This window comes from Thrips palmi, unplaced genomic scaffold (assembly GCF_012932325.1).
Source record: "Thrips palmi isolate BJ-2018 unplaced genomic scaffold, TpBJ-2018v1 HiC_scaffold_19, whole genome shotgun sequence".
In the NCBI taxonomy this organism is placed as follows: Eukaryota; Metazoa; Arthropoda; class Insecta; order Thysanoptera; family Thripidae; genus Thrips; species Thrips palmi.
In genome coordinates, this window is record NW_023144628.1 from 9046751 (window position 1) to 9168891 (window position 122141).

The 122141-nt window shown below is 53.0% G+C and overlaps 21 protein-coding genes across 45 annotated transcripts; 8 read left to right on the top strand and 13 right to left on the bottom strand.

The window, feature by feature from the left end:
* Positions 1–19910: 19910 nt before the first annotated feature.
* LOC117646302 lies at positions 19911–22388 on the bottom strand. The gene is given in 6 exon segments (XM_034387162.1): positions 19911–20592; positions 20595–21280; positions 21360–21534; positions 21677–21936; positions 22022–22183; positions 22275–22388. Coding segments are annotated over 5 exon segments (1707 nt in total). The 5' UTR covers positions 22159–22183; positions 22275–22388; the 3' UTR covers positions 19911–20143.
* A 68-nt stretch (positions 22389–22456) lies between these two features.
* Positions 22457–25793, top strand: LOC117645813 (DCN1-like protein 4). Of its 5 annotated transcripts, none has more exons than XM_034386255.1 (8): positions 22457–22574; positions 23487–23603; positions 23676–23827; positions 24483–24586; positions 24695–24839; positions 24918–25026; positions 25109–25316; positions 25401–25793. In XM_034386255.1, the coding sequence occupies exons 1-8, from the start codon at positions 22572–22574 to the stop codon at positions 25487–25489; spliced, it is 927 nt and encodes a 308-aa protein (XP_034242146.1). In that variant the 5' UTR covers positions 22457–22571; the 3' UTR covers positions 25490–25793. The 5 variants fall into 5 exon arrangements, with proteins under 5 accessions (XP_034242146.1, XP_034242149.1, XP_034242147.1 ...); XM_034386256.1 differs by lacking the exon at positions 22457–22574 and adding an exon at positions 22602–22753; XM_034386257.1 differs by lacking the exon at positions 22457–22574 and adding an exon at positions 22821–22839.
* On the bottom strand, positions 25774–27370 carry LOC117645814 (protein FRG1 homolog). Its single transcript, XM_034386260.1, has 6 exons — positions 27172–27370; positions 26849–26931; positions 26635–26760; positions 26380–26546; positions 26106–26308; positions 25774–26016 (listed from the first exon to the last, which is right to left on the bottom strand). The coding sequence occupies exons 1-6, from the start codon at positions 27228–27230 to the stop codon at positions 25869–25871; spliced, it is 786 nt and encodes a 261-aa protein (XP_034242151.1). The 5' UTR covers positions 27231–27370; the 3' UTR covers positions 25774–25868.
* Positions 27371–27846: 476 nt separating this feature from the next.
* LOC117645811 (lysosomal acid glucosylceramidase-like) lies at positions 27847–32009 on the top strand. Its single transcript, XM_034386254.1, has 10 exons — positions 27847–27919; positions 29581–29820; positions 29921–30065; positions 30194–30347; positions 30434–30600; positions 30733–30988; positions 31063–31207; positions 31287–31366; positions 31517–31797; positions 31865–32009. The coding sequence occupies exons 1-10, from the start codon at positions 27862–27864 to the stop codon at positions 31962–31964; spliced, it is 1626 nt and encodes a 541-aa protein (XP_034242145.1). The 5' UTR covers positions 27847–27861; the 3' UTR covers positions 31965–32009.
* Positions 32000–40703, bottom strand: LOC117645810. Of its 2 annotated transcripts, none has more exons than XM_034386252.1 (9): positions 40394–40703; positions 35392–35534; positions 34948–35318; positions 34478–34672; positions 34247–34393; positions 33742–34165; positions 33494–33669; positions 32868–33408; positions 32000–32795 (listed from the first exon to the last, which is right to left on the bottom strand). In XM_034386252.1, the coding sequence occupies exons 1-9, from the start codon at positions 40468–40470 to the stop codon at positions 32551–32553; spliced, it is 2319 nt and encodes a 772-aa protein (XP_034242143.1). In that variant the 5' UTR covers positions 40471–40703; the 3' UTR covers positions 32000–32550. The 2 variants fall into 2 exon arrangements, with proteins under 2 accessions (XP_034242143.1, XP_034242144.1); XM_034386253.1 differs by lacking the exon at positions 40394–40703 and adding an exon at positions 39771–40057.
* On the bottom strand, positions 38898–39750 carry LOC117645815 (7,8-dihydro-8-oxoguanine triphosphatase-like). The gene is made up of 3 exons (XM_034386261.1): positions 39485–39750; positions 39266–39411; positions 38898–39154 (listed from the first exon to the last, which is right to left on the bottom strand). The coding sequence occupies exons 1-3, from the start codon at positions 39637–39639 to the stop codon at positions 38958–38960; spliced, it is 498 nt and encodes a 165-aa protein (XP_034242152.1). The 5' UTR covers positions 39640–39750; the 3' UTR covers positions 38898–38957.
* A 554-nt stretch (positions 40704–41257) lies between the features above and the next one.
* On the top strand, positions 41258–43415 carry LOC117646319 (U2 small nuclear ribonucleoprotein A'). Its single transcript, XM_034387194.1, has 7 exons — positions 41258–41467; positions 41774–41814; positions 41900–42006; positions 42090–42318; positions 42397–42523; positions 42608–42736; positions 42821–43415. The coding sequence occupies exons 1-7, from the start codon at positions 41386–41388 to the stop codon at positions 42904–42906; spliced, it is 801 nt and encodes a 266-aa protein (XP_034243085.1). The 5' UTR covers positions 41258–41385; the 3' UTR covers positions 42907–43415.
* Positions 43416–43555: 140 nt separating this feature from the next.
* Positions 43556–45065, bottom strand: LOC117646318 (serine/threonine-protein kinase Nek8-like). The gene is made up of 6 exons (XM_034387193.1): positions 44936–45065; positions 44756–44843; positions 44517–44687; positions 44261–44433; positions 44036–44186; positions 43556–43967 (listed from the first exon to the last, which is right to left on the bottom strand). The coding sequence occupies exons 1-6, from the start codon at positions 44980–44982 to the stop codon at positions 43755–43757; spliced, it is 843 nt and encodes a 280-aa protein (XP_034243084.1). The 5' UTR covers positions 44983–45065; the 3' UTR covers positions 43556–43754.
* On the top strand, positions 45057–51042 carry LOC117646313 (cilia- and flagella-associated protein 45-like). 4 transcript variants are annotated; one of them, XM_034387178.1, is made up of 11 exons: positions 45057–45080; positions 48576–48643; positions 48718–48914; positions 49038–49178; positions 49253–49413; positions 49491–49680; positions 49765–49938; positions 50032–50205; positions 50283–50498; positions 50612–50781; positions 50853–51042. In XM_034387178.1, the coding sequence occupies exons 2-11, from the start codon at positions 48592–48594 to the stop codon at positions 50920–50922; spliced, it is 1545 nt and encodes a 514-aa protein (XP_034243069.1). In that variant the 5' UTR covers positions 45057–45080; positions 48576–48591; the 3' UTR covers positions 50923–51042. The 4 variants fall into 4 exon arrangements, with proteins under 4 accessions (XP_034243069.1, XP_034243067.1, XP_034243066.1 ...); XM_034387176.1 differs by lacking the exon at positions 45057–45080 and adding an exon at positions 45142–45229; XM_034387175.1 differs by lacking the exon at positions 45057–45080 and adding an exon at positions 47644–47792.
* On the bottom strand, positions 45480–48117 carry LOC117646314 (broad-complex core protein isoforms 1/2/3/4/5-like). Of its 2 annotated transcripts, none has more exons than XM_034387180.1 (8): positions 47914–48117; positions 47416–47589; positions 47097–47315; positions 46863–47027; positions 46633–46707; positions 46476–46554; positions 46136–46390; positions 45480–46047 (listed from the first exon to the last, which is right to left on the bottom strand). In XM_034387180.1, exons 2-8 carry the CDS (start codon positions 47587–47589, stop codon positions 45827–45829), a joined length of 1188 nt encoding a protein of 395 aa, XP_034243071.1. In that variant the 5' UTR covers positions 47914–48117; the 3' UTR covers positions 45480–45826. The 2 variants fall into 2 exon arrangements, with proteins under 2 accessions (XP_034243071.1, XP_034243070.1); XM_034387179.1 differs by having other exon boundaries at positions 46633–46761; positions 47914–48116.
* Positions 51043–51055: 13 nt separating the features above from the next.
* LOC117646317 lies at positions 51056–53064 on the bottom strand. 5 transcript variants are annotated; one of them, XM_034387188.1, is made up of 8 exons: positions 52969–53064; positions 52708–52767; positions 52484–52618; positions 52267–52403; positions 51992–52196; positions 51837–51916; positions 51575–51760; positions 51056–51440 (listed from the first exon to the last, which is right to left on the bottom strand). In XM_034387188.1, exons 3-8 carry the CDS (start codon positions 52608–52610, stop codon positions 51321–51323), a joined length of 855 nt encoding a protein of 284 aa, XP_034243079.1. In that variant the 5' UTR covers positions 52611–52618; positions 52708–52767; positions 52969–53064; the 3' UTR covers positions 51056–51320. The 5 variants fall into 5 exon arrangements, with proteins under 5 accessions (XP_034243079.1, XP_034243080.1, XP_034243083.1 ...); XM_034387189.1 differs by having other exon boundaries at positions 52708–52764; positions 52969–53044; XM_034387192.1 differs by having other exon boundaries at positions 52993–53008.
* Positions 53065–53271: 207 nt separating this feature from the next.
* On the top strand, positions 53272–57155 carry LOC117646312 (25S rRNA (cytosine-C(5))-methyltransferase nop2-like). The gene is made up of 11 exons (XM_034387174.1): positions 53272–53500; positions 53662–53826; positions 53947–54673; positions 54750–54917; positions 55024–55219; positions 55301–55429; positions 55516–55615; positions 55703–55842; positions 55946–56158; positions 56234–56346; positions 56429–57155. The coding sequence occupies exons 1-11, from the start codon at positions 53401–53403 to the stop codon at positions 57021–57023; spliced, it is 2646 nt and encodes an 881-aa protein (XP_034243065.1). The 5' UTR covers positions 53272–53400; the 3' UTR covers positions 57024–57155.
* Positions 57156–60361, bottom strand: LOC117646315 (hydroxymethylglutaryl-CoA lyase, mitochondrial). Of its 6 annotated transcripts, none has more exons than XM_034387186.1 (7): positions 60067–60084; positions 59520–59645; positions 58797–58966; positions 58579–58702; positions 58283–58495; positions 57979–58167; positions 57157–57896 (listed from the first exon to the last, which is right to left on the bottom strand). In XM_034387186.1, the coding sequence occupies exons 2-7, from the start codon at positions 59523–59525 to the stop codon at positions 57669–57671; spliced, it is 930 nt and encodes a 309-aa protein (XP_034243077.1). In that variant the 5' UTR covers positions 59526–59645; positions 60067–60084; the 3' UTR covers positions 57157–57668. The 6 variants fall into 6 exon arrangements, with proteins under 6 accessions (XP_034243073.1, XP_034243077.1, XP_034243074.1 ...); XM_034387183.1 differs by lacking the exon at positions 60067–60084 and adding an exon at positions 60135–60361 and having other exon boundaries at positions 57158–57896; XM_034387184.1 differs by lacking the exon at positions 60067–60084 and adding an exon at positions 59893–60013 and having other exon boundaries at positions 57158–57896.
* A 214-nt stretch (positions 60362–60575) lies between these two features.
* Positions 60576–63873, bottom strand: LOC117646322 (40S ribosomal protein S9). Of its 3 annotated transcripts, XR_004587774.1 has the most exons (5): positions 63718–63873; positions 63050–63278; positions 61649–61835; positions 61409–61581; positions 60675–60812 (listed from the first exon to the last, which is right to left on the bottom strand). XR_004587774.1 is itself a non-coding variant. In XM_034387196.1 (4 exons), exons 2-4 carry the CDS (start codon positions 63270–63272, stop codon positions 60632–60634), a joined length of 591 nt encoding a protein of 196 aa, XP_034243087.1. In that variant the 5' UTR covers positions 63273–63278; positions 63718–63873; the 3' UTR covers positions 60576–60631. The 3 variants fall into 3 exon arrangements, 2 of the variants coding, with proteins under 2 accessions (XP_034243087.1, XP_034243088.1); XM_034387196.1 differs by lacking the exon at positions 61409–61581 and having other exon boundaries at positions 60576–60812; XM_034387197.1 differs by lacking the exons at positions 61409–61581; positions 63718–63873 and adding an exon at positions 63606–63715 and having other exon boundaries at positions 60576–60812.
* Positions 63874–64049: 176 nt separating this feature from the next.
* On the top strand, positions 64050–65755 carry LOC117646320 (post-GPI attachment to proteins factor 2-like). The gene is made up of 5 exons (XM_034387195.1): positions 64050–64412; positions 64679–64866; positions 64955–65201; positions 65291–65506; positions 65607–65755. The coding sequence occupies exons 2-5, from the start codon at positions 64684–64686 to the stop codon at positions 65732–65734; spliced, it is 774 nt and encodes a 257-aa protein (XP_034243086.1). The 5' UTR covers positions 64050–64412; positions 64679–64683; the 3' UTR covers positions 65735–65755.
* Positions 65756–68923: 3168 nt separating this feature from the next.
* On the bottom strand, positions 68924–72948 carry LOC117646310 (leucine-rich repeat-containing protein 9-like). Its single transcript, XM_034387171.1, has 11 exons — positions 72919–72948; positions 72562–72842; positions 72425–72480; positions 71980–72122; positions 71688–71900; positions 70648–71010; positions 70428–70583; positions 69911–70036; positions 69631–69826; positions 69271–69479; positions 68924–69199 (listed from the first exon to the last, which is right to left on the bottom strand). Exons 1-11 carry the CDS (start codon positions 72946–72948, stop codon positions 68924–68926), a joined length of 2049 nt encoding a protein of 682 aa, XP_034243062.1.
* A 730-nt stretch (positions 72949–73678) lies between these two features.
* LOC117646311 (leucine-rich repeat-containing protein 9-like) lies at positions 73679–76483 on the bottom strand. Its single transcript, XM_034387172.1, has 4 exons — positions 76469–76483; positions 74480–74872; positions 74218–74397; positions 73679–73984 (listed from the first exon to the last, which is right to left on the bottom strand). Exons 1-4 carry the CDS (start codon positions 76481–76483, stop codon positions 73679–73681), a joined length of 894 nt encoding a protein of 297 aa, XP_034243063.1.
* Positions 76484–100471: 23988 nt separating this feature from the next.
* LOC117645770 (segmentation protein even-skipped) lies at positions 100472–104590 on the bottom strand. The gene is made up of 3 exons (XM_034386169.1): positions 103982–104590; positions 102411–102598; positions 100472–101878 (listed from the first exon to the last, which is right to left on the bottom strand). The coding sequence occupies exons 1-3, from the start codon at positions 104331–104333 to the stop codon at positions 100979–100981; spliced, it is 1440 nt and encodes a 479-aa protein (XP_034242060.1). The 5' UTR covers positions 104334–104590; the 3' UTR covers positions 100472–100978.
* Positions 104591–106699: 2109 nt separating this feature from the next.
* On the bottom strand, positions 106700–109248 carry LOC117645771 (60S ribosomal protein L9). Of its 3 annotated transcripts, none has more exons than XM_034386170.1 (4): positions 109110–109248; positions 108257–108521; positions 107964–108177; positions 106700–106826 (listed from the first exon to the last, which is right to left on the bottom strand). In XM_034386170.1, the coding sequence occupies exons 2-4, from the start codon at positions 108512–108514 to the stop codon at positions 106723–106725; spliced, it is 576 nt and encodes a 191-aa protein (XP_034242061.1). In that variant the 5' UTR covers positions 108515–108521; positions 109110–109248; the 3' UTR covers positions 106700–106722. The 3 variants fall into 3 exon arrangements, with proteins under 3 accessions (XP_034242061.1, XP_034242062.1, XP_034242063.1); XM_034386171.1 differs by having other exon boundaries at positions 109042–109130; XM_034386172.1 differs by lacking the exon at positions 109110–109248 and adding an exon at positions 108905–108923.
* A 137-nt stretch (positions 109249–109385) lies between these two features.
* Positions 109386–114079, top strand: LOC117645769 (centrosomal protein of 120 kDa). 2 transcript variants are annotated; one of them, XM_034386167.1, is made up of 12 exons: positions 109386–109641; positions 109938–110218; positions 110286–110414; positions 110503–110718; positions 110795–111061; positions 111165–111423; positions 111508–112124; positions 112206–112388; positions 112474–112572; positions 112659–112826; positions 112919–113049; positions 113121–114079. In XM_034386167.1, exons 1-12 carry the CDS (start codon positions 109584–109586, stop codon positions 113218–113220), a joined length of 2508 nt encoding a protein of 835 aa, XP_034242058.1. In that variant the 5' UTR covers positions 109386–109583; the 3' UTR covers positions 113221–114079. The 2 variants fall into 2 exon arrangements, with proteins under 2 accessions (XP_034242058.1, XP_034242057.1); XM_034386166.1 differs by having other exon boundaries at positions 109388–109641; positions 111505–112124.
* A 223-nt stretch (positions 114080–114302) lies between these two features.
* Positions 114303–119557, top strand: LOC117645767 (vacuolar protein sorting-associated protein 18 homolog). 2 transcript variants are annotated; one of them, XM_034386164.1, is made up of 18 exons: positions 114303–114458; positions 114883–114988; positions 115077–115260; positions 115347–115519; positions 115594–115773; positions 115882–116071; positions 116146–116267; positions 116344–116523; positions 116604–116720; positions 116792–116904; positions 116996–117107; positions 117194–117370; positions 117451–118126; positions 118200–118351; positions 118437–118534; positions 118633–118801; positions 118885–119024; positions 119117–119557. In XM_034386164.1, the coding sequence occupies exons 2-18, from the start codon at positions 114914–114916 to the stop codon at positions 119178–119180; spliced, it is 2922 nt and encodes a 973-aa protein (XP_034242055.1). In that variant the 5' UTR covers positions 114303–114458; positions 114883–114913; the 3' UTR covers positions 119181–119557. The 2 variants fall into 2 exon arrangements, with proteins under 2 accessions (XP_034242055.1, XP_034242056.1); XM_034386165.1 differs by lacking the exon at positions 114303–114458 and adding an exon at positions 114626–114646.
* The last annotated feature ends 2584 nt before the right edge of the window (positions 119558–122141 follow it).

Consider the following 122141-nt stretch of genomic DNA (forward strand, 5'->3'; position numbering starts at 1 on the left):
TCGCGCTTCGAAGGTCTTTTTCCGCGCGAGGCCCGCGTCCCAAGTGCGTGACGATGGCGATGGCGGTGATAATAACCGAGCGCCGTCCCCACCCACACGTGTGTCGTGTGCCATTTGGCGCGTTTGGCGTTCTGCCTCGGCCGCCACGCCCCGCCCCGCCCAAGTTGTGCAAACTGTGAGGTCCGCGTGGTGTTCGGCGTGGTGTTGCGGGCCTCGGGGCGCGCGCCGACGAGGAGCTCGCCGCTTTGCTACCGCCTCGCCTCGCCTCGCTTCGCCTCTGCTGCCCCGGCCGGACTTTGGTTGGGTAAACCTTATTCCGACAGTGCCTCAACTTTTCCGCCGCCCCGCGCCGTGGCGCCGATCGGCCGAACGGCCAAACGGCCGCCGCGCTTCTTGTCCGACAGCATAAATTCCAATCCCAGTGCGGCCGGCGTCGCTTTGGGCGGACGCAGCCAGGCCGAGAGCTAGGCAGTCAGTGGACGTGCCCTCCCGCGGAGGCGCCTACACGACGCCGGGCGTCGGCCGAGGTGTTCCAGGGTGTTCCAGGGTGTTCAAAGGCGTTCCAGGGTGTTCCAGGGTGTTCCGTCGTCCTCAGTCCACCCGGCTGCCTCTTCTACAGCTTTGAACTACGACGCTGCCCCCCCCCTCCAGTTCCTCCAGCCTTGTCGCCTTCCCCCGGACAGCGTCCCATGTCCCGTTCATGTCGCCGGGACGGCGGGCGGTCTCGCTTGGAGAGAGACCCTTTCGGGAGCGAGAGTGCGAGAGTGACAGAGCCTGCTGGGTTGACGGGCTGGCCACGCCGGTGACGAGCCGCATGTTGAGGGCCAGAGCCGCCGCCAGAGTCGCCAGGGCGGAGGGCAGCACACTGGGTAGCACACCCCGGCCACGCTCCTGGCCTGGCCGATGTGTTCTCCACCAAGTTCCGACCTCCCGGCCAACTTTTTCCGGGTCTGTTGCGTGTGGGTGCGCCAGCACGTGGTAGTGTGGGCCAGTGTGTGCGCGCACGCGGGAGCGTTCCATGGCAATTTTCAATAAGGCGACTATGTGCGGAGCCTGAATAGCGGCGCCACGCCCCGGGAATGTGGCAAACACTCGCGCACATCGAGCTGGACGTACCGTACAAAAACATCCCCTATTTACGCGGATATTTCGTCGGTCTGAACGAGCTACCGTCGATAGAAACATGTAGTATTCACCCGCATATTAGCCTTTCCCTCGTTCTCTCTCTCTCTCTCTCTCTCTCTCTCTCTCTCTCTCTCTCTCTCTCTCTCTCTCTCTCTCTCTCTCTCTCTCTCTCTCACCCCGTGCCCGCCCCGCCCCACGCACGCCCCGGCCGCAGGCACTCTGCATTCAAAGTTTGCCCACCAATTCAAATTTCCAGGCGCGGGGCGGGTCGGGGCGAGGCGGGACGGAGCGGAGCGGTGCATCCCGCCGGGCCTATTCGCCGAGTCGTTTTATGCAACTTGACTGCGTACTGCGTACTGCGTCCCGGGGATAAGGCTAAGGGTCGGGCCGTGCCGCGCCGTGCCGCGCCGTGCCGCGCCCTACAGGCCTAAGCCAAAGTCGCGGGGATGTGGCCGGGGCTCAACGGCACCGACAAAATCCCCGGGATCCGTGTTGAGCGGCGCAGGGACGCTGCGCGCGCTGCCTGCCGCGGGGCACGCCAAGCAGGGTAAGGCAGCGACGAGTCCGGGCCGAGTCTGGAGCCAGAGACATGTCACCGTCGACCAGCCCAAGCCCGCCTTTAAAACGGCAGCCGGGCGACGGCGTGGTAGTCTCGCCCGGTCAGCAAGACAGCCACACAGCGACAGACAGACAGACAGACAGACAGACAGACAGACAGACAGACAGACAGATAGACAGGCTGCCCCCGGCAGGTGGTGGTGGCGGCGGTAGGCAGGTGGTTGCCAGGGCGACGCGGCGACGCGGCGTGTCGGCAGATAGATTTGCGAGGGCCGTCCAGGCCATCCATCCATTCCTCCATCTCTGGCGGGCTTAGGCCCCGCCGTGGCACGCCATCTGCGGCGCGGACAGCACGAGGAGGCGCGCCGAGGACATGCCGTGCGGAATGGAGGAATGGGGGCGGGCCGGCCAGGCCAGGCCAGGCCAAGGCGGGGCAGCGATAGGAAAAGTTTGATTAGCTTTTCTTTCAACAAGACGCTGCCGCCTGGCTTCGGGTGGCAGCTTCCAACGACACCCGCAGAACTCTTTCAGGATCACTGTCCAAGAGGAAGGCCGTCTCGACGGGCCTCGCCGACAAGCCGCCGAGCAAGTGGGGGCGGCGGGGCTGCGGGGGCCCCGTCGGGGGTCGTTGATTACAAACGCGCCGCAAATGGGGCCCCGATTGGAGGGGAGGGGCGTTCGCTGGGACGCGTGCCGCAGGAATGCGAGACGCGCGGGGCTGCGGGGGCTGCGGGGGCTGCGGGGGCGTCGAGGGCGTCGTCGGTTCGGCGCTGTGGGACCGACAGCGACACGACGGGTCCGACCACACCGTCGTCGGGGACGTGCCGTGGGGAACGGAAAGCACAGGTGCTCACCGCGCCACAAATTCGGCCAAATCGGTTCGAGTGGCGCGCGCCGCGCGTGTTCTGAACTTCGGCGACGCCTTGGAGGGCCCAGCAGAGTCGACGCGACTGCTTATCCTTATCAGCCACAGGCCGCATCGCGATGAACAAATCAGCAAGTCGCTCCACTCGGAAATGCCGGCAAACTCTCGCCGAAGTCCTGTCGTGGTGTGCCGGCGGCGGAGTGGCGCAGTCTCGGGCGGAGTGGCTGAGAGGCAGTGGCGGAGTGGCAGGCCCAGGCCAGCGCGGAGAGCTTCGGCCGGGCAGGACGGCGGCGTGGAGCAGCGGGGTGGGGCGGCGGGGCCTAATCTCAGGGAAGCCATTTGTTGTACGAATTGTGTGCCCGAAATTACCATGAGATTACCCGCGGCCTGCGGCGTGCCTTTGGCGTGCCAGCGTCCGGGCGGCTCGGAACTAACGCACGCACACACGGACACACGCACACACGAACCAGCACACGTGCAATGAGCGGCCCGCCACCACAGGTGGCTGCTGGTAACCGGGAAGCCGTGACTGCCAGCCTGACTGGCCGCCTGGTTTAGCCGGATTCCGCCCCAGTTCGTTTCAATTACAGAGGAGGTGCCCGTCGTGCCGGACTGGTGCGGTCGGCGACGGGCGCTGACCAAAAGGACCCGGCCTTCCTGCTTCCGCTGTCCCCCTCCCCCCTTCTCCCCAACAAGTCACCTCCACCCCGCTCAGCCACAGGCTGCACTGTGAGAAAAAAGTACGGAAAAAGTACGGAACATGTCTGGTCAATAATTTGCCTGGAACGTCCGTACTTGCCAACTACGGAACGTTCCGTACTTTTTTTCCGTACCCATTTACATGGGTTCATATGGAGCAAGTACGGAACGTTCCGTACTTTTCTCCGTACCTCCGTTCTATATTTTTCTGTACCATTTCCGTACAAAAGTACGGAATTTTTTACAGTGTGGGGCAATCCCTTCCCGCGAGAGACTCGTCTGCGTACTCACTCCGGGATTGCCCCTCCGCCGCGGATCCGTTCCGCGTGTTCCGCTCGCGGTGCGCAGTCGTGACGCGGAAGAAGTCCGCCATCTTCCCGAGAATGAAAGAGTCATAAACACGACAAAACTTTCGGGCGAGGAATGCTTTATCGCGCACATTGGAGTCAGGTTAGTTCCCTCGCCCCACTTCGGGTGAAAACGCCATTATTTGGCCCACAGGTAACAGAGGCGTCCCTCAACGCCCTCGGCTGTCGGCGGGGGGGGGGGGGGTAGTCCTCGAGGAGCCTTTTCGGCCGGGGTGCTTTCGAGAGGCGGCCGGCCGACGCCCAGACCGCCCCGACCACCCCGACCACCATGCCCGAGTCTGTGTGCCGACCAAACAGGCGCTTTACGACCGGGACGCAAAGAAGGGGAAATTTGGACGTGTGTGTGTTTGTGTGTTTGTGTGTGTGTGTTTTTGTGTGGGCCGCGCGCAGCAGTGCGCGCTAGAGAGACGGGTCAAAGTTCAACGGGTTCAAAAGTCGTTTGTTCGTTCGCTGCGCCGCGCTGCACCGTTCCTTTGTTTTCCTGCGCTTTAATGTGACTGCAGCGAAATCTGGCCGCCCGGGGCGAACATCCGCGCGCCACACAGCGCTGCGACCGAGGCCGGTGACTGCGGCCTGCCTGCAGGCACACTGATGATACCGAGAAGTCGCTCTGTCGCGCTGCCTCCGTCGCACTCGCACCGCAGGTGTGCGAGAGAGACAGAGCGACGACACTGACTCGCAGCAGCACCCGGCCGGGCCGGCCGCCAACGCTCCCAACTATTCCAGCAGTGTGTGGCGGCCTGCGGCGAACCCCAGCCCCGGCTCCGTCAACAACAACAACAACAACAACAACAACAACAACAAGGTCGTAGTGGGGGGAACACGACCATCAAAACGCACCATTACCTACACACACACACACACACACACACACACACACACACACACACACACACACACACACACACACACACAGAGAGAGAGAGAGAGAGAGAGAGAGAACGACCGGCCAACTACAACCCTTTACCCCGCATCCACGGCCACGGCATTACAGGACAACCACGCACTCCACCTCGGGGGACTGGGCCTGGGCCGACCGGGCTGACCCTCCCCCCCCCCTCTCCCAACACACACACACACACACACACACACACATGCATACATCCGTAAAACTTGCACAGCCTCCGGCATCCTCGGGCAAAGCTGCGCCAGGCAGCAATGGGTAGCGCGCCTGCGATGCGGCGGGTAGGCACCACGCCGCGCGCGCGCGTCCGCCTGGAGGCGCGAATGCCTACCTCCCGGGCGCTCTGCTCCGCCTCCTGGACCACGTGCGTGACGCCGGCTGGAGTTTACGGCCTCATCAAACGCAGGGCCTTCTCGAAGGGGAAGAGGGAGAGGGCGCCCGGGACTCGTCCTGGACACGGCGGCGTGAGTCGCGTCGCCGGTCGGTGAGCGGGAAACGACCACACCTCGCCGAGGGCCCGCTTGACGGCGCCAGGCGCTTGGCGCTCGCGGCTGATTCCGAGGGCCGTTTTTATCGCTCTGTCTCTCTCTCACCTATACGGGACACCCCATGAGTGCGAGAGAGACAGAGCGACTCTCGGAATCAGTCTGAGGGAAGGAGGAAGGGGGCTCGGGCACGTCCGGGGGCCATCGGGTGGAAGCCGAGCCGATAACTGTGCAAAGTCATGCAGAACGGTGTGGGGCCCAGGCCACGCCAAAGCAGTATTGTTTCCCGCGGATAATATTTCCTCTTTCCTCCCCACCGAGCTCCCCACACAGTGTGCACACAGTTGGCGAGCAAGTTGGCGCGCCCCGGGACGGCTTGCCTGGGCTTGCCTGGGCTTGCCCCAGTCCGCGGTCCGGTCCGGTCCGGCACGGCACGGCGGGCACGTCGCTGCAAACGAGATTACTAAAATTTGAAACCCCGAATCCCGTGTGAGTGGCTAAGCGGCAGGGCCGGGCCACTGCTAACTGGCCGTCTGGCCGCCCGGCTGCCCGCAGGGCTTTAACCGAGGCTTTAACTCGGAATTAAATCTCGTCCCCTCACGGGGCGCTCGCGGGGCGCCGGCCGGTTTGTCGCATGTCACTGCAAACGCCCCGTCTCGTCGCCCCGCGCGCCGAGGGCCGGTCCCCCGCGCCCCCCGCGCCCCCCGGGGCACAAGGCCGTACGGAGGGGGAGGGGGCGGGAGGGGGCACCAGCGGCCTGTCTGGGACGTCGGCCGCCAGGCCCGGGATGTCCCAGCCGTCCCCGCCGCCAGCTCTGTCGCAAACTTGGAACGAGGGGTCACACATACCAGACGCGCGGGGCATGGGATGGGGTTTAGTTGGGGTTAGAGGGAGGCAGTCAGCCATCCGGATGTCCGAGAAAAAGTTGCCGCGACAACGGGACGTCATAAGTCGTCGTCGTACTGGAATGCGTGAAGGGTTCGAAAAAGCGGCGCTCTTCTCTCATCGCTCGGACGAGTCGGCGGATCGGGTCGAAGCGATCGCGCCTTTTTTCCGTTCCCGCCTCCAGCGCTTCCAAGCGAGTCGCGCAACTGGTCGGCCGGAGAGTGGCCCGCTTCGCAGCCGCTCTGTAATGCCTTTCGGACGAACTCTGGCGCTCTTGTGGTGAGGCCTTCTGGTGCCTCTTGTCCGACGTGACGTGCCCTGGTTGCCCCCCCCCCCCACACACACACACACACACACTGAAAAAATTGAGTTCTGAACCCGAGAGATGCATCGAGGGATGCACTCGCGGGGCGTGCCCGCAGTGAGTGCCGCAGGACCCGTTGGGGTGCGGGAGAGACAGAGCGACTGGCTCGCGGCCTTGACCTCCCTTGAACGCGACCCGCTCTCTCGGCGAGATAAAACATCCCCGGCTTCGCTCTTTCTGTCCTCTCTCTCTCTCTCTCTCTCTCTCTCTCTCTCTACTCTCTCTCTCTACTCTCTCTCTCTCTCTCTCCCCTGTTCCCCGGCGACACCTGTCAGATAGGGGGAAGGAGCCCCCCGCGGCGCGAAGCGCGCAAAGCGATGACCACCACAACCAACGGGGAATGTGCTGCGTCGCTGCGTCGCTGCGCCGGGTCGCCGACGCCGCCAGACCGCCGTCAGCGTGCCACGCCAAGCCACCTGCAGCGGCTGTCATTGAGAGTCAGCAGTCGGTTGCCGGCCCCCGAATAACAGAAAACGGAGAAAGAAAGGCAGAAAACGGAGAAAGAAAGGCAGGTGGGCCAAAGTCGGCGGCGAAGCGGGGCGTCGAACCCGCGGCCCGCGACAATGGCGACGAGCACGGCTGCACTCGGCTACTGTTCACTGTAAGATCTACCGTAGTTTTTGAGAGTGTGAGACACGCCTCCCGCAGCATACACGGCAGGCTGCGGTCTCTGCGGTCACTGCGGCCCACACTGTCCGATTGCAAGCTGCAGGGCGGCTCAGACCGACATCACTGTGCCGGGGGAAACTCTCACAAATTTCTCCAGGAACTTGATGCATCAGAAACGACACGATGGCAACTGATGCACATTAGTTGAATCAAGCTGCGTTTCCCGGGTCGGAGGCGCCGTCGCGCCGCCTGCCCTGCCAGTGCCCCGTCAGCCGGAACCTCCGGCACCTCGCCGCCCGCTCAACCCCGCGCCCCCCATTTCTCTTCCAGACACCCCCCCTCCTTTTCCATGCGTCACTCCCGCAACTCGGCAACACGCAGTCCCACACCACACCATCCCATCCCACACCGATGGATGGCCCATCGTCAGGCAACTTCAATAAGAAACTAAACTGCTCCGCTCAATCTCGGGCTGCGGCGGCGGGCTGACGGGGGGGGGGGGGGGGGGGGGTAGTTCGAGCGAACAGGGCACCGTGATTACGGTGGCCGAGTCCAGCAGCAGCAGGGGGAGAGAGAGAGGTCAGCAGTGACCTGGCGGGAAGCCAGGGAAATTCCAGCCGGGAAAGGGGTGGCGCGCTGCTGACGGTGGAGTAGCAGGCAGCGCAGTCCGGAGGGCCGCCGCCGCCACCGCGCGCCCCCGCGCCAGTGACTCTGTATGCCGGACCCCGCGATGCGAGCGGGCACGCTCAGTGTGATGAGCCGCCCATCGGACAACGACCTACTTCGCGTCCAATCATCGTGCGCGCGCACGCGCTCGGTTTCAGTTTCACTCGGCGGGAAAGTCGAGGGGGAAAGCCTCGCCGCGAACGCGACTAGGAAAAGCGCGTCGCTACAACAAGCCGGCGGCGCGGGCGCGAGCTCTGTTGCTCCCCCGAGTTTACTGTGGTCAGAAGTGAGTTAGGAAGAGGGGCGCGCTATCTTGCAGAATGTGCGCGTCGCTCCCCCCCCCCCCCCCGCCATGCGGGCATAAAAAGACGTGCCGCCTCTCTGCGAAGTGTTTGCCCTAAGAAAATAGGTCACCGCGTCGCAGGGCGGCGCAGGGCGGCGCAGGGCGGGGCACTCCGGAAGGGCATTCCAGCCGCTGCCAGGTGCGGCGGTGCGGCGGTGCGGCGTGCGACCAACTTTCAATCTCAGCGAGGGCCGAGTGCTCCTGCCCTGGATAGGCGAGGAGAGCAGTGTATACCCAGGCGGGGCGCGAGGCGGGTCCTTGGCGCCTGCGAACCGGAGGGTAGGCCACCAGCAGCGCGCGCGCGTCCAGCCCGGCGGGGGGCTGCGTACCTCCCGGGCGCTTCTTCGTGCTTTCCTTTCACTTCACTTTCCTGCCCCATTTTATCAGTGCATCTTCCTTCCGTACCCCATGCTATCCGTACTGAACTACGGAATTATTTTGCAGTGGGGGTGTTTTCGCGCGCCTCGGACACGTCACCCGGACACGCCGAACGAAACCGAAGTCCCTTCTCGGCGGTGCCGCGGAGCTTCGTCTCTCTCGCGTCCGATACACGGCGGGGCGCCGCGGGGAGACGAGAGAGAGACAGGCCAGGGCGACGGGGCGCGGCGCGGCATTGCCGAGTTGGAAAGAAACAAAGCCCCGGGTAATGAGCAGAGGGCCGCGAGGAAGTTGCAAGTTGGGGCAATAAAGTCCATGGAGAGGGCGTCCGGAGTCCGCAGTGGAGTGAGGGACGGCCTGCCTGGCCTGCTTGGCCTCCTCGCGGACGCAGGTGCGCGGCCTTGGCGGCCTTGGCGTGGCTTGGACCCCTTGGGCATGGCGGCGAGGGCGACTGCCTGGAGCAGGCCGCACTGCACGTTCTGCCGGAGCGCCACCGCGCCGCGCCGCGCCCCGGGGGACGTTAATAAACCGACTCGGCGGAGCAGACTGCGCGTAAACGACGAGCCGGGCCGGGCCGGGCCGTGGCTACACCGTGGCTACACGCCGCAGCGGCCGGCATCCGGCTAAAGCCCACCGAACCCCTGTTAAGTAATGTTTCATCAACGCAAAAAGGGGAAGGGAAGCAGCCGTCGGGAGGCTGGGCCAAGGCTGGGCGCGGCGCGGCGCGCGGCCGGAGGCTGAGGGAGACCACGCTCTGCAGGGAGGAGCCGAGCGAGCCGAGCAGAGAAACGGCCGGTCTTGCCCGCGAGTGCCACGTTATTCATGGCCATGCCCGCGGCGGGGGTGGGGGAGGGGGGACGCTCGCGACGCGCCACCGCCGCCTCCGCCAACGGAAACATACGGCCGGCCGCGCAGGTCGCGTCGCCCAGGTGCGATGCTTCGGAAATACCGAACGTGTTGTGGCACAGTGGGGTGGCGAGAGCACCGCCGATGGCACCACGCCGCGAACTTGGTTAAAATTCTTCGACAGATGGCTGAACATTGTGTTTTGGTCCGCCGTGCTTCCGGTCCTCTTCCGCCCCGAAACAGCGATCCGCAGCGCACGCCCCAAAGTCCCACGGCGAGTCCCCCGCCTAACTAGGTTTGCAGCGCCGCCAGGCCGCCAGGCCGCCAGGCCGCCAGGCCGCAACAGGTCTGAAATAGACGACGCGCGTTCGGACGCGCGGCGGGGCGGGGCGCAGGTTCGCGTCCGATGACAGCCCCAGTAACGGGTTTGCCGTGATGCGCGACGTCGGAGTGTGTGGGGGCAGTTCGAGCTCTCGGCACGGGCACCGGATGTCCCGAGGGATGTCCCCGATAGAAAGGGGGTTCCGACCGCGTTCCGAAATGCCCGCGACGAAAAACACGAGCATCAGCGAGCACCAGGAAGAAGTCAGAGTGTCGGTGTGCCACCCTGGTTCCGACAACACATTTTCACAGGCCGGGCCTGTAACGGACTGGTCCACAACGGTACCGAAGGCAGTGTTGCTGGGAGTGCGTGGAACTCTCGACTAACCATCCTAATTTGAGGGATGTTACATGCTGCATCTGCGCCTCTGGGCGCCACGGCGCTTCCTTTCCTTCCCCGCCCGAGGGCCGCTCGCTCGAGCCTCCGCCTCTGAAAGCGGGAGGGGGAGGGGAGGGGGAGGGGGCGCTGATAAGGCTATCTCGCCAGCATCACGTCTTCAAACACGGCGCAGCGCAGCGCTGTGGGCCTGGACCGGCCCATTATCAAACCGCTCCACTCGGCGTCTGCCTTGCGCCTTGCGTCTCGCGCCCTGCGCTCAGCCCTGCGCTCAGCCCTGCGCTCAGCCCTGCGCTCAGCCCTGCGCTCAGCCCTGCGCTCAGCCCTGCGCTCAGCCCTGCGCTCAGCCCGGCGAGTCTGAGGCAGGTCGGCGGGATGATTATAATTAGGAAAGCTGCTTTGGAGAAGCCCGGCTGCTTCCGAAGGGTGCGCGCACTTTCGTCGCTCTGTCCCTCTCGCACCTCGCACGCTCCGCGGGGCGCGAGAGAGACGGAGAACTGGCGGCCTCGCGAGCCTCGCCACTTGCCGTTATTGCTGCCTAACAGGCGGCGTTTGCGCCGGTGCTTGACGCGCTCCCCGCCCGACGCGTCACTGTAAGGGCCGCCGCCGCCGCCGCATCCTCTGACGGCGCCGTGACGGTGCCGCCGGGAGATGTTTTGGCCACTGTTTTGCCGTCGCCGTGCAAATATCGCGCTTGGCGGGGCGTGCTGGGCGCGCTGGCCGTTCTATGGGCGTCCTCCCCCTTCCACCGGTGGCTGGCTGCAGCGGACCGGGCTGCCTGGCTGTGCCGCTGTGCCTTTGTCGCGCCCCTAGCCGTGCTCGCCGTGCTCGCACCCTTTCATGCCCACGCCGTGCCGTCCCGCGCGCGTGTGTTCCATCCTTCTTTTCTCTCTATCTTTTTCCTTTCCTTTTTTTTTCGCGTGATGATACTGATGAAACGATGATGAGTCGGCGAATATTCTCCTGCTCCGCCAAACAAGCGTGGCGCCCTACACCGCCCTTACACTCTTTGGAGCGCGCCGCGCGTGCGGAAGCTCACAGTACACACGCAAACACACGCACGCACGCACACGTGCATTGCATCAAGAAGTCTGTTTTTCCCCCACTGTGAAAAATAAAAATATTTTTAACGGGTGCCAGGTAAAAGGTCCAAAAAGGGCCAAAGTGGCCAAAGGGGCAGAAACGGGTCGCGTGGGGCAGCGCCAAAGTCTCCGCAGTCGACTGATTCCGAGGGCCGCCTTCGTCGCTCTGTCTCTCTCGCACTCGTGGGGCGTCCCGTATAGGTGCGAGAGAGACAGAGCGACGAAGGCGGCCCTCGAAATCAGTCGACAGTGAGGTGGGTTTGTTTTTTTCTTCGCCCCTCCTTTCTCCGGACATTAGAGCTCCGGACCGAGTGCCGAGTCTCGAGTCTCAGAGTCTCGAGTCTGGGACGGCCAATCGGACGGCAGTCGTATCGGCCATCGACGGAACGTCTGGCCATACATCATGCTGCCCGCGCCCCGCCAGCCCCGCCAGCCCCGCCAGCCCAAGGGCGCACGCACACAGTCTCACACAGTCACACACAGTCACACACGCACGCACGCGGAAAAACGGGGCCAGAGTTAGCCCCGCGCTCTGCCCTTTAGGCCCCCTCCCCCAAACACCCGGCCATATTTACACCTTCCTCACCACACCCCTGACCGACACACACACACACACACACACACACACACACACACACACACACACACACACATGCACATGCACACCAACACAGACGCGGGCGGGCGAACGCAGACCCAAGCGCGGCGTCGTCGTCGAGGTTCTGGTAATGCACCCGTGCTGTCAAGTGGGCTGTGTACTGAAAGTCAGAACGTGTCCCTTTTCCAGAGCAGGCTGGCGGAAGGTCGTGGGCGAGTGAGAGAGAGCGAGGCGTGAACCGCAAGGTGAGTGAGAGAGAGAGTGCGAGAGCGAGGGTGAGGCGCGAACCACAAGGTGAGTGAGAGAGAGAGAGTGAGAGCGCGAGGGCGAGGCGCGAAACCACGAGGTGAGTGATATCGACTGCGCGGCGAGCAGCCCTGGTTGCCCGTGGAGCTCCACACGGAAATAGGGCAAATTTCACGGGCAATTACATTGGCCGAGGGAACGCTCCGGAAACGTTGAAGCGTGCGTGAGTGCGTGAGTGAGAGGGAAAGAGACAGTGAGTGAGTGAGAGTGTATCGCGCGCGGTTGACGGACGATTGCGGCGGCCATTGTAACTGAGTGATGGAGAGGGGCTTCGTGTCGAAAGACACATTTTTCACATGTCGCCGGCCTGCTTGTGTCAAAACGAGTCGCGGGCCAAAACACACACAGGCACGCACTGACGGGCGCGCACACACACACACACACACAGACACACAGAAGCGTCTCGCCGCCTCGTCAATGATGCAAACGAACACATAAACGCGTCCCATCCTATTGGCTCCTTTGGCCGGATGACAAGGCAGTAAAGAAGCCGTATTCGCTGCCACGCTGCAGACAGACAAATTGCCGTCATCAAAGGCGGACCCGGTGGGCCAGCCAGCCAGCCAGCCAGCCAGCCAGCCCGCCAGCCAGCCAGCCAGGCCTGAGATAATCCCCACGTACCATTCCAGCGCCGCCGATAGCAGCTGCTACGCATCCACTGCCGTCTGGACCCGCAGGACCGTTGCGTCGCTCTGTCTCTGTCGCACTCGTGTCGCAAAGCCGCAAGGCGTCAAAGGTGCGAGAGAGACAGCGATCGCCTTTGGAAGCCTTTGGAAGCAGGCGGCTGCACGGGCTGCACGCCCCAGGCCGCGTCCACCCCGCCAACGCCGCCACCGCCGCCACCCCCGGAACTGAGGCAAGCGGGGCAAGCGGGGCAAGCGGGGCAAGCGGGGCAAGCGGGGCAAGCGGGGCAAGCGGGGCAAGCGGGGCAAGCGGGGCAAGCGGGGCAAGCGGGGCACAAGGCGAGGCCAATCTGATTTGCACTGCATTATCGCCCTGTTGGAGGCTAAGAAGTCCCCGTCCCGGCGCGTCCCGCCGCGTCCCGGACTGGTACACAGCAGCAAAGCACGCAGCCCCGCGGCGGTAGGGCGCGGCAGGCGCGCGCTGGTCCTGGCTGGTCGCAATGGATACAAAACGCTTCCTGGAAGTGATGCCGCGCGTCGGCCGTCCGCCATCCGCCCACGCGTGTTCCAGCTGCTCCAGCTCCAGCGCACGTGCCCCGGGGAGAAGCAGGCTGCAGACTCCAGCGCTCCAGAGGCGCACAAGTGTCTCTTGATTGTGCCGCCGCCGGGCACGCTGCGCCACGCCGCGCCGCGCGTCACTTTCTGCTTGTGACTTGTTGTGACGTCCTGCTTCGAATGAGAGGAAAACGAGGAAAACGTGGCACGGCGTGAGTCATTTTCTCCCATTTTCTCCAAACATGCCGTCCGGCCGGACGGGGCGTCGCACCGCACCGGGCCAGAAGACCGGCGGAGGTGGCAAAAATTCTAGACGCGTTTTGAGCTCCAGTGTCGCTAGATGGGACTCGAACCGACCTTGTGACCCCACCAATGGATTGCTCTCCGTACGAGGAATCCATTGGTGGGATCACACGTTCGGTTAGAGTCCCATTTAGCGACACTGGAGCTCAAAACGCGTCTAGAATTTTTGCCGCCTCCACCGGTCTTCTGGCCCACTGTGGCACCGCCTGTCCGGCCGTGACGCGGAGAAAGAGACGATGACGCGGCGCGCCAACAACGACTCGCTTCCGTCGTCGGCGTCCCGGAGGGTCCTGGACGGCGCTGGACGCGGCGCTGGACCCCACGAGGAGGTAGGCAAGCCGGGCAAGCCGTTCTAGGAGGGGTTCCCGCAGCACAGCGGGGGCGGGGGGCGGGGGCTCGCACCCAACCAGTCTGTCCCTCTCCCTCTCATGGCGCGTCTCGCGCAGGCCCGAGAGAGACGGGGAAAGTCAGCCTCAGCCCGCGGGCGTGGCGGCGTGGCGTGGCGACGCGTCGCCCTGACTCGTCGCGGGCCCCGAAATGCCTCCGTCGAACATGTCAGCGGTGTTGGCAGCCGATGTGGGGGGAGGGGAGGGGAGGGGGAGTCATCGCCACTCACCCCGTCCGATTTGCTGACGCGCCGCGTCTGCCGCGCCCCGACCGATTTAAAACAGAGTTTCGAGACCCCGCGACCCCTTTCTGCTTGTTTCTGTTTTCTCGGGCCCGGCGCGGCGGCGCGGCGGCCAGCCAGCGCTGCCCTTGACAGACAGCCACCGCCGCGCCGGGGCGCCGCGGCGCCGCGGAGCAGAATGAAGTAGATTTTCGAGTGATGAGCAAAGTTTCTCATTATTTATTTTCGTTTTATTCAGTCCGTCGCCTTGTTGTCTTGGACTCGCCGGCTTTGTGTCTTCCTGGCATAATGGAGGCTGCGGGCTGAGGCTGCGCAGGCTGCGGCGCCGCACTGGAGTGGAGTGGTCTGTCTGGGGGTCTGAGCCTGCCTCATCGCCGCCGTCGGCGGGGCGGGGCGTCCAGGACCCCTCGCCTGGAAGCCTGGAAGCATGGGCTGGACCCTGGCGGCTGCGGAGGCTGCGGAGGCTGCGGCGGGTCGCCATGGTGACCAGGGGCACCAGGGGTGTCTGTTTGCATCCCGTGTGCGTCTCGGCGGTCTCGACGCAGACGGCACGGCACGGCACGCCGCGCGTCCCAGGCCGCCAGCACACACACCCACACACAGAGAGCTTCGGCCGCGCTCGGGTTTGCGGTGGACGCGTAATTTCCGGATGGTTCCGCCGCGCCATCGCCGTACAGTTGGTGTTCGCGTCCCTCGCCTTTATGACTCGTGAGTGGCGCGGACACCGCACGCCCCGCGCCGCCCCGCGCCGCCCCGCACGCACGGTGGCGGATTCGGATTCGGGGTGTCTATTTGTGTGAATGGCAAAACGTTGCCTACCTACAGCAGCCAATAAGTGTGCCTCTCTGCCTGCCTTGCAGGCTGCTTCTCCGCCTTCAGGGAGGCCGCACCCCCGTCGTCGCCACAACCCCCTCCCCCTGCATCCGCGCCGGGCGCACGGCGCGCACGGCACGCACGCGGAGCATGGAATTGACTGGCCTTCGGCACCCCCAGTAGCACAGCAGCATGGCAGCATGCGGGATGAGGGGACTCGGGTCACAACTTCCGTTCACGAGAGCGCGACAGAAAGAGAGAGGGGGGAGGGAGAGAGGCGGGGGAGAATATGCAGAGACAAAAAAAGGATGAGATTTACGATCGTTGGATGACTAATCTTGTGGGGGGACGTCGGGATGCCGCCCATCCCGACCTACAACCGAGCGCGGTGCGGTGCGGTGGGGGTTGGGGTTGGGTTGGGGTTGGGGTTTGGGGGTAGGGTTGGGGTTGGGTTGGGGCTGGGTTGGGGTTGGGTTGGGGTTGGGTTGGGGTTGGGTTGGGGTTGGGTTGGGGTTGGGTTGGGGTTGGGTTGGGGTGGGTTGGGGTTGGGTTGGGGTTGGGTTGGGGTTGGGTTGGGGTTGGGGTTTGGGGGTTTGGGGTTTGGGGGTTGGGTTGGGGTTGGGTTGAGGTTGGGTTGGGGTTGGGTTGGGGTTGGGTTGGGGTTGGGTTGGGGTTGGGTTGGGGGTTTGGGGGTTGGGGTTGGGTTGGGGTTGGGTTGGGGTTGGGTTGGGGTTGGGTTGGGGTTGGGTTGGGGTTGGGTTGGGGTTGGCCATGTCGCTTCCAGGGGGAAGTGAGCGCCGGCTCACGGCTCGACGGGCTCCACTTGTTGTTTTTGTTTTTGATTTAATTAAAGTTCTTCTTGTCTTTCTCGAGACGCTCCACATTTCCCGCGCCGCCCTCAGACTCGCTTTCGCTACATTGGGCGAGATTGTCGTGTGCCGCGGACCTGGGGCACGCCGCCCAACGCCGCCACGCTCTGTCTCCCTCGCACTCGCGGGGCGTCCCGTCGCGGTGCGAGAGGGACGGGGCGACGGGGCGACGGGGCGACGGGGCGACGGGGCGACGGGGCGACGGGGCGACGGGGCGACGGGGCGACGCCGAGTCAGACTAGGCAGAACCGCACCGACTCCCTTCTTCATCTGAGGCGCACCTCAAATATTTACCGCGCCGCTATTTTTACCGGCTGTCTGTGAGCAGCGCCGCGCCGTGGAGGATTGCGGGGAGCAGAGAGAGAGAGAGAGAGAGAGAGAGAGAGAGAGAGAGAGAGACTGACAGACGGACGGACGGACAGATCGTTCCGGGGCCCAATCATCGGCCCGTGGCAGTGGAGTCACTGGGAAGAATCAAACCAATTTGACAAATGGTGACAAACTCAATTGACAAGTTGAGCACGCGCGCCGACGGACTCTGTGTGGACACTGTGGACGCTCCGGCCTAGCGGGGCTAGCGGGGCTAGCGGGGCCCGGCGGGGCTCGGTGGGGTCTAGAGGGGCACGTGGCGGCAATTGGAGCCGGCGCAGCCCCCCCCCCCTCCCCGGCGGATTCGCTTTCGTGGCAGTGCAATCGGCGGCAGAGTTACGCAGCCCAGAGGCCCGCCGCCGTGCCCGCCGTGCCCGCCGTGCCACTGGAGGCTGTGGAGGTGCAGGCGAATTAGCTCGCGTCTGCCGCCCTATCTGCGCTGATAAGCCTCGCTACCGCACCACTGTCTCTCTCTCACGCGCGCGCGCCCCTTCGCGACGCCCCGTGGGTGCGAGAGAGAGAGTGCCGCCTGGCGCCACAGGCCGGCCCGCGCTGTGTTTGCAGTCAGGAGTACAGGGAGCAGGGAGAGAGTCAGAGCAGTGCAGGCGCAGCAGGTGCATGGCGTGCATGGTGATGGTGGGAAGCCCGTCTGCGGGTTGGCCTACCCACCACGTGGCCGTGCGTCACACACCCCCGGACGGGCCGCGGGCCCATGAGAGCGAGAGAGACAGAGCGACGAAAGCCGCTGCCGCTGGACCAGTCAGCGGAGCGGTACGGCGCGAGAGGCGCGGGAGGCGCGAGAGATACAACCAGATGAGAATCTCGATGACACTATCTCCTAGTGTCTATACACCCACAACACGCCACAGCCCTTGCCGCATTCTTTTTCCGTCGAGTCGGCAGCGCGCAAACTCACACACACACACTCACACACACACATGTTGCAAGGGAGGGCCGCCTCGGCATTCCTCCCCCGTCGGCAACAACAACAGGCACACATGAATATTAAAGTGTCAAGGAAAGAAAAGTTGGAAACCTCCCTGAAGGCATCAACAAAGTCGTTTACAGCCTTCCTAAAGAGAGCGGCCCGCCTGGCTTTGCGTGCGACGGGCTGCGCTGCGGGCGGATTCCGAACAGGGCTCTTTCGTCGCCCCGTCTCTCTCGCGTTCGAGGGGAGAGCCGAATCGGAGCGAGAGAGACGGAGCGACGGCATGCCGACTCTACTGGCGGCGTGTTGCCGCAACCCTCAGGGGTCGTTTCCGTAAACGCACGCGAACTCGGCCGCAGCCCCGCCCCCGCCGCCCCGCGCACCCTGCCGGTCCATCCCTCTCACTTCCGGTGTCTCTTCCGCGCCCCGCCGCGCCCCGCACCGCCCCGACCAAGGCCCCAGGCCTTAGCCCAGAGCAGCCCAGGCACTGGGTGGTAATAAGACAAAACCGAGCAGCAGGGCTCAGCAATCCGAGGTGCTTCAGTCGGCCTGAGCCCCCGCTCTCTCTCTCTCTCCCTCTCTCCCCCTCGCTGTCCCTCTCTAGGCCGCGGCTCGGTGGCTTGGCTTCTGACCGAGCCCACCGCCCACCGACTCCGACTCGGGGTGGAGCATCCTTCCTTCCGGTTGCCGCACGCCACGGCACGCCACGGCAGGCCAAGGCAGGCCAAAGGCAGGGCGGACACCGCTAAGAGATTCACTCATGACGTAACGACCGCCTGGCACTTCGTCAGGCCGCGCGCTTTGACGGCGGCGGCTGCATTGAAACCTGTTGCCTGGGCGCCCCTTCCTGGATGTGGGCGGCACGCACCTACAGTGGGCCGGGAAGGGCTGTCCGTGGACTGCCGTGGACACGGGCGAACACGGGCAGACATAGCCATAGACACGTTTGGGGTTCTACGGTCATTTAACAGCGGGTCCGAATCAAACACGTGTTGGTGCCAATGGAAGGGACAAACACTAAGCGACTCCGAGGTGAGGGTGGGGGCGCGGCTTCTAGCCCTTGATGGGGTGGTGGCATTCAATCTCAGCCGGCCCTACAAATTTTATTTCGCACCGCGTCGCTGAGTGTGCTGTGACCCTCAGTACTCTCAACCCCAACACCACCGCAGCCCAACACACATTCCAGCAGTTCAGCGCCCTCCCCAAACTGTCCCGCGGGGAGGAGTTCCCAGCAGCCCCGCCCCACACCGCCCCGCCACACCTCGCCCCGCCCCCAGAGAAACAACGACCTTCGCCTTGACCGCGCAGCACGGCGTCAGTGGCGTCGGCTCGCCTCCGCCAGCGCCGCTCCGCCACGCCGCACTGCACCGCCTTGACGGGGATCCCCGTCCGGCTGCACATCCGGACGGCTCTGTCCAGAGCACGCCGTCGTCGCCATGGAGGCCGTCTCGTCGTATGCAGATCCGGCGGCGCAGCCTCGGCGGCCTCGGCTCGGGTTTCGGGCCGCCGAGGCTGCGCCGCCGGACTCCGAAGGATCGTCTCGCCGCCGTCTCTCTCGCGCCCCTCCGGAACGCCCCACGAGCGCGACAGAGAGAAAGAGAGAGAGATCCTTTGGCATCGCGGGCTCATCGGCTTACCCGACTTCTTTTCCCCGCCGCGGTTCTTTCTGGAGGTGTAACCCGCGCGCGGTGCGCGCTGCGCGGTAAGCGAGCTTATTCACAGGTGCGTCGCAGATTAACCGTTTGCTCACAAGGTTGCCAAAGTACAGTAGTGCAGAAAGCTGCTCCCCGTTCCCCCTGCGAGTCGCTGGGCTCGGCCGCGTTGCGAGTGAAATTAATGACGGGGTCGTCTACTCCTTTGCAGTCCTTGCCGTCCTCGGTGCTTACCGGCCACCGCAGCGCAGGCCAAGGCCGCCAAGGCGCAGGCCAGCAGGGCGGACGCGAAGGCAGGTCCGGGGCGTCGCGGCGGCATGCTGCTGCTGTCACACTGTCACGCTGAACCTCCGGGCTACGCGCGCATTGTCACTCCCGTCACTGCCACGTCTCGGACGCGCCGCACAGAGACACTCGTTGCTGCTGTTCAAAATCGCTCATTGTCACTCATAGCACCACCGTGGGGCGACTCGACGGCTGGCCTCTGGGGACGGCGGCGCACTGCTTTGAGGAGGTCAGTGCTGGCGGGGGCGGCCGCCGCGGGACTCGCCGACGCGAGCGGCGAACGCGCGTGACCGCCTAGGCGTGACCAGCAAGGTGTGACCGGCGTCGCGTGGCGTCGCGTGGCGTCGCGTGGCGTCGCGTGGCGTCGCGGGGCGGTGTGTCCGGTACGTCCAGCGGATTTGGTGGCGCGCGGCGTCTGGGGCAGCCTGGGCCTGGCGCGGTCGGGGCGGTCGGGGCGCCGTGCTTGGCGCCGTGGGGGTGGCCTTGCTGGCCTCGCCGGCCTTGCTGCGCGCCGCGGCGCTCGGCGCTTCGCTCGCCTTGCCGCTCGAGGGGCGGTGCCGGCGCTGCTGCTGCGGGGATCTAGCAGGTCCGACCTACGGGGACCGAGGACCGACGCAGACTGAGCCGCTCCGCCTGCTCCGCTCCGCCCCCGTTGCTCCGCGTTGCTCTGCGCTCTGCGTCCGCGCCGAGTCGGCCAGTCTCCAAGTCTCCGCCGGAGGGTCCCCGACGTCTCCGACGCACGCCGCCGGGCCCCGCAGGAGCGCCAGGAGGACCCTATGCCACAGAACCTAGGCGTAGGGCCGGCACGGCGTAAGGCCGCCCAAGGCTCAGCGAGTGCTGGGGTAGCGTCCTACAGTGGACTAGAGTCCAGCCCTGTCGGTCAGCTGCGCGGGCCGGACCGGGCACGACGAATTGAATTCTTCGCGCCGAAGGAGCGCTCTAGGCGTGGGCCGCCTACCGGGGAGTCCCCCTTCCTATTCTGGAGGCTGGGTATGGATTTGGTGATAGACTGCTAATGAATATGGGTGTCAGGTAATTATGTCAAAGATGTTAGACAAATGTACATAGTTTAATAACACAATGGACTCACTACAAAACATATTTAATGCCAAGAAGAATGGAGATATCAAAAGGTACAAAACTTCATTGGAAAACACAACAAAAAAAATTGTAGGAAAAATAAGATAAAAAAAACTAGCTATCAATATTTGCTTTCTAAAACCAAAATAATTGAGAGGTGAGAGATAATACAAGTTAAAATTCGAGGTCATTAAATTAAAAATACTAGACCTGGAATAACTTTTCAACAAGACGAAGCTTTAGCTTATCATTGAGTCTGAAAAGTCAGCTATACCATTTAAAACTTGATTGGGTATCATAAACACATATTTTTGGCAGTCAGGCAATGACAAAGTTTTCCTTAAAAAGAGGCTTGTCTTTTCAACAACTTTTTGGCATTCATCTATAGAAAGGTCATACATGACAGACAGTGCTTCAGTAGAAATACCAAGCATGAACTTCGTACACGTTAACATAATCCACAACCGCATAGTTGGCTCAATGTCACTGATTGTTGTCTTGTTACGTATTACCATTCTAAGTGTAGCATCCGTTATTTTATCTAACACATCATATGAAGGTAGCCCTGTAAAGACAGATAACTTACTGTCACAATCTAATATTTTAAGAACAAATCGTTCAGAGCTCTTTGTTTCTGTTTGAGTAGAAGATGACCTTGCAATAGGTGTCACACTATCAAAAGAATCAGGGTGAAATTTCTATCTATTCTTGGCACAGTTATTAAATTGAAAGCAGTAATGGGAGGTTTATCAATAAATGATGAAACATTGCTAGGTTTTGGAAGAATCGATCTTAAGCCCATGGACTCCGTACTAAGATAAGCCTGAGACACTGGTGGCGGTGAAACAATTAAGTGAATCTGCTGATCTTGCTTTGATTTTGATCCAGGCTCTTGAAGTACAGTCATATTTTTCCTACGCTCCTCAAAATTATTTGATACTACGGGAGAAGGCTTCAACGACACTACAGTTCCAAGTTTTGAGACTACATCTTTAGAGACAATCCTATATTTAGCAGAGGCTCTTTCTGGTGACATTGATGAGGTTGACAGAATTAATTTTTTGGGAGGTGGATTTTCAGAGTTAGTATTGGCAATGCCGTTGGGAGACTTAGAGAGATTCTGTGCATTTTTGTCAACCTCTTCAGGGGAATTTTGAGGATTAGAATCTTCAGAATCTTTGGCGGGAATGAATTGTTTGCTTATCCTGTTAACTGCATCCTGCTTTGCTTTCCGTGAGGGTCTAGAAGATGGTTTCTCTATTGAGGATTTCTTTTTCTTGACTGAGTTCTTTTTTACCGTCGGGCTTGAATCCACTTGGAAATTTTCAGATTCGGAAGAACTCTTGTTTTGTTTTGACACCTGAGCTTCAGAATTTCTACAATAGAAATGTAACAAAACATTAGTAAAATATACAATAAAATCCTTACATTTAAAACTATTCCTATCATTAATACCTTGTATCACCATTGTTCACATTGGTATCATCTGTCTCAGTTTTTATTGATTCAAGATGATCAAGAGTGGGAGCAACACGTGCTCGGTCTGGCTCAGGCTCAGGTATCGGATCACCATTTGTATCTTTCTCAACACAGTCTATACTTTCAGGAAGAGGGATATCCAAGCTTATATCTGATTAAAGTGGAAATAAAAAATAGATGAAAAAATATAGATGAGCAGTAGGTTACATTTGATATTTACAGAATGCACGATAACGAACTGTGAATTCTGGTTCACCCTAATGGGTACATATCACAATTATTGAATGAGTCACCTGGTTCATCTCGTTCATCTGATTCTTCTGATGATTGAGGGGTCACAGGAAAAGGTTTCAACTGTTTCTTGCTTAGAGGCTGAGAATCAAAAATGGTTGGCACTGCATCAGCGGCTATGTATCGTTGGCTGCCATCGTTGTTGTAGACAGCAGTCCAGTCAGCAAAATGGTGACAGCACAAGTAAAATTTACCAGCCAACTCACTAGATTTACATTTCAGTAGATCAATATTGCCAGTGTTTCTGACCCAGGAGCGACATCTGTGAATAAGAAAATTGAATTAGCGCTAGCACAGAGACAGTGCAAGTGCAATGAGTTACCAGCTAGACAGAGAGCAAATCTTACCGCTCAATACTTTTTTCATCTGTTACATCACATGGAGGAAAAGTGAAGAAATATCTGTCAGCTTCATTGGTGGTACAGTTTTTAGCACAACATTTGATGTCTGCCTTTGTCACACTGTATATGCGCTCCTTCGACATGTCGGCTTTACACGGTAAAGTCCCCCTGTTTCAATAAGAGTTTCGAGTAGACCAATAAGATGACATGATAATGGTGGCACGAGTAAAACGACTGGTAAGAAAGGGCCTTAACTTACAAAGTTAACCTCCAGCGCGTTGGGTAGGTTTGGTTCAAAACATTGTGGCGCCTGCAAGGAGTATCTCCGCTCGCCGCGCGCGCGCGCAGTCGACGGCGGTCGACGGCGAGGCCGTCGCCGTCGATACTCCGTGCACCGCGCCCACAGCGTTTCCCTTTCCAACCACCCCCGCATTCCCCCTGCCTCCCCCTCCCCCTCCTTTCCAATCTTCTTTCATTTGTTTTCGAATCTCCACTTGACACATTCATTGCCCACGGCCACGGCAGGACTTCATCTGGAGGACTAAACACGCAATTTATGGTTATTTGAGTGTGATTCATTAGTCTGATTTCGATAGGAATCGTTTCGCTGTGTCTTATCTCTCGTTTTGAGCGCGGTCTGAAATTCGGGATGTGTCTAGGCTTTGCTAACCCTTTCGTGCACCGCTTGCCCATCCTCTTCACTTTCGTGAAGCTGTTGACCAAGTTTTCCAACTACAAGTCAGTTTTTATGACTCATTACCCATAGTTTATGATCCGACTTTTGTGTTTCGTAATATTCGTACCACCTCAGAAGTAGCGTACACGTTAGTTGTCTCTTACTTTCCAATTTCTGTTACTCTAGCTCGTCCTTATCAACTATTGCAGTACAAGCTTTGTTTTCATTGTGATGTATTTTGCATCTTCTCCGAATTTTTCGTTTTCAAAGTGTATAAATTGTTTCCTGGAGTAGCTGGCCCTATAAAATAGAGTCGGGCCACGCCTTGTGCATTTGCAAAGTCCCCAGATAATTTTAGGTTATGATCCTCATTCTCAAGCCTAACACCATCAGTGCTGCTAAGAAATTCTACTTCACCATTTCTTTCATTTAGCAATGTGCATTTTGGCACCTACCTTATGAGTGAACATTACATATGCTCACTCATTTCATCTTAAACTTTACCTCTGATTTCCCATAGCTTATCTCAGACAAAGTGTCTTAAATTATTTGCTTCACATTCCTAAAATAGTCTCATTGTTTTTAACTTAACAAATTTTCATGTGATCACTTCCTATTTTTTATTAGAGAGCAAATTTTTCTCTTAGGTGAAGACTCATTCCTTATAATAATATTAATAAGGCATTTACCAACCTTTTATGGCTTTAATCAATAATGTTCAAGCCCATAGTTATGTTGTTACCATCTACTTGAGTAGAGAAACTCATCAAATCATTGCTTTGTCTCTGTCTTAAGGTAAAATGTCTCTTGAAGACTAGAAGAATTTCTCCTCCTTGTCACATCACCTCTTTCAAAACGGATCAACAAAGCAATTTCACATTCCATCAATTCATAAATTGTGAACCATTTCAGGTAATTTTGAAAAATTATTTTCCTTATGATTTGAACTCAGCGTTGTTTCCAATTTTAAGTGTTTCCTAACAGGATTACGATAACCCAAGAGACGGGTCCAGAAGGCTAGAACCACCACGGGCGTTCGCTATTGCCATGCCTCGAGGCAAGCGACGCTCAGCTGCCGACATGGGCCCAGGTGATGATGACAGGCATTGTAGTAAAAGGCGTGTCACAAGCTCAAGGTGAGTTTCTGTCGTCTGTTGCTTCAGTTTTCTTACTATTCTTTCATGTTCTATCATAGCTTGCGTTCCCGAAATTGATTTGAAAATTTTTAATATTTATTTAACAAATGATCCATAACTTTTTCTATGCTGTGAAGCAAATAGTTTGTGCTTTGGTAGGTAGAGGTTAAGATAGAGGAGGTGGCAGGGTACTGGGTGGCTGAGTTATAAATAGCCTGGCTGGCAGCAGTAGGGCCCAGAAGCCCAGTGAGTGGCTGTGTTTGTGTGAGTGTAATCTGTGGGTCAGGGTTGTCATGGATAGGTATTTACCTTCAAACAGTGTCTTGACATTTTCTTTGAGGTCCAATAATATTTTACTAGTTTAATATTACTTTTCATTGAAAGTAGGAAGATTTTTTTTACAGTATGCTCAGTTGTGTTTGAGGTTGCCCTTTGCCTTGGGTTAATACCTATGCAATGAAATATTTCTCAGATGTGAGGTTATCTCAGCTAGAATTTGATGAAGAGGATTAGAGAAAGCCAGTTATGAAACTTATCTACTACATATATTTCTGTCAAATGTGGTGTTAATTTTATTTTGTATTTTTTGGTGCAGTTAAGATTTATTTTTTACCCCCCTAACTTATTATTTGTGTTTCTTTCCTTTATTTTTCAGCACTAGGCGCCATTCAAAGGCAGAAGACATATCATCTTTCAGCCAAAAAAGATGTATAGCTTGGTTTCGGGAGTATACTACTCCAGATGACCCTGACACGCTAGGTGAGTCTCTAAAATATCTCATTCATTTCAGTTTGTCTATCACTAATATGTCAGCAATGAACAACTTTTTTTAAAAATGTGTATTTTTTTTCCTTGTTTTTCCCTTAGGTCCTGAAGGTATGGAGAAATTTTGTGAGGATATTGGTGTTGAACCAGAAAATGTAGTCATGCTTGTTCTGGCGTGGAAAATGAATGCACGACAGATGGGCTTTTTCACCTTGCAGGAGTGGACCAAAGGACTAACAGAGTTACAGTAAGACTTTGCTTTATCCCTCTTCTGCCGTCACAATATGGACTGTTTCTGAAATCAGTCATTTATTCATATTTCCAGGTGCGACACACATACCAAAGTGCAGAATAAATTAGACTACCTCAAATCATTTCTACATGAACCCTCTACTTTTAAAAGCATTTACAGATATGCATATGATTTTGCAAGGGTAAGAAATGCACTAATGTGAATTATAATTATGAATTTGCCTACTTCTTGTAGTGAACCAATCCTGTATTGTTTGTGTTCAGGACAAAGACCAACGTAGTATGGATATGGAAACAGCTCGTGCTATGCTCCAGTTACTTTTGGGGCGGCAATGGAGCTTGTACAGCCAATTCAATAATTTTCTGGAACAATCTAAGTACAAAGTAATAAATAAGGATCAGTGGTGTAATATCCTTGAGTTTTCTCGTTCCATTCAAAGTGATCTAATGAACTATGATGTGGATGGAGCATGTAAGTCATCACTACACTTAAATGTTGTTTGTCAAATAGTGTTTAGATTGTTAGTATAATCACTTGTTTTGTTTATCCAAACAGGGCCTGTGATGTTGGATGAGTTTGTAGAGTGGCTGAAAGCAGCACGAGAGCAGACTGGGAAAGGGTCAAGTTCTGGTAAGGGAAGTTGATTTCTACACCCTTCTATATTTTACTACTGGGCTGTTGTGATAGTGCTTTCGCTACATGACGAGCGCACAAGTGATATGGCGATAACTGTGGGCCTTTCCCAAATTAGCAAGGTGCCATGTTCTTTGTGATTGCGCCTGTTGGTAAACAACATCCTGTAAATCTAAACAAATTTTGTAATGAATCAAATTTTCCCTCCTTTATGCTAGATTATCATTTTGCTGTCTACTTAATTCGACAAATGTGTCCTGTTTGTCAAATTCCTATATTTTGTGAGACAAATAAATTATTTTAAATTTGTCTTTATTTGAGTGTTTGTAGACCTATGTTTTAGTTACACACTATAATTCATTTATTTCAGTAAATTGCTGCAACTTCTCCTCATTTACAATATCTGTCAGACTTCATTTTGCTTCTTCTATCCAAGAGAGCCTCATGAAGATCACCTTCAACTCGTGCCTTCTTCAAGACGGTCCTATCAGATGTATCCATCCTCAACTTCTTATCTTGGAACTTCTGGAATTTCCGCCTTAAAAGAAAGAAATGTGATGTTGTACAAGGATAAAGGGAACAACAAGTCACATAAGTCCACATAAAGTAAAATGGATAGATCCTTACACATAATTCTCTTCAACATCTCCGATGTTTCCCTTTTCTTCTGAAGGACCTTCCTCCTCCCCAGTGTTGTCTTGAGGCGCACTTGATCGAACTCTAAGGATTTCATTCGGCCCCACTTTGCGGCTGGTAGCAACAACATCATCATTTTCAGGATCTACTGCCATGAAGCACCCAGTGGCACTAAGTAACGCCATTTTCCCGTCCTACAAGTGGCAAGAGTCTCCAGTTAGAACACAAGTCATTTACAACTATCTTACAAATATGAGGAACTTACTTCAAAAATAGGTTCCCACTGTTCCATTGGACCCACAGCATCAGAACGTCCTGTCACAGCCCCATCAGAGTCCACTCGTAAATACTTTCCATAGCCTGATTTGATTGCTACTTTAGTCTCGTTAACAGGGAATGCGGTGAGAATTTCTTCGGGTGCAGGGCCATCACCTACCGAAATAGAACAACATAATGAGACAAAATAGATATACTGTACATAAATTTTTTAATTAAGTAGATTTTTGACTTCTTGCAATACCATGATCATGGGGAGCACCCAAAGTGAAAAGCCCATTGTCAAGGGCTTTAATGTAGGTCTGGTTACCAAACTCAATCGCTATGGAACCAGTTATCTGCAGAACCGTTTTGCAATGCGGCCACCCTCCTGAAAGAAAGAAATTATTTTATTTTAATGTATAAATGAAGACATTATAGTATCCACAATGATGGGATACATGAACAGCTAGTCTGACCATGTTGGACAGCATCTTCATCTACAAGATCACGAATTTCTTGAGTCTCTGCTTTGTCTTTCTTGTGCTTGCGCTTTTTAGACCTGTGACAAAGACAAAGACATTGAAATTATTTGACTCGAACAGCGTTCAAACAGCATCACACCTAACAGAATCTCATCACAGAAATACAACAAATTTTACAGCAGCTGATCTATTTTCGGAAAAAATATTTGGGAATCTCTGTTTGCTTTGGCGAGATGATGAGACAGAATAAACTTTGATTTGTCTGGAAATATACTAAATCCTGGGTAATAGGTTATGCTACTTGGGTGACAACATACTTTGACTTTTCGCCTTTAAAGACCAGCTTTTTCGTTCTGACATTCCCGTAGTCAGCCATTGTCTTCCTAGTTCATTCAGGTACGTCAATACTAAAAGGCAAAGGCCCAATAACTAAAATAAAGTAAAATATTGCGCGACTGTCTGGGAGCGTCGTAATGTTTACGTCGATGGGCGTTTGTTGACGGCAACAGCTGACAGTCGCCCGCCGACCGAAACGGCGCGAACGGACAACGAGGAACCAAAGTCAGTCCCCTCGAAGGGAGGGAATTTCCAAGGCAAGGTGCTGCAGACTGCTGCTGACAAGGTGCTGCCACATGCATTCACTTTTGTAAAATTACAAGTTCCCCGCTTACAAGGTTTCACTTCCTCGACACCTTTTTACATGCACAGGAGAAGGAAAATGGTAATTTCGAAAATAAATGATGCATGCGGCGCAGTGCGCTTAGAAGTCTTGCTGCACCTTTGCCTCGAAGATTCCGCCCTTTCTGGGTGACCTTGAGAGGAAGAAAAGACAGCAATCGCCCCACCCACTATCGGGGGGACGGAGGACCCCACAAGGGCGGTCCGGGAGTCCTTATGTAAGCTTGCTCTGCGGCCGGGACCGCCGGGACCGCTGGCAATAGCTGTCACTGCCACTGGCGCTGTCACTCAGTGCTGTACAGACAGGTGCAGCCGGCGGCCGCAGAGGCATGCTTCTCCCGCTCGGACTTCTCTTGTCGCTCGCCGCCCTCGCCGCCCTCCCCCCAGGTTGGTCTTGGTTGGTGTCCACGGTCAGAAGGGGGTAAAGGACTGTCTGACTCCGACTCTCCGCTTGGAGGCGGGCGGTCCGACCCGGGCCTAGCCCCTGGACCCTGGACGGCAGGCAACACCCCATCTTGCGAGCAGCGCCGCACTACGCGCTGCCTACCCCTGCGGCCGGCAGGCGCGAACATGGACATGATGGGCTAGACTAGAAACGACCATAGTGGGCCAGAAGACCGGTGCAGGCGGACAAAACTCCAGACACGTTTTGAGCTCTAGAGTCGCTAAACAGGCCTCGAACCGAACGTGTGACCCCACCAATGGATTCCTCGTTTGGAGAGCAATCCATTGGTGGGGTCATACGTTCGGTTCGAGTCCCATTAAGCGACTCTGGAGCTCAAAACGCGTCTAGAGTTTTGTCCGCCTCCACCGGTCTTCTGGCCCACTGTGCGACCCCCTGCCGATTCAGACCCACCCAGGCCGCGCCAATCCTGCGGCTTGCAGCACGAACAGTCCCTCTCGAAATGTTCGGCACTATCTCCATAGTCTTTTCAGAGAACTTGGTGGCTGAACCGAGGAATGCAGGAAAGGCAAACCAAACCGACGAATGACCGTTGCCCTGGGTGGAGGGAGCACGTGTCCTGTTACGAATCATTTTGAAGGAATCAATCATGATAGGTCGAGCTCTTCGAGTGCGACACTTGTCCTTTTCCCCTCCCCCTCCCCCAGCGCGTTGGCTCGAGCACCCAGGCTGATTGGCAGAGGCTTGGCGCTTGGTATCGAGTGTAGGTACGCGTTGGATTCAGGCTGGCCTGGCCGTTCGAGTACTTTCCGGCTATGCGCATTTCCGCAGAGCTATTTCGCAGTGTTTCGCTGCTCTGATCCTCTGGAGACTGATTCCAAGAGTCGTTTTCGTAGCTCTAAGTCCCCCGCATTTACGGGGCATCCCGTGTGGGTGCGACAGAGGGAAACTATTATCGGAATGAGTCTGCTGGCACCCTTCAGAGACGAGTGCGAGGGGGCAGCAACAGAGCGGTTAGTTGCAGCGGGGAGTGACGCCAGCAGTGACGCGAGCGCGACGCGCCGTCCAGACGGTGCCGCGCCACGATTCGCGGACCTGCCGCGCGATTCCGAAGAATGGTTTCGTCGCTCCGTCTCTCTCTTTCTCACCCTTGCGGCACGCTCCATGAGTGCGACGGAGACCGAGCCTCGCCGAAATATCAGCCTGTTTGAACAGGCGTGTTGACACGCTGCGTCCCGCACGAAACGCAAAATGAACCCGAAAACAGCGTCACCCTAACGACACACGGGGTCACACGGCGGGCCGCGACCCCTTTGAACAGGTGGAGCAGCGCTCATTTGCCTCTGTAGGACTGAGGACACGAGCCGCCAAGCGAGGCTAGGCGCCTATGTAAATAGGAAAATTACCATGGCTGAACGCCAGAGCCGCCGGAAGGTGTCTATTTGTTGTTCGCTCAGCGAGCCTAGAGCCCTGTACTCGCTAACACGCGGCGCGCGGCGCGTGGGCGGGGTGCGTGAGTCAAACATGCACGGCGCCGAACCTCCAAACTCGGCGGAAGGCCGTCTGCACTGCAGGGACTCGGACGCCGGGACCAAGCGCCAGGCACTGACCGTGGCGGGGCGGCTGTGTTTTGCACGTTCTGCAGAGGCCGCGGCGCGGGGGCGGGGCTGGGGGTCGCTGCAGCCACAGCCACAGCCGCTGGGCCACGTCCGGCCGTGCGAGCCGCGAGACTACGGCCAGGGCTCCGTCGTGTGCGTGTGCAACGCCACCTACTGCGATGACGTGCCCAGGCCGCGGCCGTCGCCACCGGGCGTGGCCGTCATGTACGCGTCCAACAAGGATGGCCTGCGCTTCGAGCGCTCCGAACTGGCGTTCGACGCCAAGGGTGAGTGTCTGCTGACTGATTCCGTGAGTTGGCCGTTTTTGCAACGACTCCAGCACGGGGACCAATGACCATTGGCCGTGTCCTCCACCTCCGCCCACAGGAACGACGCGCGGCTCCAACCCCGCCTTCACAGTCACCAGCAACGTGCGCTTCCAGGCCATCATCGGCTGGGGCGCCACCGTCACGGACTCCACGGGCATCAACCTCAAGGCCCTGAGCGAGGACGCGCGACGAAACCTCATCGAGTGGGTGTCCCTGGTCCTGTTGGACAACGCCTGGTTCAATGAATCTCCAAGCTTGCTCTTCATTGGATTCAATCCCAAAAATTTCCGACTCACGCGCAGCTTTCTCAGTGTTTGCTCCTGTCCTGCAGATCGTACTTCTCGGAGGACGGCATCGAGTACAACATCCTGCGCATTCCGATCGGCGGCACCGACTGCTCCACCCACAAGTACACCCTGCACGACGCGCCCGAGGACGCCGCCCTCGGCAACTTCAGCCTCGCCTTCGAGGACCACGAGTACAAGGTGCGGTACACGCCGGATTCGAGTCGCCTTCGCGTCGCCTTCGCGTCGTCGGGGTCCTCGGCACCAACCTCGACTTGCTTTTGCAGCTGCCGTTGCTGCGGGAGGCGCGCGAGGCCGTGCCCGCGGACCGCCCCCTGCAGCTGCTGGCCAGTGCGTGGACGGCGCCGCCATGGATGAAGACCAACAACGACTACACGGGCTTCGGCTTCCTCAAGACGGAGCACTACCAGACCTGGGCCAACTACCACCTCAAGTAGGTCCGACTCGCCTCGGCCATGTGCATGGCCATGTGCCCCAGCAGGTCTCTCTCGCACCTTTGGCGTTCCGCAAGGCCGCAAGGGTGCGAGAGAGACAGAACGGGTGGGTGTGGTCCATGGACCTGCAGGTTCCTGGACGCGTACGAGGCGGAGGGCTTCCACTTCTGGGGCCTGACGACGGGCAACGAGCCCATGAACGGCGTGGTGGGGCCGCTCATCCGCTTCAACTCCATGGGCTGGACGCCCTTCCAAATGCGCTCCTGGGTCGGCGACTACCTGGGCCCCACACTGCGCGGCCCGGACCGGCGCGCCTCCAAGCACGCCGACGTGCGCATCCTCACCCTGGACGACCAGAGGATCGACCTGCCCTGGTGGACAGACATAGTGAGTCGGGTGCGACGGCAGTGCCGAGCCTCGACGCCGCAGTGCCTCTAACTGCTGCTACTTCCGCTCGGCAGGTGTTCTCCTACAAGAACGCCTCGGCATACGTCGACGGCATCGCCCTGCACTGGTACACCAACTACTTCACCCCGCTGCTGGGGCTCGACATGTCCCACGAGAACCACCCGGACAAGTTCATCCTGGGCACGGAAGCGAGCAGTGGTCTGTACCTCACCGACCTCAGCACACCCACTCCGACAGCGACCCGGCTGGCCTCTAACCAAAGTACCCATTATGGCAGGCTTCAACAACTGGGACTTCCGGAAGGTGATCCTGGGCTCCTGGAAGCGCGCCGAGGACTACATCGTCGACATTCTGGACGTGAGTTCTTTGAGGAACAACTGGGGAGACGTTCCCTTCCCACGTGCCGGCAGCGACTGGCGGCGACGCCTGTGTGAGGGGTTGCCTGCCAGGCCGCCGGCTGGCAGTGGCAGTCAGGCGACGCACCACTGTGAGACCGTCTCTCTGCAGGACTTGAACCACTGGGTGACGGGCTGGATGGAGTGGTCCCTCGTCCTGGACATGGAGGGCGGCCCCAGCTGGTCCGGCAACTTCGTCGACACGTCCATCCTGGTGGACGCCGAGAACGACGAGTTCGTCAAGCAGCCCACCTTCTACGCCATCGGGCACTTCTCCAAGTTCCTGGCGCCGGGTTCTGTGCGCGTCAAGGTGGAGCCCGAGTCCTCGCAAGGCGTCCGCACCGTGGCCTTCGCGCGCCAGGACGGCGCCACCGTCGTCATCTTCTTCAACTCGTGAGTAGCGCCGGACGCCGGCTGTCCCTGCTTCTGCTGCAGCCTCATTGTTTCCATCGTGTTGCAGCAAAGACGCCAACAAGACCGTCACGGTGTCCGACGTGTTCCGCGGCGCCATGCAGATCCCCCTGACGCCGAGGTCCATCAACACGGTGCTGTACTGGTGAAGGCGGGGGTAGCAAATAAACATCGACAGCGTAGATGCGTTACGATAATGGCATTTAATTAATGACTCCACCCGCATACAACGTCCACGTAAAAACAGCACAATAAAACACATTAAAACACAACCTCGCAGAGCATGACTTACACTTAGACCTACAGAACAAGCTAAGAACAGCCATTGTCATATTTATCATTGTAAAAAAATTATTAGAAAAACATAACACTATGGGATGAAAATGAAATTATACCATGTAATCAGTCTCCACACAACGACTATAACATTGCCTCTCCCTGTGCAGGCCGCCCACAGTGGCTGCCGCACACCGCCACACACATATACAGATACATTACATCGTTAACATTCAGGCACATTGGTAACTTTGACTATTTTTCCGACAGAACAACGACCGGTCTGCAGTGACCCAGTGACCGGATGTCAATGTCAAGGCACGCTTTGACGAATGGCGTGCAAAAAAACTCGGGCACGGGCACGAGCGCGCGCTCCGCCCGCGTCCGAACCGAACCCCTGACTGGGGGCGCGTCAAACCAAAGACAAACAATAAATAGCGGAGGGGGCGACAGCGGGCCTCACTCGTCGTCCAGGTCCGCGTCGTCCACGTCGCCGGCGGGCAGGTGCAGCACGGAGAAGGCGGGGGCCGGCGAGGGCGACAGGGCGCGCGGCGAGGGCAGCGCCACCCCCACGGCGCGGGCCAGGTCGCGGAGGTGCTGCGTCCAGGCGCGCGCGATGACCCCCTGCTGCGGCGACAGCAGCGCGTCGGACATGACGCCCAGGCTCACCATCGAGTCCACCGTGAGCAGCGTCAGCGACAGGCCTGCGGGCAGAGCGACGCGTCAGCAAGGGGGCGGGGCGAGGGCGGGGAGGGGGTCGTCGGGGAGGTACTCACTGACGTTGGCCTGGGGCGGCCGCCAGTACATGAGCGAGTGCAGGGGCTGCCCCCACAGCTTGCCGGCGGGGTGCTCGGGCCGCACGGACGCCACCTCGGTCAGGGCCACGGCGTAGCGCCGCGACAGGAAGTTGAGGTGCAGCCGCACCAGGAGCTGCGGCAGCAGCCTCGTCAGCAGCCCGCGCTCCAGCTGCCACGACGACAGCACCCACAGCGCGCTCTGGCGGCGCCGCACCTGCAGCATCCGCGAGCGCACCTCCTGCACCAGCTGCACGGGGTCCTTGCCGGCGTCGGCCACGGGCAGCGCGAGGCACGCCAGCCCGCCGGAGCCGCCGTACGCCGTGCCGCCCACCAGCTCCTCCAGCAGGCAGTAGCGCGCCGTCGTCAGCACGTTCTCCGGCACGGCCAGCCCGTGCGAGCGGAAGTACTCCCGCAGCGCGCCGCACAGCGCCGACAGGCACACCTCGCTGGACGAGGCCCCCGTCGCCTCGGCCACCTGCTGGATCAGGTCCTGCGGGAACGGGTCCGACCACGCCACCACCTGCAGCAGAGCGGCAGAACCGTGTCAACGCCACCCTCTGGCGGGCCTCGCGCGCCTCGCGCCACTCCCAACGCGCGGTGCTTACCTTCCGGCCGCACAGCGACACGGTCTGGAAGTGGTGCGGCGCCTGGTCGCGGTTGGACAGCAGCACGTCCTCCACGAGGAGGCGCGGCGCGTGGAAGACGAGGCTCGCTAGGCGCGCCGCCTCAAGCAGCGACTGCCAACCCAGGCGCAGGTACGGCGACCGCGCCATGAGGGATTCTGTGGGCAGGGAGAGGTGTCAGACACACGGACCACCGCAACGCTCGACGCGGACACCAGGAGGACGCTTACCGGTGTACCTGCCGCGGTACTTGGTGAGCAGGGCGGCCTCGAGCGCCAGCACCAGGACGATCCGCAGCGCCATGCTGCCCGCGCCGCGCCACATGCGGTAGCCCGAGATGCCGGCGGCCAAGACGAGGGCGGGCGGCGACACGGCCAACATGACGAGGCGCCACAGCGCGCTGCGCCAGGCCGCGCTCCACGACGCCGAGGTGACGCCACGCCGCGCCGCCTGCGCGCGCACCGCGCCCACCGCGGCCTCCCACCACGAGGCCCTGGCGCTGGCGTTGTCGCGACTCCAGCCGCGGCCGGCTTGCGTCCCGGCCTGCGTCCCGGCCGACGTCCACCGCCACGCGGACAGCACCTCGGGCACGGCGGACACGAGGGAGATGAGCAGCGCCATGGACAGCCCCAGCAGCGTGGGCTTGGTCAGCATCTGCAACAGCAGGGGCCGTGTCACCATGGTGTCGCCGCCATGGTCGCCGCGACCGAGGCCGCGACCGGCACCGGGACATACCTTGGGGTTCTCCAGCGGGTCGTACACGGCGATCAGCTCGTTCCAGTGGTTCGCCACGGACTCGCACAGGCGCTCGTACAGCGCGGGGATGGCCACCGGGGTCTCCAGCATGCCCTCCAGGAGGTGGCCCACAGGCGCCATCTCCGTCTGGAATCAAAGACCGCGGTGAGCGAGCTGCGGGCAGTGTGGGCCCTCCCTCCCCCAGTGGCGGCGCACGCCGGGCAGACTCACGACGTGGGCGTAGTCCGAGTGCTGGCGAGTCAGCTGCAGCAGGTCGGTCAGCTTGAGGCCGTCCTCGGACAGCAGCAGGTGGTGCATGCGGATCAGCACGAAGTAGCGGTCGGCCGACGGCATGGGGATGAGGGCGATCTGCCAGGGCGGCAGCTCCGCGGGCAGGTACTTGGACACCAGGTCGCTGACAACCTCCTGGAAGCGAGACCAAGTGCGTGAAAAGGCAGCCGGAGCGCCTGTGGCGCAAAGGGTAGGCTGTCCCGTTCAACGATGGTGCGTGGCGGGCGTGCCTATCCTCTCTTCGCAGGCGCTAGAAGGCGCCTGTGGCGCGGGCGGTAGGCTGTCCTGTTCAACCGGGGTGCGTGGCGGGCGTGCCTACCCTCTCTTCGCAGGCGCCTGTGCCATGGTGGGTTTTTGACGGCGAGGGTTACGGGGACGTTAGGACGGGCGGAAGACCGCAAGACGCTCACCTGGATGTTGTTGTCGGTGACGGGCCGGCCCCGGAAGGCGGCGCTGCACATGAGCAGCTGCTTGTCCAGCTGGAAGTGCACGGCGTCGTCGCGCTTCCAGGCGTACCGGCCCCAGCGCTGCGTCAGCGGGGTGCGCAGGTGCGGGAAGCGCAGGCGGCCGTCGGGGTGCCGCTGGTCCAGGATGTCGTGGTGCAGGCTGTCGCGCACGCGGCGGGCGTCGCACGCGCCCTGCACCGTCAGCAGCAGCGCGATCACGCCCTGGTTGCGGATCGTGTCCACGGCCGTGCGCACCGTCGTGTTGCGGACGAACTCCAGCTGCGGGTAGCGGCGCTCCAGCACGCCCAGCCACGTGGTGCGCACGCGGGACACCACTGTAAGGGCCTCCCCTGCGTTAGCTTCCGGCAGCACGCGTAGGACTAGAGCGCCAACAAGGTCGGTACTCACCGCAGTACATGAGCAGCAGCGGGGGCAGCATCATCAAGGCCGCCCCGAAGGCCGTGGCGGTGACGGCCAGGGACAGCGCGGCGCGGCACCAGTCCCGCACGCCGCACCCGTCATCCTCGGGCTCCCCGCGCCCCGCGCCGCCTCTGTGAACAGCCGCAGGGGCAGAATGGCGCGCGGGTCAGCGAATAGCACTGCAAGTTATCGCCGAGGGCCGCCAGGGCCGCCAGGGCACCAACGCGATAGCGGCGACGCGGCGTGCAGTGCCCCACAGCGCCAGTGGGGCAGCGTGGCCGGACACCCTGGACGCGCAGCCGACTCATCGAACTCACAAGGGTACCGATAGCACCGTCGTGCTGCCTCTCTCGCACACGTAGGGACGGACCGTGGGTGCGACAAAGAAAGGGCGAGGAAACGACTCTTCGGCCTTGCTTTGCTTGCCCCACTGTGCATCGTTGGCGCACAGTCTGGCACGGCCGTGCGCGTGCCAAAGTGGCGCCCACTTTCACTGCGAGCGTACGGCCGCGCCGTGAGACAATGGACCAGGCACGTCGTCGCGCGTGTCTTCTGACGTGTCAACAACCTCGCGCCGAACGCAATTAACCACGGCGTCAAGGGCGCGCCGCGCCGCGGGGCGTGTGACCGGTGTGACCGGGCGAAAGTGGGCCGAGGGGCAGTCAAAGCCAAAACTGGCGGACGCGCAGGGTGTTGTTTGGCCCGAGCGCCATCCCTCAGTTTAATCGACATTTGCAGTAGCAGTGGTTACTTCATTCGAGGTCATTCCCCACCGGCAGAGGACAGCGGCGCGGACACTAATGCCATTGGCGGCATGCCGCGAACCGCATCACGGCCATCAACACGGGGCAAAACGAGACAAATGCGTCGCGAGGTGAAAGTCCGTATTGCCGGCATGGCTGGGCCCATGCCACGCCACGCAGTCAGACTGTCCCGGCGCGGCGTGGGCCGGCGCGGCTGGACTGCCCAGGGACTGCCACTGATATCTGCCGCCCGGTCCGCCGCCCCCCGCGCAGGCCCTCCCTCCGCCGTGTTGACCCCAAACACGACATGGCTCTATAGCTTGCACAAGTATTAGCTCTTGCCGGTCCGTGCCGGTCCCAGTCCCACACCGCGCGCCGCTGATAGGCTGCGACGCTGCCGACGACGGACGGTCGCGCGGGCGGGCGGTCCCACGAGAAAAACTGGAGCATCGAAAAACAGGCCGGCGGTACTTGAACCCGCCGAGGCCGCCACGGGCACCGACGCCGCACTCGGAGGAGCCGGCCCGAAACATCGCAGCCTTTACCTTCACTAGGAAGTGAAGGCCGCGCCAGCAGCGCCGGCTTGTGCCGCGTTCGCGAGGACCGCCTTGGCGGTCAATTAGCACGCCTCGCCTGGATGCTTGACTAGTTGACCGGCCTGCACGGCCAGCACCGCGGCGCCTGCCGACACATTCATCCGGAACGTAAAACACGGGGTGTGCCGCTTCCTGCATGCCGAAGGAATTTGTGAAAGTCCCCACGCCGCCTGCCTGGCCGTCCGCCCGGCCGACCGCTCCAGGACTTGATAGAGCTACAAAACGACTCCATGACGCAAACCCTTTCATTCTCCCAGCCAGGGCCCCAAAGGCGCCACGAAGGCGCCCACGAGCCGCGCTGCAGCAGGTCAGGCTCGTTAAGCTCGTCGTCGCGAGGCGCCAGGCCGCCGCGGCCGCCACTTAGTCCTGACGTCCGCCTGGACGGCCTGGACGACCACGACGAACGGCGTACACTACGACGACGAAGCTCACCTCCTGAGCAGCTCCTGGCGCAGCACGGCGCGCGGCGTCCGCAAGGTGATCCTGGCCGGCGGCCGGTGGCGGTCCGACGCCCAGCAGGACAAGCAGGACCACGGCCAGGAGGGCCTGGACCACCACGCGGCCAGGGCGCCGGCAGCGGCCGCGTCACGGGCCGCCATGCTCACATGGTGGTGCGCGATGCGTGCGGCGGCGTGCTCCACGCCACACTGACACGCCGCGGCCCCGCCGGCCCGGCCCGGCCCGTCCTATCCCGTTCAACGCCGCGCCCCGCCCCGCCCCGCCAGCCGCTGCAGCTCGCTCAGCCCCTTCCCGACTTGCTCCGCCTCGGCACTCACACACACGAGCCCACCGCATCGCAGGCATCGCTGGCCGTGCTAGGGCTGTGCCAGCACGGTGCCAAGCTGTGCAGGCCATCCTCGCGGAGAAAGGAAAACGAGGACGCCGACATCGGCGAGTCCCGCCGCGGGCAGCGGCCGCGCATCGCCGCGCGACACTGCGTCGCACTGCGTGGACCGCGGCCACCACGCCCCGCCCAGGGCGAGGCCTGTGGGGAAGGGAAGGGGCTCTGGCGGGGAGGCCCTGGGGGGGCTCGACGTCGGCAGCACTAGGGCGAGTAGCGGGCAGTGGGCCCGGGCCACGGATGGCCGCCGGGGCACCGCCAGGGCACGCCAGGGCAGTGCACCAGCCTGCACCAGCTGATCGGCGGCAACGTCCGCGGATGGACCGCGCCGGCAGGCGGACGGGGCGGACGCCGCAACGCAACGCCCCAGTGCCGCGGCCGGGTGCCGGTCAGTCCCGGTCTCCGCTGGGCTGAAGGCTGAAATGCTGCAAAGATTGGCGAGTCCACCGAGCAAACCGAACAAACTGCAGGCGATGATTAGCAGAACACGGAATTACACAGTGGTAATTGAGGGCCGCGATACACGCAGGTCGGCGCGGGTTATCGTGCACGCTTCCGACAACCGTTTCGGCTTCTTTCGGCTTTCGGGCCTCTCGGGCCTTTCGGTTCGGGTCGCCGCTGCTTTTTCGCCGCGCCAGCCGGCCGCTCGACCCGAACAGGGACGAAAGAGACAGCGCGCAGCAGTCTGTTTCTCTCTCGTCCTGTCCTCCAGCATGCAGACATTGTTGCCGCAAAACGCAAAACGCTCACACGGCAGCAGTGTGCCAAGTGCGCTTGGCTGGCTTCGCGAATCCGACCCCGACGACGTCGACGACGCGGACCCCTTCCTGTTGCCCGGCTCGCATTTTGCCTTTTATCGCAGAGAAGTCTCGAGGAACAAAGTGCGAGCCGCGGAGTTGGATTCGATTCGATTCGCATCCAGATAGGCTATCTTTCCGTCGCGCCCTGCCTGCCCGTGCCTAGCCCTGGCAGACCACAGAGTCCCCTCGAAGCCCCAGTCCCGCTCCTTGCTGCATCTTGGCCTTCCCTCCTGGCCGAAAGGCGTTCCGTTGCTCTGTCTCTCTCGCGCCCGACCGGACGCCCCATGAGGGGCTGGGCCTGAGGAACCTCATGGCCTGCTTGGCCTGCTTGGCCTGCTTGGCCTCCTTGGCGATGCGCGACGCTTTATCGCGCCTGTTAGCGTGGTGCGGCCGAGACGAGACGGCCGAGGCGGCGCGCAAAGCAGGACAGCAAGTGCCTCAACAAGTCGTTGGCTGGCGACGAGTCGCGACGCGGCTGGGCCGCAATTCCATCTCAGCAATGAGCAACACAGACTCAACTTTGGCAGCAAGGATTGCAGCAAATTTATTTAGGACCTCAAAACACGACAGGGTATCAAGTACAAGATGTAGTCTCTCGAGGGACATCCGTTGACTTCACTTCTTGCTCGACAATTTTATCGAGTCCTTTGTACAAAAAGTATCCTTTAAATTGGGGTCCGCCCTTCAGGTACCATGAGAACCAAATAGGATCGTCGAGCCACATTTCGTGGAAAGGAATGTCTTCAACCTTGTACCACTTCGGTTTCATTTCTGTGAGAAAGAAATTTGGATTTGAGAGTATACTTATTCATTCGATAACATCTGACTTTAATAGCAGAAACTGCCATTAAAACAGCACATTTACTTTTGAAGAACACATACCTTCTGTTTCAATAACAGTTCCAGAGTAGTCTGAGGTGCAGAACACATGAACCTCTAGCCTCATAGGGTCATCAATAAAGTCGAAATCAAGGAGGCCAACTTTAGTCAAAGAATGTGCCTTCAGACCACATTCCTCTGTTAATTCACTGAAATGAAGACGCCACTTTCAAAACAATCCGAGCCACATTGCAGACAAGGCCCACTTAGAGCTCATCTTACCGTGCAGCTCCTTGAAGAATAGATTCACCTGGCTCAACTTTTCCACCAAATCCATTCCACTTGCCCTCACCAAATCCTCGCTTCTTCAGTCCCAACAGAATATCTCCCACTGAGTTTCTTACAAGGGTAAGAGTGAGAACTTTCCGGGATGACATGACGTCTATTTTTCATCAACGAATAGCAAGATCAGTAAGGTCAGGACCAATGCGGCCGACTCGAATCCTCACAAAAAATCCGGCATGGGTGTAGGTTATGATAAGAGAGTTCGTCTAGCCAGTTCACATACCTTATTTTGACGGCCGTGGTGATAAAGTATTGGGCCAAAGCCAGACGTGTCAAACCCTCCTACTCTAACTACTTGAGATGTTATCAGTCAGTTTTCTCCACACGGTCAAGGTTTCCGACGAGATCAACTAGCTGCTTTAGGACTATGTACGCGGTTAAACTTCAAAGACAGCAGACGACGCTTAGAGACAAGTGACGATTTGTTTACACGGTGCCAGGGTGGCCAAAGTTCAACGAGTGAGAACTTTAGAGAGAACTTCAGGGCGAAAAGCGGGCATAGGACATACCCTACAACGGCAAATTGGCATTCAATATATTTTCTAAAAAAGAAGAAGAAGAAGAAGAAGAGCAACAAAAAGTGATATGGTTCAACACGACGCACCGACGAAAAGCTGTTTGGGGGAGGGGGTCAAGAGGCTCATGAGGCTCTCACTGAATGATTTAAATCATAGGAAGTTGTTTGACTGGAACTAAAACTGCCTCTGTTGTACTCCTCGCCAGAAACGAGACGGAGGCGTAATGCACTGGACATGCCTCCAACCCGGCCGGCTCCCCCCCCCCCCCCCCCCGGCGCGGGGGAAGTACCACCAGCGCGTGGCGGGGCGAAACGCGACACCCACTTACCCCGAGCCGTCTCGATGAAGCTCCCTCTGCATGTCGGTCCAGGAAAGCCGACCACGGACGCCTTCGGCTTGAGCCATGATGGGGGGGCCTTACAGGCACAGGTTGCAGGGGTTGCAGGCGGCCGCGCGGTGCGGCGGCATGGGCACGTCCGAGCGTCTCGACAACGCTGGTCGCTGACGGACTTTGACGAGCCGGTGTCGCGTACTGGCCTGCTGCACTGCACTGACAAGACTGGGGGCGCCTCGCTGCTTGCGGGGCTTGCCCTCCTCCACCGGGACCGGGGGGCAGCCTGGGCAGGCAGCCTGGGCAGCCACCCAGTGCTGCAGAGTCGGGGCGATTTCGCTCGCACTCACTCGGCGTGCAACCTAGGTGCGAGAGAGACAGAGCGGTGGCCGTTCGGAATCAGTCTGCCGTGCCGGGCGCCCTTATCGACGCCTGTCTGCCCCGTGCCACGCCGCCACGCCCCGCCTGCCTCGCCGCGGCGTTAGTGCATATGGTCCCCACCGCCGTGCTCGTCTCGTCACGCTGCCTCTCTCGCACCCCGACGGCAGCCGACGGCCTACGGTACGCCCCAGGAGTGCGAGAGAGAGACAGAGCGACGATGGTGTTTGTCGCCGCGCCGCCACCGTTTGTACTTTGGCGCTGCTAGCCCTGTCCGCCCTGCCGTCTGTTTCGACGGGATGTGCAACCTTGAAAAATATTAGCTTTGCTCCCCGCCACCTCTTATATCCCATATTCGCTGATTTTTTCGGAGCACCTTCGTCGCTTCAGTTTTTAAAATTTTAAATGGGCATTTTAACGAAAAAGATGGGGTTGAAGTCTAGTCCAGGGCAGGTCCACTGCCCCAAGCGTTTCGAGCGTCGGTGCTGTGGTCTAACTGTCGTCTTCCTGTCTCGGCTGGCGACATGCGATGTTGTAAACAGCGTTCATAGCGGCATTTTTGTGTTATTGTTTCACTCGATTTCACTTGTTGTACATTACGTCAATCGAAAATGGTGAAGTTAACGCCAGACTTGATCAACCAGTCGATGCAGTACATCAATCCGGTGCGGGACCGCGAGCTGGACTTACGAGGTAAAGCGGCGTTACCCGCCACCCCGACTAACCTCAACACTGTACATCAATCACAACAGGCATCAAGAGATTACGTCTGTTGTCGCCTGTCGGTGTTATTCGCGATTCCATGGTTGAGGCGTTGTCAATTTAACAAATTTTGAAACTTGTGCGAACGTTTGTTATCTCTGTTTACTGGTTTGATTATAATCTCCTTAACCTATATATTTCCGTGAACTGTACCAAGTTTATTTTTTGTGTCAGTGCTGCTGTTGAAGTGTTTGATATGTTCTGTCACAAAGTTTAAATATATCTTTTGCTCTACAGGCTATAAAATACCAGTAATCGAAAACATGGGTGCAACTATGGTAAGTGGCAGTCTTAGCTGTTGCACATGCAACCACCATACTAATTATGTTGCTCTCATTTAATGTTTGAAATGGTGTGTTTCAGGATCAATTTGATACCATTGACATGTCCGACAATGATGTCAGGAAGCTGGATGGTTTCCCTCTTTTGAAAAGAATAAAGTGTCTACTATTAAACAATAACAGAATTGTGTAAGTGTAAACTTAATACTCTTTGTCTTTGTTTGAATAGAAATTTATCTCTAATTCAATGTCTTCAAATTTTTGTTTCTCAGGAGAATATCTGATTCTCTTGGAGAACAAGTCCCCAATTTGGAGTCTCTAATTTTAACAGGAAATCAAATGCAAGAATTGGGGGATCTGGATCCTCTCACAAATCTTAAAAACCTGAGCACATTGAGTTTGTTATATAATCCAGTGACTTCCAGGCCACACTACAGATTATACCTCATTTATAAGCTACCACAGTTAAGACTACTTGACTTCCAAAAGATTAAGCAGAAGGTGGGTTCGCCCAGTTCAGTTCCATTTCCATGTCTCATTTATTGTTGTTACTCATGTTTTTTGTGTTTCATTTTTCAGGAGAGGGACGAAGCAAAAACTCTGTTTAAGAGTAAAGTTGGAAAAGAAATTCAGAGAGAAATTGCCAAGAAGGCGAAAACATTTGTTCCCGGTGCGGGATTACCTGTTGATAACCCAGCAAACAAAGGTATGATTATTTAAGTGTGTTTTCCATATTTAGAGAAGTGTCTTGAAATTTGTGGATATCTACTTTATCCTATTTCACATTCAGGACCCTCTGCGGAAGATCTTTGGAAGATGCGAGAAGCTATCTCTAAAGCCAGTTCACTGGAAGAAATTGAGCGCCTCAACCGGTTGCTTCAAGCGGGGCAAATTCCTGGTAAAAAGGAAACAGCCAAAGGTACCTAAATGCAGTTTGCGCCACAACGTTTCTATGTATTCATTGTTATGAATGCCTTCACGTTACTTGTTGTTTTCTTTCCAGGCCTTGCTTCAGCAGCGGCAGCAGTAGCTGAGGAGGAAGAAGAAGAGGAACCAATGGATACTAGTCACACATCAAATGGGAATTAGAATCTTGAAGTTTTACTTCAGTGATTTTTCAAAGAACCGAATGACTGGAGACACTTTACCAAGAAAGAAACAACCATTGGCACTACATCATTTCATTTCTCATTTGGTTTCATATTTTGGGACAGCCTTCTTATGATCGGACCTACCTTCTTTTTTTTTTCCCTTCCTTTTTGTTCTGAAACTCTCATCACATTATTTCTTTTGCTTTAAACCCCCTCCCCACAACTTTTTTTCTTCTGTATTTGGTTACAGGTAAGTATGAATCTTCCAAGTGCATGGGAAAAATTGCCTGGTCAACTATTTGATTGGTCATGTTTTCCCTATAGGGGTTTTTAAATGTATGTTTTGAGACTCATTTAATTTACCACTTATTTCCTTGTTGTGATTTTTTTTTCTGTTAAAACTATTGCAATGATGATGTTATGTCTGGAAAGAACAGAACTACTACAAATGTATCAGTCAAAACGAATGTGACTTGTGCACATAATAAATTGTACCTAAATTGTTTAGTCTTGTTTACATTCATTATGAGGGCATGCATAGGCAAAAGGATGAGAAGCGATTCAAACTTTATTCTTGTGCATGTCCAGTCCAAATACTGTTCCCACATGCATGGATAAAACACTACAAAAATAATTTTTTGTCAAAATTGATCTCTCTTTTTTAAAACAGATTTTATTTACTTTGGAAATTGAATCACTATCTTCTCAGTTACAGGGAGCAGCCACCTTGAGCAGATGATTACTACTGGAAGATGTTGTAATTTTTCTTGCTTTACATTTATTCTATTGCTAAACAGGTTGTAACAAAAATTAAACCACTCTACAACGTGATATTTGTCCTTGATTTCATTCCTGATTGATTCTGCCGAGGTTCGTGCCCACTGTGCAAAGTGATGCACACACCAATGGATGGGAAAGGAGCATTGCTGCTGTGGGACGATCATGAGGGGAAGTTTGTAGTATGGAGTGGAGAAGCTGTTCCATTCCTACTGTATATTTTGAAGAATCAATTGATGGCACTTTCCCATGAATAATTTTGATGACAAGATTAGCTAATGTCTGAAATAAGGGGAGCATCAGTAAGATCAATTAATTCACTGCAGTGGAAAAGCAAATTCCCAACTTACTGGTGCCTCAAATGCCTTTTTGAAGGTAAGCATTTCGTACAGAATGCATCCTAAAGCCCATATATCACTGTGCTCATCATACATTTGGCCTTGACAAAGTTCTGGTGACAAGTAGGAAGGTGTTCCCAGTACTGTGCTAGCTTTACTTTGACTGAAAAGAAGAAAAAAAAACATTTGAAAGAACATTGTGTAGGTAAACACGAGAAAGTTTTACCTGATGAATACCTCATAAGGACTTTGGATATTCCAAAGTCTCCAATCTTGAGAATTGGCATCGAAAAGACGTTTGGCTCATGACTGACAAATATGTTGTGGGTTTTCAGATCTCTATGCAAGATCTTTTGGCTGTGAATATAGTGCAACCCTTGAATTATTTGGGTAAACATTAGCATGACATCCTGCAAAGATAACACGCAATAAAATTTGGGGCCGAAAAGCCACATAAAAAGCACTTTTGATTTTTTGATGAAGATGTATGTACTTCCTGTGGTAAGTGTGTTCCATTCTGAGATTCTAAGAAGTCATGGAGGCTTCCTCTGTTTGCATATTCCATGACTATCTTGACTGAGGAATCATGAATAAAATTATCAAAGTATGCTATGACATTGGGATGATGCAACTTCGATAAAACAAGGACTTCATTTAAGGTTGCCTGCAAGCAAAGAATGAGGTAGAGATAGCATTGAGAACAGCTAGGATGGCTCATGAGCTCTGTATTACCTCTTTCTCTTTTTCTGTAAGATGATCAATTGCAACTTCTTTAAGAATAACTAAACTGGTGTCCTTTCTACGACAGAGGGACACCAACCTGTAATTATATGGGCAATCTCATTTTCAACTTCATTTGAAGTAGTAAAAGAGCAAGGAAACTCCTCTTCTAGTAGTACACTACAAAATTACCCATGTGAACCTCGTCCTACAACTTTGATCTTTTCATAAGACTCCATAACAAGTGTGAGATGTGGATGTGACACGCGGGCGGGAACAGCGACCGGCGGTGGCGGTCTGTGTGTCAAGACTGGAGTCACTTGTTGACATGAAGACTGTAAACAAAGTTTTCTCACACTGAGACTTGTTAGCAATTCTGCTTTTAAGTTACATGTGATCTATGTCTTTTGTGGGCATTCTAAGATGAGAATAGATTTGTCTCGTGTAGTGCAATATTTAAATATGCTGTTTTGCTGGCACTGCTTGGTAAACCACTTATTGGCTCACAATACATGGGTGGGGTGTGGTAGGTGTTTGTTTTTCGCACGTGCCGACAGTGCCAGTAGACATTGGTTTATGAATTAACATGGACTTAACTTTGGTTTTAGAAGTATTACTTTAATAAACCAAAACAAAACATATTATTATCATAAAATATCATGCACAGTGTACAGAAGCATTTTTACAGGAAAGACCAGTCAAAGGAGTAAGCAAGAAATAATTCACCACTAACACATCAAATGCTAAAATATAATTTTATATTTTGACGAGGAAAACACACAAAGAAAATTACTCTCCAGTTTATATATAAGGAGAAATGTTGTTAGTAACAAGTGAGCCATTATTATTATTATTTACACTTAGATGAACAGTTAAATAGCAATGTCATGTTATTGGTACACAAAATGAAATGATCTACAGTTGCCTCTTGACTAGGTGTGTGGGTACTAAAATCGTTTTCACAATAGTATGTCTATACTTAATAAGAATGTTATTTCTACCATTTAAAAATAACTTATATTAGAAGTCACTCGCTAATGCTGCCATGTATATAATTATTGTGTCAAATTAAAAAGGTGTGTATCATCTGCTGCTAGCGGAACCATTATGTTCTGAGAGACTGTTGGTGCCATCCCCAGAGGTAGTGGGTGTATTGCCATTATTGCCATTGTAATTGCCCCACAAGGTTTTGGCTAATTTCTTCTTCTCACGTTGCTGCATGACTTCAGGGTGAAAGTCTTTGCGACGTCTATTTTGGAACCAGTAGTCAACATTTTGTCGCATGGGTTGTGCGCCTATGCTTCCTGAAATATACAAAACAGAAGCTATTTAGTTGCGAGACAAATTAAAGAGAAAATTTAAACATTCAAAAAAATAAACAAATATACTTGCCTGGAGTATTGGGTACCATTGCAGCTAATGTATCAGCATATTCATGCATGTGGGCACCACTTGGATAACGATCTTGACGATACCAAGCCTCCAATTGTAATAGTTGTTCTTGGTTGTACAATACTCTTTGACGAAATGGACGACTTGCTCCACTAGATGTTGTATTTGAATTATTAGTACTGTGTTGTGTTGCTTGGTGAGAGATGGGCTGCTGCTGTTGTGGCACTTGATGATGTTGGTTTTGAATGTTAGCACCTATTTTTAAAAATGTATGCATTAACTCATTTTTTTAACTATTGTATTCTGGAAGTTCAAGAACATCAGTAAGTACAGCACTCACCAACAAAATGAGAGGAGTGGGAGGTATCCTCATGTAAAACCGGCATAACAAGCTGGCTCAATCCATCCAAAGTAGTCACCTGAAGATAATTAATAAATGGTGGATCAGATAGAAAGCAAAGCAAAACAAAACAAAACTGATAAATGTAAAAACTCACAGATCTTGGTACATTGTATTGTTCTTGGTTTAAGTGAGCAGGCATGTCATCCGATCCAATGGGGCAGTGAGGGTCCTGTTCAGAAGAATGCTCCTCTGTACTATGGCCATTCAAATTTTCATCAATGTCCTATGATGATAATGAAAATTATAAAACCAATTGTTTTTAAATACAGTTCAAGATATCAAGAGATTACTGTGGTTTTTAAGCTTTGATGATCAAAAACTGACCGAATGTGGAAGCCCAACAGAATGTTGGTACTGAGAAGTACTCGGCATTTCCAGTTTTATACGTTTCATGAGAACAGGAGAAAGTCGCTGGGCGGTGGTTGAATTGCCTTCTTGACCAGTGAAAGACTCATCATCATCCAAGCTTCTTTGATTTCCGTTATCCACCTATGGATAAAAATTCATGCTGTTAGGCATTTTGAATTCAACAAATTCATTCCTAATTCACAAACAAACCTTAAATGAATTAGGAGTAGAGGTACTCCCAGACAGAGCATTATCAGTAAGCCCTCTCACATGAAGAGTTTCTGCTGTCCGTAAGAAGCCTGGTAATGTGTCATGATTCACTGTTACTTCCCCATGGTACATAAATTTTACTAAAGCCTCCAATTCGTGGTATCTCACATCTTTTAAAATTACAATAGGGTGAGGATGTGTGCTTTCTTGAAAAAGGTCCTGAAATCAGAAAAAAATTATGTCCTTTGGTGAAGTGCAAAACCAAAAAGGAGCAAAATATTGAAATAAAATCCAGCCCTCAGGGTTTGTCAAGACAAACCTGAAAATATGAGGAGCATGCAGAGAGGATTGCCCGATGCGCACGTAGAGACCTTCCATCACAGGCAAGTGTTACATCAACGAGCAGCTCTCTATCCAGAAGAGTTCTCAACGCTTCACTAAGCTGCTGAGTATAGCTTGACCATCTCAAACAAAAATCTTGTACATCTGACATCTGAAATAAGAAAAGTAACAGTATTATAGACGTTTTCCGAGTGATATGAAACAAATTATCAATGTGCAAATGAACTCTTCCAAATCTATGAATCCCCCAACCATCCTTCCTTGCTTGTGCTGGGATGTTGACATAAGGTTAAAACCACAGTCACAACATAGAAATCGGTTTCAGAGTTGGTGTAATAGATATTTATGTAGGATGTAAGTAGAGAAACATCGTGCCGAAGTACTATTAAAATAAATGTAGCTCCACCACCTGTACTCGATGACAATCATGTGAAAATATTCGATTTTGGCCTATGTAAACAAAGACCCTTCTTACCTTCGCCAAGGCCTGTCGCAAATCTGGTGCCACAGAAAAACAACTCCGGTCTTTATTCTATCGGAATTTATGCAATAGAAAGAGTGTTCTTTTCAGAAACTAGGGGAAAAAGGTCGAAAAAAGGCAGTTCCCCGTCGTTCAGCGCGTCTTAATTCGCTCGTCTGCTGCTTGACTACTGTCACTACTCTTTTGTTTTCTGTTACGCCCTCTCTCTCTCTCTCGCTCACAATCCGTCCCTACCGTTTCCGTTTCCAGTACGTTTGACCGCGAGTAATGCAAGATTATTAAAAAAGAGATCATTTGCAACGTATGTCCTGTCTGTAAATACGGGTGATGGAAAATTTGAGGAGTTTCGTGGCGAGACTTTGTGATTCTTCCCATTAAAAAGCAAAGCAAAATAAAAAAACTCTTTTGTAGTTGGTTGTCTATGATTTCATCTGGGATCTGGCTCAGCGCTCATGGCGCTTGTAGCCATAGCAACAAGGCATTTTTTTGTTATTATCGTGTACAAACGATGTAATGGTCGCAAATTCTAGATTCTAAAAGTCACTTATTCTAAAAGTCAATTATTTGGCAGTTGTCTCACTTCAATCTGTGAGATATTCTGGTCACGTTTGTAATTCACATAACAAAGTACTTGGACCATCATTGTTCTGTTCCAGCGTCTGGAGATCAATCATGTCATCTGTTTCTATGAAAGGGAGGACTTTCAGCTCAAAACCAAGCAATGGTAGGGAATTTTCACCTACGGTGTTTCAATATTTTTTTTTACATTGCCAACTTTGTAATTTATTTATTTTTCAGAAAAAAAGTGCACAGCATTAGATGTGGCAATGACACTTCCAAAGAGATTCCAGAAACCAGCTACTTATGGCAAGGAAGTTCTTACACTAAAAGGACCTGACATGGTTCGAAAGCTTGTTGTACCAGGACCAGAACCCAATGTGCACCCTATTTACTTTGATAAAGGAGAGTTTTGTCGTCTAGTAAAGCAATCAAAGGTAAAAAACAGTTCTTTAAAGAGATTAACTAAAAGAAGTTGTTGCGAGATGCCTGAGCTCTTGAGCCTTAAGGCCATCCCAAGCATGTAACTTCCAAAAAATTAGAAGACTTTTTGTCTACAGGTTCTAACTCCATCCGAAAAATTAAAGCAACAGGAAGCAGCAGAAAGTGCTAGAAGAAGATTAGAAAAGGAAAGCACTGAAAGAAAAGAAAAGCTAAATTCTTTTGAAAAGTACCGGGTGAAAAGTGTCCGTCTTGCTGAAGTAAGTATAATTATGTTTCAAACCTTAGCAAGTTTTGAGTTTTCAAGGATGATTTAAAAAAAATATATATACAGCTTGAAGCAGATGCCGAAAGAAAGGCTGCACATTTATTAGCAAGAGCGAGAGAGTTACAACAAGAATCACAAGATGAAGTCAAAAGTGCAAACCGACTAATTATAAGTACAAAATGCCATGCTATAAGATCGGCACAAATGGCAGAGAAGCAACTTATTCAGTAAGCAATCACAATTAAATTTTGAAAGCTTACATATCTTACTGCATGTAGTAAGTGTCTTGCCATCTGCCATACAGGAAAGAACTAATAGAGGAAGAACAGCGTCTTGACAAAATGATGGAACAGCAAAGAATGATTGGACTTAAAGAAGAAGAGAAACGTAAAGAGGAAGAAGCACTCAAGAATCAACGTTATCTGAAAGCTCTTCTTCATCAAATACAAGAAAATGAAACAGGGCGCATACATGAAGCTGAGCGTAAAGAGGAGGTTCATAAAATTCCTTCAAAATAGCAATTGATAATACTGTGATGATGATAATAATACTAATCTAATCTTATTCCTTTCTTCCAGGAAAGCAGACTTATGAATGAAGCAGCAATGCAAGTTCAGATGGAAGAACTTCAGGCATATCATAATAAATTAGAGGAGCAAGCCAAAACTCGCCAATTTTTGGGCCAAGTGAATGAACAACTCAAGTACTTCCAAGATTTGGAAAGGGAGGAAAAGAGACAAGCGGAACTAAAAGTAAATTTCATAGGGCAATTGGTCTTCAATATTCCTTAGTAACAGTCTATTAAACAGCATTTTCAAGTTAAACTACTAATTAATTTCAATCAGGTACAGAAATTTATGGCTGACAAAGCAGCCAGAGAAGCAGCTTTAGAAGAAGAACACAGGAAAAACAGGCTTGCGAAAGAACTGGAGATAGCTCGTCTACGGGCAGCTCAAGAAAGAATGTCAGATCTAAAATCTCAACAAGATGAACTGAAGGCACTGAGGACACAAGATGAGGTAACACTGTTAAAGAATTCCAGATTACTGTAGTTGGAAAATTTAAAAGGCAGAGATTAACATATTTTTGGCACAAGGTGGAACGAGAATGGCGAAGAAAAGAAAAAGAGGAAGCAATAAAAAAGGCTAAAGAGGAGCAAAAACTAAAGCAAGCAAGGCAAGAGCAGATAGAGCACCGCCGTAGCATGCAAGCTCTTGAAATAGCTAGGGAGAAGCAGCAATTTGAACGTATCATTCGCTCTCAGCAGTTGGAAGCAGAGAGGGAAAGGCTGGAGCAAATAAAGCGCCAATCAGTAAGTATGAAAGTTTGGTACACAGCAGGAGGAAATTTGGCTCATTTTTCGTTTGTGGTTTGTTCATTAATCAAAGAAATGACAACATTCCATAAATAACACTTATATTGTAGGGTTTGGAGGCATACCGTACAGCTATACTAGAACAGATAAATGAAAAGGAACGAGAAAGAATTCGGGAAAGGAAATTAAAGTTCCAAGAGGGTGATGCAGTAAGAGCTGAAGAAGAGTCACGAAAGAGAGAGCTTCAACTCACAATGAAACGTAAAATTGAAGAACTAAGGTGAGCATGATCTTAAAACAAATGTAAATCACATAAGTTACCTACTAACATAAATGTCTTCAATCATGCAGGGCAAATAAAGTTCCGGAGGCTTACATAAAAGAAATTGAGCGCCAACTTAAACTAAATGAGGCCACTTAATTGGCAATGAGGTAAGAAATACTCTACACCATACAATAGCAATAATATGACCACGAATTTGATATAATGTATGCACTCACATAATTGGCAACCAAGAAACAAAAAAATAATTAATAAAAAAGTTAAACACATGAATGATTGTTCTGTAAATTTATTGATGTTTATGTACACAAAATACTGAGAAACTTTAGACAGCATATTTAATTATTAAATTATCAATCCAAATTAAAGAGGCACATGCTGTTCATCAGTTGGTGACTTATATACTATAAAATAGATGATAAATGTTTCACATTACAAAAAACTGCCTATCTCATGACATAAAAGGGTTATTTTTCATAGAAATTATCCTTGCAGAATGAACAAGTCTTGAGGGCAAATGTTAAAATTTATGGATATCATTCTCCCAAAATCCTGTTTAAGTTCTCACGAAGGAGATGTAACTTCTGTCTTGTTGAATTGTCAATTGATGGAATCACTGGACACGGACCATTGGTTGGCAGAATGGAATAGACCTCCTGCAATAAAAAGTTCAGAACACATTTCTTTTAAAAAATGTTAAAATGTAGAACAAAAGTTCAAGTTTATATCATAAGCATCTGCATTTTATTGACAAACAGTCCAACTACTCTGTCTGATCTCAAAAATTTACCTGTCCATTGTTCAAAGGGAGACTGATGTTTGGTTCTGTGATGCTAGTGGTCATCATCAATGGACTTCCAGTGAGTGATATGGCCATTTCTCCCTGCCGGGCATAACGCTTCAGGGGCATGGCAGAGTAAGGGTCCACTTTAGGTGTAACAGCCACCATTGTTCTATCAGGTCTGTTCATTGGAGTCTGGTAGAAAAGAGATTTAGAGGTCAAAACGTCAAAAATTCATATAACAATTGATTAACAACAGATGCTAAGTTACCTGGTAATCTGGAATAATTTTGGAAAAGTTGTCTCTTGGCTGTGAGGAACTGCGAGTCATCCGCCGATTTGATCCAATTTCTGAGAAGAAATTTGTTTGAATATAAGAATGATCAAGAACAAAAATTTCCTGGTGCAAATCAGAACACAATTTACCTGGTAGCAGCGATGAAACATCAGTGAGAGAGGATGTTCTAGTGCGTTTAGTCCTAGCTCTAGACTTCCTGACTATCTTAGGTTCAGGGTCTTGGGGTGGAGGCATTGCCTTGAAGGCTGTGCTTGTAACAAATCCTTTTCCAGGTTTTTTGATGGTCGATGTAAGAGTTGAATCAAAAGAGTCAATAGAATCAGTTGACTCGCCCTGGAAAAACAACAACTGTATGAATACAGAAGAAATTATCACAAAAACATAAAACAAGGTAAATACTTACAAGAACAGTTGCAAGACGCGAAACTTGAAGATTTGCTTCATTTGCAGGCACTTTCGCTAGCATCACTAGTAAATTACGATCAATGGCTCTTGTCTCTTCTTGTAACTTCTCATTTAATTTGTAAAAACGTCCATTCACTGCAAAAGACAATTATTTGAAAAGAAAACAATTAAAAAATGTGGTTGAGAGAAAAATACACTCACACTTAAACACTTACATTCTTGTTCAAAATCCAACAACCATGATTTCCACAGTTCTTCTGACTGTTCTGTTGTGTCATCGGTGTTCACATTTTCCTTCTGTCGAGACGCAGCTGCGCCTTTCTTAGCCCTGGTGCGCACCATTCTGGAAACTAAAGCAAGAAAGGCAGGCAAGTGGTTTCAACTTCAATCGCAGGTTCTAACGTAAATAGATTTTCGTCAGGGAGATAATCCAACCAACCTGAGATAAAAAGAAGCCTTTGCGACAGAAATAACTGAATTGTCGGCACGTTAGGAGCTGCTGTAACAAGTATTAAGTTGTAGTTAATCAAACAAGAAAGAAATCTATGGGTGACGGACGCTTTCTCAAAATCATGGCGAAATGCGAACCTCCTGCTACAGGAGTTCTTCGTGTATCAGGGTTTCCAAAAAAGATTAAACAGGTAAAACTTTAAAAGCCACACCTATGGCAAAAAAAATGAGAAAGTGCATGAAAAACTACCTAAAATGACAGAAATTCTCCAACCTGCTCCCTCCAACCGCCACTTTACTTTTGTAAATGTTGTGAGCGGCCCTACCACTACACGCACGCTGGTAATGCTCCACTTACGAGAGATGCTGATAACTCTACTCTGCTCTCATGACCATTTGATCCATCGATTGGATAAAGCAAGTCAAATATCACAGCAATCCATCAGCGGTATATTTTTTATCGCAGTCGTGAAAATTTAACTAAGCGACCAAACTGGCATTCGGAGTCCGGAGAGTTGGCACAGCGTCACACCATTTCTCCCCTGTCTTCGCAAACACAAACAACAACAACAACTGCAGAGCAAACAACAACGTGTGTGCGTTGTCTGGTGCACGTGTGTCGTTATACATGCCGCTAATTTGGAAGATTGAACTGTATCCGTGACATTTCACTCGATTCGCCATGGGCCGAAAAGCCAAATTCGCCGACCCCGATTACAAGAAGAAGGGCCCGGGCCGCAAAGCCAGAAAGCAAGGCGAGCCAGAGATTTCTGTGCCAGTCGGTATGTGCTAGGTTAAGTTGAAATTTACTCTGAAATTATATTTTCTCTGAATGTTAAACTAGAGTGGAACTGCTACTAAATGTATGAACTTTTTCTAAATTTTTGATTTCTCTTCGATTTATTAGTAGTAAAATCATCTTGTTTTCATTCATGTCCCTTAGGTGTAAATTCAGATAAGAAACTTACTCGGCGCCCACTTGCACGGATGAGAAAACGGAACATTCAAGAGAAGCTCAAGGCTGAACAGGCTGAGGCTCACCGTATTGAAGCCCAGAAAAAGAGAGAGCTTAAAAACAAACAGATGAAAGAGGAGCTGGCAGCCAAGGGTGAGTTTCACTGCGCACTTGATTGATACTGCCGTTAACTGAGTTAAATTTGTCCTTTCATGCTGCAGCTTTTATTTCTTCCTCTTCCTGTTCTGAATCTTATTTTTCCTTTTTTTCCAGCCAAGAGTGTTGCCCTTCAACAAAAGGGATCCAAACAGCCTCCGCCCAAGGCCCAGAAAGGCCGGAAGTATCAATCTTCATCGGAAGAGGAGGAAGAAAGTGAGGAGGATGACCAGGAAGAGGAGGAAGAATCGGATGATGAGTCCGATGATGAAGGCAACAATGTTGTTGGATTCACTGATGACAATAGCTCTTGGCTGAAACCTGTTTTGAAGAAAGGTGCTAAAGTTCCAAAGCTGCATGATCAGGAAGGTAGTGATGATGACGACAGTGAAGAAGAGAGTGATGCAGACAGTGATGATGATGAAGAAGAAGAGAGTGATGCAGACAGTGATGGTGAAGAAGAAGAGAGTGCAGCAGACAGTGACGGTGAGGAAGAAGAAGAGAGTGAAGCAGACAGTGATGAAATGGAGGGTGATGAAGAAGTTGAAAGTGGTGATAGTGACGATAAGGAAACCAGCATAACTGTACCTAAAAAGTGGAAACCTGGCAAGGGTGAATCAGTGACAGTTCAAAGTCTTAACATGGATTCAGATGACTCAGATGAGGATGATGATGACGACTTTGGAGGAGACTCTGATAACTCTGACAAAGACTCGGATGATAACTCTGACAAAGACTCGGATGATGAGAATGATGACTCAGATGACAATGAAGAAAGTGATGAAGATATGCTACCTATTGAAAAACAAGCTAAGAAATTGAGGAAGAAGCAAAAGCGTGATGAGTTAGTTTCCATTTCATGCTCTTTCAAACTTATTTTGTAACTGCACAATTTAATCATTTATTTCCCCTTTATCCAGCAAATTGGCAGAAGAAGAGCTTCAGCTTAATGTGGCTAGTCATGATGTTTTTGCATTCCCTTCTGAGGAGGAAGTTAAGAAACCCCAGGACCTGCAAGATGTTCAGCAGCGAATGAAGGATGTCATTATTGTACTTAATGACTTCAAGAAACTGCACGAACCTGGCAGGTATGTGTCAGTTTTTTCTCCTCCATTGCACTGTATCTTGGTTTGTCTGAGTGTCTTTAATGTCTCTTGGACATTAATTTTTTGGTTGTTTCTTTTGTTTATCTAGGTCCCGCAGTGACTATGTAGACCTTCTGCGGCATGATCTTTGCACATACTACAGTTACAATGACTTCCTGATGGAAAAGTTAATGCAAGTTTTCCAACTATCTGAGTTGTTAGAATTTCTGGAAGCAAGTGAGGTTCAAAGGCCACTGACTATACGAGTCAACAGCTTGAAGGCCAGGAGAAAAGATGTTGCTCAGGTGAGGCCCTCTACTCACTGGCTTTGTGTGGTATTTGCTCTCTGTTTACGTACTGTGCATAATTGTGATTTTTCAATTCAGGCTTTAATTAATCGTGGAGTAAACCTAGACCCTTTAGGTGAGTGGACTAAAGTAGGGCTTGTAGTTTATTCTTCTCAAGTACCAATCGGTGCTACACCTGAATACTTGGCAGGCCACTACATTATTCAAGTAAGTACTGTCAAATATTTTTCTATTTTATCTGTTTTTTTCTTTTTCTTCTCATTTGCCTTATCTTATTGTGAATTCAATTTTAGGGTGCTTCAAGTTTGCTTCCTGTGATGGCCCTTGCACCTCAGGAAAAAGAACGAATTCTGGACATGGCTGCTGCTCCAGGCGGCAAAGCCTCACACATAGGTTTGTCTTTCATTGACAACAGTAATTTTAACACCTATTTATCCCTTATATTGTTGAGTTAAGTTAACTTTTTATACTTCCTCTCAGCTGCTGTTATGAAAAATACTGGAGTATTATTTGCAAATGATGCAAATCGCGACCGCACAAAAGCTATTGTTGGAAATTTCCATCGTCTTGGTATTGTCAATAGTGTTGTCACCTGTTATGATGGGCGAAAAATCACAAATGTATGTACTCTTGAAGAATTTTAGATGCTAACAACCTTTGATCTTTTATTAGTTATATTATGATGTGACAGTTCATTTCATAATAAAGAATTTATTTCTGTAGGTGCTGAAAGGCTTTGACAGAGTTCTCTTAGATGCACCATGCACAGGAACGGGCGTTGTTTCAAAAGATCCAAGTGTCAAATCTAATAAAGATGAAATTGACATTCAGAGATGTTGTACGTTGCAAAGGGAACTTCTTCTTGCAGCTATTGATGCATTAAATGCACGTTCTTCCACTGGAGGCTACCTAGTTTATTCTACCTGTTCAGTCTTGGTGAGTAACATTTTAATGTACTATCATCAACACTTTTTAATTAATTTTTAGCTTCATAAATGATTTGTCTTGTAGGTTGAAGAGAATGAGTGGGTTATTGATTATGCACTGAAAAAACGTGCTGTTCGTCTTGTGCCCACTGGTTTGGATTTTGGATCAGAGGGTTTTACTAAATTTAGACAATTAAGGTGAGTTCCAACAGATATAGGTATTTCATTTTTAAAATGTTTTCTCAGAAGTTATATTAACATTCAATGGCTTCATTTGCAGGTTCCACCCTTCATTAAAGTTGACCCGGCGATTCTATCCACATACTCACAACATGGATGGTTTCTTTGTGGCCAAACTTCAAAAGATAAGCAACTCCTTGCCGAAGACAGTAGATATTGATGCAAATGAGGAGGACAGTGGTGTTTATCAAGTAGATGCTATTGAGAAAGAAACTGTTACATCTGATGTTAAAGAGGATGAAGCTCCAGGTACTACAAGTTCAAAGAAGAAAAAGAATCTAAAGAAAAAAGCCAAGAAGAATGCAAAGAAAAAGACTGCAACCAGTGATAACTCCCAGGTCGAAGAAAAGTCGTCACCCACTGAGAAAAAAATAAAAAAGCCCAAAAAGAAAAAGGAAAGTAGTGGAAATAATGGAGGATCTGAGAGTTCAGTTTCACCATCTCAAAGTAAAGGTCCTAAGGGCAACAAAAATAAAGCCAATGGAAATGATAGAAATGTTCTACTTTCCAAAAAATCAAATGGTAATGCTTCTAAGGTAATAGCAAATGGTGTAGCATCAAAGGGTAAGAGGAAGAATTCTGGTTCAGTCAGTGAAACAAAATCACCCAAAAAGAAGGCAAGAAAACATGTATAAAGCATAACTAATCAAAAAATAATTTGACAGTCTTGTACCCCATTCTGTGAAGTGCAGGGTATTGTATACAATGAAATACACATTTTTGTTAATTTGTTTTGATATTGCGAGATATATTTCATATTCTTGACAGTGCCTTGGTCAATATTTAATTAAATATACCACTAACAAAGTAAAACAAACCATACAATAATTTAACAATTCCATAGCCTAGCAAAAAAATAAATTAAGAACACATAACCATGTAGCTCACAGAACATACAAAATACACAGCCCATAACAAGGAATGTTGACTTACCCCACCCTTCCAAGTAAAACCAAGGAAATAAATGACAATTATGCAACACAACAGCCCACATCTCGACACTGAGAGAGTGACCATCTTGGTGGATAAAGGGGATCTCTAGTTTGGTTGATATGACTATCATCGCCACCACCAATTAGACCCTCTTGTGCCACATCTGGAGATTTGATGACCTGATTAGATTCTTTTTCTATCTCTTCTGTTAACGAAAAGACATCACAGCCGCTTTTTAACAGAGTTTTAACGGATAAAGCATCTTCATCCAAACCGCAGTTGGCAGATGCCACAGCTACTTTGGGGAGGGCTGTCTCACCAGATTTGCTTGGTGAGACAGGCCTGTCTCAGAGTTTGCTCAAGGCACATGCCACCTTGGAGGCAGTGGGTCTATTCAAAAATGTGGAGATATAATTTCCTACTTCTATGAGTTTTTCCAAATCAACACCAGTTTCAATGCCCATGCCGTGTAACATGTAAACAACATCCTCTGTGGCCACATTGCCTGAGGCTCCTTTGGCATAAGGACATCCTCCTAAACCAGCAACAGAGGAATCTACAACTGACACACCATGCTGAAAAAAGAAAGGTAATAATTTTAACTTGCATCAACACGAATTCAAAAGAAGTTTATCATGATGTTGAATGTTTCTCTACCTGCAAAGCCATTAAGATATTGGCCAATGCTTGGCCATATGTGTTGTGGCAGTGAACTGCAAGATTGGATACAGGAATAAGCCTCGTCACTTCAGTTAGCATGGTGTCCATTTCACCTGGAGTGCCCACGCCAATAGTATCACCAAGTGAAATTTCATAACATCCCATATCAATCATAGCACTGGCCACCTTAAAAAAATTAGAAACAGAAAAAAAAACACTTGAGGTATTTTATCTAGGCATAATGTAAAAAATAAAACCATCTTACATACAAAGAAAAAGGATTGGTTTCCTATCATCTTACCTTGGCAACTTTGTGAGGATTAATTTTACCTTCATATGGACAACCAAGCACACAAGATACATATCCTCTAACTCGTATGCCATGGCTTAAAGCTTCTTTGATTACATCTGAGAAGCGTAACAAGCTTTCATCTATTGAGCAGTTTATGTTCTTAAGGCTAAATGATTCTGATGCTGCTCCAAAAACAGCAATTTCTTCAGCACCAGCATTAATCTAAAAAAATAAACTTGGATCAATTAAAATTATTAATGAAAACCATGATAAAGGTCAAGTTGCCAAACAGAAATAAAACCCACCGCAGCATTTAAACCCTTCAAGTTTGGCACAAGAACAGGATACCTGATCCCAGGCTTACGGTCAATGCTTCTCAAAACCTCTGCGCCATCAGCTAGCTGAGGAACCCATTTAGGAGAAACAAAACTGAAAAGTTTCAATTTTAATTAAATAAAAAGCACTGGACTCATAGCCCTCATTTAGTAGATAAAGTGCAAGCAAAGAGAAGATCTGTACGCACCTTGTGGCCTCCACAGTGCACAAACCTGCGGCAACGAGACGATTTATAAGTTCAACTTTCACATTGGTAGGGACCTTCACTGGCTCATTTTGAAGACCATCTCGGGGGCCAACTTCCACAATTTTCACAAACTGTGGGTAAGTGCCATCACCAATGACTCCTTGATTTGCCTAGTGACCAAGAAAAAAAAATAAGAGCACAAAACAATGAAAATGAAAATAGAAAGAGCAAAAGCAAAATATTATTGTGAAAAAAAAGAAGAAAAATAGTACTTTTACACTAAAAATTAAAAAAAAAATCACACATTTTTGACTTGACCTTTTCTTTTCAGCCTGCGCTATTCCATACACCATTAACGTGCAAAAGCAGATTGTTACATAGCATAACACACAGCTAATGCTATAGTTGGGTAAAAAACAGGGACAGAAAAAAGACGTTTTAAGCATTGATAGGAATTCACATCTACACCACATGAGAAGAAGGAAATCAAGAGGCACTTGAAGAGATATCAGCTGGCTCAATACCAAATGGAAAAGAATGTGCAGTTCAGTTCCATGCAATCTAATTGTGCAAGCACAAACAAAGTCACTAGTGCTCTACAATTTGAGACAAACATCTACCACTCTTTTCAAAATGTTAATTCAGATGCTTCAAGTTTAGAAGAAAATAAAAAGAAGAGGCGGGAGAAAAGGTAGAACGATGGGAATGGGAAAAGAAATATACCTTCATTGTAAATGTGTTCTGAGCTTTTTATGACCACCTGCTCAGGTCAGACATGGCATAATTCTGTCAATGAATCAGACCAGGGAAGGAAGCAGCTCCTGGCTGCCTTCAGCTTTAACGCTGCTACTGTGAAAACAAATAACAGGAACTGTCAATAAATAACTACGACAAGTCAGATTGTTAAATGGTAGATATGCCTACGCTACCCATTAGCCTGACAGCTGATACTCAAATATCTACCCTCATTTGTAGAACTTCCTACTCCTCATATGAAATAGACATGAAGCAAGGATGGCATAACCCCAGCATTGAGACAAAGTTTGGTTGAAATCTAAACCCAATGGTCTGTTAAAGGTATTTTGTTTTGAAATACTCATGACATTCGGCGAGCGCGTTAAGTCTGGTCAAGTTCTTTCTATCGGTACCGATAATGTACTAAAGAGGTTATGGTAATGACAAAAACAACGGATCCTGAGATCGAGATAAGGAAATTTGCCTCGTCATATTCACCACAATCACAGGTGCATAACCTCATTACACTACGCACAATCGCACCGCAGCGAGTCTAGTTGACATTTCACAACCACGGCCGACTGAGACCGTTCATCAACTTACAAATGTCCTATAAAACACTCGACAGCGGACCAGACTTCTCGCACAGCAAGAAAACATTGCAGACTACGGCTGGCCACACGACCAGGCGCAATTCCTCAGTACCGAACAGTGCCGAGCGATCAATTATCAGCGGAGTATACCTCCCGCAGCAGCCAGGAAGAGACGTGCTAACCTCATGACAAAGACAAAAAGTAAATAGCCTGCCAGCCACGGCAGGGATGCCAACCGGTTTGAGCAAAAAAGTTGAAAAAAAAAATAAACAAAAAAGATAAGACTTTCTGGCGGCTCTTGTAGTTTTCCGTGACGCATGGGAGCGGCACATGTGTAAACAGGGGCGTGGGAGTGAAAGGGACTTTCAACACCTCAGCTTTTGAGGACTGACATGTGTGCCAATTGAATGTGGGAAAGGAGATGAGGTTTGGGTAACAATAATACCAGAAATTTGGTACAAGAAAGGATTTAATTTACAGTGGGACAAGAATGTCCCATTATACAGCTTAATCCTCCTCGTCATCGCCGCCGCCGCCACCACCACCGCCGGCTGCCTTCTTCAGGTTCTTCCTCTTGACACGGCCGGGCCTGCCACCACCGAAGGGCGACTTGAGGGAGAAGTCGATGTGCTTCTGGGAGTCTAGTCGCACAACGAAACTGGGGATGTTGACCACCTGTTTGCGGACCCTGCACACAAAAACAAGGAAAAGAAATAAATTACCAGGAACTTGTTAACCACTTCTAATTTGCTAAACTTCTCATTCCCGCTTGATAGCATTTGATTGTATCTATGATTGAATCAGCCTAGATATAATATCCAAGCTGGGATTAACACACAGAACTTGCTCTCCCCTCGAGGATTAGAGACGCTCAGCTGGATACTGACATCCCTTGCCCAATTCAAGAGGAGAAAATTCAAAACCCTAACAAATACCAATTGACTGGTCACACTAACAGTACATGCCACATTACAGTGTATCTATGATTGAATCAGCCTTGATATAATATCGAAGCTGGGATTAACACACAGAATTCAATCTCCCCTGAAGGATTAGAGACGCTCAGTAAGACTGATCTCTCTTGCCCAGATCTTCAGGAAGATGGTCAAACATATCAAATGCGTTCTTCTGCCCATGAATTAGACAGAGACGAAAACAAAGAAACTAACTTGCCCCAACAATTAAGAGCTACAAACAGATTATATCTTGCACACGCCACGGACATGGCATGGTCTTGGTGGATAGTCCATCATGTGACGTTCACAAGCTCAGCTGTGCTCATACCTTCAGCTTGTCCTTAATCAGTATGATAGGCATTGGAAGAGCAAGCTCTACCCAAGTGGCCTAGCTGAAAATGAAGCAGTTGCCAGAAACAAGGCATTGAGGGAGCACGCTCCACTCAAGTGGCCTGTGAGAAAGTGATCAATGGCTAGGAAGCATTTCACCTCGGAACCACCCTGAGAACATCACAGCCATGAGACAACAAGCTCAGCAGTTAGTCAAACAGATACATCATGAACATACCTGATGTGTCTTTGACGGATCAGGACACGGGCATGGTGGATGGACTTGGCAAGTCCAAGCTTGAAGACCTGGGTCTGCAGACGCCTTTCAAGGAAATCTTCGATCTTGAGACCAAGGACGTAATCAAGCTTCATACGGCCCTCATCCAGCACACCAATACGGACCAGACGACGGAGAAGTGCATTACCTGAAAGAAAGAAAGAAATAAGAAAAGGGCCAGGAGCCAGACCGCACAGGACTAGCGACTTATTCAGTACAATAAGAATTTCCTTTCAGAAACTTTACACAACACAGCAGTTCAGAATAGGTGTCAGAAAAGAATTTGCTTTTGTTTCACATCATAAAAGGAAATAAGAAAATGTTGTCATGGCCTAACTTTCGCATGCCACCACTAGACATAAAGATAGAGGTCCTGCGGCCGCATATCAGGAAGGGCATTATTAGTCTACTTCCATAAGTACAGCCAATACTGTCCTAGCTCTAAAAGCAGGAGGCACAAGGCCAGCCACAAGAAAAGCTGCAGTAAGGCACATGGTGTACTGGAAGACTGAACTCAAAATAAGCAGGAATCTAACCACGCCAGAAAATAGTATACTGCAAAACAAATTAGACCGCTCAGACTTCTCCAACCAATAAAATCAGAAGTCAATTAACCACACAAACAATTCAGACAAGAGGTGTCAGATAAATTTATGAATAGACTCATCACAAGGAAGAAGTCACTTGGAGTTATATAACATTTAGATCAAGGCTACCCATGCCGACACACGCAAAGAAATTTAATGAGTACAACAGGGTCAGTGTTAACTTTAGGAATTTGGATACCATTTCCTTTTTCAGAAACTAGGAACTCGACACAGCTGTTCAGAATAGGTGTCAGAAAAGAAATTTTATGATTAACATCATAAAAGGAAATCAGCAGTAAACAAACAAAAAAAACAACTTTGAAGGCTAACACTGACCGAAGAACATACCAGTCAATAGCCTAAGCGAATGTAGAAATGTTAAATTACTTCAACCATTTTGCTCAGAAGTTAAATAACCACACATACAATTCAGACAAGAGGTGTCAGATTATATTAAAAATAAATTCATCACATGGAAGAAGTCGAACATCAGGCTTGTCCTATTTGGATGAAAGCTACTTGTCTTAGTAGAGACAAAATGCAATCACAATGAAACTGAGTGTAGTACCCACAACTTTAGCATGCCAGAATCAGACATAAAGATAGAGGTCCCAAGGCAGCGTTTCAGGAGGGGTACGTTTGATCTACTTCCATCTGTACAGCCAATACCGTCCTCGTCCACAGAGCAGGAGGCACAAGACCAGCCACAAAGTAGACTGCGGCAAGGCACATGATGTACTGGAAGAGGTACGGGACACCGAGGAGCTGTACATACCTTCGAACAGGCGACGCTGATCTTTCTCTTCGAGAGTCAGGAGCTCACGGGCGGCTTTACGGATCTTGGCGAGGGTGTACTTGACCCTCCATACTTCCCTCTTGTTCTTCAGACCATACTCGCCGATGATCTTCAACTCCTGATCAAGGCGAGCCTTCTCATAGGGTCTCCTGGGGGTGACGTAGGTCTTACTAATGACCTTCGGTATTCTGTTGTTCACCATCTTGGCCTGCAAAAGACAAGGGAGAACGTTAGACCTCCAAAGACGCCTGCGCGACGAGTGCTTAACCTAGTCACAACGGACGGCATGGCCGAAGTCTGGTAAGGTTATGTTCGAACGTGCGTGTCACTCGCAGACTACTGGTCACAAGAACCAAACGTTTGACGGATAGATTCGACGCAGTGAAACAGGGGGCTGAAGTTGAGAACACGGAATGAAGGACTCCGAAACCAGAGAAAGATGCAACGCGGATACAAAACGACCACGTTTTACAGTGCAACGTGGACGGCAAACTACCGGACTTGAAAAACCGAAGAAAGCGAATCTCAAACGAACCTTACATAGTACGCAGGATGGGGGGAGCGAACAAGAAAGCTAACGAGTAAGACTCCAGGAGCAACTGTGTTCTCAATGCGCAGTTAACGCTAAATTTCTTTTCGACACTCACCGTGCGCGTCCGACGCCTCGGCCCACCAAAATGGAAGAATGCAGAGCGGTCACTCGCCGCTTGAACCGGAGCCGGAAATCACAAGTACCCCCACCACCGGCCTCTCCTCCCTCTTTATCCGAGCTACCAACATCGACAATCTGCTGGATTTGTGGTTGGCCACAAAATGTGGTGATTTCGAACTAACTAAGCCAAAGACTATTTTTTTTAGCAATATCAAATAATTTTCTGGCGTAAACAAGTACACATCAGAGAGTCTTGTTCTATCCCACACTATGAAAGAAGAGCAGGGGAAAGCCAAGCGGGGAATCACACCGATTTGTCAAATGAATTTTCGCGAGGGCTGTGCCCAGCAGAAGAGTAGTGCTTTTAGTGACAGCGACTAGATAACAAAACAGAGTAAAATTTACTTTTTCATGTAATTGCTGACGTTGCCAATTCCGAATCGTGTTCCAGTACAAAACTATATTTACGTTTGTCACCTGAGAACCCATTTGTGACAGTGGAACAATTCCTGGTCCTGGATGTGAGAAATGAGAGAGAGAATGAAACGTCAAATTTTTGCCACGATCGTATTTTTTCCAAGATCGAATACGTTTGTTTACTACATTCCTTGATTTCAACTTGATCATGGCCATGATTTGGTAGCTCTCATATCGTCCGAAGTAATACTTTAACAGAGACCAGTATTTAAGGTGAGATTGTTTATAATAAAAACTTTTTCCCATTCATTTACTTCCAGGTCAAGAAAGCCCTTTGAAATCATACATACTCTTTGCTGCATATTTATCTTTCTTACTTGTTAATTTTTTCATGCATTTGATTGTACATTAATTGCGTCTATTTGCTAGTTTTCTTTTTTCCACCCTCCTGTTTTTGATTCTGCCTACTTTTATTTTCAATCACTCCATTTTTCCCACTTCTACAGATGATCTTGTAACACAACTTTCATTGATTCCAGGTTCTATGATGAATGCTCTCTCTGGATATCTGCCTTTGGCCCAGGACAAACGCCAGGTGTCCTGGTTGAGAATACCCTTTGGAAAGCTGGCATGGGTAACAGTCAGCCTACCTCTCTTTTCTTTCATATTTTGTGTGATTTGGTCTGTGTTCTTCAACTTTGAGAAAGCAACTTTTACTCATTGTAAGGTAAGATAACTGAATTATTTTTTCTTGAATCCATAAATTGTACTTAAAGTCTCCTTTAGCCTGAGCCTTAATTTTTGTCTTTTTCCAGGTTGACAATTATTTGCCTTCTATTTCTGCTGCAATTGGCAATTTTAGCCCTCAAAGAGATGTTTGGAGAACAGCGATTGGCACTCATGCACTTCCACGGTTATTGGTTGCCTCAAAATATTACAGCTTCTACAGAGCAGTCTTATATAAATGGGCTCACTTTTTGGCGGCGGCTGCTTGCTGGCTGACAGTTATTGAGAATCTAGCTCTTGTTGGTCTTACTTTTGTTTCATCAAGTGACAACTACCGTAAGTAAAACGAAATTGGATTTTGTTAATCAAATTATTGCAAAGCAGGTGTCCTGAATTTTTTTTTTTTTTCCTTTTGTATGTTTTAGCTGCCCATGAGAAACTCTTCATAATATTTCTAATTTCTTCCGAGCTTTACATGGTGCTCACATGTGTACTGGTCTCTCGTACAAGATCAATGCCTCCTGATGAATTGGATAAGAAGTCTCTTAAAGTGAAGTGGAGACTCTTAACTTTAAACATTTCATTTTCTCTCTTGGCAGTATATTTTTTTATGAGGCACAACAGCTATTGCGAACCAGGAGGTAAGCCATTTGCATCCATTAAATTTCTGTTATTTTTACATTTTTCCCCTCGTCTCCTTGAATTAAACGTAAGCAATTCTCTTATCTTTTTGCCTTGCAGTTTACACACTCTTTGCTCTTTCCGAGTATGTGGTTGTCCTCACTAACATGGCATTCCACATGACAGCATACTGGGATTTCAATGGCTGCATACTTCTTGTCGGCCCTCGGGGCATTCATCTCAGATGACGAGCACTACAAGTAGGGGATCACATCCAATAACGATGTGACCCAGGTGAGACGGCAAGTGGGGTGTCAGACTCAGTGCAAACTGACTCGTCCACCTCCAGTGAACGCACAGAGGCTGAAAGTATATCTACTGAAGACTCAGGCTTTGCAGAGTCATCAGTATCATGGATAAAGCCTCAACTGCAGAATCAAGTGCCGTCTCGCCTACGCACACAGCACATGATACTCGGCAATATTGATTCATGTCGAATATCGTGCTGTTGCGGTGGACCTCCAGGTTCCACAATTACAACAACAGACATACCAATTAAGGATCCACGTACATATGTGACAGAGGACACTTATCCTGTGCTTATGACTAGTGGACAAAACTTTTCTCAATCAGAGGTGCTTAATGATTTTCATCCCCCTGATGGGGTGTGGATGTCGCCTCCCTTACCAAATCAACCTACTGTAGAGGAAATTCCCGAAGACCCAGAGTGGATTCGGAGGCGTGTGGTTGCTGTTGAACAGCAGCAGTGGAACAACTACCTTGCAAAGGCTGGACATCTTGTTCCACATTATGAAGCATACATTCATCCAAATGCAACTTCCTGTCATGTCTCACCTAAACAAGATTTGTCTGTAACTGCCCCTGACAGTTTGTCAGTGGTGGTTGATGTTGGTCCCTCAGTTGCTGTGCCTGTCAAAAATGTATCATCTGTGTGTTCAGAAGGGGTGCCACCATGCAGAATCTCCTCTAAAATTGCCACCATCAGAGAGAGGGATGTAGAGGTGGATAGGAGAATTACTCCAGAAAATTTTGAAGGTGTTGAGACTTCCAGTAATGTCTCAAACTTAGCTGTAGTTGATCGTACAGCAGTAGCTGCAAGTAATTGTATTGTTGAGAAAGGTGCTGAACTTCAGCCACCTTTTGTTAAATGGATACTCTTACCTCAAGATTTTGCTTCAGATCTCAAACCTGTAGCACACTTGCTCCCAAGTGTTAGTCCCTCTGCTGTCGAGAGAGACATAGACTCTAATGGTTCCAAACCTAGTCACAGTGATGATTCAAGTAAACAGGCCAGCTCCTGCCCAGATTTCACACTTCAGCATTGGCACTTTTGATCGCACTTTATCAAAGTCGTCATACTCTAGAGGTGCTTGAATTTGTTTCCTTCATTAATTTTGTGATAAAATAGAGACTTATGAACTTCTAGGTATTATAGATTATTTGTGTCGTAATTGTGAAGCATCTTAGTGGCTGTGCCATGAACACTTCACTATTGAATGTATTATCCATTTTCATGTTTTGTCAGTGAAACATCCCATTTTTAATATCTAAAAAAGTTTAGGAAGAGTGTAAGATAAATTTATTTTGGATTCGGCTGGTGTGTGGGTTGCTTACCTAAGGAAGTATTATGGCATTTAGTATAAATTGTGAAAAATTTAGAATAGTCTCCCCAGAGGGGCCAAAAATTCAATGTATCTCTTTTTATTATCTGCTGATGCTTCTAGTCAAATTAGTGTGTGTCCTTGAAACTTGCAGTTATTTTGGCTTCCAAACCTAAAGTATTTAATGAGACTTAAAGCTTAAGACTTTGTTCTCCTTTTTATTTCTTTGTTTTGTTTTGTTTTATTTTGATTTGTTTTGTTTGTTTGTTTCTTCATCAAAATAAAAAGAATGTATCTTGATCTTAATCTGGTGGCTCCAGTATACAAATATCTGAGATGGACCACCTGATCATCAGTCTTTTGTATTCACTAGGTAGTGTGAATCTTAAGATTCCCTGAGGGCTGAGTGTAGTTGTTAGGTGTGGACTCCAATGCCAAGACCATCCAAATGTGCCAATACATTTCTAGGAAATCAAAATTGTTCACCTTTGTCGTGTATCTTTTAGCAAATTTTCATTTTTAATGTTTGTTTTTTAAGGGGAATAATGGTTTCTGGTGATGGAATGCATTAGAGGAATCTGGAGAAGTTTTGGCCTTTACCTAAGACTGAATTTGTCATTTTATGCACATCAGATACAGCATTGAAGAAAATTATACAAACTGCTTCTCTGTTGCCAAAATTTACTGCCCAAAGTCATGACAACAGAATCCTCTAAGTGATGTAGATAAACTTTTGTTTTACATTTTACTTGTCAAGCTTGTAGGTATGGAAATGTTTATTTGTTTGGAATGGTTGAGGAAATAGTTGCCTACTCATGTTCAGACTAGGAAATCTACCGACCCATTGTGTTGTAACACTGGTGGCTGTATTCTGAACTGTTTCAGAATTTATGTTACAAGTGTAACATTTTTATGTTTGTGCCAGTTTTATTAGGATATCAAAAAGAACCCTTCTCTAGCAAAATTCACAGCTTTCTCTGATTATAACAGATTTTGCTCTCAGCTGATGTTTCTGCTTCTGCACAGATGTTAAACAACCCATTGTGCTCCAAGTACTGCTTCCTCTTTTAAAAGTGTACTGTGATTGCATGATTTTAAAAAATTACTGCCTGATAATTCACGCCAATTCTATTCATCCAACCAGTATAAAATTTGGGTGACATTTTGTTGAAGATGTACAACCAAGTATTATGATGTGATCAGCATGTGTGATTATGTATGAAGGTATTAATTTTCTTTTCTCTTTTTTTCTGAAAAATATGAATAGATTGTAAGTACTTTTTAGATTTCCTTACATGCATACATGTACTTTCCATGAATTGGAAAAACAAATATATGCGAATGAGCAAATGCTTATGCGTCCACTTCCATGTTTTTTATTTCGATACTGTATCAAGTGTAATTTTTACAGAGGGATATGAGTTATTGTCTTCTTCAATATACTCACTCTTAAGTGGGGAGCTTTGAATGGTGGAAACTCTTATATGATACAATGTAATTGGTAACATAAATAGTTTTGGAAAATATTTTAATAAGAACATACTGTTAGCTTGTGTGGCATGCTCCTTATTTAAGTATTGACAGCCAACTTGATGCAGTTGGATTCTTATATTCACTGCATAATATCTATCCAACATGTGTAAATTATGCATTCTACCAGTAAGGAATTTTTTGATGTGTTCTGTCGATGAAATTGATATGTAACCGCAGTTGCAACTCATAAAAATATAATTTACCATTTCAGAAAGACTGTTAGCAACAGAAATAAACACACATGAAAGCGATTCGGTATTCGGTCATTTCCTGCAGCTTCCTCTAGCCGACGGGGACGGGGGGGACGGGCAGGACGGGCGTCACGGCGAAGGGCGAGGTGGCGAGGGGCTGGAGGGAGGGCGACGCGGGGGCGGCGGTGCAGAGGTAGCGCTGCGGGTCCAGAGGGTGACCGAGAGGGTGCCCGTCGAGGACGGCCAGGTCCGGCAGCAGCTCTCTCACGTGGGCGAAGTGCCGCGGTCGCAGGCACACGGGGTTGCCCAGCAGGCACAGCTCGCGCAGCCGGGGCACCTGGCGCAGGGGCTCCAGGTCGGCGGGCTCCTGGCGGGTCGGCACCAGTTACACTCACTCGGGGCTCACGTGTCACGGCAACCCTCCACCACCCTCCCTACCGCAAGCTTGTTCTTGGCGACGAACAGACGCGCCAGGCTGCCGGTGCGCGCGAGGAAGTCGAGGCCGCGCGGGCCGTGCACGTGGTTGCCGTCGAGGTGGAGGTCGCGCACGTGCAGCAGCAGGCCCGCCCGACCCGCCTCCAGGAGCGCGGCCCCGTCCAGGTGGTTGCCGTCCAAGACGAGGCCCCTCAGGTCGCCGTGGCCGAGATCTGCGCCAGAACGATGCGTCCGTACGGTTGCCGCAGGGAGGGCCTCGCCCACGGCCTCGCCGGCCCGGGCAGTGCGTGACGGACTGCGTGGGGAGGCGGGGAATGACTAGCCAATTGATAAAAGCGCGTCTCTCGAGACGAGAGTCTCGACCTGCCACACTGTCCAGCTGGTTGTGCTGCAGGAACAGGGTGCGCAGGCGGGTCGCGCTGCCCAGGCCTAGCGACTGCAGACTGGTCAGCCCGTTGTGGTCCAGGTACAGAGTGTGCAGCGAGGGGAACACCTCCCCGTCGTCCGCGTCGCAGTCCCCGGAACACCCCGGCCTCTCGGGGCCGCGCAGCGAGCGCACCTGCACACGCCGCACAAGTCCCTTAGTCCTAGCCGGCCGTGGTGGAGGTGGCGGGGATCAGGCTGCAACCATGCTGCAACCAACCTGGTTGTGGCCAAGGTCGAGCATGGCCAGGCGAGGCAGGTGCTGCAGTCCCCACAGGCAGCAGAGGCCGTTGTGGCTCAAGTCGAGCACCTCGAGGTTGGGGAGCAGCGTCCCCGGCAAGTCCACCTTCCAAGCGAAACAACAGTCGCGTCACAGCGAGTGCAGGTGCGCAGCGCAGCGCAGCGTGCGCAGGTGGTCTGTGGTAGTCCTAGGCGAGGCCGTCAAGGCGAGGAGGCCCTAGGACCTGCCTCCGCCTGCCTCGGACACCTAGGGCGGGGTGTCCGGGCCCCGCACCAGCCTAGTGGCCAGCTCGTGCTGCCCCAGCGGCCCCATCGGCCCCATCAGAGGGCCGCGCGCCGGACGCCGGCCCGCCAGGGTGGTCGCCAGAGAGTCCCGGCCCTGCGCAACGCGGCACGCGCCGCCACGCGACGCGAGCACCAGCCTTAGCCTGGACCTGGTCCTGGACCCCACGACGGCCGAGACGGCCTAGACGGCCCAGACCCTCGTGGTACGGTACCTGTCGTAGCGAGGCGCCGGGGAGGTGCAGCTCCACCAGGTGCGTCAGGTCCCTCCACGTGTACTGAGTGAGCAGCGCGTCGCGGTCCAGGCAGCCGCCGAACGTCTCCCTGGCCGCCACCAGGTCGCCGTCGACCACCTCCTGGCCGTTGACGCACTGCAGGACACCGAGTGTCATGCCATTGAAGAGGGAAACGGACAACCCCCAGTGTGCTGCTGACCTCTAGGCTGCGAAGGTGGAACACGACGAACTTCTTGAAGTTGGCGTCTTCGCTGACGGCGTTGCCCGTCAAATCCAGCACGCAGAGGCGCTGCAGCTTGCGCAAGGGCTGCAGGTCCTGCAACGCGCCGATGTGGTTGTTGGCGAGGTACAGCTCGCGCAAAACCGTCATCTCCTCCACGCCGCACAGAGACGAGAGCTGGTTGCACGACAGGTCCAGGAAGACGAGGTGGTGCATGGGCCTGCCGGACAGCAGTGGGAAGGCGCGCAGGTAGTTCCTGCTGAGGTCGACGCGCTGCAGGCCGGGGCACAGTTGCAGGCACGCCATGGGCAGGGTCTCGAGGGTGTTTCGCGACGCGTCCAGCTGCAGCAGGTGCGGCATGGCAGCCAGGGCCTGCGACAGCCCCGCCTCGCCGAGCAGGTTGTCGCTGAGGTCGGCCCAGCGCGTCGCGGCTAGCCAGGCCGTCCCGGCGCTCCCAGGCCCCGGCGCGGCGGCCGTGGTCGTCGGCAAGGGCCCCAGCACCGACACGGGGGGAGGCCACGGCACCAGCCCTGGGTCCACGACGTGGGTCAGGCCGCGGCCTCGGGCGCTCAGAGTGTAGCGGTCAGGCTGCACCAGCGAGTGCACCCCGTCGACGACGCAGTCCTTCACAGCGAGACATGAGCTAGCGGGTTATTTGATGGACCAAAATGATAGCGAATTGACATTGTCGCGTGTACCTGGTCCCCGCGGTCGGCGCGCCACCGCAGGCGCAGCTCGTCGGGCCCGCAGGCCCGTGTCGGCAGATCCGGCGGAGGGTGGCTCGGGGGCGGTCCCGGGGGCCGCGGGGGCTGAGCCACCGCCTTCTGCCGCGACGGCGACAACCTCCCCGACACCGTCCTCCCGAAGGCGGCCGACGCGGGCCTCGCGGGGACGTGGGTGGAGGTGGCCAGCGGCGAGTGGCTGGACCGCGAGCGCGAGGGTCCCGTCCCCGTCGGCGCGGCGTGCGCGGCGTGCGAGGATGTCGACGGGGCCGGCGGCTGCAGGAACACGGGGCCGACGTGCACGGGCTCGCCGTCCAGCGCCGCCAGCCTGGGCAGGTAGCGCGCCGCGAGGTGGCGGCCGTGCGCGCCCACCAGCACGTCCTCCACGGGGTTGTGGCACACCTGCAGGCACCGCAGCGCCGCGGCGTGCTTGTTCAGGCTCTTGAGCACCACCAGCAGGTTGCGGATGTTGTTCCAGGACAGGTTCAGGCTCTCCAGGGCGGGCAGGCTCTACGACACGATTGCTTACTGCGAGGTGCCCAGGACTCGACCAGGGAAGCATCCTGCGCGCACTTTGCGGCTTGCTCACCCTCATGTTGACCAACGTCACGAAGTTGTTGAAGGCCAGGTTGAGGCTGCGCAGGTTGGGGAAGGCGTACAGGGACCCCAGTGACGCCAGTTGGTTGTAGGACAGGTCCAAGTGAGACACGCAGGGCAGCAGAGGCAACTCTCCTGCATCACAGACCCTAGAGTAGGTTGGGTTGCCTGCTTACAGTGGGCCAGAGACAGGTGGAGGCGGCCAAAACTCTAGACGCGTTTTGAGCTCCAGAGTAGCTGAACAGGCCTCGAACCGAACGTGTGACCCCACCAATGGATTCCTCGTTCGGAGAGCAATCCATTGCTGGGGTCACACGTTCGATTCGGGTCCTGTTTAGCGACTCTGGTGCTCAAAACGCGTCTAGAGTTTTGGCCGCCTCCACCGGTCTCTGGCCCACTGTGCGCCTCGAGTCCTTGGTCCTGGAGAGGTGCCGCACCGAGAACTTTGATGCAGCGGCCGGCCAGGTTGACGGACGTGAGGCGGCCCCAGTCGCTGCACGCCACGCAGCGCGCCAGCAGCGCCTCGTCCAGGACGGGGTGCTTGACGGCGGCGGGCGCGCGCACGTCCCTCCACCAGTGGAGGTGCTTGTCCTCGTCGTCCAGGCTCTCGTACTGGAATTCCACCAGGAACAGCATCTCGGGGCGCGGCCCAAGCACGCGGTACATGCCGCACTGCCCCGCGGGGGCCCTGCGGCCTGCCTTGGCGCCCCATCGAGTCCTGCGGAGCTTGGTGCCGCGGTTCAGCCTGACGAGGGGCGCGAGGCGGCGTACGTCCCCCCGGCCTGACGCGGACGCGCGGCGACTGAGCCACTGCGAGTCGGCCAGCGCCAGGCAGTTGGACACCAGCAGCGGCTCCTGCGACAAGGCAAGAACAGAGGTACTTTGGTACTTTGGGGCGCTAGCGGCAAGGCTACGGCCACCGATACCCTACCTCAGCCGCGCCCAGAGCAGGCACGTCCATCGTCCTGAAGGGCCAGGGGCCGTAGCTCAGCTCCCTGCCCGCGCCACACAGCACTTGGAACATCGAGTCGCAGTCGGTCAGCTCCACGCTCTCCACCGACTCGCCGGTGTCCTCCGCCCTGCTGTCCTCCTCGTCGGTGTCCTCGGTGGCGGCGTCGCCGTCGTCGCATTCCTCGCGAGAGGCCGCCGAGCCCGCGGTGGCTGCGGAGTAGCGTTGCCCGTCCTGCACGCAGACGGCCTTGTTGGCGAGGCTAGCGACCCTTTGCTGGCCGTTCCAATCGCCCGCCGCGGCCACCACCTCGCCCTCGCTGTTCCGGGGCGCGGGCTGCCCCTCGCCGGCCTCCGCGGCCTCCACCACGGCCTCGTACTGCTCGGCCTCGGCAGGCCGCCACCGCTCCACGATCTCGGCGCCCCGACTGCAGACGTGCGTCACCCGCAGCACTCGCGCGCGCCGGATGTGCCACTTCCTGGTGGTCATGAAGGCCAGCGTGAGCACGGCGTCCTGCACTGGCAGCGCGCATGGCGGTTGTCGGGCTGCTCACGTGAACTGCGTGCCGCAAGAGAACCTGTCCAGGAGGTCCTGGCAAACGTTGGCCAGCCTGCTGCCCTGGGTGTGCACGCTCATGGCCACGTTGCCCACGCTCTCCAGCTCGCACTCGAGGGCCGCGAACGTCATCTGGGGCAGGCGGCGCCAGGGCAGTGACAACGCGTCGGCATTCTAGTCCGGCACTCTAGCCCTCCGCGACGACGCCCACCTCGTAGTCCGTGCGGTGCACGTCCAGCTGCAGGTCCAGCTCGTCGGTCCAGCGCGCCAGCTCCACGACGAGGTCCTCCATGGCGGCCCTGGCGCCCTCCTGCACCTCCACGTCCTGGGACGCCACGGCCGCCGCTGCCGCCGCCGCGGTGGTCAAGTAGTCCGGGACGGCGAGCGTGGCGGGGACGGCGGGGCCCACGCGGTGCAAGTAGCTCCGCGCCCTGGCCTGCGCCTGCAGCTGCCTGCTCAGCTCGTCGAGGCGCTGGTGCTGGACCTCGCACTTCTTTTGGCCCAGATAGAAGAACTGGTCGCGCAGGCGCTGCAGGTCCGCGCTGGCCGCGCTGCCGAGGCGGCGCACCGCCACCAGGAACTGGGCCTCGGCGTGGCGGCGCAGCATGCTCATGTGGCGGCCCCCAACGGCGTAGAACTCCTGCGCGCAGAGCGGCGCAGAGCCAAGGCGTCACAATCCGGAGGCTATTTCCACCCACAACAGCGACGGGGAGTGCGGCCTCGGACCTTGAGCTGGGACAGCTCCTCCGGCTCCACCGAGAAGCCGTCCAGGCTGCGCAGCTGCGGCAAGTGCAGCAGTAGGCAGCTGCGGTAGTTGCACAGGCGGGCCATGGGCGTGACGCCGTACACGGGGTCGGCCAGGCTGAGGTGGCGCAGCGAGGGCACGCCGCACAGGTTGCGGCTCTCCTGGGGACGAGACGAAGCAAAGTCCGGAAGTCCGGCAGGCTGCGGTCGAGCGTCCACTTTGAAACCAGTTCGCGTCGCTTACCTTCAGGCTGGAGATCGGGTTGCCGCTGAGATTGAGCGCGGACAGACGCTTGCAGCCCACCAGGCCCGCGCCTATGGTGCAGATGAGGTTGTCGGCCAGGTTCACGTCCTCCAGGGCGGGCAGCTGGCTGAGGTTCTGCACGGCGGCGATGCGGTTGCCGGCCAGGGAGAGCGTGGCGAGCTTAGACAGCGGCGCCAGGTCGGGCACCTCCGTCAGGCGGTTGGTGCACAGCACCAGCTTCACCAGCTGCGTGCATTCCCTCGCCGCGCTTGCGTCCCGCAGCTGCGACTCGACGAGCCACAGCTCCGTGAGCCGCGTCAGCTGGGCCACGCCCTGGGGACGGAGAAGAAGCAGGCCAACGTGAACCTCTGCGACGAGGATGGCGTCGTGCCACTGTGAACATGAACATGACTCACCGCCAGGGTCTCCGCGGGCTGCCCCACCAGCACCAGCTGCTTGAGGGCGAGGCCGGCGTCGGTGTCTGCGAACTGGCTGCACACGTCGTGCACCTGCAGGCCGCCGTAGTGCAGCACGAGCCGCGACGAGGCCTCGGTGACGGCGGTCTCGGACGGCGCGGCCTCGGCCCTGGCGACGGCCACGACGGGCTCGGCCTGCTGCTCCACCGGCCGGCCGCCCTCCCCGCCGTAGCCGAGCTCGCCACCACGGTCATCGTCTCGGAGGAAGCTGGAGGCGCTGGAGGCAGGGCACAAAGGGGCGCCTTTCAGAGTGAGTGCGGGGGCAGCTTATGAGTCGAAACAAGTTCACAGAGGAAAACTCGTGTGCCGGAGCCGGTATTCGAACCTCGAACCTTGTCCTCGTGTACTTAGAACCCCAGAAAAGGACGTATTTTCATCGACCGGGACTTCCCTTTCCCTACTGGAGCTCCATCCTCCCCGAATCCCGAATGCTTACGGTGGAGTGACTTCAGAGCAGCTTGCTTTCAGGGTAGTGCCCGCGTGGGCAGCGCCTGGCGATCACAACGTCTACGCTACACCAGTACAGTGCACCGCCACTACACCGCCACCCCCCGGCCCGGCGAGTCCGGCCTGGTCCGCCCCTGCCTGCCCTGCCTGCCCTGCCCGGCTCTGACACATGACGAACCAACAGACTAACGCACCTTTGACCGCGGTGCTCGCGGTGCTACTGCGCGCCCTACGTCTCGGCCCCTTAGAGTCCGCCTTCTTCTTGGCCGCTCTCGGCTGCGACATGTGTTTGGCAGCGGGCGGTGGCGAGCGTGGCGAGCGTGTCGAGCCTCGCAGACCATGGACGCCGTCGCCAACGCCGCCAACGGCAGGACGACGACGTCCTGGCGGCGTCACGGTGCGTCACGGTGACGCCAGGGACTCGGGCACGGACTCGTCGGGCCGAAAGCAAACGCCAAAGGGTCTACGCGGGCCTCGGCCTCGCGCCGCGGTCCGACCGCATCGCCATCGCCACGGAAACCGAAAAGGAGAAAAGGCCGATTGTCGCCGCCGTCGCCGCCGTCGCAGCCCAGTGATTCAGCCTCTGTCTCTCTCGCACCCGCATGATGCGCTCCATGAGTGCGACAGAGACACAGCGCCGAAACGACTCCTCGGCATCGCTCGGCAGTTCGCGTTGGCGAGGGCCGCCTGCACGTCGTCGGGTAGGCAACCCATTCGACGCGGACGTGGGGCGGGCGGACGCCAGAGGGCCTCGAGGACCTCGAGGAGGAACAGGCGAGTCCCGGCCAAGAAGGCCGGCGAGGCCGACAAGGCCGAGGAGCACGGAGTGTGCACGGAGGAGGCGAGGAGGCTGGCATTTTAGTGTGTGCATATTTCACGGCCCATCCAAGTTTTACACGGGTGCGATAACTTGAGTGTTAAATGTGAGGCGAGGCAGAGGCGTGCCAAGGGGCAGAGCCGGGCAGAGCGCAACCCTCGGCCCTCAGTGCCTGGCCTGGCTCTGCCATGCTCTGCCTGGCCGTGCTGAGGGGGAGGGAGGGGCCGGAGGGGCGACCATCATTTATACATGTGAAGCCGCCATTCTAGTTTACAATCCGCCAAAGGCAGTGGTGCTCCCCTTGCTCCCCAAGCGCGTCGAGCCGAGGTCCGTGGCGCTCCGGTGGCGCCACCCCCTGCCCTGCCATGCCGTGCCCTGCCGTGCCCTGCCGTGCCGTGGGGCGGTGCAGAGAAATTCGGGGTGCTGGCGGATATGTGTAGGGGCGGGATGGTTGAATACTCTCCTCCTCGCCCTCCTTCGCTGTCTCGCTGTCGCCTTCGCTTTGGCTTCGCTTTGGCGGCCCTCTTCTGCCCTCTTCTCGCCTTCTCGGCTTCGCCTTCGCCCTCCTCAGTCCTTCCCCCGCCTCGTCATCCGCTGTCCCTCTCTCCCCTTCGCCCTGCCCCGTCGCGCCCCACCCCAACTCGGCACATAAAAGCGAGTGTTGTTTTTGTTTTGCAGCAGCGGCTTGATCGCGCCCCGCCCCGCCTGGACTGCCTGGACCAGCCTGGACTGCCGCACGATGCACGACACCCCGGCTGGCTGCCGCTGGCTTGGCTGCCCGGCCTCTGCGCTGCATTTTGCATCCGCCTTCCTAATTTGCGATATCAGTATGCATTACTTCCGGCCTTGCGGCCCGTCTTGCCTCTGCCGCCACTACACTGCCTCGTCGCGCTGTCTCTCTCGCACCGCGCTGGAGACGTGCCTCGAGTGCGAGAGAGACAGCATGTTGGAGGGCGCGGCACGGCGGCTCGGCGGCGCACGGCCTCGCAGAACCAATCCGGTGCATGTTCACTTCTCTGCCGCCGCCCCGCCGCGCAGGGGGAGCGGGGCCCAGCGCGAGGCCCAGCCAGCCAAGCAAGCCAAGCGCAGCGAGAGGACCTTCTCCTCCTCGGGCCTATCAAGTGCTCCCTCAGTGCCGCCGGGGACGGGGAAAATCCGAGGACATGACGGGAAAGTTGCCCGAGAAACATCGCAAGAATGCACTTTGCACTTTTCTCACACAACGTAGCATCACCTAATACAATTGTTTTGCTGTTTTCCCTTGTTTTACGATTGGTCAATTTTTGATAAATTCACCGAAGGCTGCAGCTGAAGCGCAGAGGGCGACAGGTAGCCGCTATCCGTCTCCCCACCCCCGAAGGTCTGAAGGGCTGAGACGCTGAAACTCGGAACACGCCCTGCGGCCCTGCGGCCCTGCGGTGGCGCCGCGGTGTGCCTGGTGCGCCTGCTAGGCCGGCTATCTGGCAGTGTGGCAGTGGCTGGGATGCTGGAATTTGCATAGCCAAATTGGTATGGCGGGACCGTGATTGAAATGCAAATGGAGCCATCTGTGTCAACGTTCCTCAGCGGCTCCGCGGCCCCGCGGCTCGACCACTGCGAAAACGGGGTCCAGAGTCGCACCGACGGAGGAAGAAGAGGAAGAAGAGGAAGAATAAAAGGAAGGAGAAGAAGAGAGGATGACACGATAGAAACGGTCGCGACGCGGCGCTGCTGAGAGAGTGAGAGAGGCAAAGAGAGTCGATCGCATGTAGCCCACCGCTCATCGCCTTCCCCTCTGCTCGCTCTCTCTCGCTCCGCGGGGCTCAGGCGGCTAATTGGGGCCCCCTCTGCCTCCCTCTCTCTCCCTCTCTCTCCCTCTCTCCCTTCGGCCGCGCCCTCTTTTCCCGCCGGGGCCTCGCCGCTCCGCTGCCTTGCCGGCTCTCTCCGCACTCAGCCGCTTGGATTGGTTCATTATCGCGAATCATTTGCAGGCAGGATGGTGGGCCCCTCACCCCGCCCCGCCCCGCCCCGCCCCGCCCCGCCCGCGCCCGCGCCGCCCCCCCGGTGTCTATGAAAAGCCGCTTCCCCTTTCTGCGAGCGCCTCATCCACCCCGCCAGTATAAAAAGGCCATGAAACGGATGAAGAGGAAGTAACTACTTTTTATCTCTCTCTTTTTTCTTTGCTCCCCGCTCCATCCGCGCGGACACAAACACACACACAAACACTCACACACTCTCACACACACACTCTCACAGACAGGCGCACGGACACGTTACTCCGCCTGGTTCACGACATCGCTGCTAATTGTTTTGAGGGTTGACAAGGGGGAGGACGCGTGCAGAATCACCGCCGCCTATTTATTTTGATTTGATTCTTCTTTTTTTTTTTGCAGAGTCATCTTTTAAGTGGTCGACGACGGAAGGGGTGCGGCGCGCGGCCTCCCCGAGATTAATCATGGCCTTCGCGACGTGGCTCGGCGCGGCGCGGGGCTGATGGTGTGGAGGTCCTTTGAGCGCGTCGGGATCGAAACCAGCGAAACCAGCGGAACCCTGGAGCAGGCCTGGAGGCCCTTCCATAGTGCCGGCCGCGAGTTGCGGTTCGGCCAGGCTCGGCCCCAGGCTCCGCCTCTCCGCTGGCGCTGCCCTCGAGATGGCGAGCAAGGCCTCCTTGAACTGCTCCGCGGCACGGCGGCACGGCGGCACGGCGGCACGGCGTACAGTGTGGCGGTCATTACTTTTTAATAAGGACCAGGGCGGCCCCCGCTCAGCACCTCGCTACAGGCAATATGCCCCGCCACGCCCCGCCACGCCCCGGGTAAGCGCGCAGCCAGCAACGCAGCCAAGGCGGGAGGGTGGGTAACTCCGACGGGCGGGCTTATAATCTAAGCGTGATGTTGCCCCGGGGACGCCCCCCCCCCCTCCGCCTTCACCACAGCGTTATCCTCGCCTCCGCCTCGCCCGCCTTTCGCCGTGCAGAGCTTTGCAGGCTGCTTCCGAGTGGCCTCTCTCTCTCTCTCTCTCTCTCTCTCTCTCTCTCTCTCTCTCTCTCTCTCTCTCTCTCTCTCTCTCTCTCTCTCTCTCCCTCTCTCCCTCTCTCTCTCTCTCTCTCTCTCTCTCTCTCTCTCTCTCTCTCTCTCTCTCGCACCCTGCGGGACGCTCCGTGGTGCGAGGGAGAGAGCTTCCGCTCGGGATGAGTCCGCAGCGCCTTGCACCCTTCGGGCCCTTCGGGCCGCCGATTGCCGCCCATTCGTCTCCCCGTTAAATCGTTAAACCCGGAGTCGTGATGAAACGCACCGCACGCCCCATGGGCCACCGCGTGCGGGACTCACGACGGTGTCCGAGCATCATGAGTTTCGTCCGAGTTTCGTTTGAAGAGTCCCCAGTCTAAGCGCATCGCGTGGCATCGCGCCACGGCGCCGCGCGAACGGGGTGGAGGGACGGTCCTCATTCCCCTGGGATCGTCCCGGCCCGATTGGCGCGGCGATGACGTCACGTTACCAGCCTGTTACCACGGCGAACGTCCCTGACACAACAGTGATCCGTGTTAAAACCCCGGCCCAGGGAATCACGGTGCGTGAATCACCAAATCACCATCGCCGCCTAGAACAATGGACTCAGTGTGCGCGGCACGGCGTGGTGCTGGCCGTGCTGCCGCGCTGGCCATCGTAACGACCGCGACGACGAGAAAGACAAGAAAGCCTGGCAGGACACAGTCCAGGACGCGGTCCAGGACACTGGCAGCGCTACCGTGCAATCACGGAGGGAGGACCCTCAATAACGGTCGACGCTTTGACGGCATTGTGACAGGCGGCCAGGCAGGGCTGGCAGGCAGGCAGGCGGCCCGGCAAGGCGGCCAGGCAGCCCCAGTATTTATGGCGGGCGGCAGACTTGAATCGCCACGGCGTGTCCAAGCAGCCCGCGCGACGGACGGGCCGGAGGGCAATAAAACAGAAGCCCGCGCAGGTAGATAACAAATAATCACGCTAAACAAGCTCCCTCCTCGCAGGCCTTTATTTGAGTTAGAGTAGGAAGAGGCGGAAATAGAAATAAACCAAGCGGTGTGGCTGCACTCGGTGTGTGTCTCGGCGGCGCCACCGCGAGTAGAATCCAAATCATTCTCCCGCCATCATAACACGCCGCCCTTATTTTTGAAGCATGAAGTGCCGTGAGCGGACCGGCACGGACCGGCGCGGCAGCACCGTGATTTCTCGCGCACTTTGCGGCGACAGCCCGACGACGCCGATGACGCAGTGCCGGACGAAGGGGAACCAAGGGAACCGAGAACAAGATGGCGGCCCTTAGCGCCCTCATGAACGTCCGACTGGGCTCGGCCCCGCAGCGCCCGGCGGACCGGGCTCGATCTTGTCATCATAATTGGGGAGCGCGAGGCTGCCAAGTCGGCCCTGGCGTGCTGGCCCGGCGCCGCGGGCGCGGGCCCCCACCCACTGCGCGCCGCGCCGCGCCCCGCCCCGCCGCTCGGCCATCTTGTCGCAACGGCGCGCAACGCCTTCGACCCCGCCAAGCCCCACCCCGACTAATCCGCTCCCCGGGCTGTTCGCCGGCCTTACTTATCCCCGAGACCACGCTCACCCTGAACGGCGCTCGCCGACCCTCTCGCACTCATGGGGCGTCCCGCAGCGGTGCGAGAGAGACGGTGACGAATCGGAACGAGGCTGCAGGGGCTGCTGGGTGCGCTCTCGGACTTCGCGTCCCCCGAGCCACATGAACGCAGCCCGCTCCGCGCGTGGAATCATTTCGCCCTTATCAGGGAGGATCAGAGCGCCGGCGCCCCACTTCCCGCTTCCTCTGCGTCTCGGGGGTCTCGGAGGTCTTGGAGGTCTCGGAGGTCTCGGACCGCGTATCCACACGTCGAGAAAAATGGCTCTGGGTGGGCGTTGGTTTCCCGAAATGGCATTCCCTCCGTCATGACCTAACGGGTCTGGCAGCGTGCATGCAATGTGCTTGGCAGGGCCGAGGCCGGGGCACGCCCTGCACGCCCGGCATCACGGAACAGAGGCCGACTTATCGCAGGCCATAATTCGCCAGAAAGGAAACGGCCTCTATGATGTGGAAAAGTGCGCCGATCTGGGCCGCCCGTAAAGACTCATCTAGGCCGTTAAATTTGCTTGACGGCGCTCTGGGACGCCAATATGGACGCCGTAAATTCGTAACGACGCGCGATCCAACATTCTGTTTGACGTTTACGAAACGTAGTGCTATCGCGCATCGGACTGCCTGTTTTTGAATGAGCAGTTATTTCAACACAAGTCCGAATGGTCACGCTCCGGACGCAGCGGGGCCTCGCCGCGCCCCTCCACGCCCCGCGGGGGGCTGGGGGCCTCCGAGGGGGGCACGTCGCCAGCCAAACACTGCGATGACTCACCATCGCGCCCTCACCCCTCACTCTCCGCGCGCCGCCTAAAGTATTTAAACATTTCAAAAAAGAAAAATTTACTTTGCCGCGGGCAGAGAGCTATGCGCCGCTTACACCTCCTATCTACATGGCAAATTGACCGCCCATTCCGAGAACACTGAGCCCCGTCGAGATTCGAACCCGCGTCACGTAGACATTCAACATCGCCGAGCCAAACGACTTCACCAAACTTCCACGCAATCAGGCTCCCTGATTAGACTTCGCCGAATGGGTGGAGCGGGCGCGGACAATGACGGTTTCCAAATCAAAGCACCTCAAAACCGCCCCCTTCCCGCCAAACTGTCGCCGATGGTCGATTCGGACAAACTTTGGCCTAATCAAACAGCGCAAAGTGGACCCGCTTGCTAATTACGGCAAGAATGAGACAGCAGATGAGAGCATTGTTGTCTCGGCTCCCGTCCGTCCCCCCTCCCCCCAGTGCCGACCCTCTTGTTTTGTGCCACAAAATGGCTTTGACGACAGCGGTGATTCGTCCCGTCCCGCCAGCAGGGCCTCGTTGTTTTGTTGTTCTTGTTGTTTGCGGGTTTATGGCCTGCCTGTCACAACTGTTTACCGGCGTCGTGTGCATGTGTGAGTGCGTACGTGTGTGTGCGTGTGTGGATGTCCGGCCCGGATTATCTCGTCGGACAGTAATTAATGCTGTCACCTGTGGAGCGCCGCGCGCCCCGACACTGAAAAACAAAATCCAAATATTCTGGTGGGGGAGCTAGCCACGCTTCGCCATTCGATTGTCTCAGCCAATTATGCGATTCGATGAGCTGATTTTGACTTACCGTTTGCGTGTTTGCTTGTGGGTGGCGCGGTCGTTGGACTCTCAGAGATGCCGCCTCATGCCGCTTACCGACCCCGCACGCAACACACACAAGCACACACGTTCGCGCTCGCGCACCCTGTCGATGTCTCGAATCGGTTTCCAAACTTTGAAGCCGCTGCGAAGACCGCGTCGGCGCGTAACGAAGGCGGGGAGAAGAATGTGCCAGAACAAATGAGAGGCAGGCTGCATCGTAAAGCGGGGAGGAGCAGCGCAATAAGGACGAGCTGCATGAGGAGGGAGGCGAGGCGAGGCGGGGCGGGAGGTGAGGTTGGCAGCGCCGGCCAGCGCCGCAATTTGTAGGGCGGCGCGCGTATATTATGTAATAAGGGCGTAATAATTCGCTGGCACGCCAGATTAATGCATACGGGATGCCACGCGAGGCTGCGGGCCGCCCTCGGAACTGTAAAGTCGCGCAAAGCAAGTTGCAAAAAAAATACTAAAAAACTGGAAAAAGTAACCAGAGCAAAAACACGGATATTAGCAGTGCAGTCAACGTGCACTGCACGTACGACAATAAGTCAATAAGGATAACGATAACGAGCTCGACTTCCTCCAGCAGTCGGGCCTTTGTCAGGGACGGCGAGGACGGCGATGATGGGCCAAAGGACGCCAAAGACGAGGCCAAAGGAGCCGCACCGCCACTTTCTCCGTCGTCAAGAGGATTTCGGACGGAGAGCAAAGCGAGCACTAATGCGCCATAAAGGGCAGTAAATCCCTCAAGAATCAGAATCACTGAGCCGGCAAACTAACTGGCGAGCTAATAGCGCTAATAACTGCCTGGCTGCCTGGTGCAATAAAAGCGACTGGATAAATAGACAAAGCTGCGACGCCTCGGCCGCCAGCACGCCCATTGACGGGGTACTCGCGAAAATAAATGCCTCATCTGCTAAAAAGCAAACCCGGGCGGTGAGATTCGAACCACGGCGCGAGCGCGGTCAACGCCCGCCACGCACGGAGGCGCGCACGTTGCCTACCCGGTACGGCGCTGGGTGCTGGCCCTGCTCGCCCTGCTTGGACGTCGACGGCGGGGTGAACGCTCTGAAGCAGGACGACGCGGGCCGCGGACACGGCGCGGGGCGTCTTTTGTGCCGCGGGGCCAGTGGCTGCCAGTGGCTGCCAGTGGGCAGGCCGACGACCGCCACGAGCATGACGCACTACACGCAGTGCCACGCCATCAGGGTCGCGTGGCCTTGGGGTGTCTGTCAAAGGGTGGGGGTGTTGAGGGTTCATCCACCCGTAAAGAGTTGGCGACAAAAAACCGAAGGCGCGGAAGCTGCGGGGGCTTCCTTGTTGCCAATCACAACAGACTGACTCTGAGAGTCGTTTTCGTCGCTCCGTCTCTGTCGCACTCATGGGGCGACCCGCACAGGTGCGAGAGAGACAAAGCGACGGAAACAACTCTCGAAATCCGTCTGCAGAGCAGCGCGCGGTCTCGAAGGGGTGGCTGGTGCTTTGTGGTTCAAGCCTTTTCAAGTGAAGTTGTGGGCATGCAAAGCATGGACGTGGCTGCCGATGGAGTGGGCGGGCTGGCTGGCTCGACGGCGGCGCCCTTTTCCAGGTGGCGAGGTGGCGGTCGATGAGCTCGGGTGTGACGGCGTCCTCGCCCTCCGGGCCTCCGGGTGAAAGGGCCGCGCCGAGGCGACCCCCTGCCACGCGCCCTGCGCAGCCCTGCGCAGCCCTGCGCCCCGAGGTGGCCGTTGACTCCGGCCGGGGTCGCTGACACTACACCGTGGTGACACTGCGCTAATGCACTGCGCTAATGCAATGCGCGCGCAACCTAACGGCCGACAACGGACTGCCTCGCCGTGCCTCGCCGGCATTGTGGCCCCCAAGGACACCAAGGACGCATGATCGCCGCTTATTGAGCGCGCATTATGACCGGGCGAGTCAAAGTCCTCGAGGTGAACCACCTCACTGCCGGCCGGCCAGCCAGGGCCAGGGTGACGCCCTGTCCTCCTAGGGTCTTCTAGCTTCAACTCGACACCACCCTACATCCACTCTGCCCGCGCGCAGCCGCGCCACGCCGCTCACGGTGCCGCCAGTGCCGCCGTGGTTCCTAGTTCCGCCGGGCGCTGGCAGAGGGCGCAGCGAGTCTCTCGCGGCACGCCGCTCGCGTCCCGCAGATACAGCGCCCGTTTATCAAAAGGCTGCCGCGCACTTCACCCCTTGCTTTCTTCTCGTGAGTGGTTGATCTGCTCTTGTCGTTTTTCTCAATTTTTGAAGGGGTCAGTCCTTTCCTTCTAGGACGACCCTAATTACCTAGCAACCCACCAATGCAATGAGAGGCGAATTCGTCTTGAAGTCGGGCAGGGTAGGGTCGGTGGGAGTCCTCCTGTGTCGTCCACCGCGTCTGCTGGGTGACTGACCGCCACCGAGCCGTCCAAGTCCCGAGTCACTGAACCCGACTCGTGGACGGACGCCGCGGCATCCCGAACACCCCGCTGTGCCCGACACAAGTGTTGCAGTGTTGCGGGTCACGCGGAAGGCAGGGAGGCCGCAGGGAGGGCCCCCGGAACAAAGACATCGGTCATGAGGCGATGGGGCTGGGCGTGCTGGGCGTGCTGGGGGTCAGCGCACTCAAGAGGGTCGGCGGCGGTTGGGCCAACATGCCCGAACGGGGCATCATCTTGGGCGTGCCGGTCGCACAGTGGGCCAGAAGCCGGCGGAGGCGGCCAAAACTCTCGACGCGTTTTGAGCTCCAGAGTCGTTAAATGGGACTCGAACCGAACGTGTGACCCCACCAATGGATTGCTCTCCGAACGAGGAATCCTCTGGTGGGGTCACGCGTTCGTTTCGAGGCCTGTTTAGCGACTCAAGAGCTCAAAACGCGTCGAGAGTTTTGGCCACCTCCACCGGTCTTCTGGCCTACTGTGGGTCGTCAACGTGAGGAAATCAGGCGCACTAACTTGCCATGGACTCGCTGACAGTATGCTCACAGAACCACACCCACCGGGTATGCACTGCTGCTAATGTCTCCCCCCTCCCCACACGCATTTTGGCGTGTCGCCGCGCTGCCGCCCACACGCGGCGTGACGAGGGCGATGACGCTCGCAGCACGGCGGCGGACACGAAGTGGACACACAGTGGACACTAGTGGACACACACACCGACGCATCGCGGCGGGTGGCGGACTGGCGGCGGACTGGCGGCCCGGCATGTCAAAGAGGGTGCCGTGTTGTGCCAGCACCGCCAGCACCCAGGCCAACAGGGCGAGGCGAGCGGAGCGGGCCTGGCCTCTAGCCTGGCCGAGGCCCCGTGGGGGGCGGGAGTTAGTGGGCCTCGTGGGCCACGAGGCCCACTAGCGGGAGTCTGCGTTCGAGCCCGGCCTGCGGACCATGGTTGTTATTCGGACGTTTCTCCACAAGCCTCACGTTTGAAGTTGTCGCGTCTAGTTGCCATTCTCTTCATCGCTTTCCCCTTCACCCTTGTTGTCTGAGGTAAAGAGCCAACCGGTCCACTTTGTACATGGAAACACGCCAGTCGATGATCGTGGAATCCGAAATGAAGCTGTTTGATCGGTCGGCCCGATTGGCGTCGCAAAAACGCAGCCTGAGACGCGGGGCGAGGCGGGCCTTCTCCGGGGACCCCGACAACAAGCCTAGACCCCACAGACCGCGCTACGTACTGTACGCCCCGCAGGGACCGCAGGGACCGCAGGGACGCGTGGAGGATGTGGCCACGCCAGCCTCGCCGACAAACAGCACAAACATGTCCATTCGTCGCAGAAGAGATCAGGCCGACGATTGCTTCCTGCGAGACGAACCGGCCGAGCCAAACACTGCCCAGGTACGCCCAGGTACGCCCTACCCTCGGCGACACGCATCCACAACAAACAGACACACCCCCGGCGCGCTGAGTTTGCCAAAAATTTGGGTGTTCTTTTTTGAGGCAGTGAATCACTGACACACTGACCGAACAATCTGGACAGAAGGTGCCTAACGTTTTTTTTTTGTCGTTTTTTTTTACTGGTAAAAAAGTCGACTTTAAAAAAAGAAAAAGAAAAAAGACCGACTGGTTGTTCCTTTCTTGTGGGCGAAAAAGTGAAGGGGTCCTGGGCAGAAAAACTGTGCCGACAAAATAAAAGAGTTTAAAGGGCGCGGTGTTTTCTATCCGTTATGTAAAATTTTCAAACAAATGCGCGTTGGGTCTGCTGCGATTCATGGCAGCATCAGAAGCCTCGTTCAAGGATTCGGAACGTGGCGTTGCCGGATGTGTGTTAATTTCACCCATTCTCACCCAGCACGGTACAAAAAATATCTTAGACATACCCCGTGCGTGTACAGCAGTACCTTGATGTTCAGCGTCTCCCGACAGCCGCGCTCCACACTATGTAAAGGAAAGAGAGCGTTTCACAGTGTTGGTTTGGGGCGGGAGCGTTAGGGGGCGCATTTTCTGACGTACGTGCAGTTTTTGCTCCACTGTCGCGCCCAATACTGAAATGGACAGTTAGCTTTGTATTGTTTCGTCAACAAACAGGCCAAAAACTAAGTCAAAGGCACGGATTTTTTCATTCTAGAAAAAAAAAAAAGAAAGAACAGTTTCGTCTGGAAGCAACGGTGTCCAGGCCACAAAAAGTGACCACTTCTCTCCAATTTTTTTCCACCCCGCGACATCGGACCGTTCTCCGGACGACTCGTGAAAGTGACCTAGGCGCGTATTATCACGTTTACTTTTGGTCCGGACTTTCGCTTTCGGGGGAAAAAATATGGATTCCGTAAAAGGGGAGCGAGCCGTTTCCAAGAAATCCAATGATGCATCCACCGTCCACCACGGTGACTACCGAAAAACAGGGCAGAAAAAAGGGTTCTTTTCCTCGATCGGGTTGGGTACGTATACACAGCAGCAGCGACATTTTGCTGTTGTGAGTCTTTTTCGGATCATTGCCTCTTGCCTGGCTGGCGCGCCCAGCACGGCGACAGTGTGTGTTCTTCTGGTTCCTTTTTGTTTTGGAAATGGCATCGGCACGCAATGAGAGCCTCGGGCCGGTCGGGCCGGTCGGCCGGTCAATGAACCAGGGTGTCGGTGTGACGAAGTATGGAACGCACCCTTCCTGATTCCCACAGGCAGACAGGGTGTGGAGCAGTGCGGGGCCGACGCTCCCGGGAAGCCCGCCCCACAATGCAGGCAGTGCCACAATGGAAGAAGCGCATGTTTTGCCAGCAGTGCCAAAAGGCCCAACTCCTTACCAGGCTGACCAAAAAAAAAAAAACACGGACAACCACCCACGAAACGCGCCGAAAAGGACGGGATGGAACTCTTCAAATCAAACCTAACCTAACCTAACTCTTCAAATCAAACTGGAAGTCAGGCTAGCAGTTGCTGCACGACAAAAATTCCCTTCCCACGATGCATGCTTCAGTGTCGAAAGGGATTGCTTTTGGCCGGTCCCACGTGCATTATCATCAGCAAACACTATTACCGCAGGTGTGTCTCTGTTTCCGGGACAGTCCATTATAACGAACTGGCCGCAAAAATATATTAATCATCGGCCGAAGGCGCCCTGAAGGGCTTGCTGGCAGCTTGCTGGCTCACAATGCCGAACCCGGCCGCCGAACCGCAGCCAAGCCACGCCGCGGCAGTCGCTTGGGGTGTCCGAGGGTCCAACCGAGACCGCAGAGAGAGAAAGCGGCTCCAGGAAGTGCACGACTCGCACGGCACCGCCCAGACGTGGGAGAGAGAGAGAGAGAGGTTGGGGGGCAACAACCGCTACTCCGGGGACTCCGGGGACTCCGGGGACTCCTGTTCCTGGAACAACCCGGGGCTACGATGATGTGACCAGCAAAGTCGCATTTATTTAATTTTTGGCATTTTAGTTATTGTTTTTTTGCTTTGCTTTTGAGCCGTTGCGTTGGCAGCACTTTGGCAGCGCCACGTGCGTCTCACTGCGTCTCACTGCGTCTCACTGCGTCTCACTGCGTCTCACTGCGTCTCACTGCGTCTCACTGCGTCTCGCACCGTTCGGCACGCGACCGTCCGCACGGCTCGTGTTTTGACAAATCAGGAGTGCGTTCCAATGTCGCCCTTCCGGTTCCAGCGTGTGACTCGGTGTCCTTCGAGGGGGGCGGCGGCGGCGCAGTCTCTCTACTGGCGGCGCGGCCGGTTAAAAACAGTCGCCCCGTTTACTAAACGCTCGCACGCCTCTTTAGCTCGACCGAGCGAGAAAAAAAACTGAGGAAAACAAGCAAGGAGACGCGTCGGCACTTAAAAGAGGTGGCGCCTGAGACGGGGGCGCCAGGGGGGCCGCCCGGGACCGAGCGGGACCGCCCGGGTGGCGCCGTGCATGCGGCAACGCGACGGCCCGGTCGGCCGGACGTCGTCGCGGAGCCTGTGTCGCGGAGGACGTGGAGGACGTGGAGGACGGGGATGTCTGCGCGGCGGGCACTAGCAACACCTGGGCGTCGTGTTTCAAACGTGCCCCTATTATCACCCTGCCTGAAGCCGCTGAAGCAGCAAGCCTCGGTGCCTGTTCGCGACGCCGTGCGACTTGCGTTGCTGCATGATGGGGCGGCAAAAAGCGGGCTGGCTCTGTCTCGCTCGCTGCCCTCCGGGCCGTCGCATGGGTGCGAGAGAGACAGAGCGACGAAAGCGCTTGCAGAGGGCCGGCCTCGTTTTTTCGGAGGACGGATGAATTCCCCCGAGGATGTCGTCATTCGGCGTCGCGACGCAAACCGGGACGCGGCAGCAGCATGATTGGCGCCTTATTCAAACCAAACAATTGACAGCTGATGTCGGGGCTGAAGTCCCCCGACAAGAAGGCGGTGGAAGAAGCAGCCTTTGCCTGTGAATAATGCATTCGAATGGGGCTCATCCGAGGCTGGGGCACCAGTGGCAGCCCTGCAGGGCGCAGCACGCGCTGGAAAATGGGACACGACGGAAACCTTGGTCTCAGTGAGACACTCGCCTCTCTGTCTATCTGTCTTTCTCATACACGCTGGCCCGCCTGATGTTTCTAACCGTTTCTAAGTCCCGCTTAAACCTTGAACTAGCTAACTTGAATTAGCTACATACACGGCCAGTGATGCATATTCTACGCAGTAAAGTGTGAGCTATTCTGTTGTTTTCCTGTACGTGGCATTGCCGGGCATTGCCGCCGATGCAGTCCGTGGGGATTGACACCAAGCCTCCGCCTCGCCGCGTCGCTCTGATTATGAGCAGCCTGATTGGCAGTGCCGGGCCATGGCCGGGCCATGAGCTGCGGTCGTTCGACACTGGGCGCGGGGCGGGGCGGGGCAGGGCGGGCGGCACCGCCGCCGCGCTCACTCACGCGGTCCTAAGTCGTCGTCGGTGAGGGGAGGGGGAGGGGACGCGTGCGCGGCGGGGCGCGGCGGCGACACTTGGAGACTTCTCTGATTGGCCGACGAGCCCGAGGGACACGCCCCCACCCACAGCGCCACACAGCGCCACACTCCCCACTCGTCCGTCCGTCTGTCTCGTCCGTCCGTCCGTCCCGTCCGTCCGTCCGTCCGTCCGCCGCGCCGTGGCCGGACTCTTGCCGCCGTCTTCCCTGCCGCATCCTGCACCGTAAACGACGCGGCGTTATCAAATTCGGACATGAAGAACGAACACGGCGATGCAATTAGCACACACGCAGAAAATAATAATTAGGAAAAAAAAGATGATTTGAAAATGAGGGAGTTTGCGAGTCATACGCATCCCTCCTGCGTCCTGCAGGACCCAAGGGGTAAGAGCGGGCGGGGAAAAGGGCATGAAGATTTAATGATTTTGTGAATCAGAGAAGGACCAAATATGAGCAAGTGCGCGTTACACTGAATCCAGCGCTTTCGCGTAAAAATACGTGAAAATACTATCCGACGGGCATTGTTGTGTATAAATGATACGCTCGGGTAAATAGGCAGGGGGCTGTGCGCGGGGCCAGCACACTGCAAGCACGGAGGTTGCGGCGAGCTGAATAAAGAGGGAGAAAGAGAAGGAGAGAAAAGCCCTGGAAATGAAAATCTACGTGCGTGTGTCTGTGTGTGTGTGTGTGTGTGTTGTGTGAGAGAGAGAGAGAGAGAGAGAGAGAGAGAGAGAGTGAGTGAGGGTGTGAGTGTGTCCTGTGCTGCTCTTATTGGGGTCCCAGGGACGGGCATAATATCGTATCACGGCCCCTCCTCCCTCTCACCTTCAGCAGCGCGGCAGCCCCTGGGCCCCGGAGAGCCCCCGCGCCCTGCCCGCCCTGCCCGGCTGCGCCCCCGTGGGGCCCAACTGGCGACCGAATCAATCTGCCGATCCCGTCGGGCCGCAGCGGGCCGCAGTTGCTGCATCCCCTCCCCGACCCTCTCCCCTGCGGCCCTCCGGCGCTGCAGCCAATTCGGCCAGATAAAAAGAGGGGCCCCGAGGGCTGCAGGCTGCAGGGCGTATGAGATGGGATGAATACGGCAGCGCGAGGGCCGCTCCAATAACCGATCTAATTGGCGCTGCTGCCGCAGTGCTGCCGCCGTTTAGAGCCGCAATTGAGGCACTTTCTCCTTCTGCGTGAGTCACCAGTGTCACTGTCACGGCTGCGCTGGCTGCGCCGCGCCGTCAGCCATTCTGGCCATTCAGCGATAATGCGGGGTGGCAGCGCACGACCAGCGGACCAGCGCGTCAAAGCGAAACCGGAGCGCGCCCCGCCGTCCCCGCGCGCGAACAGCCGAGCCGAGCCGAGCGGCGCCCGAGCCCAGCCGAGTCCTGGGCAGCCGGGCCGCGCCGAGCCGGGCCGGGTCCGGTCCGTCCCGCAGCGCAGCGTCTCGCTAAACAAAAGCGCGCGCGAGGGCGGTAAAACAGTAGCACTCCACACACAACGGCGTACAACAGCCTGCAGCGGAACGAACAGGCGAAAACAGGACGCCATGTAGAATGTAGGTCAGCGCGGCGTACTCCACGACCTTGGCCCCTCATTACATTCTTTCAAGTCTTTGTCCGGAATCAGGTCGCGGCCGGAATGGGCTGGCCGGCCCGGCCCCGCAGTGGCCCCGCAGTGGCCCCGCGGGGGGCGGCAGGCGGCTGTGGTGGGCCGGCAGTGGCGGCCAAGGGGTTCTTGGGGCATTTGCATAGGGCGATGATGGTGACTTGGAAGAACGCAGTGTGGCATGCCCAGTGGCCAAACCACCGGGAGAAGGGACGCCTCCAGCCGAACGTCCTTTGGGTTCAAATACCGCTCCGCCCCAAAACAAATAGCAAGATACGTACCACACTTCACTTTTTCATCTGAGGACCATCTTTTTCGTCATTTTGACAACGTTTTCTCTGCGGGAGTAGTAGAATCTTCCTGCATGTACAAGCAATTTTTGTATTCATGAAACCTCTGTTCAAAGGGAAAATATTGACTGGCGACGAATTTCGTGTCCGGTGGTCCAGTATGGGGCTGCACTAACCTCATCAGAGCGGTTCGCGACGCTGTGCCGTGCCGTCGTGCCGTCGTGGCGTGTCCGTTGCACGCGATGCTTGTTTGCGTCTCCGAGAGTGACAATATTTGGGGCTCGGGGGCGTGGCCGGTGATTCATGGGCTGAACGGATCGGCGCGCCCCCACTCACGCGTGTCTTTTCATTAGTCACCCTCACAAGTTGCTGAGAGAGGAGGGGAAAAAATAAGCACGACAAATTCCAGCTCAGAGTTTTTTTTCCTCGCATTGATTTGACTGATCGTCGCAGCCACTGCTCCGTTGCAGAAAGTTGCCAATAGATGTCGCTGTTGCCAACCGAAAATCCCCTTGAACATTGCTCGGAATGCCCCACCCTTGACAACCAATATTCGCGGTACCGCGCACCGCCGTGCTTGCTTTCATTTTTGCCTTGGCGACTCGGTTGATATCTTTCTTTTGTTGGTCGGATCGGTCGGAACCACTGAACAGCCAGTTGGCCAGCCTGTACTTGGAAGACCTTGAGGGCGCGCGGGCGGCGCGGGCGGCACAACCTTTGTCCCTCTTCGGCAGTTGGTCAAGGACGAGGCCCACTGTGCGCACACTGTGCCCCACATAACGTCCACTTAGTGGCGGCGGCGACTTGACTCGCAAGGTGGTCGGTCGAGGCGTCTGATGAGAGGTTAGAAGGCGGGACATTCATTTGTCTCGTTCGATCCCGATTCACGGATTCACGGAAAGTGACGGCGAACCACTATCATCCTCCACTGCTGATTCGCAGAGTGTTGCCGTGGCGTGCGGAGACCTAAACGCAGGAGGAACGTGTCGAAGGCACCCATTCCGGACAGACTGCCTCTTTCTGCGAGTGCGAGGGAGACAGAGCGGAAGCAGCCACATCAGCGCTTGGAAGTCGGAAGACACATTAGCCGGCTCGGCGACCAGCTGCGAGCCGGCCAGCGAGGGTGACGATTTGACAAGCGCGCACACGCGGCACGCGGCCCGCGGCCCGCACTGACCATTTAAAGTTTAGAGCGAAACGGCGGCAGTAAACTTCCGCTCGATGAAACATTGCGAGTGTGGTCAGTGTGGTCAGAAAGTGGCGAGTCGGAATGAATGGGTTCGATTGATCGGCTGCGTGGGGGGCGGTGGGGCGGCAGCATTGGGGCGGCGGGTGGGGGAGCGCGGCGCGTGGCCTCGTGATCGCACACCGGCGATTTGGCGGCAAATATCCACGCCGAATTATGGCCTGGTCAAAGCGAATTGCACCGGGACGGAAACGGAATACGAAAACCACTCGATGTGACTCGTTGGCATCGTTTTCGCATCCACGAACTTTCAACTTTTTGTCCCGTCGCAATGGCATTTGGATTCGGCACGCCGCACTTACTATCGCACTCGCAGACAGTCGCCCGTCTCATTTCCGAAAAAGGACGCAGTGATATCTGGGAACAGAGCGGCGCGTGGCGCGAAATTTCCGCCGCCCAAACGATTAGGGGAAACGTGGCGACATTATTTCCGGCCGAAAGCTGGCTAAACGCGTCGCGCCGATCTGATGAGGGGGAGAGTGTGCGTGTGTGTGTAGGTGTGTGTGTGTGTGTGTGTGTGTGTGTGTGTGTGTGTGTGTGTGTGTGTGTGTGTGTTGGTAGCGGAAATGCTTATATGGATGGTTAGTGCTCGCCAAGTCACGCTGCTCAATGTCCTCCTGCGTCCTCTGTCTCTCTCGCACGCCTGGGGCGTTCTGTAGGGGTGGGAGAGAGACAGAGCGACGAAACGATCTGGCCCCTGCCGCGGTGGTGCCGCCCCCCGCTGCCGCGCCGCCGGCCGCGCTTTAGCCCCAACAACACGAGTCCACCAGTTTACCAAACGAATAGATAAAATTAGTTCCACGGAGGCTCCTGCTCTTGCTGAATTGGCCGGCCAGAGACAAAGGCCGCATCGGGCCGCATCGGGCCGCATCGGCCCACGCGCACGCACACGCACGCACGCACACGCACGCACACGCACGCACACGCACGCACACGCACACAGGAGCGCGGCGGCGGCGCAGTCCATTGGTGGCAGCCGTGGCAGCAGGGGGTTGGCGGAGTTAGCCTACATTCCCAAGGCCGTGCGGTGTCCAAAAACTCGACCGGCATAGCCACCCCGAGCCACCCAGGGTTCCCTTTGGAGCATGCCGCCAGACTTTGGAGGCTTGGTTCGGCTTTGCAGGAGAAAAAAAAGTTCCTTTCTGTCCAAAAAAAAAAAAAAAAAAAAAAACCACGAAGCCCTCCCACAATAAGCAAGACGTCTTGTTTTCTGCGGCGCTCGACGCGCAAAAATAAGACATGCAGGATGAGACTGGCTGATAAAACGCAGAGAAGGGAATAAAGTGTCGTGCCACAACCCCATTCTGTGATTGCATTTTGATTATTTCTTTTTCTGCCGGCTCCTCTTCCCCCAGTGCAGCGCCTCAACCCCTTCCTTCGTGCAGTGCTGGGGCGTGCTGGGGCAGGGGTGGTCCGCCGCCTCGCTAAATAATGTGGCCCTAGAGATAACAATATGATACGGTGTTAATATTCTCCGGCAACCCCTTGTTTACACTCAACTTATTCCAAGGGGTGCGACAATGCTGCAACATATGCGCTGGACTGTCATTTGTTTGCCGGATGCGCGCACAGTAAGCACCGCTACACTGGCAGAAACAGAGTCAAACTCTGGCGGGAAAACAATCCGTGTGCACTTTTCCGGGCGGGCGGCCTGTCGCGTCAACCCGTTGCGTGATAGTGCTGGAATGCTGGAATGCGTGACTGCTTTATTGGACACGCGTGGGAGGGCGCACTGGAGGGGCCGATAGCCACGCCAGGCTTGCCAACCTGGTTCCCCTTTTAGTGCCGTAATGGTGCACTGATTGCCTGCTGCACCTTGGTCTGCATGGCGGCAGGTCTGGCGGCCAGGCACGGCCAGGCAGGGTGGCAGCACTCCTTTATTTGTCGCCGTATCTTCGCCTCGTCGCGGACAAGGTGGGCAAGGCGAACAAGGTGGACAGGTAGCCCGGAGTCGCCCTGGGGCTTGTCCCCCTCATCCCCTCATCACTGCGGCAATTGACACCATTATTCCCGAGGCATCATCGAAGCCAGCGCAGCCAGCGCCCTGACAAAAGGGCAATCCAGTTAGGACCGCGCCGCCAGTCGGACAATGTCACTCTGCCACAGGCTGGCGGGAACAAAGGCGCAGGAAACGCGGCGGCTACCGTGGCGCGACTGGCGCGAATCTCCATGCGTCCCTGCGATCAAACATCAAACATGCAGCAAAAAAGTTCTAGATTTGCGTCGGGGAGAGCGAAGCCCAGAAGTCACGGCGTCGTCGCGGACGTGAGTTGAGGCGAGTCGAGAGAGGCGAGACAGGGGAATGTCCTCGGGATATTTAGCGAGCCATTACCTTTGATCTGTTTGTCAACCTGCCTCTGCCGCCGCGGCCGCCCGGGAGAGTGGGCACCGCCGCCGCCGCCAGCCGTAACTATCCGCGCGGAGTGAAGCCAGCGAAGCGCCGCAATATTCTGTTTGATTTTTCAAACGCGTCGGTTTGAGCGGCCGGCGGCAGGCGCGAGGCAGGGCACCGGATTGGTGCTCGCCTGCCCCCTCCACGCCGTCCTCGCCGTCCTCGCGCTCAGCGGCGCTCAGCGTCGCGTGGCACCGCGGCGGCGCTGGCCGTGGCGGCCGTGGCGCTGCTGGTCGGAGGGCCGAGGAGGCCGAGGAGGCCGAGGAGGCTCCTCGCAACATGGCGGGGCCCAGCGGCTGAACAGCGCTTTCGGCGCTTCCCTCTCGTGGGGCGTTCCGTCCCGTCGGGTCCGTCGGGGTGCGAGAGAGACAGCGCGACGTGCAGGGCACACAGGCCGGGCAGGCCGGGCCGCAATATCGGAGAATGGTGTTCATGGCCCCCATTTGGGGCGGCCGACGACGCAACAGCGCAATAGGAAGCGTGGACTGGAAACGAAGACAAATGACTAACGTGGACGTCTCAGCAGGCAAGGCAGCTTCACGAGAAGGCCGTGGAATGGAGGAACGAAGAGGAACGGAGAGGAACGGAGAGGAAAGGAGACGGAGAGAGGGACAAACAGAGGCAGGGGAGAGCGGCGGGAGGCTTTATACACTGGGGGTGTGGCCACATAAAAGAATCTGCAGGACTTTTGCCACTGAGGCGGCGAAGACGTTGCGCCAAGTGTGTGTGCGCACGCGCGTGTGTGTTCGTGTGATGACGTTGTTGGCAGAGGAGGGGAGGCTGGCGGCGAGAAAACGTACGAAACAAGAACTCGCAAGTGATAATTAAGCGTTCTTCATTTCATTACCCAGACTGCCCCGCGCGAGTTCTTTCATTCCGAGGAGCCCGGCGGTCCACCCTTTCCCTTCCCCGCACGCCGCGCGCCCACACTGGCTGGGTCGGGCTGGCCACAGCGTGGCAGCGTGGCAGTGTGAGGCGGATAAAGACCATCCATTCCTCCCTGTTGGCGCTGTTGGCGCTGTTGGCCCTCGGACCTCATTTCGGCCAGCGCCAATCCCCTGCAGCCCGGCCAGCCCGGCTGGACACGCCCGACAGCGAGGACAGAATCTAATCTTATCTAACCTTAACTTTACTTTAACCTAACCTAACCTAACCTGACCTAACCAGTCCGTCCTCTGACAGACACGCAGCCGGCCAATGCAGCCGAATTTGTTCAAAATAGCGTCGAAGAAGTCTTCCAGGTTAGGTGGCAGCCTGGTGGTAGCCTGGTGGCGCTGCTCCTCTTGTTCTTGTTGTTCCACTCCTCGCCGCGTGGGCGCTGGCGCTACGCTGTGGCGCCCATCCTTCTTCCAGCCGCAATAGCAAGCAATAGCTGTCCAATCAAGATTATGGTCCGCCGGGCTGACTGGCTGGCTGACTGGCTGGCTGGCTGACGGCGAGGGGCGGCCCGACATTATTTCTCGCGAATAGAGCCCCACCCGTCCCGCACCGCCTCTCCCCACTCAATTTCGGCCCGGCCCTCCCACGCGTTTATCTCGACATGATTCTCTCCATTCGGACGAGGCAGGGCCGACGCTCGCTCGGTTTGCTTTATTTTCTGCCAGATAGTCGGACGAGACTCGGCGTATCACTGGTGGGCCTGGTGGGCCTGGTGGGCCTCGGACCGATAAGGGGAAACTGATCTGCCGGCCGCGGCCGGCATGCCGAGCACCCCGAGACCCCCAGCACCGCGATGCAGTCCAATCTGTGCCGCCCAATAAAGATACAGTGCGCGAGTCATTGTCATTGCATCGAACACGTCGCCGTCGCCATCCCTTCAGCGAGGACAAAGTGTATGAAAAATCTACGGCGCAGTTTTGCCGCCAACTTCACTGCAAAATTTTCCGGAAAATCACGTTGAGCGCGGGGAAAGTTTGGAGGCTGGAAACGGGGGCCAAAGGCGAAGCAGCGGGACGACGCCGAGCAAGGGCTTTCTTCGCTCTGTCTCTCCCGCACTCGCGGGGCGTTCCGTGGGGGTGCGAGAGAGACAGAGCGACGAAAGCATTGTTCGGGGGTCCCGAATAAGGAGCTAGGCGAGGCGATGGGAAGATAGAGAGTCGGCGGCAATTCATTTCACATAACGTCTATTTAGTGAAGTCGGCCAAGTCGGCCAGGATTGCCCGCCCAGACGTCGCGGGGCGGGGCGGGGCGGGGCTCAGGTGGGGGAGAAAATAAACTGCGCAAAGACCTGCTGAGCTTATGTAAGCTGCGGAAGAGAAATGAGATAGTGCGGGGAGGGAGGACGGCGCGGACAGCCGGGCGGGGGGAGGAGGAGCCCGGGCGGGAGGAGGGCTGCTGGCTGGACGAAATCAAAAAGGCGCCTTTATGCTGTGAACCTTGTTTGCTGTGTCGCTGCGCCGCCGCGCCGCTGTGCCCCACGGCTCCACGGTGTTCCACGACTTGACGACCTGCTCAAGGGATTGGCCGGGGACACGCGGGATTGTCTGAGGAGATGGGCCGCCCCTCCCCCGCCCCTGGCACGCCCCGCAGCCCCATAACGCCGGCATCTCTTTCTCCTCATCCGCGAGCAGCAGCAGCAGCAACGAGGAGCAAGAAAATATTTTCTTTTATCACCTGTCCCGGCGGGCCGGCGGGCCGGCGGGGTGGGCCTGGCGCAGCGCTGCGCTGCCAGCCTTGGCGGGGTGGCCGTCGTGCCGGGGTGCGGGTAGGTGCGGGGGAAGGGAACGGCAAGGCGGCAGCGCGGCAGCGAGACGGCCGAATGAGCGTGGATCATGCGCGACTCGGCGGCACGCACGCGTAGCACGCGTAGCACGCGGCCTCCGGTAAGGCACTGCTTGAGCTGCAGTCTGCGCCCGTCTCTCTCGCACCCGCACGGTTGCGAGAGAGACTGTTCGAATCAGCATGCCGCGCCCGGCGCTCCGCGTCCTCGTCCTGCTGCTGAATTATTGAGCGTGTTACACGCCATCACCGACCCTGGTCTCCTCGGGGCGCGCCGCGCCTGCCTGCCTGCCTGCCTGGCGGCCCCCCAGGATGAATAAAAAAGGCGGGATTTGGTGGCCCGCCGGGAAGGGCTGATCGCTAGGGAAGGGACACGCATGCAAGTTTCAGTGCGGCCGCCGAGCAGGCCAGCAGGGCCAGCAGGGCCAGCAGGGCGGCGCGCGGCGCTCGGCAAGCTCGGCAAGCTCATGTAGGTACCCAACCAGTTGATCGTCGCGCTGCTCGCGCTGCCCTGTGTCGTCGCTCCCCTCCCCGCACAAGACGGCAGTGCAGCCCTTCTCCCCCTTGAGTGATGGTCCGCTCAACCCACCTAATCCGATAATCTTACAATAATTGTTTTTATGGCCGCGTCGCCGCGTACGTACCAGTCGCAGGCAGTCGCAGGCGGCAGCGTGCTGGAGACTGAATCCGACGCGTTCGGACGCCCCGTCTCTCTCGCACCCCTTCCGCGCGCCCCTTGAGTGCGACAGAGACAGGGCGACGAGGCGATGCTTCGGAACCGGCCGGCAGGCGAGGCATCAGGCTGCGCGGTGCTCGCGCCACCCCTTTGACCCTCCACCGGCACCACCGGGCCGTGACAAGCTGCTCCCGAACAGTGATTTCGTCGCTCTGTCTCTCTCGCACTCGTGGGGCGTCCCGCCGGTGTGCGAGGGAGACAGAGCGATGAGGCGCAGTTCGGAAACAGCCTGCAGACGCCTGGTGCGGGCACACGCGCACGACTTGCAAAATTAGAAACAAGGCCTCTCATCGGAACACGTCGGCGGCACCGCACTGCCCGAGGCCAGGCCCGGGCCCCCAGCAGGGACTCCTGCACCTCCTCCAGGCAGCGACCGCGCAGCGACGCCGGAAGCTTGTCGTCGGAGTGGATGACGGCGGCCGTCGCGAGGCCCGGCGCCAAGGCCCGCCCGGCGCCACCCTGGCAGTGCCTGGCAGCGCCGCAGCCGCGCAGGGAGTCTGCTGTGCCTGTCCCTCTCACACCTGTGCGCGACGCCCCCCGAGAGCGAGAGAGACTCGTCGACGAAACCACCCTGTTCGGAATCAGCCTGCCGGCGGCGCGCCGACAACCACGCAACTGCAGCCTGGGTCACCACAAGATGCAGTAGGTGACGGTGCAGTACACCAGTTCCCTTGGTTCCCTGCACCGCCATCTCGCACCATTTCCCGTCGCCGGTGGCTTATTTATTATTTACATAATAGGAAGGAAGGAAGTGCTGCTGTGGAGAGCAAAAGCTGTCTAGTCGGCCGGTAAAAGCCGAACGCCGCGTCCCACGTGTTGGCGGCGACACGCGACGCGCGACTCCGCCGGCCGCGAGCACCGCGACGACGCGTGACGACCGGGCCGCGGGCCGCGAGGCGCGAGGCGTAGGGGAGATAAACATTATAGCGAATCAAAACACAGGGCTTTGTTGTGACTGCCGATTACAATGGGCAATGACATGGGCGGGTGGCTGCCTGCACTGCGCGCACCATATCAGGAGGGGAGAGGAGGGAGGAGGGAAGCGGCCGGGTCACTACTATATAATGATGTTCCTCTCCCCTCATAAAATCGACCATGCATCATCCCGTGTATGATGCAGCAGCCGGCCGGCACCAGCCCTTTCGCCAGTTTGGAGTCGGCGCGAGCAAGAAAAAACGTGATTGAAATTGAATAAACACTGAATTTCACAGTCGTTTCTGCTGTTATCGATCTTGAGTATTCGTACAGGGATGCAGGGGCGGGGAGACGGACTGCGGGTTGAGCTCCGCGCCCCGCAACAGATGCTAATGACAGACTGAGCAATGCTTGGAGTCCCCCACCTCTTGACGCCCGTTTCTTGGGCCGGTGTAAGAAACGCGAACGTGAATCTGAATGTGGCCTTAGTGTCCTGGGAGTGGCGCGAGGCGCGAACGGGACGACGCGCAATCATGAGTTGCACAATGCGCACGCGCCGACGCGCCGACGCACAACGCACCCCTTTACAGCCTCGCCGTCACATTTTATTTCTTTACCATCCGTACTTCGATTGCATCTGCCTTTCGATATCTTTCATCGAGGCATCTTTCGATGTGATGCCTTCCCGTATGTATTGAACCTCTTTCCTTGCATGACCGACTTTTGTTTTCCATGAGGCGCAGAAGTCTCATGCCCCCGTTTTATTTGTCTACCTTTGATTGTCAGATGTGGTCAAATACGAGGAGAGAAAGGAGACAATGGAAGAAAAAAGTGCGAGTTGTTTAATTAACTGCGTGTATTTGAACACAATCAATTCAATAGTATATATAGCACATAAAATCACTTAATATATATTTTTCATACATCACTTCTTTGGTTTGACGATACACCAATAACAGAACAATCATTCAATAAAACATAGACACCCTCTCCATTCACCAACTAAGATTCTCAAAACACAAATAAATTACAACAAGGTTTTCCTCAATTATATATACACTACAACATCACATCAGAGTGGTAATGGCTACGCCAGCACAGGAGGCAGTGGAGGCGGGAACAGTACAAAGACGAGAAATTATAAAAATAAAACAAGGTAACGTAATGATGGAGGAATTGGTGCAAGTATCATATCACGTTTTTAGTTTGGACGCGCCGCTCCAACAGCGCTCTGCATAGCAGCAAGTTATTGCACGAAAAGACCTAAGCATTCCGACAATCGAAACAATCGAGTTCCAAAGGAACTGAAGGAGATCTCAGAAACACAGGCAATGCCGTCTAAGCTCTACGCCGTCTCGGTCTTGTAGGGCTGGAACAGCTTGGGCGGCTCGGGCTCGTGGTGCACCGTGACGCCGTTGTCGGTGATGGTGGTGGTACCGAGGCCCTTGCGATGCGCGGCGAGCGGTGCGGGCGGTAGGCTGGCCGAGGCCATGAGCAGCCTCGACACGGCCGCGGCCGACGACGACAAGGAGGGCGTGCTCAGGGTGGCCGAGGCCGAAGACGACGCCACGCAGTTGACGATGCCACACCGGCAGCTGCCGGAGCCGTCGCAGTCCTCGGCGGCGTCCGCACCGGCGGGGGAAGCCGCGCCGGGCGAGGCGGCCGTCGGCGACACGGTGGTGGGCGACACGGTGCCAGAGCTGTGCTCGGAGTGCGTGGGGCTGAGGCGGCTCAGGCGCAGCGGGCAGGGCATGGGCGTGCCCATGGAGGGCACGGCGGCGAACGGGCTGAGGCCCTGGCCGAGGCCCTGGCCCAGGGCGGCGCCGTGGCGCAGGAAGCCGGTGCTGGGGCACGGCGGCGAGCTGAGCGGGGACCGCAGCGGGGATACACCCCCGGCCATGCTGACGGCGGGCTGCGGCGCGGCGGCGGGCGTCGGGGCGGGTCGGTGCAGCGGGTGCATGGGCGGCGCCGCGGGGTAGCCGTAGCGCGGCAGCGACGATGGCGGCGGGGGGTGCGCGGGGTGCGCCGCGGCCTGAGGGTGCGCGTGCGGGTGGTAGTAGTGTGGCAGCGGGTAGGGGCTGAAGGCGGCCGCCAGCCCGGGCAGCCCACCGACGCCCACCCCCGCGGACGCGGCGGCGGCCTGCAAGATGGAGGCGGCCAGGGCGGGGTCCGAGTACACGGCGTAGGGCCAGGCCAGGGCCAGGCGGTTGCGCTTGTCCTTCATGCGTCGGTTTTGGAACCAGACCTGCGGAAAGAAGAAACAAAGCGTGCATTAGTGTCTAGGCACCACTTCCTTTCGAACGCGCGGCACACTGCGAGGCACCGCGTACCGCACACACGGGGCGCGGCAGCAAACATGGGCCGGAGGAGGAGGAGGCAGGGAAGGTCCGGGCGACGTGCTAATCATTTTACATCGGGACGTTTAACACTTTGTGGCGCGGCGCGGCGGGACTCTGTGTGTGCCCGTGCCGCCGTGGGCTACCGGGCTTGGCCGCCTGGCCGCCCAGGCCCAGGCAGGGCCCCTCCAAGACCATCATCGGCGCGGCTGGACCGTGCCACACACGCACGCACACGCACGCAGGCACACACACACACGTCGGCTGGATGGCTCCGCGGCGAGGCGTTAATGACTCCAATTGCCACCCGGGTACTAAGAGGCCATTACGGTGCCATGCCGCGCTGCTGCATGCCAGCATGATGCCGGGCTGCGTGTGGGCCGGGCGGGGCGATGCCGGCCGATGCCGGGGCCGAACAGAAAGGAGAGGACGGCCGCTCACCTTGATCGTGGACTCGGGGAGGTGCAGCTGCGCGGCCAGCTCGCATCGCCGCGGCCGCGACACGTAGTTCTCGCGGAGGAACTCCTTCTCCAGGCGCGCCAGCTGGTCGCGGCTGAAGGCGGTGCGGTAGCGGCGCAGGTTCTGCTCCGCCGTGCTGTTGCCGTTGCCCGCGTTGCCGGGCGACAGATCTGCAAAAAGACGACACAGGTTGGAGTCAGCGACAAGTGCCTCACGTTCCGAGATCTTCCGAGCGAGCCCTCTTCGCGGGAAAGGAAAGGCACAGTCCGGTCCCCACTTAGTCCCCACCCCACCCGCGCAGCGCGGAGAGTGCCGTTAGGACGGGGCGGCGGAGTGGCGGCGGCAGCGCGCAGACACAGGGCTAAAACAGGCATGTCGTTTGTAAGCGCGTCACGTGAGTGTCACCTGTGTCATGTGACGGCAAACAATTGGGAGAAACACGCCTTATGACAGCCGAAGCTGTCGCACTGCGCTTCGGACCCGTCACCCTCATCAGCAGGCCTGCCAATCGCCCATCACACAGACGCACACAGTGTGCCGCCGGTGCCGCCGTGTCCCGCCGTCCGCCCGGGCGTCTCGGCATCCATGAAGCAATAAAAGCAATAAAGGTGCTTCCTTCTCGGCCTCGCCGGCCGGCCGGCCGGTCGGGCACTGTCAGGCACCCGGTGGCAGGGTTGGGCACCGGCCGAACCACGGAGAAACACGGCGAACCGATTACTAGACCATGATGGATGGACGACTGTCCTTTCCTGTCGTACGCTCCCCCGATGTGCGAAGCATGCGAAGCCAGGCGAAGCGGAAGCGCTGGAAGCACCGCGAAGCGAGGCAGGGTGATAATGACCCGTCGTCACCGCGAGGAGCGTTCCGAGGAACGCCCCAAAAAACGCCCCCAGGAACGCCCCCAGGAACGCCCCTAGGAACGCCCCCAGGAACGCCCCCAGGAACGCCCCGCCTGCGTGCCCAGCCTGCTTGCCTGGAGTGGCTGGGGTATCGCGTTTCAATCCCGGAGACGCTAACTAATTTAGGTGGCGCCTCTGGCCCGCCTGCTAAGTAACTCCACTCGCCTGGCGCCCGCCCCGCCCCGCCCCGCCCCCGGTAGTAGCCACGGCGGTCCGTCGGCACCGTCCGTCGGCCACCCCGGAAGTCCCCAGCACGCCCCACACACGGACTGCGCGACAGGGAGTCCCTGACAGGGAGGCACGCGCTGCCAGCGCTGCCCTGTCGCGCTGTCCTCCCCGCGCCCTCAGAGCCCCATGAGTGCGACAGAGACAGCAACGGCAGGCCGTGCGGCAGGCCGCTCCCTGCTCCTCCCCTGCATGTGTCGGGTCGAGGGGACGCGAGGGACTCCGATAACGACCCCAATGGACCGCAAACCGATTAGCGGCTAATGACACGTCCGGACGGGGGCCTGCCGGTGTCGCTCAGTCCGCGCCGTTGTCGCCGTCCTGGCCGCCCGGCGGACACAGGACACGGCAGCGAATTGATAGCGCGACACACTGCGATCGCGAAGGCGCTGCCAGCTTGTCAGCATGCTTGTCGGCGCCCGTGCTCACCTTTCGAGTCATCGCCGGCCTTGCTGGACTTGGAGGGGCTGTCGCCGTCCTGATGCCTGGCGTTGAGCATGCTGTACGACGGCGTGGGCGACGTGGCGGACGACGACGACGTCGTCGGCGAGGTGTACGCGGGGGGCAGCACGTCCACGACGACCGGCGAGCAGGACGGGCTCGGGGTGGCCGAGTCCTGGTGGTGGTGCATCATGAGGGGGTGCTGCTGCAGCGCGGGGTGCTGCATGAGGATGTTCTTGGCCTCGTTGCTGTTGTTGTTGTCGTCGTGGTGGTGGTGGTGCGCCTTCAGGACCATGTTGTGCAGGCCGTGGAGCTCCAGCTGGCTGTGGAAGGACTGCATAGCGGCACTCCTCAAACACACTCACACCGCACTGACTTTGCACTAACACGCACTCGCGCAAGGGTGGTGATGCACTGGTAGGGATGCTTCCGTAGCACTGCACTGCACTGATCGAGCTGAGGGCGAGGACTGAAGTCAAGTGAAGCGACGAGACGAGAAGGACTCTCTCGGCTGCTCCGCCACCCCCACCACCGCCGCTCCGGTGCGGATAGGCTGGCTGCGGGCTGGCCGCGGGGCTGCCTGCCTGCCTGCCTGGCCTGGATGGCGGCTAACTGCAAGGATATAACAAGCTATTAGCGACGGCGCGGGGCGGGGTGGGGGCAGGCGGGGGAGGGCTGCGGGCCAGATCCGTTTACGAGTTGGAGACCGGAGGCTGCGAGGCTTGGCGGGGCGTGGCGGGGCGTGGCGAGGCGCGGTGGGGGAGGGGGCACGGCGCCGCGGTGGTGGGGGTGGTGGTGGGGTGGGGGCGGCGCGCCCAGGCGCGCCATTGGCCGGGGCGTCACTCCCGGGACGAGGCACGCTTGGCACGCGGAGGCACGTCGCCGCCCATTGGCTGTGGCGGGCTGCGGGCCGCGAGGACGGGGAGGACGGCCTGCCTTCAGGGCGGCCAGGACGCGTGAAGGATGGGCGGGAACGCGAGAGGCGACGGGCGCGGACGGGCGGCGACGGCGGGAAGGGCGGGGCTGGGGCCCCACGGCTTGCCGCGCCGCAGGGCGCAGGGCCCCCGTGCCGCCGGGCTGCCTCGCCCCTATCTTCGTCAGGGCGAGCACGGACCGCGCGACGCATTAGCGCCCTAGCAGGCAGATTCCGAGAGTCGTTTTCGTCGCTCCGTCTCTCTCGCACCTATTCGGCACGCCCCATGAGTGCGAGAGAGACGGAGCGACGAAAACGACTCTCGGAATCAGCCTGCTAGCCACGCAGTACCCGGCCCCTGCTCACCGCGGGAAGGGGAGGGAAGCCCCAACGCCAAAGTGCGAGTCGGGCAAGCGCGGATCCGGGGGGAGGAGAAACTGCCCCAAAAGCAAAACTAGTCGCACCTTGCCTCTGTAGATAGGCAACTGTCGCAACACCACCCCCTGCAGCCGTCTCTAGACCCACCCGAGTCGCGTGCGGCGGTCTCTCTAGCTGTACTACCCCGGGAAGTGCGGGAAGCACAACTCCCTCCCGTCCCGGTACAACCAGAATTACGCAAAATTTACGCTATTTATTACCTTCCTAATTACTTTGTCCTTTTTGTATTTTTAACTGTCTTCCGCGTCGAAAGACATGTTTAACCTGGGTACGTAATATAACGTTTCTTGCCTCTACGGTGAGGGAGGCGGGATGGTATGTATCGCAACCCGAGGCACTACACCGCGACCCCAAAGTATTGTGCTGTGACCCTTTTCCCATTTCCGATCTTAGTCTTTGCTCCTAGTTCCGGATTCTCATCCCATGCTGAGACTAGCAATCCAAGCAATCCTGATCTGAACGCTGACGACAGCGAGGACGTCCGTCAACAGTCCGGCATCCTTGCCCTGGACTCACCTCTGAGGCACGGAGTATCTACGCGGTGGCGGACGCCGTGTGCGTTGGGTTGCCTACCCTCCCGGCGCTGAGCGAACAGGAAAGCTGTCCAGACATCCCCCTCATTTGTTGCGCGACGTATGTTACGGTCGATTTTCAGCAGTCAACTGCGCATCTATATCTACACGCGGCAAGCAAATTTGTCCCATTGCAGGCCAGAGTAAGTAGCCTACTTTAACGGATAATACTTGCTTGTCGAGTAAGGACTGTCAGGCCAGTTTCTGTGAAGCTACGGGTGCCGGGCCGCAACACGGGTGTGTAACTCTGGCACTCTGGACAGGTGGGGAACCCTCCTTGGGGAGCAATTCCATGCCAACTTCGATTTCCATTATCAGCCACTGATTCTTTCAAAAATTATTGGAGTATAGTCTCATGAACAGGCACTAATATCAATCCAATATATGATGTTATTGGCTCCAATGAATGCCTCCTTTAACAGAGAGTTAATTTTAAAAAGTTATAATTGGTTACAGCTAGGTTCCCTGGGGCGTTTTACAGCCATATTTTTAAGTCCCAAGAGTTGCAGGCCCCTGAGCCGCAAAGCATCCACTTTCTTGAGTCAAGGTAAATTTAAATGAGGACAAAAATTGGTGTTTCTGGTGTACAAGGCCTATACTGCCAGTAAAATTGAGCGTCCTTGCTTGACCGGAACGAAGCCAGCCCGCGACAGCGTCCCAAACACATCAACTTCAGCAGTTGGGGAAATTAATACTACTGTACATAAGTATTAAATTTCAGCAATGCACATAAATACATACAAAAAGAGTTGGGGGGGAAGAGGCGAAGAAATCTGAGAGAAATGAGAATTCAAGTATCACCATGTTTATTCATCTTGGACAACAGTTGTTTTCTCAGACACATAAAGACCATCCAAAAACTTTCGGATATCCTTGTTCTTGACGGTTGTGGACTGTTGGATAAGGGCAGCTGAAAGCAAAACAAAAGTTGAGTTAGAAAAAGACATCAAAAACAGGGAGTTAACATAGCACACCAGCGCAAGAGGAAAAAAAAAGGAAATATCAAGAATATGAACTATCTGAACATAAATATCCTATTTTACATCTGGTGATGCTTCAGAACATGTTGGTATTGGATGACATCAGTGTAGTCAGCCCCGAAAGATTGATCATCATGAGTTTAAGAAAAATCTAGTGGCATTTAAAAACTTTCACATGTAGACATATCAGAACATCGGATGGCATCAGTGTAGTCAGCCCCGAAAGATGTAAACATCATGAAGTCTCAGTAAACATAAAATAGATAAATCCATTCCAGAATTTCTACATGACACATAAGAACATGTTGGTATTGGACTACATCCGTGTAGTCAGCCCCATCATAAATTTCCAAAAAAAAAAAAGATAAAAATCTGGAAGCATTTCAAAACTTTTACACAAAGACATATCAGAACATCGGATGGCATCAGTGTAGTCAGCCCCGAAAGATGTAAACATCATGAAGTCTTAGTAAAAAATGACATTACAGGACTTTTAAATAGAGGCATATCAGAACATGTTGGTATTGGATGACATCAGTGCTGTCAGCCCCGAAAGATTGATCATCACGAATTCTTAATAAAAGACCAAATAAAAAACCTTATGGCATTTCATAAATTCTGTACGGTGATCATATATCAGAACATGTTGGTATTGGATGACATCAGTGCTGTCAGCCCCGAAAGATTAATCATCATGAATTTTCAAAGATCAAATAAAAATCTAATGGCATTTCATAAATTCTACATAATCACATATCAGAACATGTTGGTATTGGATGACATCAGTGCTGTCAGCCCCGAAAGATTGATCATCATGAGTTTTTAATGAAATTAAAGCATACGTGTAAAGGCACTAAAGAACTTCAACAAAATAACATTTCAGATAATTGAATGACATCAGAGAAGTCAGTTCCCTAAAGAGGATTGACATGAACCTTAATAGACAAATTAACGAATTCAGACTTTAACACAGAACATTCTAGATCCTGTTGGTATTGAATGGCATCCATGCTCAAGCTAGCCAGCATGAAAATCCCAAAACCTTCAATTGTCAGCAAGTTGCGTACCTGATTTTGAAACATCCTCAAGGTTGTTTCCCTCGATGATAAGCTCGTCCTTTTGTTTCGTGGAGTTAACAACGGTAACTCCCTTGGCCATCTGAACTCTACGGATGTACTTCTCACCCAAGAAGTTTCGTACTTCCAAGACAGTGTTGTTTTCGGAGGTGACACAGTTAATGGGGAAGTGAGCATATACTGCACGCATTTTGTACAGGAAACCCTACAACAGGTGACACAAATTGTTAGCTTCCACCTCCATTCACTCAAAATTAAAGGGCATACCTGTCAAACTGTCTTACCTTGGTGACTCCCTTTATCAAGTTCTCAATGTGAGAGCAGACGGTTCTCACGGCTGCAAGTTCCTTCTTGCTGCCAAACCACTTCTCAACGCGAAGTTTGCGCTCTTTGCCTTTCGTCATGTACATGGTGAGGGCAAGATGTTTGAACGACCTCTTGAGGACACCACGGGGGCCGGTGACGGTAACAACACGTTTGTTGACAGACACCTTGATCCCCTCGGGGATCTTCACCTCCTGTTTACCGATGATCTGTTTCATCTTGGCTCTGAAACGCAAAACAGAAGGCTGTTAACAGTGTGTCAGGGGTTAACCACGTCGGAGAGAGAGGTTAGGAACCACTAAACAAATCCACTTCAAAGTACTGTTGCGTAACGAATGCAGACTAAAAAATAGACGAAGTTACAAGGAAAATTATTTTTAAAAATGCGTTGACGAAACTATATTTAGGACACAAGCATGTAGAGGGAAATTCGGCGAATACTTAGTACCGTAGCTGGTACCGGGAGGAAGTAACGCATAGGTAAACACAAGGTAAAAGCAAAAACAAGAATATGATAGATCAATATTCAGGCAAAGCACGACTCGGAAAATATGTGCTGTAGAGTGAAAGGTGAAATAGATGCGAAAATGCAACAGAAGTGAAGAAACCAAAACAGCGGCGAGAAACGGCAGCACACTGAGCTGCAATGCACTGACGGCTTTTTCACATCTAGCGATTTCGTGAATTTGGATCAAGGGCCGGAGTAAACCGAGAAAGGCTCCGAAATTGAGAAGCGATGCATTACGTTCAAGACTTTCCCCAATAATGGTCGATGAAAAGGGATAACAAATTTTCCAAAATCCACACACTTACACGTTATTGCCACCACCTAAACCGGAAAGAAACCATAACCGCCTTGCAAAGACTCAAAGTACTTCCTTTGCTTTTTCTTCATGTTTTTCTTGCCGCGATTGGCTAAGAGATAAGAACAAAATAGTTGTCTAATGGCTGCATAAAGTTTATGGTAAAAGAACATTTATAATCGAAATCAGAAATGAGAAAATAGAAACAAAGACAAAGAAAAGCGTTCAAATGTAGTTCAAGCGTCAAAAAGAAAAATAACAGACAGAGTGTAAATTTTTCATAGCGCTGCACCATGGGGATATGAAAATTTCGTATCCCGATCCAAGTGTTTCCATGGCGGTGTAAACAGTAGATTTTAAACCCAAAGCGCAGATTTGTTGATTTGATTTGTGCTGAAAGGTCAAATTGAATCCCACCCTCAGTCTGTATGATCTGTATCAACCTGTGTGGTACATGTCAATGCAGACCGCATAGTGAAGCGCTATGTCTTTGCAAGAACTAAGTGGTCCATCTATTCATCTAAAATTGAGTATCAGAGAAGGTTAGTTCAACTGTCAGTTTAATGCATTTATACGGCATTGTCACCATCATTCGTTGCATCTGAACAAAAAGTTATTAAAAGATGCACACATTAACAGAAATCACACCAGTCAGCTCTCTAACTAGCAGAACTCTCTCTAGTGGATGTGTATAATTTTTTGTAGCGAACCTTATGCTAAATGCAAAGGCCATAGCACGGAGCCTCTCTCTCTTGCTCTCTCTCTATAATCCAGGAATCAGCTTTGTGTTTAAAATTTGCACATGTCCTAAAATGCTTGCTTTGGTTTTTGTTGCCAGGTCATGGTTTTGGCTTCCTAAAAAGTCCAATTGTAATAGTTGCGGGAACAAATGGAATCTTTCTTGAAACTGAGGTGGTTCCACCGAGTCCAGATCCATTGTTCCATATTGACCTGGTCTGGGAAACAGACAAGAGAAACCTTCGAAGATTCAGGGCAAGCAATACACCTATGAAGTTAGAGTGTTTTACTGTTGGCCCAAGTAACCAACGCGATTGCATTGGCTCCATACTTTTAAACATTAAATCTGCCCAAGTTCTTCCAAGGGGATCACTGAACAATGTACGTATTTACACAATTTATGTAAACCAGAAACCATCCTGAATGTTGAATTAACTTTTTGGTTTAGGTAAATGAGAAATGGCACAAACTTATTGGTGTGCCTGCTGAAGCAAAAGCACTTCAACCAGAATTATTGTTGAGTCTTACAATTCAAGAGCCCAATTCCTTGAGCCAGCCTCTTCCAAGCAGTATTTGGGTACAATTTATTTACAATTTAAAAAAGTTAACTTACCTCTGTACTGTTCAGTATGCATTATTTGTGTTTCTTTCTCCTGACTGAGCAGGAGGGTAGAAGTATCCCACCTACAATTGTGTTGCCTGACAAGCAGACAGAGGCAGCAGATTCTAGAAACGCAGAAAAATCAAGACCATCGAATCCAGCATCAACCCTACCTGCTCCAGAATTAAAGCAAGGCTGTATTCAATTGGGGTCAGAATGTTCATCCATTGATTTGCTGCTCCTGAACTTCACTGTAAAACATGCTCTTGAATTGGAACTGGTATGTAATTCGTAAAATATGTTGTATATAAATATTATCTCATCAATGTGTTCCTCAATAAACTTGTTGCTTGCAGTTACTCCGCGGCTACGAAAAGTTTTGTGATGTTGATAGCAACTTGAAACCTTTCCAAATTGCCTTTACACTTATGGGTCACAGTTTCCAAACTAAGCTGTTTGGAGATAAGAGCCCCGGACCAGTATGCACAATAAATGAGGAAGTCGTTCTCCCCATACGCACTTCACTGTCAGTTCTGCACCAGTATCTACAAGAGAAACCTTGTGCGTTAGTTAGTCTGTTTTATTTGGGACAAGAAATTGCTGCTGCTGAACTGCACATAAGGGTCTGTTACTGAAAATAGGTTTCAACTTAAACAACTCTACTCAAAGACATTTTATATTATTTTATTAAAGCATCCTAATCTATTTCTACATTTTCATGTTTAGTCTTTGGTGCCCACCAATGACATGCAGTCCTTTGCCCATGAATTTAATGGTCTGACATCATTTTCACAAAAGTGTAAACTAGTGAGTTCAAGATCCAGAAGCTTTCCTGTGCACGGTGGTGTTCAACCAAGTGTTGAGATTACTACCAAGCTGCAACTCGCTGCATCTCAGGCAACTCCTCACCAAGCCCAGCAAGTTACCAATCAGACCAAACTGATGTGTGATAATTTATCTTTTCCCTCATGTATTGTTTCTCAGGGTAAGGAAATTCAGGAATATACACATATTATTAACTAGATGTAGTTTTCATTCCTGTCATTCCTTTCTGTTTTCTTTTCAGAAGATACTTCTTCCAGATCCGAGAGTCGGCAGTCTCATGATACATTCATTGTGACCTCACAAAATGGTCCTGTTTGGATCCCAGTAGCCCCTGGATTGACTCAAACTATTGCACCAACAAAAGCAAATTGTGGACCAGAAGATGAAATTATTAAACTTGGAATTGATCAGGACATAAGTGCAGGCGCGGGCGCCCCTGTAACACCAGAAAATAGTTATCTAGATCATTCTCTGAGAATTGGTGCTGGAAAAACTGCAGCAGATCCCAAAGCTTTGCAAAATGCGAAATTGGCTGCAAATCAGTTGGGGGTCAGCAGCTTTCATTCCTTGAATAAAGAAGCCTCAAAAAGTTGTACTGCCATGCAAGAAACCACATTACCAGTGGTTATTGCTGTTGAGGAGGGTCAAGCCATTAAATCTAAATGCAGTAAAGGTGATGCCATTCAACATCCACCACAACAGTCATCAATTACATCTAAGTCTCCTGAAATTAATTGCGTCCCTGCTCGTACTCTTGTTGAAATTGAACCCACAATGCCCCTTGATACCAGTACAGCTTACAAAATTGTTGAAGAACTAGAGGATTGGAAAGAGAAGCAACAAGAAATATTTTTAGCAGAAGTAGGTTACTTCAGTACTTCTCATTATTTAGTTTTGTCTCACAGCAAAATTATTTGGACGTCTTGGTTTCTTTTCATGCAGCTGAAACAGAAAGAAGTTGAACACCTTGCACGAGTTACTGAAGAATGGACAAGGAAAGTGAAGGCACAGAACACTGAACTAGAGAACAAAGTGGAGGAGTGCAAAGCTATGGCTAACACATTGTCCAGTGCAAAGCAGGACCTCAAAGACCGTTTAAAAACATGTTCTACAAGAGAGCAGGAGGTATGCGCATTGAGCAATTAAATATTTTGGTGTGCGATTTATTTCTTTTTTTTTTGACTTTATGTTTTACTCACTCTCTTAATAGCTGCGGAAAGCAAAGGAGAGTTTGGACATGCAGTATCAAATAAAGTTCCAAGAACTCACTCTTGCCGCCCAAAGGCTTGATGAAGGTGTGAAACTCAAGGTATGTTATTTTTTTTTTCTATTACTCATTTGTGTTAACCAAGGATAATGGTCATTTTGTATCTTTTATTCCTATGCTGTTACTAGGTTGCTTTAGTTGAATCCAAATGTTCAAAGCTTGAAATTAGATTGAAAGAGCTTGAGTCTGAAAATGAAACTTTACGACATGAACTCAATCAGAAAGCTTCAGCTGCTCCCGCTAACCAAACATGTGGAATGAGCCATAAACAAGTGTCGCAACTAATAACTCAAGTGGTTAGTGGCCCAAAATTTTATTTTCAAAATATATTTTTCCTTGTCTAATTTTATTGAGCTTGGTTCTTTGATAACATGGTATGTACAAACAGGATCAACTTGAAGGAAAACTGAATGAGTCATTACAATCAAAAGCCTACTTTAAGGAGCAGTGGGGCCGAGCTGTTCGTGAAATGAACCAAGCTAAACTCCAATTTTCACAGAGCTCAGAAAACAGCAAATGGTACGTAAATAAATTAATAATACTTGTGAATTATTGTACATAACTTTGATGGTGTCTTTTGTTTCTTGTAGCTTGGAGAATTTACTGAATAAAGAAGAAACAGAGCTTCAAAGAGATCAAAGGACTTTAGAAAATTTACGGCAAGAGCTAGCCTACTTCAACTCTCATTAGAGTATACTACATACCATGTTGTTCATGCCAAGACGTGAAAACTGCTTTTAAGGCATACAAATTGGGTTGCTTCGTAAAGTCGAACTCAAATTAACTCTTGACAGATTCCATACCATACAGCATCGAGCTCTTAATGTCACCAAATTGTATAAAATTTGGCTGAAATGTCAATTTAGCCCTAATATGTTCCTCTTAATTGTTTTGTTATTTAAGACCTATTATTTTGCCACAATTTCTTCCTGAGCATGAGACAAGCTCCTTAGGAATAGTTACTGGTGAGCTCTTCATCACTTCTGGTATATCTAGTGCGTAGTAATGTTTTGTGGTAGTTTGCTATTTTCTTGAGAGAAATTTGGTCCTTGCTTTGTCTTTTTACCGGAAATACCCAGATGGGCTGAAAAGACACAAATAGTCGGCCTGACATACAAAAACCTTGGCAGAGAAGTTACTAGTGCTCTTAGTTTTTACTTTCACCCCTTGGCTGAATTGGTGACATCAAGGGTAAAGCCAACTAAACTTCATTGATCGCTGGAATGAAATCACTCATTATGATGTTTGTAAGATTAAAATTAGGGAGTAGAGTTGCGCGCATGAGAAGATTTTTATGCTTGACTGAGTATTGAATTTATCAAGATACTGTAGGAGCTTGAAATACCAAAGAAACTTCATAATTTTGTATTATTTTGTTTAGGGAGGCTTTGTGTGAGGTATCCGTTCTCCTTTTGTATGATATATGTAGATTATTTCATAAGTGCTCACTTGAAAGTAAAATAAATCAATGTAAACAATGTGTTAAAAATGTTTTAATTAATTACAATCCGATTTGAAAATAAAAATATAATTTGCATGATAAATTTAACACTCGCATTATCTCTTCTTGCCCAATCGACAGGTAGAATCCTATCGGAGGAGGCCAAGTCTCAATAGTAATTTGTTAGTAAAATTTGAATCAGTAATGCTAGTGGGAAGCTTGAAGATAGGTGTATCAACATTCATTTTTGCTTTATTTGTTTTAGTTGCTTGCATTCACAATTTGACAGTCTGGGGAGGGAGGGGGAGGGGAGGGGAAGGCCAGGAGTGAGGGAAGAGAGGTGGTTGGATGGGTGGGGTTAGGGGATGGTCTGGCACTTCAAATGAGGTTAACGTAACTTTGTGGAGTGTATTTGTTGTGATTTGTGTTAGGATAGGCGACGCTCTTGTTGCTCTCCTCTACACAACTGAAAACTACTAATTCAAAGGTAAAATTTCTGTACGTTCTATAAAAAACAGTGTTTGTAGGGCCTTTAAAGTAGTTAAATTAATTTTCCCTGAGTCAAGATTTCATGTTTAAATACTGTTTCGTCTTTCCGAATGAATAGAATTCCTCCAACCTTTGTGAAAATGAAAGTGTTTCAAAGCTGTGGCCCTTCTCTGTAACGTTTACTCGGTAGATCCCGTTGTTCTGGTAGAAAAAGCTAACCTCTTTTGATTGACTGACACTTTAACATTTCAAGCTGACATGTCATGTCATTGATATTTGTCCTTTGGAAAACTAAAATAAATATAACGAAAAGAAAAGAAATGTACTCTTGATTTCATTTCTCTGAGTTTTCATTGTCTGTGATCTACAAAATGCATCTTCATTTATTTAAGTGACAAATTTTTATTTTTGTGTGCTTCCAGTTTCCTAGCTGTGATTTTATAACACGACACCATGGCAAACTTGTTTGATCAGTACGACCAACCAAGATCTAAATTATCGTCAACTTTACCTACTCGACCAGAGATGGTAAGTTCTTTTACCGTAGCTGCTTTTGATCGCTTCTTCCTTTACTGTGTGTGACATTATTGTTTCTCTCTTCTTTTCTCTGTGATAGAGTACCACTGGGTTTATACATATGAAGCTTGAGGAAGAAGTGCCAATGTTTAGTAAGCAGAAGGTGAACTTTGCTCCTCCGGAGTCTATTACCCATTTGGTTGTGAGCAATAATCTTGTTGTTCTTGCCATGGCCAATCAGCAACTTCTCAGACTAGATTTGAAACAACCCGACAAGCCAGAAGGTATCCATTTAGAAACCTTCCGCTGTATTTTAAAAAGTACTTCATTATTCTATTTAAAATTTTAATTAAATTTTTTTTTTTTCCAGTAATTGATATGAGTAAAGTGCTCACAAACCAACTGAGACTCACAGGGCTATACCTGGACCCATCTGGCGAACACCTGCTTCTTGCTGCTGTGTCTCGGCATCAGGGTGATGTCCATGTCCAACCATACTGTCAACTGCTGTATCTCAATAGAAGATCCACCAAGATCAAACCTGTAAGTCTTCTTTCCCTCTTATACTATGTATCCTTCTTATTGTTTTGTTTGACTATATTTTATGATTGTTGCAGACAAGTAAACTTAAGGGAGCAGAAGTGACATCTGTTGCCTGGAGCTTCACCATGTCCTCCGAGACAAGCACGGGCCCTATTCTCTTGGGAACTTCCAAAGGTGCAATTTTTGAAACAGAAATTAGAACTGATGGTGATAGAATTTTTGCTGGAAATAGTTTGGAACAGTACTTCAAGCAGGTATGTCACTATAGATAAGAGATAAAAGATTGAGACTCTTCCAAATTTTTGTGACAAATCGTTTTTGTAAACTTTCTGTTTTTTTTTGTTTCTTTGTAACATTGGTAGGTATTTGATATTGGGAGAGGGAGCAACATCCCTATCACCGGAATAGAATTTCATTGCATACCAAACTCTGACAATTACTTTATTGTTGTAACGACTTTGGAACGTCTTTATGAATTTGGAGGCTCTGCTGGTAATGTCAATGAACGCCCTTTTTTTCAACAAATTTTCAATGGTTATTTGAACAAAGCAGGTAAGTACTCCATGTAAGTATTATTTACTCTTATACTTGATGTCAAATTAACTGAAAGATATTTTTTTTTATAGAACAATTTGTTAGCATGATATCCAAGTTAAAGTATTCCAAGCTGCAATTTTACTATCCAAGTGAAGGTAAACTTCCAACACAGTGTGCTTGGCTTGTTGAACGTGGCCTCTTTTGTGGAGAGGTATGTTTGAATATTTTATTATCGTTGATTTCTTACCTGACATCTTGACATTGAATCCCATTGACTTCTTTTACAGTTGGATTTGAATTCTGGTGATGATAAAGTGATTTGCCAGCGCGGCTTACTGACTTATCCATCCTCAGCACCCATCTCATTTGTACTAACAGAATTTCATGCATTGCTTATGTACTCTGATCATGTTAAAGGTGTCTCACTTCTGAACAATGATGTTGTATTTGAAGATGGTTTTAATGAGGTTGGTTTTTATTTTTCTTAACTCAGTAAAAAAATTCAACTGCATTTTGCAAACTTCTGACTCTAATTTTTGTCCTACAGGCCTTCGGAAAGCTTATCAATATTACAAAAGATCCTCTTAAAAGTACCATTTGGGCTTTTACAGAGAGAGCCGTGTTCAAGTACAAAGTTACTAAAGAAGATCGCAATGTGTGGCAGGTTAGCATTGATCTGTACATTAAGTCTGAATACCTGACACATTGCATGCTCTAATACTGGTTTACTTTCAGGTGTACATTGAAAAGGGAAAATTTGATTTAGCTAAAAAGTACTGTGGCAATAACCCTGCTTTTATGGATCAGGTCATGGTTAAGCAGGCAGAAATGTTTTTTGATGATAAACAGTATGTTTACTTTGTTTCAAGCGCATTATTTGTTTTATTAGTAAAAATTGCTGACATGTCTCTTTCATACTCTTATCTTTTTCTGTTTTAGGTATGATGAAAGTGCAGTGCACTATGCCCAAACTCAGTCTTCATTTGAAGAAATTTCACTGAAGTTTCTACAAGTTCGTCAAATGCAGGCTCTCAAGCTGTTCCTGAAAAAGGTATGATTTTTTTTTAAAATTTACCTTGTTCTTAATTTTTTTTTTTCCTGGAGTACGGCATATAAATTTTGAACCACTTTTTTTAGCGGTTGGAATTATTGCGCCCTCAAGACAAAACACAAATTACTATGATTGTCATATGGGTATTAGAATTGTTTTTGAACCAACTTGGAGAACTAAGAGACCAGAAGAAGGAAAAGTCAGTAGAATATATAAACTTGCAGAAGGACTTTGATGCATTTCTTGGAGAAAAACTTGTGATGGTTTGTATTTTCTTTTTATACAATTTGGATATGCCTTATTTAGTATTTCTGTCTCTAACCATCTTGTGTTCTAAATGCAGGATTGTATTAAACGCAACTGTGAGAAAATTTATAGTTTAATTGCAAGTCATGGAGACAAAGAAAATCTTGTGAAGCTTACAAGCATTAATAGAGACTTTGAAAAGGTTATCCGTCATCATTTGTACAAAGGAGACTATGGAGAAGCTCTTGAAGTTCTTAAAAGCCAACACCAAAAGCAATTATTCTATGAGTTTGCTCCAGCCCTCATGCAAGCGAGGCCCAAGCAAACAATATCAGCTCTTATATCTCAGGGAAGCGCTCTAGAGCCTGTAAAACTACTACCAGCCCTCATTGCTTGTGACTTACGTGATCCCAAAGTAGTGGATGAAGCCATCTTTTATTTAGAGTTTTCTGTCCACAAATTGCACGTCAAAGACCAGGCCATCCACAATTATCTTCTGATGCTATATGCTAAGTTCCAGCCAAATGGACTGAAGAAGTATTTGATATCTGAAGGAGATGATGTTTCGTCTGTGCATTATGATCCTCACTATGCTTTACGTTTATGTCGTGAGCACAAGTTAAATGAAGCCTGTGTCAGGTTGTCTGCTTTGCTGGGTCTTTGGGAGTCTGCTGTTGATTTAGCACTGAAGGAGAATATTCAGCAAGCCAAAGATATTGCCAGTCAACCGCAATGTGATCCAGAACTTCAGAAGAAGCTATGGCTAAAAATTGGTCAGTGTTTTGAAGGGTTTTGATGCCTTCTGCAGTTTATGGTTTACAGTGATTTAATTGAGTTCATTTTCAGCTAAGCATGTTGTGAGTGAGAAAAATGACATTCAGCAAGCCATGGAGTTCCTCCAGCAGTGCCCTCTAGTGAAAATAGAAGATATACTTCCATTTTTCTCAGATTTTGTTACCATTGATCACTTTAAAGATGCAATTTGCACCTCATTGCAGGTAAACCTTTTTAATTGAATTACCTCAGGTGTGTTTTATTTAAAACTGGATATTTTTAATGTTTTTTTCTTTTTGGTCTCTTAAGGTGTACAATCAACACATTCAAGATTTGAAGGATGAAATGGAAGAAGCTTCAAAGTCTGCAGAGCTCATCCGAGACGAGATTAACTCATTCCGTAAGAGGTATTGCTCGAAATTAATTGTAGCCCTGTGCTAGAATATAGAAAAACATACCCGTAGTTTGATTTTTCTTTTCATTTTCTCTCACTGCTATTTCTCAGGTACACAGTTGTAAATAGCTCTAAAACTTGTGAGGAATGCTCATTACAACTATTACTGAGGCCGTTCTACCTTTTCCCTTGTGGGCATTCCTTCCATTCCGATTGTTTGTTGAAAGAGCTGGAGCCAGTGCTCCCATCTGGCAAGCGCAACAAGCTTCATGAGTATCAGGTGAGTGATGGTGAATATTGGTAACGTTGCCTTCCAGAGCACATACACATAATCTTACGACATACATTGTATGGGTTTTTCAGAGACAACTTGCTTCAATGACATCTAAAGATGATACAGTCTCAATTAGTTCTGCAAGTATTTCTGCTAGAGATCAACTGAAAGGAGACATCGATGCAATTGTTGCCTCTGAATGTCTTTACTGTGGAGAAATTATGATAAAGTAAGGCCCTATTTTACTAAATGAATTGAAGAATTACTTCATTCTGGAATACTGGTACATAACAACATGCTTGCTCTCTGCTCATGTTTCAGGTCTATTGATCGTCCATTTGTTGAGGAAGAGGAATATGATCAAATAATGAAGGAATGGAAGTAAACTCATCATTCAACTCCCCAACCGATTGATCTGGAAGACAGATGCATGAACAAATGTGTGTCTGTAAGTTTTGCTCAGTTCTGCTTTGTTATCTTAACTTTTCCCAATCAATTTGATTACATAAAAAAAAGTGCATCATTAACTTCCAATCTATTAAGTCTAATAAATATCCACAATTAGTCAAGGAAATATTTGTTGCTGTGATATTAGTACAGTTCGCTAGTTTTTTTTGTTCCTTATCACTCTATGTAAGTGATCAAGTACTATTTTTTTGTTTAGTTTATTTTTTCCTGTATGTCTTTTACTAAGATTATTCTTCTTCTCATTGTATAAATTTTATAACTATGTATTTAAAATTAAAAAAAAAGAAGGATATACTTTTTGTATCCTGCACTTTTCTTTCCCAACTTACCCCCATTTAATATTTTCAGAATGCAGTAGTGGTGGGTCAGTGACAACTGGAGAGTAATGAAACGTTAGCTGGATACTGTGCGGAATTTTATTTTCACATTATGACGACACTTATAAAAAAAACTAGGTTCTGACACTAACAGTCCATCCCCTATTCACTAACAAAGTACACACAACAGGTTGAAAAAAATACATTTTCTAATGACAGTCTTTGCATACCTTAAAGCTGTACAATGGTATTGTGTACATCAAGTAGGCACTTGACTACAACACATCAATTTGGTTTTCTTAACAACACTGAAAGCATGAATTATTTCATAGAGAAAAATCCTTATTTAAATGACATCTAAAAAAACAGCATAAAATGGGGAAAAATAAGAAAAAAAAGAAATGAAGGAAAGAGGAAAGTTGAATTGCAGATTATGTAAGTGAAAGCTTCAAAGAGGACTCATTAATGAACTGCAACAATTACAAGGAAAGGGAATGACAAGGTCTTTTAGTATCATGCTGATATGCTTAATGTGAATTTGTTTTTAACTGCTCTGGTTGAAAGGGGATGATTTGTTCCAAAAATTGCTTATTAAGTCACACAAGGCTCAAATTGGACTATGAAAAGCAGTCTAGTACAGCTAAGAGCTTTAAAATGGGATGATGTTATTAACACTACACATATTAATAAGAATCACAAGGCAACTTATACATAGAACAAGTTTAAGATGTAAGAGGAGGACTTAGTTTATAGAAGCAACTGAAAGGACACACCTCAAAATCTGACTAAATTTTAGACATTTAGACCTTTGCCTAGTGAATTTAAACAATCCAATAATTAATTAATAATGCGTACCTAGCTACTAATAATATTGATCACACAGACATACAGATTTTTTTTACTTCATATGTTATCTGATAGCATTTTAGCTTTGACTGCACTGTATTTTATTTTGACTGCCACAAAACCACCATTTCTTTCACTATGCTAAAGCACACAATAGTGAAAAACAAAACACACATTGTTATCATTAGAAATCCATCACAATTTTAACTTTTTCTGGAATTGCAGCTATTCTTTCAATCCACATGTGTTTATTGATGCAACTTCAGATCAGGAAGTACTGTTAATTTCTTCTCTACAGAAATAGAAAATTTCACTTCTCGACCCTTGGTTATTGTTTAAGTTTTGAATAGATCTTCCTTTGCAGCAAAATCACACAATAAGTTTGGCGTCATGATGTATAATAGAGAAGTCAAGGGAGAGCAAACACGTTTCAAAGTATTACTGCTAAAACTTTTCTTCCTAAATCACAAAAATCACACTTATAATTTCAAGACACACAATAAGTACACATGCAAATGCAAAATTAATGAATAAATTCTATTTAGTAAACATCAACAATAGGAATGATTATCCCTCTCAACAACAAATATTTTATTTTAGCCACAGCTCCTTTCCATTGGATGGGCATGAGTTTTAAAAGATAAAAGTTTTCAAATTTGCACAGTATTGTCCTATTATGGGGCAATATAAGTTCGCCAAATTCCAAACAAACAACATCATCAACACCTACACGTTACATCAATAAATTTGTGTTATGTGACAACAATTGTAACATGTGACTACCATTCCAGGTTTCACTGCTCACGACTAAAAATCCAGCCCAGGACAATTGCGTGAATGTATTGCAGCAGCTGCTATTTGTTGCACATTTTCCCTAGCCAAGATAAAGAGGTTCCGTACAGTAGCAGGGCAATTGAATACAATCAAAGCAAGAGCAACTCAGCTGAGCAGCTGAGTGACGATGCTGGACAGCTGAGTAGTATTCTGATGCTCCCTGCTACTCAGTGGTGTGTGTCATAGACCACACAAGAGCAGTTCGTCCAAATGCGTGACCAAGGGGGAAATACGTGGATATTTTCTGGTATTGTTTTAGCACCAAGTTACTTTTTAAAACAGCTAAGGTGTTACTCTTAAAATGTTTAATTTTATTAAAAATATGAGTGAAAACTGGAAGCTTATTTCAACAAATTGTGGAGAATAACATTGCTGACTGTGGTGGCACACCCATAGATCCAATCCTATATCATTACAAAACTTGCATCTGTGTCAAGAATTTTAAAGTAACAGAATTTACAAAAAAGAGTGCAGTAAACCACATATTTCCCCCCTTGTGCAACCCTTCAAAATTTCTAAAAATTATACCTAGCACTATTCAACTGGCTTGCACAGCAAAAGCCACAATCAGCTCCCACACTCTAAACTGACTTGAGGTCCTCCTGGAAATCAACTTTTAGTCAGTGAGTTAGCACAGATAGCCATATAAAAAAATTTGATTTACCCCCAAAAATACATTAGCACAAATTTTGACCCGTCCTTCTATGTATATTTTTTCCCCACTTGTTTTCCTATTTGTTTGCCCCAAAGCAAATGATTAAAGGCGCAATTTTTGCTTCACTCTAGGGTGACGTTGAGCATTTTTATGCATGTTTCATTCACACTACGGCGAAACTAGACACTGGAGACGGCCGGGCCGAGGGCCGGGCCCAGTGCGCTAG

What these genes read in the sequence shown, in the direction of transcription:
- LOC117645813 (XM_034386255.1), top strand. An exon ending in TAAATTGTGAACCATTTCAG is followed by an intron (nt 23,604 to 23,675) that starts GTAATTTTGAAA and finishes GTTTCCTAACAG; the next exon opens with GATTACGATAACCCAAGAGA. An exon ending in ATGCATATGATTTTGCAAGG is followed by an intron (nt 25,027 to 25,108) that starts GTAAGAAATGCA and finishes GTTTGTGTTCAG; the next exon opens with GACAAAGACCAACGTAGTAT.
- LOC117645814 (XM_034386260.1), bottom strand. Translation starts at nt 27,230, where the DNA reads ATGGCTGACTACGGGAATGTCAGAACGAAAAAGCTGGTCTTTAAAGGC. An exon ending in AGTGGGAACCTATTTTTGAA is followed by an intron (nt 26,309 to 26,379) that starts GTAAGTTCCTCA and finishes TGCCACTTGTAG; the next exon opens with GACGGGAAAATGGCGTTACT. An exon ending in GATGTTGAAGAGAATTATGT is followed by an intron (nt 26,017 to 26,105) that starts GTAAGGATCTAT and finishes CTTTCTTTTAAG; the next exon opens with GCGGAAATTCCAGAAGTTCC.
- LOC117645811 (XM_034386254.1), top strand. Translation starts at nt 27,862, where the DNA reads ATGCTTCTCCCGCTCGGACTTCTCTTGTCGCTCGCCGCCCTCGCCGCC. An exon ending in TCGAGGACCACGAGTACAAG is followed by an intron (nt 30,348 to 30,433) that starts GTGCGGTACACG and finishes TTGCTTTTGCAG; the next exon opens with CTGCCGTTGCTGCGGGAGGC. An exon ending in GTCGTCATCTTCTTCAACTC is followed by an intron (nt 31,798 to 31,864) that starts GTGAGTAGCGCC and finishes ATCGTGTTGCAG; the next exon opens with CAAAGACGCCAACAAGACCG.
- LOC117645815 (XM_034386261.1), bottom strand. Translation starts at nt 39,639, where the DNA reads ATGTCATCCCGGAAAGTTCTCACTCTTACCCTTGTAAGAAACTCAGTG. An exon ending in ATTCTTCAAGGAGCTGCACG is followed by an intron (nt 39,412 to 39,484) that starts GTAAGATGAGCT and finishes TCTTCATTTCAG; the next exon opens with TGAATTAACAGAGGAATGTG. An exon ending in AACTGTTATTGAAACAGAAG is followed by an intron (nt 39,155 to 39,265) that starts GTATGTGTTCTT and finishes TCTTTCTCACAG; the next exon opens with AAATGAAACCGAAGTGGTAC.
- LOC117645810 (XM_034386252.1), bottom strand. Translation starts at nt 40,470, where the DNA reads ATGGCTCAAGCCGAAGGCGTCCGTGGTCGGCTTTCCTGGACCGACATG. An exon ending in TCACCGACAACAACATCCAG is followed by an intron (nt 34,673 to 34,947) that starts GTGAGCGTCTTG and finishes TCTCGCTTCCAG; the next exon opens with GAGGTTGTCAGCGACCTGGT. An exon ending in GTACCGCGGCAGGTACACCG is followed by an intron (nt 33,670 to 33,741) that starts GTAAGCGTCCTC and finishes CCCTGCCCACAG; the next exon opens with AATCCCTCATGGCGCGGTCG.
- LOC117646319 (XM_034387194.1), top strand. Translation starts at nt 41,386, where the DNA reads ATGGTGAAGTTAACGCCAGACTTGATCAACCAGTCGATGCAGTACATC. An exon ending in CCGCGAGCTGGACTTACGAG is followed by an intron (nt 41,468 to 41,773) that starts GTAAAGCGGCGT and finishes TTTGCTCTACAG; the next exon opens with GCTATAAAATACCAGTAATC. An exon ending in AAAACATGGGTGCAACTATG is followed by an intron (nt 41,815 to 41,899) that starts GTAAGTGGCAGT and finishes GGTGTGTTTCAG; the next exon opens with GATCAATTTGATACCATTGA.
- LOC117646318 (XM_034387193.1), bottom strand. Translation starts at nt 44,982, where the DNA reads ATGGAGTCTTATGAAAAGATCAAAGTTGTAGGACGAGGTTCACATGG. An exon ending in GTAGGACGAGGTTCACATGG is followed by an intron (nt 44,844 to 44,935) that starts GTAATTTTGTAG and finishes ATATAATTACAG; the next exon opens with GTTGGTGTCCCTCTGTCGTA. An exon ending in AAAAGGCATTTGAGGCACCA is followed by an intron (nt 43,968 to 44,035) that starts GTAAGTTGGGAA and finishes CCCTTATTTCAG; the next exon opens with ACATTAGCTAATCTTGTCAT.
- LOC117646314 (XM_034387179.1), bottom strand. Translation starts at nt 47,589, where the DNA reads ATGTCAGATGTACAAGATTTTTGTTTGAGATGGTCAAGCTATACTCAG. An exon ending in CTACTCCTAATTCATTTAAG is followed by an intron (nt 47,028 to 47,096) that starts GTTTGTTTGTGA and finishes TTTTATCCATAG; the next exon opens with GTGGATAACGGAAATCAAAG. An exon ending in CTGTTGGGCTTCCACATTCG is followed by an intron (nt 46,762 to 46,862) that starts GTCAGTTTTTGA and finishes TTATCATCATAG; the next exon opens with GACATTGATGAAAATTTGAA.
- LOC117646313 (XM_034387175.1), top strand. Translation starts at nt 47,659, where the DNA reads ATGAACTCTTCCAAATCTATGAATCCCCCAACCATCCTTCCTTGCTTG. An exon ending in AAAGTGTCCGTCTTGCTGAA is followed by an intron (nt 49,179 to 49,252) that starts GTAAGTATAATT and finishes ATATATATACAG; the next exon opens with CTTGAAGCAGATGCCGAAAG. An exon ending in AGAGACAAGCGGAACTAAAA is followed by an intron (nt 49,939 to 50,031) that starts GTAAATTTCATA and finishes AATTTCAATCAG; the next exon opens with GTACAGAAATTTATGGCTGA.
- LOC117646317 (XM_034387188.1), bottom strand. Translation starts at nt 52,610, where the DNA reads ATGGTGCGCACCAGGGCTAAGAAAGGCGCAGCTGCGTCTCGACAGAAG. An exon ending in TGTTTCATCGCTGCTACCAG is followed by an intron (nt 51,917 to 51,991) that starts GTAAATTGTGTT and finishes ATTTCTTCTCAG; the next exon opens with AAATTGGATCAAATCGGCGG. An exon ending in TCCCTTTGAACAATGGACAG is followed by an intron (nt 51,441 to 51,574) that starts GTAAATTTTTGA and finishes TTTTTATTGCAG; the next exon opens with GAGGTCTATTCCATTCTGCC.
- LOC117646312 (XM_034387174.1), top strand. Translation starts at nt 53,401, where the DNA reads ATGGGCCGAAAAGCCAAATTCGCCGACCCCGATTACAAGAAGAAGGGC. An exon ending in AAACTGCACGAACCTGGCAG is followed by an intron (nt 54,918 to 55,023) that starts GTATGTGTCAGT and finishes TTGTTTATCTAG; the next exon opens with GTCCCGCAGTGACTATGTAG. An exon ending in CAGGCCACTACATTATTCAA is followed by an intron (nt 55,430 to 55,515) that starts GTAAGTACTGTC and finishes ATTCAATTTTAG; the next exon opens with GGTGCTTCAAGTTTGCTTCC.
- LOC117646315 (XM_034387181.1), bottom strand. Translation starts at nt 60,191, where the DNA reads ATGTTTTCTTGCTGTGCGAGAAGTCTGGTCCGCTGTCGAGTGTTTTAT. An exon ending in TGAAGGGTTTAAATGCTGCG is followed by an intron (nt 58,496 to 58,578) that starts GTGGGTTTTATT and finishes TTATTTTTTTAG; the next exon opens with ATTAATGCTGGTGCTGAAGA. An exon ending in ATCCTCACAAAGTTGCCAAG is followed by an intron (nt 58,168 to 58,282) that starts GTAAGATGATAG and finishes AATTTTTTTAAG; the next exon opens with GTGGCCAGTGCTATGATTGA.
- LOC117646322 (XM_034387196.1), bottom strand. Translation starts at nt 63,272, where the DNA reads ATGGTGAACAACAGAATACCGAAGGTCATTAGTAAGACCTACGTCACC. An exon ending in TCAGCGTCGCCTGTTCGAAG is followed by an intron (nt 61,836 to 63,049) that starts GTATGTACAGCT and finishes TCTTTCTTTCAG; the next exon opens with GTAATGCACTTCTCCGTCGT. An exon ending in ATCCGTCAAAGACACATCAG is followed by an intron (nt 60,813 to 61,648) that starts GTATGTTCATGA and finishes TTTTGTGTGCAG; the next exon opens with GGTCCGCAAACAGGTGGTCA.
- LOC117646320 (XM_034387195.1), top strand. Translation starts at nt 64,684, where the DNA reads ATGATGAATGCTCTCTCTGGATATCTGCCTTTGGCCCAGGACAAACGC. An exon ending in CAACTTTTACTCATTGTAAG is followed by an intron (nt 64,867 to 64,954) that starts GTAAGATAACTG and finishes GTCTTTTTCCAG; the next exon opens with GTTGACAATTATTTGCCTTC. An exon ending in CAGCTATTGCGAACCAGGAG is followed by an intron (nt 65,507 to 65,606) that starts GTAAGCCATTTG and finishes TTTGCCTTGCAG; the next exon opens with TTTACACACTCTTTGCTCTT.
- LOC117646310 (XM_034387171.1), bottom strand. Translation starts at nt 72,948, where the DNA reads ATGGACGTGCCTGCTCTGGGCGCGGCTGAG. An exon ending in CCGGCGCCTCGCTACGACAG is followed by an intron (nt 70,037 to 70,427) that starts GTACCGTACCAC and finishes TTCGCTTGGAAG; the next exon opens with GTGGACTTGCCGGGGACGCT. An exon ending in TCGCCAAGAACAAGCTTGCG is followed by an intron (nt 69,200 to 69,270) that starts GTAGGGAGGGTG and finishes CCGACCCGCCAG; the next exon opens with GAGCCCGCCGACCTGGAGCC.
- LOC117646311 (XM_034387172.1), bottom strand. An exon ending in ACCCGATCTCCAGCCTGAAG is followed by an intron (nt 74,398 to 74,479) that starts GTAAGCGACGCG and finishes TCTCGTCCCCAG; the next exon opens with GAGAGCCGCAACCTGTGCGG. An exon ending in AGGAGCTGTCCCAGCTCAAG is followed by an intron (nt 73,985 to 74,217) that starts GTCCGAGGCCGC and finishes CTGGGCCAAAAG; the next exon opens with AAGTGCGAGGTCCAGCACCA.
- LOC117645770 (XM_034386169.1), bottom strand. Translation starts at nt 104,333, where the DNA reads ATGCAGTCCTTCCACAGCCAGCTGGAGCTCCACGGCCTGCACAACATG. An exon ending in GGCCGGCGATGACTCGAAAG is followed by an intron (nt 102,599 to 103,981) that starts GTGAGCACGGGC and finishes GTCTTTTTGCAG; the next exon opens with ATCTGTCGCCCGGCAACGCG. An exon ending in TCCCCGAGTCCACGATCAAG is followed by an intron (nt 101,879 to 102,410) that starts GTGAGCGGCCGT and finishes TTCTTTCCGCAG; the next exon opens with GTCTGGTTCCAAAACCGACG.
- LOC117645771 (XM_034386170.1), bottom strand. Translation starts at nt 108,514, where the DNA reads ATGAAACAGATCATCGGTAAACAGGAGGTGAAGATCCCCGAGGGGATC. An exon ending in TGATAAAGGGAGTCACCAAG is followed by an intron (nt 108,178 to 108,256) that starts GTAAGACAGTTT and finishes CACCTGTTGTAG; the next exon opens with GGTTTCCTGTACAAAATGCG. An exon ending in TGAGGATGTTTCAAAATCAG is followed by an intron (nt 106,827 to 107,963) that starts GTACGCAACTTG and finishes TTTTGCTTTCAG; the next exon opens with CTGCCCTTATCCAACAGTCC.
- LOC117645769 (XM_034386166.1), top strand. Translation starts at nt 109,584, where the DNA reads ATGTCTTTGCAAGAACTAAGTGGTCCATCTATTCATCTAAAATTGAGT. An exon ending in CTCATGTATTGTTTCTCAGG is followed by an intron (nt 111,424 to 111,504) that starts GTAAGGAAATTC and finishes TTTTCTTTTCAG; the next exon opens with AAGATACTTCTTCCAGATCC. An exon ending in AGCTCAGAAAACAGCAAATG is followed by an intron (nt 113,050 to 113,120) that starts GTACGTAAATAA and finishes TGTTTCTTGTAG; the next exon opens with CTTGGAGAATTTACTGAATA.
- LOC117645767 (XM_034386164.1), top strand. Translation starts at nt 114,914, where the DNA reads ATGGCAAACTTGTTTGATCAGTACGACCAACCAAGATCTAAATTATCG. An exon ending in AAGATCGCAATGTGTGGCAG is followed by an intron (nt 116,721 to 116,791) that starts GTTAGCATTGAT and finishes GTTTACTTTCAG; the next exon opens with GTGTACATTGAAAAGGGAAA. An exon ending in TTGGAGAAAAACTTGTGATG is followed by an intron (nt 117,371 to 117,450) that starts GTTTGTATTTTC and finishes TTCTAAATGCAG; the next exon opens with GATTGTATTAAACGCAACTG.